The sequence below is a fragment of the Borostomias antarcticus genome (assembly GCF_949987555.1).
Source record: "Borostomias antarcticus genome assembly, chromosome: 19".
Classification (NCBI taxonomy): Eukaryota; Metazoa; Chordata; class Actinopteri; order Stomiiformes; family Stomiidae; genus Borostomias; species Borostomias antarcticus.
The window spans coordinates 802,790-946,968 of NC_140252.1; the positions used below are offsets into that span (position 1 = coordinate 802,790).

The following is a 144,179-nucleotide window of genomic DNA, read 5'->3' on the forward strand; positions in this document are numbered from 1 at the left end:
GATCGTTCCAGTATTGAACTAGCTGCAGTTTTTATGCAGGCTCTCACTGGGCTACAATGTAAGTCAACGGGGCATAATGTAAATGTGTTGAAAAAACTATGATAAATGTGCTTTTCCGAGACGGGAAGCACAGGGTGTAATCTGACCAGTCTCAGGATGCTCTCCTGTGAAATGTGAAATCTCAATCTGAATATGTTTAGGTGTTTGGCATGACTTGGAATCCACCAATCAGTAATGATTCTCACGATCAGGCGCTCCCATCTAACCTGTTCTGGCGTCTCTTATTTGCTGCTATGACCTGTCACTCTTTCCATTCTGACCCGTCGATACGCCCTCAGAACACCAGCTTGGGCGGCGAAGTGGCTCAGACTCTATTATGTAGTATGCGGACCGCAGTTCAACTTATTTATAATATTTGAGTCTGGAGAGACTCTGTGACCCCTGAGGTGAGGGTGAAAGCGTGTGTTCCATATGAAACCAGCAGGTGGCAGTGTGGACACTGGATAACAGTGAAGGATATGGTCTGATATTACTACAGTGCTGTGAAGCCTTCTCCGGTCTCTCTAGCACAACCCTGGTCTGAAGAAGGTATCTGGGAGGATTCCTGAAGGTGGACAGATGCTCTGTTATCTAACCTGCACCTGCTCTTCCCTGTCCCTGTGTGTAGCCCCCCCTTCTCTAGCTCGGAGCCCCAGAAGATCTACGCCAAGATTCTGGACGGGGTGCTCAAGTTCCCCCCGTACATGAGCGAGGCCGCCAGGTCCCTCATCAGCAAACTGTGCAGGTGAGAGCAGTGGGCGGGGCTACTGCGAGGACGCCGTCCCACCTCCCAGGTTCTCCTACTCTAGGCTGTTTGCCGTGTTTGCTGCAGTATTTGTGTCGGTTTGTGCTTTCTGTTCGCAGGCCTCGACAGGGTCAAAGGTTAGGAAACACCAAGAATGGGATTAAGGACGTCCGGAATCACAGGTATTGTGTGTGTGTGTGTGTGTGTGTGTTTGTGTGTGTGTGTGTGTGTGTGTGTACGTGTTTGAGAAAAAAATATGTTCTTCCCTCTCTCGCCCCCCCCCCACCTCCTCTCTGTGAGTTCTCATCCCTTCTCTGTTTCCTGTGTTGTCATCCCCCTCTCCGTCTCCCCCCCCCCCCACCTCCTCTCTGTGAGTTCTCATCCCTTCTCTACTTCCTGTGTTGTCATCCCCCTCTCCTCCTCTCTCTCCTAGGTGGTTCAGCAGTATGAACTGTGTTCTCATCCCCCTCTCCTCCTCTCTCTCCTAGGTGGTTCAGCAGTATGAACTGTGTTGTCATCCCCCTCTCCTCCTCTCTCTCCTAGGTGGTTCAGCAGTATGAACTGTGTTGTCATCCCCCTCTCCTCCTCTCTCTCCTAGGTGGTTCAGTATGAACTGTGTTCTCATCCCCCTCTCCTCCTCTCTCTCCTAGGTGGTTCAGTATGAACTGTGTTGTCATCCCCCTCTCCTCCTCTCTCTCCTAGGTGGTTCAGTATGAACTGTGTTCTCATCCCCCTCTCCCTCTCTCTCCTAGGTGGTTCAGTATGAACTGTGTTCTCATCCCTCTCTCCCTCTCTCTCCTAGGTGGTTCAGCAGTATGAACTGTGTTCTCATCCCCCTCTCCTCCTCTCTCTCCTAGGTGGTTCAGCAGTATGAACTGTGTTCTCATCCCCCTCTCCCTCTCTCTCCTAGGTGGTTCAGCAGTATGAACTGTGTTCTCATCCCTCTCTCCCTCTCTCTCCTAGGTGGTTCAGTAGTATGAACTGTGTTCTCATCCCCCTCTCCTCCTCTCTCTCCTAGGTGGTTCAGCAGTATGAACTGTGTTCTCATCCCTCTCTCCCTCTCTCTCCTAGGTGGTTCAGCAGTATGAACTGGCACAAGCTGCGTGTGGGCCAGGTGGAGGCTCCGACCATCAGGCTCATACGCAAGGTCAGTCCGTCGCTCGGCCCTCACGTCTGCCCGACATCACCTTTATTCAGGGGAGTGTTTCATCGCTGCTTATGTCACTTCCTGTCCCGAGTCTTACCCACCATCCAGAATTATTGCTCCCCGTCTCTGAATCTCCCCGTCGCTCTCTCTCTCTCTCTCTCATTCTCTCTCTCTCTCATTCTCTCTCATTCTCTCTCTCTCTCTCTCTCTGTCTCTCATTCTCTCTCATTCTCTCTATCTCTCTCTCTCTCTCTCATTCTCTCTCGATTTCTCTCATTCTCGCTCTCTCATTTCATCACTCTGTATCATTCTCTCTCCTTCACTCTTTCATTCTTTCTCCCTCTATCTGTCATTCTCTCTCCATTGCTCTCTCTCATTCTCTTTCTCTCCCTGTCTCTCTTTATCTCTTCCTCTCTCTGTCTGTCTGTCTCTTCCTCCCTCTGTCTCTCTCTCTCTATCTCTCTCCCTCTCTCTCTCTCTCTCTCCATCTCTCTCTCCCTCTCTCTCCCTCTTTCTCTCCTGCAGGGTCCCTGCTACATCAACTTTGACCTCTTCCCGTACGAGCATGCCCAGGCTGAGGAGGAGTTCTCTGGCTGGGACCGTGACTTCTGACCCCGCCTGGTCTCAGAGGGCATGTGGGTCCAGACCAGGCTCCTCCTGGGTGACCTCGCTCTGCCCGTCAACCTTTCAGACTGATGTCATAGTGGACCTGAACCTCCTGGTCTCTCTGGGACAGAGGAAAGGTGTAAATAATGTATGGCGAATGGACTGCACTCATATAGCGCTTTTATCCAAAGCGCTATATAATTTGGGGTTCAGTGTCTTGCCCAAGGACACTTCAACATGTGGACACGTATGAACCGATACACCTTATACACACACTTCTGGACCTCTGCTGCAGAGGGTGTGTGTGTGTGTGTGTGTGTGTGTGTGTGTGTGTGTGTGTGTGTGTGTGTGTGTCAGTAGGCCTATGTCTGTATGAATCTAGTGTCCCTCCCTAAAGTGCATGATGGATTGGAGGATTAGGATGCCATCATTTCATTCTTCATCAAATCTCAAGATGGCGTTACCCTTCATCTCTCTTTGATTGTGAGCCTTGTCGTCATAAAACAGGACGATATGAAAGGATGCGAGAATCCATCTGTTCAAGACCAGAAGAATAACATGTTAAGCTTTTTACTTGGAAATGAATCAACAAGACTAAATTGAGAGGTATGATCCTCAAAACTAAAACCACCTCAAGCATCTGATTTTTCTGGAGAAAAATGTTGTTTAGTGACAAGTATGCTGCCCTCAGGACTGCACACTAACTAGCACAAATATGAACCATTTTGATAAGTTGTCACAGACAGTGTTTGTGTCTGAAAACATTGTTTTTTCTTTGTCTTTTATGTGAACCTTTAAGCATCTTTGTGTATTTCCATTCATCTCTTTGTTTATGAGTTGATTTGTTTAGGTGGAGTGTTTTAATCAGCAGTCTGCCCGTTGTGGGGGGGATTCCAGTGGGAACGGAGCTTGATCAATACACCTTCTGTTTATATCTGAGTAGCTGTCTGATTTACACCCACCAGAAACATAACTACATGACCAAAATAATGAGAAGCATTATATCATAACAATCTGAATACTTGACCAAACTAATGAGTACAATTCTATCATAAAAACCTGACTTCCTGACCAAGATAATGATTAATGAAACATAGAGATCATAATTAAACTGATCGTTCCAGTATTGAACTAGCTGCAGTTCTTATGCAGGCTCTCACTGGGCTACACTGGAAGTCAATGGGGCATAATGTAAATGTGTTGGAAAAACTATGATAAAGTGGTTTTCCGAGACGGGAAGCACAGCGTGTAATCTTACCAGTCTCAGTATGCTCTCCTGTGAAATGTATCTCAATCTGAATATTTTTAGGTGTTTGGCATGACTTGGACACAGTCCTCTGTGGGAGCAGTGAAGACAAGCGCCAGGGGAATGCTCATGTCCAAGTCATGCCAAACATGTCAAAACATTTGGATTGAGATACATTTCACAGGAGAACATACCGAGACTGGTCAGATTACACCCTGTGCTTCCCGTCTCAGAAACGCACATTTATCATAGTTTTTTCAACACATTTACATTATGCCCCATTGACTTCTATTGTAGCCCAGTGAGAGCCTGCAGAAGAACTGCAGCTAGTTCAATACTGGAACGATCAGTGAAATGATGGTCTCTATGTTTCAGGTTCATGGTAGACAGACCACAAATAGGGCTAAATGTCCAAAATAGCACACTACCGCTTTAAAGGATACATTCAGGATGGTCCGTTTCAAAACAAACTCTTTCTTGGCAGTATTTCTAGATCAGGGGTCTCAAACTCGCGGCCCGCGGGCCATTTGCGGCCCGCCACAACACTCCAACCGGCCCGCGACATGATGTCAGAAATATAATATAATCTGGCCCGCAAAATAATTTATTGTAAACGGCGCCGGCAGGCAGGCCTACAATGTAAATTCAAGTCGCTCAAACGTGGGGCGGAATGCTGTTATTGTGCGCAGCGCGTGAGGTGAACGCTGCATAGTCACAGGTGCAATCAATCCACACACGACTATGAACTATGAACGGAATGCAGCTCGCCACCGAGAGGCTGTTTTCATGGTTAACTAACGTTAAGAACACAGACAGTTTCAAGAAATATGGACATTGCAGTATTTTTTGTGGTGTCCAATGGAAATGCTACCTGCTTGATATGCAAGAACAAAGTCGCCGTTCTAAAGGAATATAATGTCAAGAGCTATCCATTACTAAACATGGAGTGTCATAAGGAGACCAGAGGAAAAAACGAGCCACACAGCTGAGAGGGCTAATGTCTCAGCAGTCTTTCAAGATAAGTGTCTGGCAAGAAATAGAGCAGTAGCCTACAAATGTATTCAAGTGTCTGGTAAGAAATGGAAACAAACTTGAACTTTAATAAATGCAAGTACAGGTCCAGGGCAGGCTTACAGTAGTGATGCATCTTGCAGCTAAAACAGAATAAAGTACAAATGTAGGCTATTCAAGATAAAATAAAAGTCAGGAAAAATGATTTGCAGCACTAACTTATATGTTAAAATATATTAAAATGAATGGAAACCGGTTTGAATTTGTATGATGAAAATGTTAGTTATGGAATAGTCTTGCAACATTTAGAGACTGAGTTGTGAGTCTAGTTATGGAAATGAAAAATGACATTTTCAGAAATATTGCACTTTCTTATAGTTAGTAGTAGTTGAAGTTGACATTGAAGTGGCCCTCCTATGAGTTGACGATACCAGCAGTGGCCCCAAGCCAATTTGAGTTTGAGACCCCTGTAGATGCTTTGAAGGTAAATGGCCTCCTCATACGTTAAGGTAGAGATAAGCAGTGGCAGCTTTGATTTGATCAGGTGAGCAGGGAAGACATAGCCTCTCCACAGGGCTGGTCTGTGTCCTGCAGAGCTCAGAGATCAACCAGCCACAACATGAACAGGAGATGAACTCAGACTAAATCCCTCCAAGCCAAGGACCCAGCAGACAGTGGAGCTAGCCTCAAAAAAGCAGGAGTGACAACTATGACCTTTACACGCAGAACCCAGGGCTTGGGTCAGAGGTCGTGTTTTCTTCATACCAGTGAAGTGTGATTTGCTGTGAATACTGAGCACTCAGGTCTCACCTGTGGCACTTCCTGCCGTCTCTCCATCGCCTAAAGAGTCTCAGATTATACCTTCCTGCAGTACTGCTGATATCTAGATCTCAGATTATCCCTACCTGCAGTACTGCTGATATCTAGATCTCAGATTATCCCTACCTGCAGTACTGCTGATATCTAGATCTCAGATTATCCCTACCTGCAGTACTGCTGATATCTACAGTAGATCTCAGATTATCCCTACCTGCAGTACTGCTGATATCTAGATCTCAGATTATACCTACCTGCAATACTGCTGATATCTAGATCTCAGATTATACCTACCTGCAGTACTGCTGATATCTAGATCTCAGATTATACCTTCCTGCAGTACTGCTGATAACTAGATCTCAGATTATACCTACCTGCAGTACTGCTGATATCTAGATCTCAGATTATACCTTCCTGCAGTACTGCTGATATCTAGATCTCAGATTATACCTTCCTGCAGTACTGCTGATATCTAGATCTCAGATTATCCCTACCTGCAGTACTGCTGATATCTAGATCTCAGATTATACCTTCCTGCAGTACTGCTGATATCTAGATCTCAGATTATCCCTACCTGCAGTCCTGCTGATAACAACAACACTATCACCCGATCTGCTGAGCTCGGAGTTATCACTTCCACATGTGCAAACCTGGACTTCCTATGTACTGCATGGGCCAGTCTGAATTCTGCTCATCCTCAGTGTGATACACCAGTCCAGCGTCAACGTCAATTCCACTGGACTATACTGTCAGACACAAAGAAAGGTTAACCCTCCTCCCCCTCACCCAGTCAGAGCTTGTTTGAGCACGCCGTCATGCTGCTTTCGTGATTGGTATTGTTGTGCTGACTGTAGTGTGTCTGACCACCGTTTATGTGGTGAATTGTGGTTTTCGTCCCAGTAAACAGGTTTTTATACCCTGCGTTCAGATTTAAAGCAGCAGTACATTTCCACACCACCGGTTTCATTGATCGCTCAATAAACCGGGCAGCCCAGCTGCGCCAGTATTACTGCAGTTTTACTGAAGCGTTCGGCTTCTACCCTAGTTGATTTGATTCACAGCGTTCAAACTGTTGTAGGGAGGCGTCTGTTTGAGCTGTACGGTAGCAATAACTGACTGGATCCAGAGTCGACGGCCAGGAGAGGCTGGATGCAACCTGTCGGTTGGCGCCCTTCCCAGAATCCACCTCTGTGCCCTGGCTTTCACTATGGGAGGACATTGTAATGGAAGGCTTTATGGGGAAGTCTGGTGTTGGCCGGATAGACCTCAGCAGGGCCGGTTCTAGACCTCAGCAGGGCCGGTTCTAGACCCCAGCAGGGCCGGTTCTGGACTACAGCAGGGCCGGTTCTAGCCTGCAGCAGGGCCGGTTCTAGACCGCAGCAGGGCCGGTTCTAGCCTGCAGCAGGGCCGGTTCTAGACCGCAGCAGGGCCGGTTCTAGAGCTCAGCAGCGCCGGTTCTAGACCTCAGCAGGGCCGGTTCTAGACCTCAGCAGGGCCGGTTCTAGACCTCAGCAGGGCCGGTTCTAGACCTCAGCAGGGCCGGTTCTAGACCTTCTCAGGATCTGGGATTCACAGACTGGTGCACTTCTCAGTCCATGCGTGTGCAGGCTGGGTATTGGAGGAGTAGTGCAGGCTGGGTATTGGAGTAGTAGTGCATGCTGGGTATTGGAGTAGTAGTGCATGCTGGGTATTGGAGTAGTAGTGCAGGCTGGGTATTGGAGTAGTAGTGCAGGCTGGGTATTGGAGTAGTAGTGCATGCTGGGTATTGGAGTAGTAGTGCAGGCTGGGTATTGAGTAGTAGTGCATGCTGGGTATTGGAGTAGTAGTGCAGGCTGGGTATTGGAGTAGTAGTGCAGGCTGGGTATTGGAGTAGTAGTGCATGCTGGGTATTGGAGTAGTAGTGAAGGCTGGGTATTGAGTAGTAGTGCATGCTGGGTATTGGAGTAGTGCAGGCTGGGTATTGGAGTAGTAGTGCATGCTGGGTATTGGAGTAGTAGTGCAGGCTGGGTATTGGAGTAGTAGTGCAGGCCGGGTATTGGAGTAGTAGTGAAGGCTGGGTATTGAGTAGTAGTGCATGCTGGGTATTGGAGTAGTGCAGGCTGGGTATTGGAGTAGTAGTGCATGCTGGGTATTGGAGTAGTAGTGCAGGCTGGGTATTGGAGTAGTAGTGCATGCTGGGTATTGGAGTAGTAGTGCATGCTGGGTATTGGAGTAGTAGTGCAGGCTGGGTATTGGAGTAGTAGTGCAGGCTGGGTATTGTAGTAGTAGTGCATGCTGGGTATTGGAGTAGTAGTGCAGGCTGGGTATTGTAGTAGTAGTGAAGGCTGGGTATTGAGTAGTAGTGCATGCTGGGTATTGGAGTAGTAGTGCAGGCTGGGTATTGGAGTAGTAGTGCAGGCTGGGTATTGGAGTAGTAGTGCATGCTGGGTATTGGAGTAGTAGTGCAGGCCGGGTATTGGAGTAGTAGTGCAGGCTGGGTATTGGAGTAGTAGTGCAGGCTGGGTATTGGAGTAGTAGTGCATGCTGGGTATTGGAGTAGTAGTGCAGGCTGGGTATTGGAGTAGTAGTGCAGGCCGGGTATTGGAGTAGTAGTGCATGCTGGGTATTGGAGTAGTAGTGAAGGCTGGGTATTGAGTAGTAGTGCATGCTGGGTATTGGAGTAGTAGTGCAGGCTGGGTATTGGAGTAGTAGTGCAGGCTGGGTATTGGAGTAGTAGTGCATGCTGGGTATTGGAGTAGTAGTGCATGCTGGGTATTGGAGTAGTGCAGGCTGGGTATTGGAGTAGTAGTGCATGCTGGGTATTGGAGTAGTAGTGCAGGCTGGGTATTGGAGTAGTAGTGCAGGCTGGGTATTGTAGTAGTAGTGCATGCTGGGTATTGGAGTAGTAGTGCATGCTGGGTATTGGAGTAGTAGTGCAGGCTGGGTATTGGAGTAGTAGTGCATGCTGGGTATTGGAGTAGTAGTGCATGCTGGGTATTGGAGTAGTAGTGCAGGCTGGGAATTGGAGTAGTAGTGCAGGCTGGGTATTGGAGTAGTAGTGCATGCTGGGTATTGGAGTAGTAGCTGGAAATGTTCTGGAAAGTGACGAGCTGCATTCAGCTGGAGATGAGATGAGATGAGACTGCCTCATGAATCATACGGACTAGGCAAACAGTTAAGGACCAAAGTGGACTTCGTGAGGTAGCCTACATCCAGCTGATCTGACATCCAGCCGGTTCCATTTGATGAAAGCAAACACAGCTGAGCAGATGGAATGTAAATCCAAACTGTATTTCAGATAAAAAAAGAGAAATCCAAGCTGAATAATAGCACACACTCTGAATCCAAGCAAGAGGTTCCCCGATTGCAACCTCAGCTAAGATTTTGAAATGTGGTGAATTGGCGCCCCCTATAGTGTAACCGTCATGTGAGTTCAACAGTGTTGGTTGATCACGTTCCCCCAATAGAGTGCCCCCCCCCCCCCCCCCCCCCCAGCAGTGCAAAAAAAGGTTTGCTGATGACCCCCCATCCCTCCACCCCGATGTGCACTATAGGCTACCCTCTCTAATAAACAGTGAACACTAAGTCCCTTATCAAAACATTTTACAATTAAAAATAAAATAACAATTATAATTCTGACTCATGTGGTTTTCATTAAAAATAAATTATTTCAGCAGACAGCGGCCCAAGACGTTTTTTTTTATTGGCCCAAGTCCTTATGCATTTTCCCATGATCATCACGTTGCTATGCAACCAACCATACCTAGTTCAGTTTAAAAATTACAAGAACATTTAACAGTCAACAGTCAGACAGCAGCTAGAAAGCTGCTCGAAAATGGAGGCTGGGGGTGTAAAAGGCCTAGGGGGGAGCAGGAGGGGGTGTAAAAGGCCTAGGGGGGAGCAGGAGGGGGGTGTAAAAGGCCTAGGGGGGAGCAGGAGGCTGGGGGTGTAAAAGGCCTAGGGGGGAGCAGGAGGCTCAGGGTGTAAAAGGCCTAGGGGGGAGCAGGAGGCTGGGGGTGTAAAAGGCCTAGGGGGGAGCAGGAGGCTGGGGGGTGTAAAAGGCCTAGGGGGGAGCAGGAGGGGGTGTAAAAGGCCTAGGGGGGAGCAGGAGGGGGTGTAAAAGGCCTAGGGGGGAGCAGGAGGAGGTGTAAAAGGCCTAGGGGGGAGGAGGAGGGGGGTGTAAAAGGCCTAGGGGGGAGCAGGAGGCTGGGGGTGTAAAAGGCCTAGGGGGGAGCAGGAGGGGGTGTAAAAGGCCTAGGGGGGAGCAGGAGGAGGGTGTAAAAGGCCTAGGGGGGAGCAGGAGGAGGGTGTAAAAGGCCTAGGGGGGAGCAGGAGGGGGTGTAAAAGGCCTAGGGGGGAGCAGGAGGAGGGTGTAAAAGGCCTAGGGGGGAGCAGGAGGGGTGTAAAAGGCCTAGGGGGGAGCAGGAGGGGTGTAAAAGGCCTAGGGAGGAGCAGGAGGCTGGGGGTGTAAAAGGCCTAGGGGGGAGCAGGAGGGGTGTAAAAGGCCTAGGGGGGAGCAGGAGGCTGGGGGTGTAAAAGGCCTAGGGGGGAGCAGGAGGCTGGGGGTGTAAAAGGCCTAGGGGGGAGCAGGAGGGGGGGTAAAAGGCCTAGGGGGGAGCAGGAGGCTGGGGGTGTAAAAGGCCTAGGGGGGAGCAGGAGGGGGGTGTAAAAGGCCTAGGGGGGAGGAGGAGGGGGGTGTAAAAGGCCTAGGGGGGAGCAGGAGGGGGGTGTAAAAGGCCTAGGGGGGAGCAGGAGGGGGTGTAAAAGGCCTAGGGGGGAGCAGGAGGGGGTGTAAAAGGCCTAGGGGGGAGCAGGAGGGGGTGTAAAAGGCCTAGGGGGGAGCAGGAGGAGGGTGTAAAAGGCCTAGGGGGGAGCAGGAGGGGTGTAAAAGGCCTAGGGGGGAGCAGGAGGGGTGTAAAAGGCCTAGGGAGGAGCAGGAGGCTGGGGGTGTAAAAGGCCTAGGGGGGAGCAGGAGGGGTGTAAAAGGCCTAGGGGGGAGCAGGAGGCTGGGGGTGTAAAAGGCCTAGGGGGGAGCAGGAGGGGGTGTAAAAGGCCTAGGGGGGAGCAGGAGGCTGGGGGTGTAAAAGGCCTAGGGGGGAGCAGGAGGCTGGGGGTGTAAAAGGCCTAGGGGGGAGCAGGAGGGTGTAAAAGGCCTAGGGGGGAGGAGGAGGGGGGTGTAAAAGGCCTAGGGGGGAGCAGGAGGGGGTGTAAAAGGCCTAGGGGGGAGCAGGAGGGTGTAAAAGGCCTAGGGGGGAGGAGGAGGGGGGTGTAAAAGGCCTAGGGGGGAGCAGGAGGGTGTAAAAGGCCTAGGGGGGAGGAGGGGGGTGTAAAAGGCCTAGGGGGGAGCAGGAGGGTGTAAAAGGCCTAGGGGGGAGGAGGAGGGGGGTGTAAAAGGCCTAGGGGGGAGCAGGAGGGTGTAAAAGGCCTAGGGAGGAGCAGGAGGGGGGTGTAAAAGGCCTAGGGGGGAGCAGGAGGGGGTGTAAAAGGCCTAGGGGGGAGCAGGAGGGGGTGTAAAAGGCCTAGGGGGGAGCAGGAGGGGGGTGTAAAAGGCCTAGGGGGGAGCCGGAGGGGGTGTAAAAGGCCTAGGGGGGAGCAGGAGGGGGTGTAAAAGGCCTAGGGGGGAGCAGGAGGGGGGTGTAAAAGGCCTAGGGGGGAGCAGGAGGGGGGTGTAAAAGGCCTAGGGGGGAGCAGGAGGGGGTGTAAAAGGCCTAGGGGGGAGCAGGAGGGGGGTGTAAAAGGCCTAGGGGGGAGCAGGAGGGGGTGTAAAAGGCCTAGGGGGGAGCAGGAGGGGGTGTAAAAGGCCTAGGGGGGAGCAGGAGGGGGGTGTAAAAGGCCTAGGGGGGAGGAGGAGGGGGGTGTAAAAGGCCTAGGGGGGAGCAGGAGGAGGGTGTAAAAGGCCTAGGGGGGAGGAGGAGGGGGGTGTAAAAGGCCTAGGGGGGAGGAGGAGGGGGGTGTAAAAGGCCTAGGGGGGAGCAGGAGGGTGTAAAAGGCCTAGGGGGGAGCAGGAGGGGGTGTAAAAGGCCTAGGGGGGAGGAGGAGGGGGGTGTAAAAGGCCTAGGGGGGAGCAGGAGGAGGGTGTAAAAGGCCTAGGGGGGAGCAGGAGGGGGTGTAAAAGGCCTAGGGGGGAGCAGGAGGCTGGGGGTGTAAAAGGCCTAGGGGGGAGCAGGAGGGGTGTAAAAGGCCTAGGGGGGAGCAGGAGGGGGGTGTAAAAGGCCTAGGGGGGAGCAGGAGGAGGGTGTAAAAGGCCTAGGGGGGAGCAGGAGGCTGGGGGTGTAAAAGGCCTAGGGGGGAGCAGGAGGCTGGGGGTGTAAAAGGCCTAGGGGGGAGCAGGAGGGGGTGTAAAAGGCCTAGGGGGGAGCAGGAGGCTGGGGGGTGTAAAAGGCCTAGGGGGGAGCAGGAGGAGGGTGTAAAAGGCCTAGGGGGGAGCAGGAGGCTGGGGGGTGTAAAAGGCCTAGGGGGGAGCAGGAGGGGGTGTAAAAGGCCTAGGGGGGAGCAGGAGGAGGGTGTAAAAGGCCTAGGGGGGAGCAGGAGGAGGGTGTAAAAGGCCTAGGGGGGAGGAGGAGGGGGGTGTAAAAGGCCTAGGGGGGAGCAGGAGGCTGGGGGTGTAAAAGGCCTAGGGGGGAGCAGGAGGCTGGGGGGTGTAAAAGGCCTAGGGGGGAGCAGGAGGGGGGTGTAAAAGGCCTAGGGGGGAGCAGGAGGGGGTGTAAAAGGCCTAGGGAGGAGCAGGAGGGGGGTGTAAAAGGCCTAGGGGGGAGCAGGAGGCTGGGGGGTGTAAAAGGCCTAGGGGGGAGCAGGAGGGGGTGTAAAAGGCCTAGGGAGGAGCAGGAGGGGGGTGTAAAAGGCCTAGGGGGGAGCAGGAGGGGGTGTAAAAGGCCTAGGGGGGAGGAGGAGGGGGGTGTAAAAGGCCTAGGGGGGAGCAGGAGGAGGGTGTAAAAGGCCTAGGGGGGAGCAGGAGGGGGGTGTAAAAGGCCTAGGGGGGAGCAGGAGGGGGGTGTAAAAGGCCTAGGGGGGAGCAGGAGGCTGGGGGGTGTAAAAGGCCTAGGGGGGAGCAGGAGGCTGGGGGGTGTAAAAGGCCTAGGGGGGAGCAGGAGGGGGTGTAAAAGGCCTAGGGGGGAGCAGGAGGCTGGGGGTGTAAAAGGCCTAGGGGGGAGCAGGAGGGGGTGTAAAAGGCCTAGGGGGGAGCAGGAGGCTGGGGGGTGTAAAAGGCCTAGGGGGGAGCAGGAGGGGGTGTAAAAGGCCTAGGGGGGAGGAGGAGGGGGGTGTAAAAGGCCTAGGGGGGAGCAGGAGGCTGGGGGTGTAAAAGGCCTAGGGGGGAGCAGGAGGGGGTGTAAAAGGCCTAGGGTGGAGCAGGAGGGGGTGTAAAAGGCCTAGGGGGGAGCAGGAGGGGGTGTAAAAGGCCTAGGGGGGAGCAGGAGGGGGTGTAAAAGGCCTAGGGGGGAGCAGGAGGGGGTGTAAAAGGCCTAGGGGGGAGCAGGAGGGGGTGTAAAAGGCCTAGGGGGGAGCAGGAGGGGGTGTAAAAGGCCTAGGGGGGAGCAGGAGGGGGTGTAAAAGGCCTAGGGGGGAGCAGGAGGCTGGGGGTGTAAAAGGCCTAGGGGGGAGCAGGAGGGGGGTGTAAAAGGCCTAGGGGGGAGCAGGAGGCTGGGGGGTGTAAAAGGCCTAGGGGGGAGCAGGAGGGGGGTGTAAAAGGCCTAGGGGGGAGCAGGAGGGGGTGTAAAAGGCCTAGGGGGGAGCAGGAGGCTGGGGGTGTAAAAGGCCTAGGGGGGAGCAGGAGGGGGTGTAAAAGGCCTAGGGGGGAGCAGGAGGGGGGTGTAAAAGGCCTAGGGGGGAGCAGGAGGCTGGGGGGTGTAAAAGGCCTAGGGGGGAGCAGGAGGGGGTGTAAAAGGCCTAGGGGGGAGCAGGAGGGGGGTGTAAAAGGCCTAGGGGGGAGCAGGAGGGGGGTGTAAAAGGCCTAGGGGGGAGCAGGAGGCTGGGGGTGTAAAAGGCCTAGGGAGGAGCAGGAGGGGGTGTAAAAGGCCTAGGGGGGAGCAGGAGGAGGGGGGTGTAAAAGGCCTAGGGGGGAGCAGGAGGAGGGTGTAAAAGGCCTAGGGGGGAGCAGGAGGCTGGGGGGTGTAAAAGGCCTAGGGGGGAGCAGGAGGCTGGGGGTGTAAAAGGCCTAGGGAGGAGCAGGAGGGGGGTGTAAAAGGCCTAGGGGGGAGCAGGAGGCTGGGGGTGTAAAAGGCCTAGGGGGGAGCAGGAGGAGGAGGGTGTAAAAGGCCTAGGGTGGAGCAGGAGGAGGGGGGTGTAAAAGGCCTAGGGTGGAGCAGGAGGGGGTGTAAAAGGCCTAGGGGGGAGCAGGAGGAGGGGGGTGTAAAAGGCCTAGGGGGGAGCAGGAGGCTGGGGGGTGTAAAAGGCCTAGGGGGGAGCAGGAGGAGGTGTAAAAGGCCTAGGGGGGAGCAGGAGGCTGGGGGGTGTAAAAGGCCTAGGGGGGAGCAGGAGGCTGGGGGTGTAAAAGGCCTAGGGGGGAGCAGGAGGGTGTAAAAGGCCTAGGGGGGAGCAGGAGGGGGTGTAAAAGGCCTAGGGTGGAGCAGGAGGCTGGGGGTGTAAAAGGCCTAGGGGGGAGCAGGAGGCTGGGGGGTGTAAAAGGCCTAGGGGGGAGCAGGAGGGGGTGTAAAAGGCCTAGGGGGGAGGAGGAGGGGGGTGTAAAAGGCCTAGGGGGGAGCAGGAGGGGGGTGTAAAAGGCCTAGGGGGGAGCAGGAGGGGGGTGTAAAAGGCCTAGGGGGGAGCAGGAGGGGGTGTAAAAGGCCTAGGGGGGAGCAGGAGGGGGGTGTAAAAGGCCTAGGGGGGAGCAGGAGGGGGGTGTAAAAGGCCTAGGGGGGAGCAGGAGGGTGTAAAAGGCCTAGGGGGGAGCAGGAGGGGGTGTAAAAGGCCTAGGGGGGAGCAGGAGGGGGTGTAAAAGGCCTAGGGGGGAGCAGGAGGGTGGGGGGTGTAAAAGGCCTAGGGGGGAGCAGGAGGGGGTGTAAAAGGCCTAGGGGGGAGCAGGAGGGGGTGTAAAAGGCCTAGGGGGGAGCAGGAGGGGGGTGTAAAAGGCCTAGGGGGGAGCAGGAGGGTGTAAAAGGCCTAGGGGGGAGCAGGAGGGGGTGTAAAAGGCCTAGGGGGGAGCAGGAGGGGGGTGTAAAAGGCCTAGGGGGGAGCAGGAGGGGGTGTAAAAGGCCTAGGGGGGAGCAGAAACAAAGAGAAAACAAAAAAGGCTTTACTAACAGAGGGGAAAAAGTGTGCAAAGATAACAGATTTATTTTCGAATTCGAAACAAGTTGCTAGCACTAGCATTCTTAGCAACGTTAGCACATTAAATGTGTGCTGTCTTTAATTGTTTGTTTTTTTAAACTGTCCTGTGTGTTTGCCGATGTGTTTGCTGCTGTTGTATGATAGAAGAGTTTGTGGTGGTGATGCTTAGTTGTATGCTGTATGTTTCATAGGTATTGCGATGCTTCCATGTATGCTGTCCTTAACTGTCTTTTAACTGTCTTGCATGTTTGCTGATAATTTGCTGCTGCTGTGTGTCTGTGCTGGTGACAAACTTGACAAAGCAGATCGCGAAATTTGACAGAAATACGAGGTACAGTAAGAACTGTTTCACTTACGTGTTATGACAGTTTTTTTTTCTGATTTGTATTCACAACATAGCTAGTTAGAAACTACAAGGTCTAAGCTAAATTTTGATATATAGGTTGTAAGTGGCTGATCCCAATCCGTGATGCGATGCGGGTTTTTTCATGGTGATGTGAGGAAAACTAGCGGCAGCGAGCTGTGGACCGAAGCGGCGGCCAGCAGCTTGCGGCAGTTTCTAACGTTAGTTGGCTTCGGTCTAATGTTTAGCTAACAAATTCACTGTAATACAAAGCTGTTAGATAGCAGATATCATATATCATATCACTAATAAAATAGCTACGAAGCTTCTGATCTGTGGGTTAGAGGAGGAGGAAGGGAGAGAGATGCGCTTCTGCTCTGAGAGAGAGTGGTAGAGGCGTTTCTGCTCTGAGAGAGAGGGAGAGGCGTTTCTGCTCTGAGAGAGAGGGGGGAGAGGCGTTTCTGCTCTGAGAGAGAGGGGGAGAGGCGTTTCTGCTCTGAGAGAGAGGGAGAGGCGTTTCTGCTCTGAGAGAGAGGGGGGAGAGGCGTTTCTGCTCTGAGAGAGAGGGGGAGAGGCGTTTCTGCTCTGAGAGAGAGGGGGAGAGGCGTTTCTGCTCTGAGAGAGAGGGGGAGAGGCGTTTCTGCTAGGGAGTGAGAGAGGGAGAGACACCCTTCTGTTCTGGGAGTTTCCAGTGTTAGATTGCTTCGGTCTGACGTTTAGCTATTGAAATCACTGTCAAGCTGTTAGCGAGATAAATATATAATTGATAAATTAGCTGTTCGAAGCTTCTGCTCTGTGGCTGTGAGGGGGGGGGGGTGAGTTGCGCGTCTGCTCTGGCAGTGATTGTGACAGAGAGAGAGACGGATAGAATTGGGCTGTGAGATCTCTGTATTTATTTATAACGAGATCTCTGATATCTGACTGATCATCCAAGTATAACCCAATGTCACAATAAATAAATATATAAATACATAAATAAATAAATAAATAGCATAAATAAATACAGCTGTTTAATCCATTTTAGAATGTTGTTATGCAGTAGAGCTAAATGTTGTTTCCATTTTCTAGATTTGGTGGGGTCCTGTACAATGTCATCGAGTGACAGTGAGGAGTCAGGCACCCTTACCAACAACGGTACAGTGCTTAGTCTGCGGAAGAAGCATGGCGGGATAACAAAAGATTTCTATAAAGAAGTGAGACTGCTGATTCCTCAGACTGAGGTGAATGATCCTGCCATATATATGTGTGTGAGCAGGATGCACAAAACCGTCACTCAGTTAAAGAAAGGGAAGAATAAAGAGGAGGTGACAAAATATCTCAGTCAGACGTTTAAAGTCCCAGTGATGAGGAAAGACGAGAAAGGCCAAGAAGATAAAGAGAAAACAACCCCACAGTCAAACCAAGCAGAAAAACTAATGAAGAAAAGAATCGCAGGACTGGAAAATGAGAACTCCAAACTAAACCAGGAGAAGGAATATCTGGAGGTTAGGATGGAAGGCACTGTAGAAAAAAGCAAGTCAGAGTTGGAGAAAGCACAGGCAGTATGCAACACACTAACAGCGACACTGGACATGACAAATAAAGCAGCTAGAGAGAGTGCAAAGGTTGCAACAAGCAAGGTGCGCAACCTCAACAAAAAAATTAAGACAAAAGAAGAGCAGATAAAAACTAAAAAATAAACCATTAAAGGATTGTGTCAGAAGGCAAAAGATGCAGAGAAAGAAAAGGAAATAGCAGAGAAAGAAAAAGAAACAGCAGAGAAGGAACAGACAACATCTGAGGAAAAACTGAGAGACACAGAGAGAAAGCTGGATGAAGTCAAACGCAAACTGAAATCCACTGTTGAAAGCTGTCATAAGAAAATAAGAAAAATGTCAGACAAACAGGTTAAGGAAACATAGGAACAAGAAGACCTGAATAGCACCTTATTGGAGCTGGAAAAAAAGCAAAAGCAAATTGAAAAAGAAAAGAAAGAATTGGAGCAACTTCAGTGCACAGACACCATAACCACCTTTGAAGATGGGAGATACACCAACGAAATCCGGGAGGTTGTAATGGATCTCTTATCAATGAACGTGCCAATGAGAAAGGTTGATTCTGTGATTAAGACCGTCCTGAATAAGTTGGCTGGGCAGGATGTCCAGAAGATTCCAAGTAACTGGTTGAAATCACAGCTTCTGCTTGAGGCCAGAGGTCTCGCAGACATCCAGCTTGGAGAAGCCCTCCTCACCAACAGCGGGAACTGCTTGCATGGGGATGCAACATCTAAATTCCACAATGACTACCAAGATTTTGAGGTGACTTTAGGGTGTGGGAAGACGATGACCATGGGTTTGCTGGAGCAGGGAGGAGGGGACACAGAGAGCACAATGGAATCCTTCATGCACAGGATTAAGGAGCTGGCTAGTGTAATTGAAGAGGGAACAAAAGAGGAGAACATAGCCAGAATGATCGTCTCACTTAAGACAACCATGTCAGACCAGGGTCCAGTTAACCCCTCATTCAACAGGGAGCTGCAGGCTGTAAGAGAGGAACTCCTACCAGTGGCAATGGAGAACTGGGAGAGTCTGGATGATGCTACCAGGTCAGAGCTGCGTTCGATGTCAAATTTCTATTGTAAGATGCACCTCATTGCCAACCTAGAAGAGGAAGCAAAGAAGGCATTGAAGACTTTTGAAGATGTTGTCATCCAAGATGGTAAGAACAAGCATAGCTTCTCCACCAACGAAGCTGGGGCAGCCCGCCTGGTGAGAACTGCTTCCAAAGCCTTCACCACCTGTGGCTCTGATGAGGCAGGCATTCCTAACCTGATGGAGTCCCACCTTGATACACTTGGCCTGAAAAACCACATGGTTACTTTCATTGGCAACAGGGTTAACATCTTATGCCACAACGCTGCGGCTGTGTTTTACCACCGACACCATATTGTGGATCTGATACAGTCCCTTCCTAACACCAACCAGCTCCTGAGATCAATCACTGTTGATGCCCAAGAAAAGGTATTTCTGGCTGGTGTTAGAGCTCTGGGCATCATCGACAAAACAGTCACGGGCCCCTTTTGGAGACTGTTGAATACTCCTGAGACCAACATCCTCAGCCTCAACCAACACCTTCTCACCATGAGGATTCAGCTAGAGCGTTGGAGTAAAGATTCAGCTAGAGCGTTGGAGTAAAGATGCCAGCTCTCTTCTGGAAGGGGAACCACTGTTCAGCCCAGACATCGCTGAGCAGCACCAGGATGTCCTATTTGAGGAACTCTTTAGGGAGAGCGCAGATTTGGAGTTCCAGGTGTTGACCCAGCAAGCTCTGGAGTTGGTCATGTCTGCCATGCTGATCCTCCTAGAGAGGCAAGCTGCTGATCAGCTACCTGGGGGGAAATACTGGGACCCCTCAACTCAAATTCAGGCACAGGCCTCAAATGTCCCAACCACCAACATGCTGTCTGAGAGAGACTTCGCTGTTCTCGACCTTCTAGTGAGACAGAAGTCATCTGCAAGGACCATCTCACATGAGGCGATGGTTATGTGGCTGCATAATGGGACTATGCAATGGCTGGACAACCTGACTCCAGAGGAGAAGGAAGAGAAGATGGCCATGGCCCGAAAATCGTCTGCCGATGTTTTGAAGAGGTACAATGCGAGAAAGGAAGCTATAAAAAGACAACGTCAAGAAAATCTCCTAAAAAAACAGGAACAAAAAAGAGACAGGGAGAGGTGGGACAAGACAAAGAAGATTGAGATCACCAATAAGATAGCCAAATTGGGGGGTGTCTGGCGATCCCCCTCAGACATGGACATCAATCTTGCAGGGCTTGGAGGTGATAAGGAAAAAAAAACAGCCATAGTCACACAGTTACAGTTCCTCAAGACGGTCCTCAAAGCAGATGGGAGAAGGGAACTTTTCCAACAGACAGTGACCAGGGATGGAAAAGTCCACATCTTCTCTGTGGAGGAGTTGGCCTCAAATCTGTCTGAAGTTCTGCACATAAACCTGTTGGAAACTGCAGAAGCAGAGGAAGAAAATGACCTGCAGCCTGCATTAACATATAGAACACAAGAAGAAGCCATGACAAAACTTGTTGAAGAGAAAAGGAAGTTGGCAGAGAAATTGAGCGCAGCTAGGAAGAAAAGACGGACAGAAACACAGAAAGAGAACATCAGTGACTACGTAAAGCAACCTGAGAAGTTGGTGGGCCAGAGGGTGCAACACAACTGCTGCGAAGAAAAGGATTCAGCCCCAGTGTGGTACGCTGCCCCTGTGCTCCACATCACAAACAGAAGAGCAAACCCTCTGAACATCCTGTATAAAATAAAGTATGATGTTGGGGATGAATGGGAATTCCCTCTGTTACAAGACCTACAAATTGGAGACCTTACCATTGGAAATTGAAGTTTAGAGCTAATTTGTAACATTCTCTTTCTCTCTCTCTCTCTCTCTTTCTCTCTGTCTCTCTCTCTCTCTCTTTCTCTCTGTCTCTCTCTCTTTCTCTCTGTCTCTCTGTCTCTCTCTCTTTCTCTCTGTCTCTCTCTTTCTCTCTGTCTCTCTCTCTCTTTCTCTCTGTCTCTCTCTCTCTCTCTCTTTCTCTCTGTCTCTCTCTCTCGAATTAGGTTTAGAGCCTATTTATTTCCTTTTAAAGCATACAAAATCAAAACAACATTTTATTCATATGAAATGCATTGTACATACTTATGAGTTTGTAATCAGAATTATTATAAACAGTAAACTATTTTAATTTTACAATGTCTAAAATCTCATTTTTGTCATTTTACAGTGGTTTAGTCATAGTATTAAAAATGTCTAGTACAGCCTATTCATGTTAAACCTTTAGGATTGGGATCATGAGGTTGCCCAATTCATCCTTTTTGATCTTATATTGTCTTTGAGAGTAACAGTTGCATTAAAAATGGGCATATCATAACTAAGCATAGTGCACAGTACTTCGCCTATTATACAAATCATTTTCATAATATTTAAAATCACAATTTATGAATTAATCACATAACTTCAGCACAAAGGGAACAATGTTTCTTGTAACAAGTTAACACTTTAAATGATTTAAGTGAATGGATCTCTTAAAAGGGTCTTTAAACATGATTTCCGCATAAATTAACACATATATTTGCATATTATTTGATTAATTAGCATAATATTTTCAGAAAATGTTTTTTGAAATGTCAAACATAGTAGTCTCTATCATCCCTGAACATTTCATTACAATGTGACTAACCTATCTAAAGCTATGAAGGAAAGTATGTAAAGCGTAGAGGGAAAAAAGGTCCATTTGGTGCCATTCTAGAACACAGGTGTTCCATTGACTTATGCAGTAAGGGGCGCGACCTTTATGACCCTGCCTCGGGTCACAAAATGGGCTATATCTCAGCAATGGTATGTCCAATCTTCATAAAACAAAGTGATATGTGCTTCTGAGAGTCTGTTCTGGAACACTATGTATCAATTGTACCAGCAGAAGGTATGTTTAAAATTGGTCCCTAAAACCCTAGTAATAGGACATATAATTCATCTTGAATATGATGCTGAAGTTGTCCTTATAAAACTCAAAACAATTCACTCACTCTCTCTCTCTCTCTCTCTCTCTCTCACACACACACTGTCCAGGAATTTACATCCAAACACCTTAAACCTTTGTCCTCAAGTCCCCTGCAAACCCTAGTGTCAATCTCCCCCTTTGTAAATGTAAAACACCTCAAATCTCCCTCTTTGTAATTGTAAACTCCTCTGCCTCGCTCTGTTGTCCAAGTCAGAAAGGCCACACCTTGTCCTTCCTGCCCTGACTCAGACCTTTGTCTATATTTCAAAGCCATATTCAAAGTGAGTTTCATCCCACATTCCTTTCTTTCACTGTGTGATATCCGTCCCCTCACGATGACGCATAGACAACTCAGCCAATCAAATCCTAGAAAGATGTACCTTTGTTTGGACTGTACATAAGCCAGGGCAGAAGTGACTGACTTCACTTCTCTGACAAACCACCTTTGTTTGCGTTGTTCAGGAAGTCCTTGCGCTCGTAATGTTTTCCACAATAAACCAGACTCAACCTTTTGAACGTATCTTGGTAAATCTTTGGACTAGACCAGTCTAAAATACTATCACAGTTTGGCGAACGGGAATGGGAGCACTACCTGCGTTTGCTTCGGGATTCCAGTGGATAGGACTGATCGGCAGACGTGTCGGGTCCATAGTGGGCGTTGGAAAATCAATTTTCTCTCTTGCGCCAGAGCGCACGTTGAGATTATTTCCTCAGTTCTTCCACTGGATTCTTGAAGCTCACAGGTACGTTTAAACGAACCCTCTTATGGGTTGAGTTGTATTTGCCTTGATTTGGTTCAGCTTGTTGGTCTGGATTGTTTGAAAACGGAAAACCCCAGCGTGGGTATTTAGTAAGTAACTATCTAAGGAGATGTGAACAGCAATAGATTTTATATCGTATTGTCTTTTGACTTCGTCCTTGTTTCGTTACGAGGGTATCAGCTGTTCAAGTGAGAGTTTGGCACAGAACAGGTTTCCTTTTGGCCGGTCGCGGGAGAGTTTTAACCGAGAGCACGTTGAGAGAGTTTTTGCTCAATGGAGATGTAGCTACAGGGCGGAATTGAGAGTTTTGCAATCCGCGTTTTTGGTAGAGATTTTGACCAGAGGGGCTGTACATATTTGGTAGGATCTAGACATCTGGTTTAGCCTGGACCAAATTGCTAGTGCAGCCGAGAATGCTTGTTGTTTGTAAACGTGGGCCTTTGTTTCATGTTTGTGTGTTAAGTCGTATATTAGTCGTTTTTGGTCGTCGTTTGGTCATTCTTTGTTTGCGTTCCCGTGTGAGTCTGCTACGTTCTTTCTTGCATGTGCACGGGGGATTGTTCGTCTTATGTGTTTACTGTTGAGCCTCGGCTCTTGATTGTATGTTTGTTATGCGCGCCATGGATCCAGGTAAAGTATTGTTTTGTACACTTTTTAGACTGTTAAAATTCTGCTAGAATTCCCAGTAGGCTAGCTAGCTGGTTGCCTAGGAGATAAGGAAAACTCCGCTATCGCGGTGTTCCGCCATTGAGCCAGAAGAGAACAAAGCACTTCGCTGACTGGGTGAGTACTAAGCGAATTTAATGTGTCTTAATGTGTGCTTTACCGCCGTGAGTTAACTCTAAGGTTTCCTTTCATTGCTGTTTTGGGGTTTTTAGGCTGCGTCGTGATTATTAGGGATTTGTTTCTTTAAATTTCCCCGCGCTGCCAAAGACAACTTCCGGGTCATACATGCAACATTTTGGGAGCACCACTAGGTGTCAATGTAACCCCGGCTAATAACATAGGGCTAGAGGAGGTCACAGAATTCTACTGCTAGCCTGAGGAGATTGTTGCGCTGAAGCATTATTCTGCGAGCGTTTGTTGGCAGAATTTCGTTATGTGCTAAAGCATTTTCGATTTCTTATATCCACATCTGACATTTTAGTGTTAAATTCTAAGATTCGGGCTCAGCTAGAGGGTTAAGGGAAAAGCCTGTTAATTCTCTAGACTGGTCTGTTTTTGAGATTTGGGAGAGTAGCACGAGATAGTTTTTTTTAGGTCAGGAAGGAAAGATAAGGAGATTCAGCAAACAGTCTCTCCACCATTTCCCCAGCAGAATAACTCTGTTTTAAAATTAGATTCCCCCCTCGACTTGTTGCGCCATTAGCCACGCCCCTTCTCTCTACGAGTTAAGCCACCCCTTTCTACAAGGTATTTGTCCGAACAGGTCCGGAAGGAAGAGCCTCCGATTTTGGGGTCGAGCGCCACCTGCTGGAGTTCCCTTGAACAACCCATAAGGGAGTTTTTAAACTAGCCAAGATAGAGAGTTTTATTTTTTTAAGGTAAATAAACAGGATAAAATAGATGTAGAGCGAACTCAAAAGTCTGACAGGGTTTTGAATAGGTGTTTGATTCAGGAGTTTGTTTCAATAGTCAATGAATGGCCATAAGCTGTTCGTTTTATGCATTTCTACTGTATGAATTTCATTCATATAATGATAATGTGTTTTTGAGGAGTTGACTTTAGGCCTTCTCCCCTGCTATTGAACCCAGTCTGTGTTTGAGTCTTATTTTTCAGGTGTTATGGACCCTGGGCGGCAGGTCTTTGAGGAGCCTGGATCATGCCTTCCTGGGGACATTGGAACCTGCTGTTGGTCTGTTTAACTGTTGTTTGTTTTGTCTCTTTTTCTGATATGTAGCTGAGGACGTAAGGATGTTCTGTTTCTGTGAAGTTCTGTGTTGATGTTTTCAGATTTTCCTGGAGTGCATTGTGTGGGCTACCAAGGAGTGATTGCCCCTCGCCAGCATGAAGCTATGAACTGTGTGGAGTCACGAATGACTTGAGGGTCATTCTTGGTCCAGCATGGAAAGAGGATATGAGACAGCGCTGAGGGCTGTTCTCTTTCGATGGGGCTATCTCTCTGGCCCCCGATTTGCTTTGCTGCTGTGTGATTATTTGGTTATTTGTATGTGTTTAATGTTTTTGTTAAATATCTCATGTTTATAGTTTGAGGCACATTCATCAGGCCTGAGTGTTTTTTCTGAGTGTTTTTTTTTACAGACAACTGTCGTTCCGGGAGTGATGAGTGAATGCCGAACCAGGAGACGGGCACAGGACCGGAGGTGGAGATGGAGGTTACTGGCCTGTTTCCCTACAGATAAGCGATCTGGGGTTCGTGAGGTGCAAAGCCAACGCCACGTCACCAACTCACTGTGAGCGACAGATAAGTATGAAACATAGAAGAGACCATTTTGTCCGAAGCAGTGCCCAAATACTCTGTCCTCAAATGCAGAAGAGGGAGGGTTTAGATATACAAATTTTTAGCTATACAAATGAAGCTTTGCTGGAGTTTTTGATTAGTTAATTGTAAATGAAGCCAGTTCATTTTAGTGTCATTTTTCTTTGCCCCATCTCTATTTTTATCCTGACTTCAGGAAATTTTTGCTTTCACCCTTAGGGGGTGTTGTTTTGTTGAGACGAGAATATGGTTGTTTTTTTTTTGGGGACTGGGCGTGTTGAAGTCATTCTAACACTGCCCCTGATGTCACTATAGGCTACTGCAGACTGGCTCTAAATGACACTTGAACAGTCACCCTGTTTAAGTTTCCTGACTGAATAACAACATTTTTTCCCCAAAGCAGGAGCTTGCGCTTAACCATGTTTCTGAGAATCTCCAACAGACTGCTGATAACCGTTCCTGACCAAAGAGGGGAACAGGGGGAACAGGGAGACCAGACCAGAGGACTCTCTTTTTGCTCTTCTGTTTTGTCTCTGTTTGTCTCTCTCATCTGTGGATCCACAGACGGAGCACTTCATCAGCCTGTGCTGGGGGAGCGGGAGCGCCGAGGTGAGCCCTCCAGCAGCACAACCCGGGCCGACCCTACATGGAGCAGTACAGGGATGGACCGGGTTCAGTTCAAGAGCCTACCCTGACAAGATTCCTCCACTGTCCCCGGCAGACATTTCTGACCTACAAGCATCTGCTCCACCTGCGGAGAAAAAGAAATGAAGGAATAAGTGCACATTTCCACCACCAAACTAACCTGTATCTAGGGCCTAATGACAAACCTGTAATACCTCGTTCATGTTTTCATTATGCTTTCAAACTAGCCCACGGGCCAGATCATGTTTCAAAAAACAGGGGTGGCGGAGGATGTTAACAGATGTCTCCAAGAGTGAGGACCTCCATTTCCTGAGGCTAAGGAGGGGTTCCTGCATCACATCTCTCCTGGGGATTGGGTCCTGGTCCACGACCACAGACGAAGGAGCTGAAATCGCCGAGGTGGCTCGGGCCGTACCAGTTTCTACTCATCACGCAGACAGCGATCTGAGAGGACTTCGTGGATCCATGCAAGCCATTGCCGACGGGTCCAAGCAGCAGAGGACGGTCCACCAGGGGATCGCAAACACCAGGAGATCAGAATGCAGCTGAACCAGAGGGCTCAGAGGCCAAAACCATGGGCCATCACACTGTCCTCTCCTCTGACAAGGAATCGGAGGAAAAATGACCTTGCTGGTCACCTCCTCACAAGATGCACCACACACGCACACACACCTGCACACACTAACATTGAACATAACTGATTTCAAGCAACGCGACATTGAAGTTGCGATCTAGAAGAGAAGACGCCTTGCATTCCCCAGATGACACTCTCCTCTGATGAGCAATCGGACTGCACCTCTGATCGCACACACTGGAACCTACATTAAACATTCAGAGACGCACACATGGAATCTATGTTCCATAGGACATCACATGCGATTATTCACAAGAGTGAATGAACTTTGAAATAATCTGGAAAATATCATATTTGTTTACAAGAGTTACAATGGTTGAAACATGAGTTGATAAATAAGTTTGGGTTTTTCCTCTAAATTGACCAAGAGGTTTTTTGCCCTTCTTACACTGGTAACCATTTATTTTTTTTGCCTTGTTAAATCAAGTTTTTTTTTTGGTGAATGGTTGTCCACTCTTAGACTATAAATAGTATATAATCATGTCATCTTTTTTATCTTGTTTCCTGTCAAATTTCTGAAACAAGGGGTTTTGGTGCGTGATTTTGCACGTGAAAGGAAAATAAAAAAAAAAAAAAAAAAAAAGAGATTTTTTTTTTTTTTTTTTTTTGCTCCACCTAGTGGAGAGATTATTTCCTTTCCACATGTATAGCATAGCTGACTGTTTACACTGTGTTTGGATTTTATATTTTATTTTTGTGTGCCTGTTCAGGCACAAATGAGGGATTGTCCAGGAATTTACATCCAAACACCTTAAACCTTTGTCCTCAAGTCCCCTGCAAACCCTAGTGTCAATCTCCCCCTTTGTAAATGTAAAACACCTCAAATCTCCCTCTTTGTAATTGTAAACTCCTCTGCCTCGCTCTGTTGTCCAAGTCAGAAAGGCCACACCTTGTCCTTCCTGCCCTGACTCAGACCTTTGTCTATATTTCAAAGCCATATTCAAAGTGAGTTTCATCCCACATTCCTTTCTTTCACTGTGTGATATCCGTCCCCTCACGATGACGCATAGACAACTCAGCCAATCAAATCCTAGAAAGATGTACCTTTGTTTGGACTGTACATAAGCCAGGGCAGAAGTGACTGACTTCACTTCTCTGACAAACCACCTTTGTTTGCGTTGTTCAGGAAGTCCTTGCGCTCGTAATGTTTTCCACAATAAACCAGACTCAACCTTTTGAACGTATCTTGGTAAATCTTTGGACTAGACCAGTCTAAAATACTATCACAACACACACACACACACACACACACACACATACACCATTTCAAGCCTCACTGTGTTGCATGTGACGTTATTTGTGATGTAACATTTTTGCTTCGTGTAAAATTCCCCTCACTGTGCTCTGGTGATTCCAGCTGGAGGCTGAGTCACCAGCTCCTGATGTCACTGAGTACACACACACACACACACACACACACACACACCAATAGGAGTCCCCTTTTAATCAGCCAGCCAATCAGCAAATGAATCTGTCTGTGTGCATTTGTATGTATGTGTGTGTGAGTATGTGTGCTGTGGCCTATGTAGCTTGTCTGACGGTGGAGCGTATCGACAATCTAGCACTGAAACCACAGATTCTGTGGAGGGCGGAGCATCTTAAAGCCGTTCTTACAGAGAGGAGCTTTGCTTGACATTCATCTTCTCTTCATTCCGCCCGTCTCCATCGACCGGTCATGGACGAGGGGCTGTACAGTGTCACGCTATCTTTAGAAGTGTTAAATAACCCGTGGGATTACGTTGGGTATAACCGTGTTGATACACCCATGTCTCCAAGACTGGGGCCAGCCTGCGCCAATAGCAGTCCGTGCTCTGGCTTTGTCATCCATCCGGACACAAATACGATACAAAAATTACAGCTGGTACGGTGATGTTGTGTTTTAGGACAGAGAAAACCAGCAAAAAATCACCTCTGGGGGGAAAAAAAGATTCCATTATGAAATGCATAAGCTACTTGACTTGACAGACTTAGAATACAAGATCATTTTTATTGCCTTCTTTGCATTTACATACATGAAATGATATGAGAACCAATGAGCATCTTCATATAATTAGGCTACAACATTAAGCTACTAGTTGAAGGTACGGTAGGTGTACCTATACTGTGTGTGTTTTCCCCCTCAAGGTTCCAGGAAAGGACGGTCTCTTTGAGACACGCCTCTCAGTACCAACAGTACCAGTACCAACAGTACCAGTACCAACAGCATGTGCTCGGTCACAGAGAACATTTTCACAACCTGTGATTCAAAAGCCCAAGTCTGCCACTTGTCCTTATAATACCATTATGGTGACTGTATCTGCTGTCACACAGTGGTGCCTATTGGAGAACAACATCACTTGTGTCAAATATTGTTTATATCTGAGTCTACTTGGAGAAGTGGGTTGGCCTCTCCGGTCCAGTCCTTAATTGGTTTAGGACCTATCTAACCGGTCATGATTTCTTTGTTGCCCTCGGTGACCACAGCTCAGAAAAGATCCCTATGACCTGTGGGGTGCCCCAAGGATCGATCCTAGGACCTCTACTCTTCAGCCTGTACATGGTGCCCCTTGGCAGTGTCATCAGGAGGCACAACATTAGCTACCATAGCTACGCAGATGATACTCAACTTTATATTTCTGTAACACCCAGTAACTACAGCTTGGTTGACTGCCTTGTCAAGTGTATTACGGATATAAATGTATGGATGTCACATAATTTCCTCCAGCTTAACCAAGACAAAACAGAAGTACTGATCATTGGTGAAAAAGCTGAGAGATAAACTATCTGCACATTTAAAAACTCTGGCAATTGACTCTGGCTAAAAACCTAGGTGTCGTACTTGACTCAGATCTTAATTTCGAAACCCACATCAAGAATATTACCAAGACATATTTTTACCACTTAAGGAACATTGCCAAGGTGCAACTGTTTCTCTCAGGCTGACACTGAAAGACTAATGCATGCTTTCTGTCTGCTTGTGAATCCTCTGTTATGCACTGTGTATATATTTAGATGTGTATACAGATGGTGGTTGCCCTGCAACTGGCACGTTCTGTTTTAATATCTCTGTTGCTTTTATGGCTCTGCGTGCTACTAACCCTTTTCTGCCTCCCCCCTCCCTAGTGCCTCTCTCCCTCCTACCTTCTAACCAGGTCCAGTAGATGCCCCACTGTCACCCGCAGACCACCCTGAGTCTGATAGATACCCCTGTGTCTGCTGTGGATGTCCAGTACAGCCACTAACCCTGTCCTCCTCCCTAGTGTCTCTCCCTCTTATACTCTAAACAGGTCCTGTGTACTCCCCGTCTCCTGCAGGCCACCCTGTAGCAGGTCCCGGAGAACCCCCCCGTCCTCGGCCAAGGTCCCCTTAATGGCCCCCTGTCTCCTCGTGACTAGCTCCTTCCCACTCTGTCATCAGCTGTCCCTATCCAGCCAACCCCACCCCTCTTTACCCTTGGCTCTCTGCTTTCTGTCTCCCCTCCTCTGCTTTGCAGCATTCTCTATGAGCCTGTTCTGCTAAGTGCTCACTGTGCTTTATTATGATTCACTTAACTATCATATTAGAGACTACAGGGATAGCCAACACATAATGGACATGTAACCATGTAGGCAACGTCTCTGTAACTATTTGTGCATTCTATTGTTAGTCATGTCTCTCTTATGAAGTATCTAGCCCATGTTTACTGCTCTGTTTATGTACTTAGCCAATAGACAGACATTTTCCAGGAGCTTGCTCGATTGTCTCATTGAGAGGTCAGGAAATAATTTTAACAGCTCACTTTTCTGGCCCTTGAGTGAAACTGTTTTTGTGCTTCCCTCTGGAATATGTAGGGGTGGGGCCTATGCCCCCCCCCCCCCCATTGCTCTCTGTAAAGCACACTGTGTTGTCTGTGTATGAAATGTGCTATAGTGTACAAATACAGTTTGGTTTGATACAGCTTAGACTACTTGTTGAATAGGACCTGATTTTATAGTCCGTTTTTCATCTAGACTAAAGGATCTGAATCCTTCACAGCTCTGTAACCAGGGATTTACTGGAACACAGCAGAATGTAAGATTTTAAACAGGGATGGTCCACAGTCATTCTGTCGTCTCCCAGCTGAGTGAGAATCTGTGCAATGACAAAACAGCAACCTTGGCAATAATTGATGTCAAAATACTTTATTCTCAACTGTTTGAAAATGTTGTAGTGGTCTGTAGTCATACAAATACATTAACATGTTTTTACTCTTTTCTTCTTGTGTGCACTCGACCCTCAAATTGTGAAGAAGCTGTGAAATGACCTTATACACATGGGTTTAGGAGAAGCGTCTCGAGAGAACGGTTGTTCTCTTGGGTCACCCTCGATAGAACAGAACATAATTGACTTTTAAACCGCATGTGTGTGTGACAACCACCGAGTGATTTGAATGCTTCCACACTGCTTCATTCCTAGGACCTTAGATCTTGAGCATGTCTGCTACATTCAATCATCCACTTCAGAGAGAGAAGGTTGAGATACATTCAAAATGCATAAGTCTGGACTTTGATGCGTACCACAGAGAATCGATTCAAAATTGGCTGTTGAAGAATTGTGACATGATGAAGATCCTTCCCTGGGCTGATGAGTCTTAATGCTATCACCCACACACACCTAAACACACTGTGTCCCCTGTGGGATGCAGCCGTGCTTACATAACATGACATAAGCGCATTGTGTTGCCTCTGGGTATGAAATGTGCTATACACATAAAGCTTTGATTGATTGATTGATTGACGTCACACCTCTGAAACGGCACCGCTCTGGTGTTTGTGGTGGCAGTAGGGACAGCGAGCCTCACAGAGCCCGCCCACCCCGGGACTCCCAGCAGCCTCTGCTCTGAGCCCGCCCACCCCGGGACTCCCAGCAGCCTCTGCTCTGAGCCCGCCCACCCCGGGACTCCCAGCAGCCTCTGCTCTGAGCCCGCCCACCCCGGGACTCCCAGCAGCCTCTGCTCTGAGCACGCTCACCCCGGGACTCCCAGCAGCCTCTGCTCTGAGCACGCTCACCCCGGGACTCCCAGCAGCCTCTGCTCTGAGCACGCTAGCCCGGACCGGGTCCCAATAGTTCTGACTGGCTCCCCGAATTTATCTACACAACCCAAATCACCGTCCGCAATCTGTGCAGTCTCCTTGTGATAACAAATAGCAGATAAGGATATGACCTATGACCTGGTGGAATCCTCAGATAAGGATATGACCTATGACCTGGTGGAATCCTCAGATAAGGATATGACCTGGTGGAATCCTCAGATAAGGATATGACCTATGACCTGGTGGAATCCTCAGATAAGGATATGACCTATGACCTGGTGGAATTCTCAGATAAGGATATGACCTGGTGGAATCCTCAGATAAGGATATGACCTATGACCTGGTGGAATTCTCAGATAAGGATATGACCTGGTGGAATCCTCAGATAAGGATATGACCTATGACCTGGTGGAATCCTCAGATAAGGATATGACCTATGACCTGGTGGAATCCTCAGATAAGGATATGACCTATGACCTGGTGGAATCCTCAGATAAGGATATGACCTATGACCTGGTGGAATCCTCAGATAAGGATATGACCTATGACCTGGTGGAATCCTCACACGGTTTCTTTCACACATCAGTGGAGAAGGGGAGAGAAGACATTGGGACGCAGCCTTTTTCACTTCATAGAAAGAGAGGTTACAACTAAAATGGAAGTCTGTCCCCCATGCATTATTAACCCGGTCAGTGGTACAGTGTAAACAAGGATGACAATTATGACATTCCAAAAATAGTTAGAAAGTAAACCTGGTTATCAAAAGACAGGACATGGTGAGACACATTGTACTGTGAGGTTGCTGTACTGTAGGCTACAGTCAGTCGGCTGTTTTGACAATAATCAGTGTTGTTTTGGCAATAATATCAAATGAAACCCACTCACCTAATGACACATTTACGTAACAATGCCGACTCATTGCATCTCGCCCAAATGCTCAGCACAGCCCCCCCCCCCCCCCCCCCCCTCATGAGGACAAACAGCAAAACGTTCAGAAGGCAACATGCGTAAAATGGGCCTAATATATAACACTAGTGCAATGCCCGTTCAAAACGTGCGTGTTCAGGATGGGCAGTTTGCGGACCGAGGAATCCTTCTATTATAGTTTGACTGAACTACTGTACAACAACCACCAGACCTGCAGGTGCTCGAAGGAATCTTGACAGGAGTGGCCTCCATTTAAATTAAAGGAATCTTGACAGGAGTGGCCTCCATTTAAATTAGAGGATCGTGACAGGAGTGGCCTCCATTTAAATTAAAGGATCTGGACAGGAGTGGCCTCCATTTAAATTAAAGTCTGGGACTTCAGAGTTGAATGAGGGGAAATGGCTGTTAGTGGCTGTTTGGCTTCTGAAAAGGTAGATTTCTAAGAAGCGTGGGACAGCAGCGGCCACGGCATGCTGGGTGAAAAATGCAGCGTTGCGTTAGTTCATGCAGGACACGGAGGTCATACACCCCAGCTCTAACCACCTGACAGCCCGCTGATCGACTCAGGGTTTCTAGAATCATCCACTCCAATCCCAGCCCACTAGGAGGCCTGTTTAAATGACTCCCTTCTACCCTGATCCCTGCAGCTTTTTCAAGAACCGCCCTGGGTCCTAGTGCCTGTGTTCAGAGCCAGAGGAATGTTTTGCAACTTTCTCGAGATCCGCTGGTCCAAACAAGTTCAGTCCACCCTGCAGTTCCTCGGGTCCTGAGCAATACGCCTGCTGAATGTCCACTTCCTACGGTGCCTGGTTCTCGAGATACTCGTGATAAAGACAGACATGCACAGATCCCTGCCTTTAGTAAGATATTGTCTGAAGAAGGAAGAAGATACAATGCAAATGTACTAAAACATCCGAAATCCAAAATGGCGGATCTCCTGGGACTGAGTGGAGCGAATGAGAGTCTTCAGGCCACCAAGCAATCTTCCTCCTCCACACCCAGTAGCCCGGAGATCCGAAGCCCAGAAGCATTCATCACAATCATCTCTGCAAATCCTCATGACGTAAGCTGTCAGCCTTGAGCCAAGCTCATTTCTTCACACATTCAGTTTTACACTAGACACATGAGAGAAGGAAGAGAGGAGCTTCACAGCTTTGGAGAAATGGAAAAGGTGAAGAATTGTAGTTTTCCTTCCTGCAGCACAGATCAGGAGATGCAGTCTAGGACAACTAAAGGGTGTTAATGAGTCGTCCAGCTTCAAACCGCAGCAATAAAATCAATTTCCCAACAACAGGGTTGGGTGAACTAGCCTATTGTAGCTGTATTTATAGCCTGGCGGCTTGGTCACACTTTATAGACCAAGACCAGCACTCTACGAGGGTGTGTTTCTCAGTCTGTCTATGAATGGGGGGGGACTCTGTGTGTGTGTGTGTTTGGAGGTGAGGGGTATTCAAGGGTCGATGAGACTCTCTCACTAACATACAGTAAACAGGGGACAGGGACAACATGCCTGGGACACACACACAGGGCAAATATATTCTTATGTGACAGCTCGAAAAAGAATGAGACACATCATTATGAGAACAAGTGATCACAATATCCTTCTTTCCTGCTTGTTGTCCTCCAACTAAAACATTTTTTCTTCAGTCCCAGGACAAAGGTCAAAGTTCATGGTGATCTTGTCCTTCACCTCCCATTCACATCTTATCAGTGTGATGTGTTAATGTTCTGAAAGATTCCTAGGAGTAGTCCTATACATAGGAGTAAGCCTTAAGACTGACATACGGTAGCGTATTTCAGCCCAACATGCGTTAGCGAAAAAATAAGTGTTTTTTCCCGTTATTTAAGGCACGAGGAATATTCCTTAGGTGAAAAGCTGCACATCCTCCATAAGAAAGAAAAAAAAACATTCAGGTTTTATAAAGTTTGGGCAAAGTTCGTAAGTGAACACAAGGCTTCAATGCGCAGTAGTGCTTTGCTTGTCTCGGCATGTGATTTGTACAGTAGAAAAGTGTAAACTGAATCAAAATGACACATTCTTTCAGAGACATCAAATGGTGATCTGTTGGGTGAGCAGTGCTATGACTCGGTGGAGCAACCACTCACTAGGTAGGCAGGTCTCGCCATGTCAGACTAGCCTGGTACCACCATCCCGTTCTCTCCAGCTCACATTCTGTTTCACCAACGCAGAACGGTCTGGCCTGCGCCTCCTCCAGAGCCATTATGCCAAAATCCGGGCCAATCAGGGACTGCGTTTTAACTGCTGTCCCGCCCCACAGTGGAAAGCAGCCCGATTGGTTCGTGTCCCTGCCGCTCGCTAAACAAACATGGCGGCACCTGAAGCAACGAGTGGTAACGTTAACGTTAGAAGAATAAACACAGCTATAAGTGCAGTTATTGCAGAAATAGACTTAATCACAACACTTAAACAAGAACAAGAGTATGCACTAGCGGAGTTTCTCGGTGGAAAAGACGTTTGCCGTTCTTCCGACTGGATTTGGCAAAAGTCTGCTGAACCCTCATTGGCTGAAGGTGTTTGTCTGTCAAGGCAAGTACCCCCTCCCACATAATCGCTCTCTATGGGGCGAAGGCCAGACCGATAAGGAGCGAAGCAGTGAGCTCGCTAGATCGGGATGGTCATACCAGGCTAATGTCAGACTCCTGAGATCTGTGCCTCTCCGCCAGCCAAAGCGCAGCGTTTCCAGACTCGCGAGTCTACTCACTAGGTAAAAAGCGTTTTGAGAAAGGTTTTCATCTTTGATGATACAGTGTTGGACGGAGGAGGACCGTTTCATCTGATGCAGACTTCAGGGCTTCTCTGTCTTCAGTGTTTAAGGGGGGAGCATGAACGTGTGTGTGTGTGTGTGTGTGTGTACTTGTGTTGAACGAGTGATTATGTGACCTCCAGACACTGCAGGTGTCAATTCGATTTACGCGTGCATGTGTGTGTCGTCTGTGTTAGTGTCATAACACTCAATCAATGGCCACAGAGCTCTCTCCTTGTCCTTCAACAAATGTGCAACTGCGCGTGCGACTCGTCCCAAAGCTTGATCCATTATGCAAAGATGTGTGTGTGTGTGTGTGCCTGTCTGCAAAGCTCTCCTTCTTAACTAGTGTGTTTGTGTATGCATGTGCATGATAATGTGCCTCACACAACTAATCCCGCGCGTGTGGGCAACCCAGTATCACGGCTAAACGTGTTATAGCCCCGATACCATGTTGGTGTGTCTCCTTCCTGTCCCTGGACCAAAGACCGCTCCCCGTCCCTGGACCAAAGACCGCTCCCCGTCCCTGGACCAAAGACCGCTCCCCGTCCCTGGACCAAAGACCGCTCCCCGTCCCTGGACCAAAGACTGCTCCCTGCTTCCCGTCCCTGGACCAAAGACTGCTCCCTGCTTCCCGTCCCTGGACCAAAGACCGCTCCCCGTCCCTGGACCAAAGACCGCTCCCTGCTTCCCGTCCCTGGACCAAAGACCGCTCCCCGTCCCTGGACCAAAGACCGCTCCCTGCTTCCCGTCCCTGGACCAAAGACCGCTCCGCGCTCCCCGTCCCTGGACCAAAGACCGCTCCCTGCTTCCCGTCCCTGGACCAAAGACCGCTCCCTGCTTCCCGTCCCTGGACCAAAGACCGCTCCCTGCTTCCCGTCCCTGGACCAAAGACCGCTTCCCGTCCCTGGACCAAAGACTGCTCCCCGTCCCTGGACCAAAGACCGCTCCCCGTCCCTGGACCAAAGACTGCTCCCCGTCCCTGGACCAAAGACCGCTCCCCGTTTCCCGTCACTGGAGGCTGTCGAGGCCGGCGCCCTCCCTCCAGTCGGCGTAGTCCGGACTGAGCCCGTCCAGGTAGAGGCTGCCGTTGCGAGCCAGCGCCCCGGACAGCGGCGAGAGCGAGATGGAGAGGGCCAGGTTGGGGTAGGCGGCGTCGCGCTCCTCCCCCAGGCTGGCGGACAGGGTCCTCTTCCCCGGGGTCATGGCCTCCTGCTGGCCGGCGGCGGCCGGGTTGAGGCCCAGCTCGGCGGACAGCTTGCGCTTGATAGAGGCAGCACGCTGGAACTTGTCGTAGATGTCCACGCTCAGGCGCCGGCGCGTCTCCTTGAACTCCGCCGACACGTTGGCCGTCCACTCTGCGGCGTGAGCCCGGAACTCCCCCACCTGGGGGGTGGGGTGGGGGGGGGGGGGGGGGGCAGGGGAGAAGAGGAGGTAAATCAATATTTTGCTCTACTGAACCATTCAGTGGTAAATAGACTGCACTTACAGTTAGGGCTGGGTATCGAAATTCGATACCTTTGTGGTATCGACCGAAACACTGCTAGGTATCGAGGTATCGAAAGATCTTAAAACATTCGATCCCAGTTTTCGATACTTTTTAAAATGTATTAAACAAAATAACATTTTTATTTTATTTCTATCTGTCTCTCATCATCGTATCACACTACCTGTTCTAAAATCTAACGTGGCCACTGACTGGCTGAGGTAGGAAAACAAATTGTATGTCTATGTATCCGCTCGCGCCGCAGTCTGCACTTGTTCAGACGTGAGAAATGGCGAATCGGCGGTCTAAGTTCTGGCTCCATTTCACAAAAGCGAACAGACACTGGTAGTGTTAGGTGCAATGTGAGCGACAAGGTCATTTGTACCAAGACAGGAAATACCTCTAACTTAAGGAAGCATCTAATCGTCCACAACATTAATTTGCGACAAGAGAGCTGTACCGTGTTTGACTGTATGAAACAGACACAGCCCACTTCCACAAAATAGGACGAGATCGTGGATGTTAGCTGCCACCACCACCAGTTCCCACTTCTCCGACACAATCTATGTTGTCGGTGGAGAATGCGTCAATGACAGTGACTGATGAAGATTTCGGAGAAGCAGCTTCTACGTCTTCTTCAGGTAACATCATTGGGAGTGTACGCTAACTAGCTAACGTTAGTGCTGCTAAGTTAGCCTCATGCTCCCACGCAAGCTTTAGTTTGCTTGCTAGCTAGCTAGGTAGCTAAACGCTGTGTCAAAGCTAGCTAGCTAACATTTTATGCAGGGCCACTTAATATTGCGGCAACGCAGTAGCTAAACATAATATTAATGAAACGTTGATTTCATGTCTTAGTTTGCCCTGCTGCCAAATGCCCTCGTGTTGTGGTCCGAGCAGCACAGGTCACACCCTTCACATTGGCCAGGAGATCAAAAATGACCAAACGGAAAAAAGAGCAGTTACACAGGGCTGTAACGAATTTCATTGTTAAAGGGCTGCAGCCCTTTCCTACTGTGGAGGCTCCATCCTTCAGGTAAGCTTCAGCTGCACTATTAACTGTACAACTTGTTTGCATAATATCACTGTCGTGCTAGTGGATGTTAGAAATGCATTTTACACATTTTACAATTGCTATAGTATAGTTATTATTTAGTAGTCTTGTTTTCCCCTCATATTGTAGAGATGATAGGCGCCCTAGACCCCAGATATCAACCCCCCAGCAGAGACACGCTGTGTAATACCCTTATACCAGCATGGTAGGCAGTAGAAAGGGAAAATGTGAATGCAGAGTTGGAAGAGGTGAGGAATTTGGCTTTTACCTGCCGGTTTCTAGGTATCAAAAAAGGTATTGTTTTGGTATCGGTATCGAAAAAGGTATCGTATCGAAAAATGTTGAACGATACCGAGGCCTACTTACAGTGCATCCGTAAAGTATTCACACCCCTTCACTTTTTCCACATTTTGTTATGTTACAGCCTTATTCCCAAATTTTTTTTTTTTTTTTTTTTTCCTCATTCATCTACACACAATACCCAATAATGACAACGTGAAAACACTTTTTTTGAAATTGTTGCAAATTTATTAAAAATAAAAAGACTGAAATATCACACACAAAGTATTCACACCCTTTATTCAGTAGTTTGTTGAGGCACCTTTGGCAGTGATTACATCCTCAAGTCTTCTTGGGTATGGTGCTACAAGCTTGGCACACCTGTATTTGGGGTATTTCTCCCATTCTTCTCTGCAGATCCTCTCAAGCTCTGTCAGGTTAGATGGGGAGCGTTGCTGCACAGCTATGTTCAGGTCTTTCCAGAGGTGTTCATTTGGGTTTTCAAAAAGTTTATTTACCAGAAAACTTGTCAACGGCAAATCTGTACCCCGTGATTGGCTACTCTACTCACCGTCAAAATGATGTGCATTTTGCTTTGTCTCCCTCTTGTTCGGTAGTGGTGAGAATGCTTCCAGGTTTGCTAGTTGCGGTTTTAACGATTGGAAGCATGCAAATGAGCGTGTTGCGCATGACGGTTCGGAGGCCCATCGTAAGTGTATGCTCAAGTGGATCAGCAGAACCACGGAGAAGGGACAAATTGATTTTGGACTGCGTGATCAGTTTGAGACCGAGTGCCAGTATTGGACTGAGGTGCTAAAAAGGGTCGTAGCAACAGTGAAATTCCTTTCTGAGCGTGGCCTTGCCTTTAGAGGGGACACAGAGACATTTGACTCACCCAATAATGGCCATTATTTGGGGTGCTTAGAATTGGTTAGTCAGTTCGACCCATTCTTGAGAGAGCACATTGTATGTTTTGGGAATGCAGGCAAGGGGACACCATCATATCTTTTCAAAACAATTTGTTATGAGTTTATTCAGTTAATGGGGGAACAGGTTCTGTCAGAAATCATAAGTAGAATTCAGATAGCCAAGTATTTTTCCATTAGCGTAGATTCCACTCCAGACATATCACACACAGACCAGCTCACATTTATAATGTTCTTTCCTCTAGAGGTGATGCTTGGCATTCAGGCCAAAGAGTTCAATCTTGGTTTTATCAGACCAGATGTTTCTCATGGTCTGAGTCCTTTAGGTGCCTTTTGTCAAACTCCAAGCAGGCTTTTAAGTGTTATGGTTCTGGCCATTTGCGGCCTTTCGTCTACGTTTGGGGGTCTGAGAGACACTCCGAGAGGAACATAACGTTACACTAATCAGTAATCACAATCAAGTATTTCAGAGTGCCATGTAATAAGTTACGTTAGATGCTGTAGTGTGGAGATAAGGTCTGGCTATGCAGATTCCTTAGAAAGATAACGTTAGCTAGCTAAGTTAGCAAGCTAACGTGAGCTAACGATAGCTAGTTAGCTAGCTTCCCGGTCTAGTAGAAAAGTAGCCATGTCACCATGCGACTTTATCTCATGAAGCTCCATAAACTCCGTCCAACGAACAGAGGCTGGCCCGATATTTATCCGAGTTTGGCTCCTTCTTCGGTCACTGAGCTTTTGAGATTCGTATCGCACGGTTCGCCGGGCTCAGGCGGAGAAGCAGGACGATGAAACTCGGCCATTTTACCAAACGTTTAGCTGAAAAGTGTGAGCGGAAGTGGACGGAAAAGCTGCAGTTTTATAGTCGCACACACACTTGATGCTAACCAACATCTATAATGCTGCTAATTCATGGAAGTATAACGTTAGCTGGCTACTGCTAATCTCACAGTGGTGAAGCTAGAATAGTACCTGGCAACCCAGCGCGCAGTACCAACGCTGTAATACTATTGGCTGGTATGATATCAACAGAGTGACATTGTCGGGCCGTCAAAATTTCATAATGTAATAATTTAAGATAAAATATAATTTTTTAAGGAAAAGCAATACTTTTACTCTGCAGCCTTCGCAAAGCCCTATGGATGTATTATTTTTGAAAAAATGTTTATTTTAATCCACATATAACATATTATACCTTTAACCAAATTGAAGGTGATTCCCAAGAACAAAACACCAATAAAACAACAGCCTGGGCTGTTAAAGTCTTTAGTGAATGGTTACGCCAACTGGAAACCAGCACTGACCCTGAGACATGCAGCACAGAGAATCTCAACCAATTAGGCTACTTAGCTCATTTTCTGCATCTGTCCAGTCCTCATCAGGCAAGCCCTACAGCATCTCAACACTAACGACCATGAGATCATCTCTTAACCGTCACTTTGTCCCATACGACATCATCTCCGGCATCGAATTCAAGTCCAGTAATAAAGTGTTTGTGTCCATCGTGAAAAAATTAAGGAAGACTGGCAATGACAAATCTACACATCATCCCCACATAACTGAGACTGAGGCCGGTCTGTCCAGGAGATACACTAACCACTGTCAGGAGGCCGGTCTGTCCAGGAGATACACTAACCAGTCAGGAGGCCGGTCTGTCCAGGAGATACACTAACCACTGTCAGGAGGCCGGTCTGTCCAGGAGATACACTAACCACTGTCAGGAGGCCGGTCTGTCCAGGAGATACACTAACCAGTCAGGAGGCCGGTCTGTCCAGGAGATACACTAACCACTGTCAGGAGGCGGGTCTGTCCAGGAGATACACTAACCACTGTCAGGAGGCCGGTCTGTCCAGGAGATACACTAACCACTGTCTCCGAAGTACAGCCGTCCATCGTCTCACCGAGGCTGGGCTTGAATCCCGGCAAATGGCAGTCATGGGACACAGATGCGAATCTAGCCTTAAAGGAGTAGTAAAGGGAAAAGGCATGTTTAGCCCTGTTTTAAGGTTACTTATGATCATATACAATGGTTCAGATCAAAAAGTTGACAAAACTAGCACTTTTGAGAAAGTTGATAATTGCTCTACCACCGTTTTTGTCATACAATGGATGTGGGTGGGCACCTTGAAAAATCATTCAAAAATATCTTAAACTCTCGATTTCAAAGACAAGAATCTCACCGAGGGGGTAATTGGTGTCCGTTGGTGTTCTGACATCAAATTTGCCGCAAAGTATGAATCCTGCAGGGTTTTACTGATCATTTTATGAAATCCATTGACTTGTATTGACGCGACCGTTGTACATGTGTAGATCAATCCGCAGAGGGGATTCAGGAAGCGGAACTACTTACGGTACCTATTGTTATTGTTTATGTTGCTACGCTACCTAGTTTGCGGAAGTTTACACACATATGTGCTGCTACTCAATAGTTCTATGCTAAATATTTAAAAAAGCCTTTCCAGATGAACTAGAATCTTACTTTATGGCGAATTATGTCAGAACGCCAACTAACACCTTGGTGAGTTTCTTGTCTTTGAAATCAAGAGTTTAACATGTTTTTGAATGATTTTTCATGGTGCCGACCCACATCCATTGTATGACCCAAACGGTGGTAGAGCAATTATCAGACTTTCTTAGAAGTGCTAGTTTTGTCAACTTTTTGATCTGGACCATTGTATATGATCATAAGTAACCTTAAAACAGCGCTCAACATGATTTTCCCCTTTACTCCTCCTTTAAGAGCTTCTGGGCGCCCTCCCTAACAGACAGGAGAACTTGGAGCTGTGTGTTGTCCGCGCCCCACCAGGCCTCAGCACCAGCTGTCTCTTCCTCCCAGGTTGCCCCCCCCACACCTCCACTGCCGGCATCCTTCTTTGCTGCGACGTTTGGAAATGAAAACAACGCTCAAAGCCAAAGTTGCACAAGTGTCCCTCTGCCCTTCTCTATGTCCAATTTCACAATTAGCCTAATGGAAATATCCAATTCAACTTGGCAAAATAATCTTGAAAGTAGGCTAGCCTACAGCACCTGAGCAGCCTGTCCTCCCCCTCTCAACACAGCCTTTTCATGGTTTTTCTCTCTTTAAATCATTTTTTGAAATAAAAACAACTAATAGCCTATTCCTGTTGTCTCTATTATTATTGGAGGCCTACTATTTCTACTAGGCCTACTACTACTGCTGCTGCTGTTAATAACAACAACAATTAGCCAAAATGAGACAGATTCCTGGGTCTAGACGAGTGATAACGTCATAACGTTAGATTTGGGCGGAGACGACTATAAAAGTTACTGGTTGCTATGGAAATTGTATAACCCTAACCATGAATGATCAACTTTTCAAAGCTACAGTAATATGAGCAATAGATGTATTTTGTTCTCAGAATTATGTTTTCTGTTGAAAGGCCGTTGAATAAGCGGGATAATGAACTCGGGGCGGGTCTTTGTGCTGTTTAAATGACCTTCGCGGACCTCGGCTACGCCTCAGGCAATTCACTACCTCTGCCACGACTAATGTCGGTCTACCAACAGCCTTGTTGGCCCAACTTGCTACAATGCACACGTGCATGCATCCATTTCCCCTCACCCTACCCCGGGTCCGTATCCTTTTCCCACCCCCAACCCTACCCCCGACCCCTGCCTCTAACTGGACCCAGGCACACCTACACTCACGCTCACACACATACAGACACACACCAGTCCTGGGCTCAGATCCCCTCCCCCTCACCCTAACCCGGGTCCGTATCCTTTTCCTACCCCCCACCCTACCCCAACCCCTGCCTCTCTCTGGGCCCAGGCACGCACACACACACAGACACACATCAGGGTTTGCCACACCTCTCCCATGATGCTCTTATCCTTTCTTGCTCTAAAAATGTAGTTTGATGTAATGTACTGCTCTATATATGGCTCTGTGTGCTACTAACCCTGCTCTGCCTCCCCTCTCCCTAGTGCCTCTCTCTCTCCCTCCTATCTTCTAACCAGGTCCAGTGGATGCCCCACTGTCACCAGCAGACCACCCTGAGTCCGATAGATACCCCTGTGTCTGCTGCAGATGTCGTAGCAAATTAGTTAACACACACACACGCACACACAGACATACAACAGTCCACTTCCGGCCTTAGGCCTGGGTCCAGTACCCCCTTCCCCTCACCCTACCCCGGGTCCGTATCCTCTTCCTACCCCCACCCTACCCCTGACCCCTGCCTCTACCTGGACCCAGGCACACTCACACACACACTGACATACACCAGTCCTGGGCTCAGATCCCCTTCCCCTCACCCTAACCCGGGTCCGTATCCTTTTCCTACCCCCCACCCTACCCCAACCCCTGCCTCTATCTGGGCCCAGGCACATTTATGCACACACAGACATACACCAATGTTTGCCATGTCTCTCCTATGATGTTATTAGCCTCTCTTACTCTGAAAATGTAATTTAATGTTATTTATTGCTCTATAAATGTTCTTAGCCGGTAGACAAACATACTCCTGGAGCTTGCTCGATCGCCTCGTTGAGAGGGGTCAGGGAAGAATTTTTACAGCTCACTTATCTGGCCCCCGGGTGATTACTGTTTTTTTTGCTTCCCTCTGGAATATGTAGGGGTGGGTCGTATGCCCACCTCCCTTGTTCTCTGTAAAGCGCATTGTGTTGCCTCTGGGTATGAAATGCGCTATATAAATAAAGCTTTGATTGATTGATTGATTGATCTCCAAATGCGGTGGCTACAAATCATACAATGCTGCACTTCATGGCTCCTGACAATCTGTGTGGCTAGCCAACTAGTCATACAGGGCTGCACAATGCTCCTGACAATCACAGCTAACACAGCCAAACGTCAAGTAATTCTAACAACATAAGCGATAGCTAACCAGCTAGGCTAACTGACATTATTGAGGCCAGCTAGATAGCATCCTCATACATTCACAGCTAACAGCCAAACGTCAAGCAATTCTAACAAAATTAGGCTAGCTACATTACAAAAGAGGCCAGGTCAGCGTCCGACTCATAGCCTTTTATTACACTGTCTGAGATGGTTGTCCTTCTGGAAGGTTCTCCCATCTCCACAGAGGAACTCAGAGCTCTGTCAGAGTGACCATCAGGTTCCTGGTCACCTCCCTGTGGTCTACAGACAATTCCTTTGACTTCATGGCTTGTTTTCCGCTCTGACATGCACTTTCAACTGTGGGGCCTTTGTATATAGACAGGTGTATGCCTTTCAAAATCATGTCCAATCAATTGAATTTACCACAGGTAGACTGCAAGCAAGTTGTAGAAACATATCAAGGATGATCAGTGGAAACAGGATGCACCTGAGCTCAATTTTGAGTGTCATAGCAAAGGGCGTGAATACTTATGTACAGTACATGTGATATTTTAGTTTTCTATTGTCAGTATGGGGTATTGTGTGTAGGCCCTGGCTTCAACCCAACCTCTCTCTCAGTACTGGGCATTCACACTCACACTCCTAAAGATGCTTATGCAAGGGACCACACCGCAGGCTGTCACGCACATTTATATTACCAAACAAACACACTGTGTGTGTGTTTGTGTGTTACTGTGCGTGTGTGTCCTCCCCCATCTCCTTCCTCCATTAGAGTGGAACTAATGAACAGGTCAGCCCTGCAAGGTATCCCATCATTCTTCTGCGGTTAGCATAAGCACACCGCCATTAAATAAAACCTGAATGGATGGTTATGAGGGTAAACTGGGAAACTATAAACCACAGTTATCAATTACGGCCCTGACTACTGGGGGAGACAACATGGCAGCGCAATCAGTCTGACGCCTGTTGAATGATGTCCCGAGGAATATAATTTGTCCTTCTGATACGTTGAGTTTTATGCGCTGATAGTAGTGTATTTATGAGTTGGTATTGTAATAGTGTATTTGAGTTGGTATTGTAATAGTGTATTTATGAATTGGTACTGTAGTAGTGTATTTGATTTGTGCTGTATTAGCATATTTGTTTTGTTATTAGCATAATACTGCGCCCCGGGCTGATGTAACAGTTGGTTGGGGGGCGCATTATAAATAAAAATAACATAACATAACATAACATAACATATTTATGAGATGGTGCTGTAGTAGTATATTTATTAATTGGTACCGTAGTAGTGTATTTGAACAGATGGTGCTGTAGTAGTATATACTGTATATGAGTTGGTACTGTAGTAGTGTATTTGAACTGGTACTGTAGTAGCATATATATGAGTTGGTACTGTAGTAGTGTATTTGAACAGATGGTGCTGTAGTAGTATATACTGTATATGAGTTGGTTCGGTGGTAGTGTATTTGAACTGGTACTGTAGTAGCATATATATATATATATATATATGAGTTGGTACTGTAGTAGCGTATTTAGTGTGAATGCTCACACTATTGTTATCCAGTTATTTATTAGGTGGGCTAGCTTGTAAAAGCTAGCCCAACTTGTGATATTCCCACTATTTCTTTCTTTCTTTCTTATTATTATTCTCCTGTTTTTTGGCCTTTAACTACTTCTTCATACTTTATGCTAGAAACTTCATTCAAACTTTAAAATGTTCATCGTCTTTAGCTGTTTCCCATATGTATTCTGATTGTTTTGTGCCATTGAAACTGCTGGTGGAATGTTCAGTATCATTATGTTTTTAGAGTGGTGGCAGCTGTTGCTTTGAAAATATTCACACATTTTGTAAACTGCTGGCACTCACAGTTTTGAAAGCTCACACACATATTATACTGTACATCAAAATGTTCACACAACTGTGCTGATTCGTACAGTGTAAGTGCTTTTGAGCTGCTACTTTTGCATTTTTACCCTTTTTCTAACTTGTCGCCATGGCTAGTTTTAACAGCTCATACACATACATCAAAACGTTCACCCGGTCTGGGTTATGTGGCGAGCGTGACGCGGCGGGGGGTAGCAAAAAAACACCCCCCCTTATAGCGAGAGGCCCTTTCCCGTTTTCGTGATTTCGGCCTCCCGTAGAGAACGAACGGGCTCGGGAGAGAGAGAGTCACGGGTCCGCGAGTGTCGACGTCAACTCGTGTGCGAGTCCCGCGTTAAACGTTGTTCGAACGTCGTAAATCGAAGTTGAGGCAACATAACAAACGTGCAAATGGCACTACGATGCTTGCGCAAAGAGCCTTTTTTGTAATACAAATTAAACGTAACCGATGGAAGTGTAGACAACGTTGTAGGAACGGGTGTATACATCGTTGCAGCAACGCCGTTAGACGTGTTTTTGGCCCGATCTCGGCCGTATGTCGGCGAGAGCGGCTTAGAGAGGAGGCCGGAGGTAGAGATAGAAGAAATTCCTATCTCAAAAAATTAGCATATCTTCTGGACAGCAGTCAGGTCGGCAGTCTTAAATAAAGAAATGTTGTTACAACATATCACTGCCTATCTGCCTGTGTAACGGTACATTCAAAGCACACTTGTAGTACAAATGTATTATACTACCAGCATACTCAAAATATATTTAATAGGCCTTACTATTAAATTCATAGTAGTGTAGAAGTGCATTTTTAATATACTAATTCGTTGATTCAGATGATTAGGTTAATAGCTCGTTTAGAGTACCTTTTCATGATATGCTAATTTTTTGAGATAGGAATTTTGGGTTTTCATGAGCTGTATGCCAAAATCATCAGTATTAAAACAATAAAAGACCTGAAATATTTCAGTTGGTGTGCAATGAATCTAAAATATATTAAAGTTTAATTTTTATCATTACATTATGGAAAAGAATGAACTTTATCACAATATGCTAATTATTTGAGAAGGACCTGTATAAGACTGTGCGAGCAAACACTTTCACAAACTCCCAGCCTGGTTCATTACTCAAAACCGCAATCATGGGTAAGACTGCCGACCTGACTGCTGTCCAGAAGGCCATCATTGACACCCTCAAGCAAGAGGGTAAGACACAGAAAGACATTTCTGAACGAATAGGCTGTTCCCAGAGTGCTGTATCAAGGCACCTCAGTGGGAAGTCTGTGGGAAGGAAAAAGTCTGGCAGAAAACGCTGCACAACAAGATAAGTACACCTTGTACTTTTTTTGTTGCCTTCAAGTATAATTAAGTGTACACAAGTAGTCCTTGAGTAATGCTTGAGTACTACTTAACTACACTTACAGTGTAATTAGTGTGTTAATTTTGAACAACTTTTTACAAACTTCAAGTGTACCAAGTACACCAATGGAAAAAATGATAACGGTACATTCAAAGCACACTTGTAGTACAAATGTATTATACTACCAGCATACTCAAAATATATTTAATAGGCCTTACCATTAAATTCATAGTAGTGTAGAAGTGCATTTTTAATATACTGATATCATACTTTACTAACCTTCTAACATGCCTTTATGGTATTTCAAATTAACTTCAAATATACTTAATGACTGTAATTTGTATATTTCAAGTGTGTATACTTCTGTAGCACTTACTACAGTAATTGTATTGTCACGTTATTATACAAAAAATACACTTCTACTACTTGCATTGTAGTATAATAACGTCATACTTGAAGTGCATGCATTTTTTATGCTTAATTTGTGATGCGAATGTATTTATAATTAATTTATATCAACAAAACCACACACTTGAAATATACAAATTACAGTCATTAAGTATATTTGAAGTTAGTGAGTTTGTAATGAGAATTCGGTTGTGGCTGCAGTAAATACGAACAAACGATAAAAGACCGTTTTGTACACGCTACGAGTTTACTATCGTTTGGTGATTTACTGTTCTTAACAGACTCACGGGTCCGTGAGTTACCAACCCCACTTGCCGGCGCCGTGAGTTTGTGAACTCGCGGGCCCGTTCGTTCTCTACGGGAGGCCGAGATGGCGAAAAAGGGCGGGGGCCGCACCCATTTTCGCGATCTCGGCCTCCCGTAGAGAATGAACGGGAAGGGGCTCACTCGGACTCACGGCGCCGTGAGTGAGTTCGGTCTGATGGCGTTATCGTTGCAAAAAGTCAGCGCTACGGAGGCCGAAATCACGAAAACGGGAGAGAGAGAGAGAGAGTCACGGGCCCGCGAGTGTCGACGTTTCGTGCGGTTTCACCAACGAAACGGCGGGGTTTTTTCTAAATCCCGGTGCGCGGTCGCGACGCTACGGAGGCCGAAATCACGAAAACGGGAGAGAGAGTCACGGGCCCGTATGATGTGTGGGTTATGTGGCGAGCGTGACGCGGCGGGGGGGTAGTCACGGGCCCGTGAGTGTCGTTTTCTAAATCCCGGTGCGCGGTCGCGACGCTAGGATGCACCCACAACTGTGCTGATTCGTACAATGTAAGTATCTAAGCTGCATGACTTAACGTTTTTGAGGTATGACGATTTGTTCGGCAACTGCGCTCCCCATTGAAACATATGGTTCCGCACTAACTTTTGAGCTGCTAATTTTGCATTTTTACCCTTTTTCTAACTTGTCGCCATGCCTACAGTGTTTAAAGTCGCACTGAAACGGACGTTTGAGATCATCTAACTTCCATAGTTTGACGTATTTCCGATGCAAACAAGCTATGAGGGTGGGACATTATGTTTAGAGGAATTTGATTGGAACATTGACAAGTGGACGGGTTTTAAGAACTTTAGACAGATTCGATAGAAGGATAGCGTTGATTGACGGGTGGATGTCGTGAGATTATTGGCCTTGCTCCAGCACACATGCGCACAGAGCGGCTATTTTCTCCGTCTCCTCACCCTCCTTTCAAGGAGCTCTTCATCCGTATACTCTGGCTCAAAACGATATGGACGTCCGTCATATTCTAATTCATTTTCTAGATCCTCTAAATCTGACAAATATTCAGCCATATTGCACACAATATTCTAGGCACCAACAATCCGATCGTAGCCTACAGACGGAGAATAGCCAGTCTGCGCGCTGGCCTGTGCGCATGCGTGCTGGAGCAAGTGGGGAAAGGCGTTTAAAGATCATATTACAGAGGCTAAAGACCACGTATTTGAAAACCACAACAAGGCCTCGCTTTGGGGAATCACAACTGTCGATTCATAAAATCAGATTGATGAAAACAACCGTTTAGCGGCCGAAAATAGATTTTTAGAAACTGCATTCTTGGTGCCCCGTCCACCGCCACTACATGGATATACTGGCTCGCGCTGGATTTTAAATTTATTCTACATGCCTCAGAACTACACCAAAGTGATCTCGGTGAGTCAAACGTCTTATAATATGTCGTAAATAAGGTCCAGGTTGTCAAAACGAGCATTGTCCTTTAATAATATATAGGCTATCTGTTGTGGCAAAAAAATAAAAATAAATTTGCGTTATAGGCCTGCCGCAGACTGGGGTTGAGAGCCATCCTTTATCTGTTCATAGACGACCTGATGTGAGGAAATACATCTGTTTATCTGGAAAAGTAGCCTTACATAGAAGATATGTATTGTGGTGAATTATGCCATATAATATAACATGTATGGACCACACTGTATCGCTGCCATTGTTTTGCTGACTGCTCCTGACAATGCTCACTGTATGCACAAAATAGGCCTATTATTCCACTCACAACATGAAATACAAAGCTGGAAATGCAGTGTAATGTCCCACCCCAAATTATGTAATATGTATTCAAATATCTGACATATCGATCCGGATAGCTAGTAATAAAATGAGCCTACCAGAGGACCTCGGAGTTTGTAATTTCAGCCAGAATTAGGCTATCGCGTCCCCGGTGAAAATCACTGACATAGGTACATGGGAAATAGGTATTTTTTAGACTCGCCATCTGCCAGCCTACTGTCGGGTCTCTGGGACATAGGCGACTCAGTTTTTGGAGTGGCAGACTCATTTTAATTTTTGGAATAGTGGACTCTTTCCAATAAAGAGAAAGGGCCGCCATTCCGAAGAATAGAGGTCAAACATCGGAATGGGGAACCTTCAGAAAGGCGGTCGGTTCCCCTGATGAATGGAGGTCAATCATCGGAATGGGAAACCCTCGGAAAGGTGATTGGTTCCCCTGAATAGCAGGTTCATCTATGAATCTAAAGGCATCCAATTAAAAAGGGTTAAGAATAGGATCCCAAGTTCTTGTGAACTTATCGGAGCAGCTCCAAATACTGTACTTAAAGGGCAATGCTAGTTTTTGACAACCTGGACCTTATTTACGACATATTATAAGAAGTTTGACTCACCGAGATCACTTTTGTGTAGTTCGGAGGCCTGTAGAAGAAATTTAAAATCCAGCGCGAGCCAGTATATCCATGTAATGACGGTGATCGGGGCACCGAGAAGGCAGTTTCTCAAAATCTATTTTCGGCCGCTAAACGGTTGTTTCAAATCAGATTGGATGAATCGACAGTTGAGATTCCTCAACGCGAGGCATTGTTTCGGTTTTCAAATACGGGGTCTTTAGCCTCTGTAATATGATCTTTACACGCCTTTCCCCACTTGCTCCAGCACGCATGCGCACAGGCCAGCGCGCAGACTGGCTATTCTCCGGCTCACATTCTCTGCGCTACGATCGGATTGTTGCTGACGAATGACGACGACAATATTCTCGGCACCAACAATCCGATCGTAGCGCAGAGAATACATTTTGAGCGTTCTAGGCAGCAGAAATGCCACGGTGGAGGAAGCCCAAATACGAGTACCAGCGTCCGGCGAAAGTTTGCAACATTTGTGGTCGAAAAGGCATTCGACGGCTCGACAAACATTTACGTTCCGAACACAAAATACTTCCAGGAACGCCAGCGTATATAAATTCGACAGCGGAGTCCGGGCGAAAGAGCATGCCGTCGCAGGAGCTGGACTTAGGGGAGGAACCGGAGATCGATGCGGGGACCGGACCGGAGCTCGATGTGGGGAGTAAATCGGGGGGCAAGTCGCCAGAGGGAGAACCGGGCCCCAGCCAGCTCGCGGCCAGCGAGAGCGGACTTGAAACGCTAGCGGACCTGTCTAGCAGCCTGTCTACGTTGCCATGCAGCCAGGCGGCTCGATCCACCGACGGTAGCGTATCGCCTTTGGGGTCGGACGGAGGGCGAGACGGGCCTATTGAACCGGGGCCTGGAGCCGGCAGCTGGTCAGAGCGAGGGGCCACTAGCGAGAGCCAAACAGAGGATGAGCGAATGGAGCTGCCGTTGAGTCTAAAAGATCCGGCTTTGTCAGAGGGAGCTAGCGGGGTGTTAGAGGCATATTTCTGGCACCTATTAGGTGCGTTTCCCTCGGTAAAGCGACATCAGAATACCCACTCTAGCCTCCGGAGGGTAATAGAGTTTCTCAAGACTTTACACGGTCCAACCGGTGATGTTGATGAAAGGATGTCTGGTCTAAAGAACCACCGGAGGACAGAGGACTGGTTAAGGGAACTCAAAGCCCGCCCGATCGCACCGACAACGGTGAACAATTATTGCTTAGACATCTCTGCCTTCCACCGATACATGTCAGAATACAAGCCCCTAGCTACACCCCCCAGCGTGCTCCGGAGGCTACGATTGAAATTGGCCAAGATCCTCCGCGACCAGCGCCACTGTGTGAGACAGCACCGGGACAAGGTGTACAAAGCCGTCCAAGAGAGGCTCTTAACTGCGGCCCAATTAACAGAACTCCTCGGTGCGATCCGGAGCAGCATACCGGACCTGTTTGATGGGCTGGAATTAAATCCGTGCCACCGAATATCGAACCGATTGGCGGCGAGTATCGTCATCTATCTGACGGCTCTTAATGGTTGCCGGAGGGGTAAGTGTTTGCGACCGGGGAACGGTTCATTTATCGTCCGGCCCCAGTGATCTAATAAGCCCATTTTATATGCTTGTCCTACCCCCAGGAACCTGGATCAATCTCAAAGGTGAAGACATCGATCAAGCCACCAAGAGAGATGGTCTATTCTTGGTCGGTGTGGCTGAACACAAGACGGCTCATTTACACGGTGAAGCAGTCCTCTGCTGTAAGGACGAAGAATATCAATGGCTGGTCCGGTATCGAACCGCGGCAAAGCGGCTCCCCGGCTACAGGTGAGCCAGTGGAAGGAACCAGGGACCAGGGGAAGAAACCAGGGGTCTGTCCCTTACCAGGTAAAGAAGGGTGATCGAGTCTAAACCTAATATTCTGCCCTCTCATTGTCTCCAGGAAAGGACCATCGACTCTGTTCTTCAGCAGTAGCGGACAGCCGGCGGTGAATCTCTCCGTCAGCGTCAACAGAGTCTTCCAGACCATGGGCTACCCTGGGATGACTTTACACAAATTGAGGCACGTCCTAGCTACTTTAAGCTGGGAGAAACTCGAAGCCGGGGACCGCACATTGGTTGCCCAGCACGTGTCATAGTTTGAATGCCCAAGAGTCGTACTATGTGCGCCTGGGCTCTGTGGAGAGGCATGTGAAAGCACGGGGTCTGGTGGAACGATTGCTGAACCGTGAAAGTTAAAATAAATGGCCATTCAATGGCGAAATGTGAACAGCAGAGTATGTGTGAATCAATGCCGGCTAGGAGGACCAGAGCAAGGCATTACAACACAGGCCCTCTCACCCTACTCTGGGGACCAGGGCTCAGGGGAAACACACAGCTCCTCGACCCCGCACAGGGGACCAGAGCTAATCCTAATAACACAGGCCTCTCCCCCAACTCTGGGACCAGAGCTAGGCATTACAACACAGGCCCTCTCACCCTACTCTGGGGACCAGGGATCAGGGGAAACACACAGCTCCTCGACCCCGCACAGGGGACCAGAGCTAATCCTAATAACACAGGCCTCTCCCCCTACTCTGGGACCAGAGCGAATTGTTGTGGTCTGCTGAAATTAAAACATAAGACAAAAGTCAGTCCCTGCAAGCCATTCAAATCTCCCGTGTCACTCTGTCACGTTGGGGGACCCCGCTAGGATAAAATGTCTTCGCACGGAAAATGCTCTGTTCTTCGATGTACTAGGCAGTACAGATCGTCTCCCAAGCTCAAAGGACAGAAGAGCTGAGTGGATACATTTGATTTTTTGATGGCAACGTTCCCGCTAAAATTGGCAAAACATTGGCAGTGTGCTAGCCATTTTTTGCCCGATTGATTTTCCAACCTGGATCAGCACAATGCAGGATTTTCAGATAAACTCTTTCTGAATGATCAAGCAATACCAATAACTCTGCACGGGCGCGCAGGGGAATTGCTCAATGCTCGCTGCCCGAGCGCCTCCACGCATATACGTTATTTTCATCATAGCCTACTGTAACTAATAATGTTGTATGATGCCGTCTAGAAATTACGTTTGGAGGCGATGGACAAACGTCGAATTCTGAAGCCTGCCAAGTGAGACGAGGTTGGTCAGAGTAATGGGACGTCGGACGAATGGGTTTAATATGGTCGGAACAATGAGACGTCGGAATAATGGGTAATTTTCTGAACATTGAGTGGTCGGAATATGGGATGTCGGAATTATGGGCAGCACCTCAGGGCGGCCGAACCATAATGAGATGCACATCAAAACCTGCTGGTTTGAACACACAACAAAGATATTATTTTTTTTTGTCCTTAAAGCAATAACTCAATCAAAAGCCGTAGTATTCTATGGTTTTCAAAATCAGCTTTTTGGATTAGCGACCTTTCGAAGCTTTTTCGGATTAGCGAACCTTCGGAATAACTACATGTAACGGTAGTTTTGGGTGATGGCGCCACTCCGAAATACCTGCATTCCGAAGCTCCGCCATTCCGAAAATTACCTGATGTGTGGAAATAAATATGTATATCTGGGAAAGTAGCCTTACATAGAAGGTATTGTGGTGAATTATGCCATATAGTATCTATGGACCACACTATATCGCTGCCATTGTTTTGCAGACTGCTTCTGATGAATGCTCACTGTATGCACAAATAGGCCTATTATCCCGCCCACAACATGCAATAGAAAGCTGTAAATGCAGTGTAATGTCCCGCCCAAAATTGTGTAATTGGTATTCAAATATCGGGGTCATCCCTATATTCCCCGGGTCCTATGTTCCCCGTGAAGCGAACGATAAACGTGATTATAGCATAGAACCTGGGGAACATAGAACCCGGGGAACATACCCCCGGGGAACATAGGACCCGGGGAAAATAGACATGTTCCACAAATATCTGACGTCGATCCAGATAGCTAGTAATAAAATTAGTCTACCAGAGAACCTTGGAGTTTGCTGGAAAAACATATAGGCCGTGTCCGAAATGCATACTACCTGCTACTTGCTATATAGTAGGCACTATATAGTAGGCATACTGCATACTATATAGTACCTACTGTTCCACAAAACGCGTGTAGTATGCGAGAAAATACAGCGTGCTACTCGAGTCATCCAGCGGAAGTGACGGGGCTACGACGGGTTACGATACTGTTTATTCAGACCGCGAACCTGTGGTAAAAATTATCTGGTGTTTTTTGTGATCATTTTGTGTATTATCCACAAAAATGTTGCCTTTTCCTGACATGGGATGTGTGGCTGCTGCTGCCGCCAGGAGAAGACGTGTTCGCGCTGCAAGGAGAAGAGCCGTCATGAGATTTGTTCTCAACATGCTTCTAGCTGAGGTAAATATTGAACGTTAGCTTGCTAGCTACGTTAGTTGATAGCCCCGCATGTGCTGGTGACAGTAGCTGGCTTGGGGCTATTGTAGTTGAGGTAAATATTGAACGTTAACTTGCTAGCTACGTTCTAGTTGATAGTAACCACGCATGTACTATAAAACTCAACTCATTTTAAAGAGGTGGGTAAACTACCTGGGTTTCAAGGAATGAGACACAGACCAATTTAATTTAAGAAAAAAACATTTAATAAAAAATAAACTACTTCTTCACGGCGGCTTCCAGGAGCAACATTAACCGCTCCTCCCTCTCCTTAAACAATCCTCTTTCCTCCCTCCACTCAGCCTTCATACCTTCTTTCTCTCACGCCCATTCTGCCTTCATCTGCACCCTTTCTCTCCCCCATTCTGCCTTCATCTGCACCCTTTCTCTCCCCCATTCTGCCTTCTCTCTCATCCATTCTGCCCTCTCCTTTTCCATCCTCTCCTTCTCTGCCCTCCACTCCTCTCTATGCCCAGCCTCCTTCTCCTCTTGCCTCTGTCTGTCCAGTCTTGCTCTCTCCCTATCCTTCTTTTCTTCCTCTTTCTTCTCCCTCTCCAGCATCTCCAGCTCACTCTCTCTCCTCCTCTTCTGTCCTCTCCCTGGCCTCGCCTCACCGCTGCTCTCTGCCGTCACCTGGCTTTCTCTCGGTTGGGTCAGCACTACGGAAGGGGAGGCCACAGCCGGTGGAGGGCACGGGGCGGACGAGGAGATGAGGACCACCGGTGTAACCGCATGGGTGGCCCCCATCGCCTCGTCCAAGGCCCCGTACCACTTCCACGAAGCGGCTGTGGCCTCCCCTCCCTCTGTGCTGACCCCAGTTCTGGGGCTCTTTAGGTCCTATGAAGGGAGGTTAGATAACGATTTATTGTGTCATACAAACTGTGAATCCCTATTAATATCTTTACCATCATGTAGCCTGTAGATCAAAATCACCTTGTACTTGGCTACAAGGTTCTCCCACTTCCTCTTGAGCATGGGCCCCTCGATCTTCCTCTGCAGCCCAGCTTCTACGATGTAGGTCCTACATAAATCAATATCCAAAGTAAACAGAAAGGCTACATCACTGGATCGCTTCTGAGCAACAATGCATACGTTAGTTAACTTACTCGTAACCTTTCAGAGCAGCGTTTCTCTTCCCTGTGAACAGGGAAGAGTTGGCCGTAGGATCAGGTCCCTGGTGTGGTCGTCAGTCCCTGTAATACATCCAGAAGTATTATGGGACAATGAATACTAATATATGAACATAATGATATATGAACAGTTGAACTCGTTTAAATCACGGAATGAACAGACAATTGTTTAAACAACGTCAATTAACGTTAGGCTCGGTGGCTTAGTTTAACCATTTAACAACTCGTCACAATTAGTCTGTTTCTCTTGATTCTAGCTATAGAAACATCTAAGATTTGACATGGATATGTTTTGAGCAAGAGCCGTCTGAACACCTGTAACGTTAGCAGCCTATTAACGTTAGCTGGGCTAGCTAGCTAACGTAATGTCCTCCACAGAGGTCAATGCTAGCAGCTAGCTATCATTACGTTCTTTTTCGAAATGTCATTTCTACCCCACCTACAGTATATACACAAAACTGCATTTGTAGCTCTGTGTCGTTATAACTAAGATATCTGTCAGAAAAAATATTTTTTTCATCGACAAATTAAGTCAATACTTACATTTGAAAACTCCCGCTGCGGTCCCGGTGACCTCTACGTTCGCCATCTTTTTTTATTTTTCTCACTGCCCAGTGACGTATCGCGTCTCGACTTCCAGAACAGTATGCTCTGGACTATGCTACATTTTCGGCCATTTTTTCGCCGATTTCGCCTGCTATATAGTACCTACTATATAGTAGGCGAATACAGTATGCACAGTTTTGATGTAGCATGCTGCATCTCGCCTACTATATAACAAGTAGTATGCATTTCGGACACGGCCATAGCCTACTGTAAGGTCTCTGTGACATTGGCGACTCCGTTTTTGGAGTAGCAGACCTATTTTAATTTTCGGAATAGTGGACCCTTTCCAATAAAGAGAAAGGGCTGCCATTCCGATGAATGGAGGTCAATCATCGGAATGGGGAACCTTCGGAAAGGCGGTCGGTTCCCCTGATGAATGGAGGTCAATCATCGGAATGGGAAACCCTCGGAAAGGTGGTCGGTTCCCCTGAATAGCAGGTTCATCTATGAATCTAAAGGCATCCAATTAAAAAGGGTTAAGGATCCCAAGCTTTTGTGAACTTATTGGAGCAGCTCCTAATGTACTTAATTTTCTCTAAGCATAGGAAGGACCTCGAGTCTTTCAACCAAGAATTGGAAGCAGGAGGCGCTTGATCCTGATTTGTAGCTTTTTTAAAGTCCAGGTTAACCCAGTTCAAATTTTTGTTATGAGCTTCACACACCACAGGAAAACATGTCATTAACCACCCAGCCAAATCTGAGTGATTAAAAATGTCGCTAAGTATATAAAATAAGGCTTCAAAATCGGTTAAAAATCAGCAGCATTCTCTGGTCTGAGACTGTGGGGGCGTGTCTGCTGAAGGCACCGAAGCCACACCCAATTGCGTGGGGAGGGGGTGCTCTGGTCTGCATATTGTCACACTGGCACGCCGTCTCTTTTGTGGTAGGAAGGCACAGCTTTGTGAAAACAGAGAGGAGTTGAAATTACACTTGTCTAATGAGTCAAACGCACAGATGCTTCCTCCTAACCTACCTCCCGACAAACAACACAGGTAAAACTGTAGCTACTCTATACCAACGCGCCAGTGTTACTGCCCTTAGATGCAAAATACAAAAACAGGCAACGAGGAATGTATGAGTCTGTCCCTATTTTCTCCCTGCCACCTCCGGACCCATTCCTATCCCTCCCAGGCGATCCTGTCGTCCCTTGGGATCAATGGAAAAAGTTGTTTAAAATGTACCTTTTAGTCACTGGCTTGAACAGCGCTGATAGCGCGAAGAAGCGTACACTACCGGAGTTGATAATCGGGACAGACTCATCCACTCTCGTTGGCAATGTTATGTGTGAGAATAACGAGCACTCGGCTTCAACTTTCCCTCTCATATCCAACAGAACTGGAACGTTCAGCCAGTAGCCGCCGAGCACCGCTTCACTGGGAGAGGGTGCGTCTTTCTCCAGCTGCAGCTGGTCTACCTGGTCTACCTGGTCTACCTGGTCTACCTGGTCTACCTGGTCTACCTGGTCTACCTGGTCTACCTGGTCTACCTAACCATCCCCCTCGCTCCCGCCTCCCGGTCTCCCGCTGGACAAATATACTGTAACCATTACCGGTGAACCCATACGCACATCAGGTGCCACAAATATGGCAGGCAGTTTCTGTATAGTTAACGCTTATAGTCATAATATATCATCCGTAACGTTATTTGGTGGGTGGTCGCCTGGTCGGTGCTGCTAGCTATGTTAGCTAGACTAAGGTTATATACACACTCCCATCTGCAACAAACTACATAGCTAATGTTAGCTATAATTCCTCCTAAGATTACATATAATTCATCATAGCTGACATTACCACATAAATGTCAAGACACATTTTGTAGATTAACGTAGCAGTGTATTTTCCTATTGCTTACGTTACCTAGCTAACGTTATAACGTTAATTAGATATAAGCACACAAGGCAGCGGTGTCGGCACCAAAGGTTGATGCGACAGGAGGAGAATGGAGGCCGGGGAGGGAGATGGTTGACAGGAGGAGAATGGAGGCCGGGGAGGGTGATGGTTGACAGGAGGAGAATGGAGGCCGGGGAGGGAGATGGTTGGCTCTGCCGAATTCACCAGGACCAGTCGTGAGTCCGTGAAACCCAAAAGCCTCATATTATAATTGCAGAAGCTTTCAGGAGTGAAATGTTTGCTGCAGAGGCGGCGGTAGCGGTGACAGACTCCTCTGTAACACCATGGCTCTTCAAAAATGCTAACCATTTGCTTCTCATTTCAGCTTTACTTGGGAGTGAAAGAAGGAGACCTTATCATCCCATTCCTGCTGGCATCCAGGAAGGATGCATTTTCGCTTAGTTTTATGCATAGGCATTGCTAACTAAGAAACACTAGCTAATTCTATACTGTTGGTTAAAACTAGCTTATTCTAGACTCAAGATTGAGCAGGAGAACCGAAGATTAAAATCCGTTCTAGCTTTATATAGTGTTAGGGCGGGGATATGCTAAGAACACCGCTCTACGTCATCCGGTACCGTTTTAAGCCCGCCCAGAAAATCCAGAAATCAAAACTGGTCAAAAACACAAAACTGGTCTAACTTCACAATTCAGTACTACACATGGTTCATCCCATTTTTACATGTTATCAGCAATGCATCACTAACACATAGAATGTGTTTTCAAGCAAATCTCTGATTTTGGTTAACTGGGACTTTAACATTGAAGTGGATTTGTGTAATGTTCAGTTCCTAGAGTGTGGCAGCTAGTTTTTTTTTTTTTTTTAGAATATCCACATATTTTTCAAACTGCTCCTACAGTTTTAACAGCTCATACACATATAATCCAGTAAAATCTTCACACAAATGTGCTGATTCGTAAGTAATGTAAGTATCTAAGCTGTGTGACTTAGATTTCGAGGTATGACAATTTGTTCGACAACCATGCTCCCCATTCACTCTAACTTCTGAGCTGCTAATTTTGAATTCATACCTTTTTTCTAACTTGTCGCCACGTCGGGGGCTGCCCATAATTCCGACATCCCATTATTCCGACCACTCAATGTTCCGAAAATTACCCATTATTCCGACGTCTCATTGTTTCGATGTACCGTTGTTCCGACCATATTAAACCCACTTGGCAGACTTCCAAATTCTACGTTTGTCCATCACCTCCAAACGTCATTTCTTGACGGCATCATATAACATAACAGTTACAGTAGGCTATTATGAAAATAACGTATATGCATGGAGGCGCTCGGGCAGCGAGCATTGAGCAGTTCCCCCGCGCCGTGCGTGCCCGTGTAGGGGTATTGCGATATGCGGAGCGCGCCCACTAAGCACCGTCCGAGTAGCTCCACTCCTGGGTCCAGTTAGCTCCACTCCTGGGTCCAGTTTCGTAAATTAGCCTGATCCCTGTGTCCGCGTCTATTATGCAAGCCGGTTTTCATTGCTAACTAAAAGCGGGGAGAGCTGGGAACGTGCATCTACATTTCACATGAACCTGTTTGTGGACGCGCGAGTAGGCCAGAAAAGCACAACTGTGCAAGTACAAAACATACGTCAAACGACGTCAAATTTGCCAAGATGACGTGGTTCAATATGCCTTCACTTTTGAGTTCGAACCCTGTGGGCTCGAAGTAGCCTTACATAGAAGATACGTATTGTCGTGAATTATGCCTTTTGCCTGTATATACCTATAGTGTATATATGCCTTATACACCATTTCCGGAAATTGGAGCATGCTACGTCACTGTTCAGCGAAATTTTCAGGACAGCTGTCATGGCCGACGCCGGTGACTATCAGGCGGGGCAGAGGGAAGGAGTTTTTAAATGTAAGTATTGGCTAAATTTGTCCATGAAATTATTTTATTTTTGTAGTTATAACGACACGGAGCTATAAATGCAGTTTTGTGTTTATATGTGAGGTAAAAATTAGATTTCGAGAACTCACAATGTCGTAGCTAACTAGTAGCCCTGTATCCATTGAAACGCAACGTTACCGGCTAAGTTAGCCAGCCAGAGGAGCGGTCGTGTTCACACGGCTCTAGCTCAAAAAATTATTAATGTCACATCTTGGACATATAGATTGCTAAAATCAAGACGAATAGACAAACAGTTCATGTATAATATGTCTCAACACTTTCGGATGTATTACAGAGACTGAGGAACACACGAGGAACATGATCGAGTGGCGGGCTAGCAACTCTTCCCTGTTCACGGGGAAGAGGAATGCGGACCTATATCCAGGATGCAGGGGAAGGTGGAGGCAGCCTCGGTGAAGAGGAAGTGGGAGAACCTGGTGGCCAAGTACAAGGTGATTTTGGACTATGGACAAAGAGGAAGGAATGGGAGAGAGAGGGCAGAAGAGAGAGCAAGGTGGGCGAGGGAGAAAGCTGAGATGATGGAAGAAAGGAAAGCATAAAGAGAAATGTGTCAGAAGGAGAGAGGGTAGAGAAGGACAGAAGGGTGGAGTGGCAGCAGGCGAGGGAGGACAGGCTGGTGGAGCTTTAAAAAAATTCTTAAAAAAAAAAAAAGTTTTTCTAAATTAAAATGTGTTTGTTTGTTGAAATTACATTGGTCTGTCTCATTCCTTGGTCCCAGTCAAATGAGAACAAATGTCACTATTCTTAAATCAGCCATTAGAGGAAAAAAAGTAACATTCCTAATGCACATTGTAGTTTGCAGTTGGGCATAGACAGAACACACGTTGGTTCACAATGCTTCATTGGAATTATTCAGAGTTACGAAAAGCATCACTGCATCAAAGGAATAATGATTATTTGCTTAGGGAGTTATAATATGCATGCTCAATGCTCTGCACATTGAGTGACAAGACCCTCCAGTTTACTTGACATGTAGACATCTCTATGGACAAACTTGTCTGATGCCTTCAATATGTAAGCACAGTGTGTAAGTAGATACCACACATTTAGTTATCAAACCTTGTTATAGTGATTTTTTTTTACAGCTAGGGGGTTTTTAGGCTGCAATGCCATAATTCCGACATCCCATTATTCCGACCACTCAATGTTCTGAAAATTACCCATTATTCCGACGTCTCATTGTTTCGACGACCCGTTATTCCGACGATATTAAACACATTCGTCCGACGTCCCATTATTCCAACCAATATCAATCTCTGCCACTTGGCAGAAGGGGTGTTTTTGTCAAATATATCCATTGGAGACATTATTTTTGTATCCAGGCATCTTAGTTTTAACACGTTAATTATAGCTGAACATGTTTTGTTTGCTAGTAGATGATATTCATTCCGTTCACGATAACGTTATTGCAGCCAGGCTAAATTCCTCCAGGGATGCAATGACAGGTGAGCTGAAGAGCTTCACTCCCCGCCAGCAGGAGCTTTGGCCGCTGCTACCGCATCTCGGATAACCCGCTGAGTTAGTGGCTGCTATTTCACATTCGCCCTTGATCAATCCCAATACCGATCCATGGTAATAATGAATCAATCGTCATGCGGCAGTGCTGCATGCATTTTACAACATCATTGTTAGCTTTATTAAAGGAATAGTAAAGTGAAAATGCATGTTTAGCCCTGTTTTAAGGTTACTTATGATCATATACAATGGTTCAGATCAAAATGTTGACAAAACTAGCACTCTTGAGAAAGTCTGATAATTGCTTTCTCAAGAGTGCTAGTTTTGTCAACATTTTGATCTGAACCATTGTATATGATCATAAATAACCTTAAAATAGGGCTAAACATGAATTTTCCCTTTACTACTCCTTTAACATAACCATTTATCTCTCTAACCTTAGGCTATCCATCTTACACCAGTCGGTCATTCGATATAGAACAGTGGTTCTTAACCTTGTTGGAGGTACTGAACCCCACCAGTTTCATATGCGCATTCACCGAACCCTTCTTAATTGGAAAAATAAAATATGATTATATAGGTATATATTTTACTGGTGCACAAAATGAACCGTGCATCAACATCACTGTGTTCAAAGAACAAAACCATCAAAACATGATTTTCACACAAAAACATAATAATGAATATTTACTGCAGTCAGTGTGACTTCTGCTGTTGCCTTTCAGAGACCAGTTCAGAAATGCGCGGCTTCACCTTGGCAAGTGCCACTCTCATGTCATTTTCGCAACAAAGTCTGTTCCTTTCACAATCACACGACGTACCATCACGACAGTCACAAGTCGACTACTGAGCGCACCAAATTCCCTGCAGCACAGATAGGTCAAGCGATGTAGCGTGATCACCTGCAGCCAATGATGGCCAAGCGGGGCGTGTCATCACGAATCATGAGTCGGGTGTGTGTCTTGACCTCCGCCGAACCCCTGAGACTGACTCACCGAACCCCTGGGGTTCGATCGAACCCAGGTTAAGAACCACTGATATAGAAGCTAGAAGTGGTCAACACCAACGTTGACTGAAAACACCCAAACTTAACCATATGTAGGTTAATTATTGTGGATTGTTGAATGGCCGTGTATCGTTTCATCTTTATGCTACATAACAACTCCTTTCCAATGTATGTGAATAAATTCCTGTTATTCTAAAAAATATCCTGTTTCTGTCCATTTCTGGAAAAGGCTAATAATTGCTGTCAAATGATCACTCCAGTTTTATCACCATATCCCACTACTATTTCAGCCTTGCACATGATGTTGTGTTTTGGTAATTTTCATTAACAATTGATTAGCTTAATCAGTATCAGCATTAAGCCCTTTTTGAGCGTTTTGTGTGTACAGTGTTAAGTGTAAACTTATGCCTACTCCAAACTTTAATGGTTACAGCAGTCTGAAACAAAGTATTCATGTAGTTATTAGTTCCAAGTCTCCAATAGTTTAACAAAATCAGTTTGGAAACACTGCAATATGTGCCTTTAGCAGCTGTAATAATGTAATAGTTAAATACCTAGCCTACTGTAAATTGCACAGACAGCTTCAGTGGTAGTTTTAAAGTATTTATTTATAATAATAAAAAAGCGATGATAATAAAAAAAATAATGTGGGGATGCATGGCCATGGAGCACATTACGAGCCATGGAGCACATGTGTGTCATACACTGGGACAGCTACATCCACAATATGTAAAATGAGAGCACAGAACAGACCCACTGGGTGGTTTGGCTGGGGAGGATGAGAAGAGGGAGAGGAGGAGGGGGTGGGAAAGGGATGAGGAAGAACAGGGAAATTAATAAACAATGTGATATGTATTGGTACAAAAATGAACGTAGCCTATGTTTACTAAACGAAACAAAAAAAGAGCAACAGCAGTATGTTCATCATCACATAAAAATAACACTGATTTATTTGAGCTGTTCTTATTAGAAAATAATGCTTTGTCAGTTGAAGTTGCAATCCAGAGGAGGTGTAGGCCAAAGCAGCTTTACCCACTCCAGATTGTTGCTTCAAAGGACCGACCGCAAGATGTTTCTTTAAAAAAGGATATTTCCCAAAGTGGATAAAAGACATCCATCAGGCTCAAATAAATCGTAGTTGTCATGTTTTATTTGAGGATGCCCAACACTGTTGCCCCCAGTTCCCTAATAAATGTGACCATCACATTTTTGCTTTGTTGAGTCTCGCCGGCTTGACAGGAATCCTCCACTTGCGTCTCTCATTGATGAGGGAGATGGAGATCTTCATCAACGGAAACTGCTCGTGGAGGTCCTGCAGGTCCCGCTTCATCACACCGACGAGGTCCACACCCAGGCCGTAGCCAAGGTCGTTCCCCCCGCAGTGGATGAGCAGGACGTCCGGAACCGTTCTTCCTCTGAGGGACTCCTCGAAGAAAGGGACAAGGCTCCTCCATCTCAGGCCGCCCCGGCCAAACCACCACACCTGGGCGTCCAGGCCGAGGTTGATGACAAGGGTCTGCCTGGCGCTCCTTTTCCCTCGTGGGATGTAGCTGTCCCCGATGATCCATATCGTTTCTGAGGATAAAAAATACAAGGCACTTCCATTAATGCACAGTGTACAACTCCCATACAAAGATGATGCTTTAACAGGGGTGCAGACTTGTCACCTTTAGGTGATAATAGCCATTTTTAATCCAAAATAGGTCATTTGTTTGATCTGTGTATGTAGGCTATGGGTTTGTATGTTTGTCACCTTTTTCACCTGTGATTGGTTTGCACCTCTGTTTAAGACTTAGTTGATTTAAAGTTGGCTGCAGTAGACCCATAATATGTTCAGATCACCCCTCTAAGCCCTCATTTCAAATAATACTATCAAGTTTAGTTTACACTGGATGGTTTTTCATGTCAGTTCAGTTCTTAGCTGGTCACCGTTAAAACAAAATGTGTGTTTTATTCCTCAATCAACAATTTATGTTATGTTAGAAACATAGGCCTAGGGCTCACCAACTTCACTCACGGAAAACTTGGGAATAAAAAATCAACTGCTCCAGCTCACTCTCTCTCCTCCTCTTCTGTCCTCTCCCTGGCCTCGCCTCACCGCTGCACTCTGCCGTCACCTGGCTTTCTCTCGGTTGGGTCAGCACCACGGAAGGGGAGGCCACAGCCGGCTCGGTGGCTTAGTTTAACCATTTAACAACTCGTCACAATTTTGACATTTCTTACACATTTCTTAAGTGATCATGGTCATATTACATGGAAATGTTAGTCTGTTTCTCTCGATTCTAGCTATAGAAACATCTAAGATTTGACATGAATATGTTTTGAGCAAGAGCCGTCTGAACACCTGTAATGTTAGCAGCTTATTAACGTTAGCTGGGCTAGCTAGCTAACGTAATGTCCACAGAGGTCAATGCTAGCAGCTAGCTATCATTAAGTTCTTTTTTGAAATGTCATTTCTACCCCAGCTATATACACAAAACTGCATTTGTAGCTCTGTGTCGTTATAACTAAGATATCTGTCAGAAAAAATAATTTTTTCATCGACAAATTAAGTCAATACTTACATTTGAAAACTCCCGCTGCGGTCCCGGTGACCTCTACGTTCGCCATCTTTTTTTATTTTTCTCACTGCCCAGTGACGTATCACGTCTCGACTTCCAGAACAGTATGCTCTGGACTATGCTACATTTTCGGTCATTTTTTCGCCGATTTCGCCTGCTATATAGTACCTACTATATAGTAGGCGAAATACAGTATGCATTTTTGATGTAGCATGCTGCATCTCGCCTACTATATAGCAAGTAGTATGCATTTCGGACACGGCCATAGCCTACTGTAAGGTCTCTGTGACATTAAAGAGAAAGGGCTGCCATTCCGATGAATGGAGGTCAATCATGGGAATGGGGAACCTTCGGAAAGGCGGTCGGTTCCCCTGATGAATGGAGGTCAATCATCGGAATGGGAAACCCTCGGAAAGGTGGTCGGTTCACCTGAATAGCAGGTTCATCTATGAATCTAAAGGCATCAAATTAAAAAGGGTTTAGAATAGGATCCCAAGCTTTTCTGAACTTATCGGAGCAGCTCCTAATGTACTTAATTTTTTCTAAGCATAGGAAGGACCTCAAGTCTTTCAACCAAGAATTGGAAGCAGGAGGCGCTTGATCCTGATTTGTAGCTTTTTTAACATTGAAGTGGATTTGTGTAATGTTCAGTTCCTAGTGTGGCAGCTAGTTTTTTGAGAATATCCACATCTTTTTCAAACTGCTCCTACAGTTTTAACAGCTCATACACATATTATCCAGTAAAATCTTCACACAAATGTGCTGATTCGTAAGTAATGTAAGTATCTAAGCTGTGGGATTTAGATTTCGAGGTATGACAATTTGTTCGACAACCATGCTCCCCATTCACTAACTTCTGAGCTGCTAATTTTGAATTCATACCTTTTTTCTAACTTGTCGGCACGTCGGGGGGCTGCCCATAATTCCGACATCCCATTTTTCCGACCACTCAATGTTCCGAAAATTACCCATTGTTCCAACGTCTCATTGTTTCGATGTCCCGTTGTTCCGACCATATTAAACCCACTTGGCAGACTTCAGAATTCTACGTTTGTCCATCACCTCCAAACGTCATTTCTTGACGGCATCATATAACATAACAGTTACAGTAGACTATTATGAAAATAACGTATATGCATGGAGGCGCTCGGGCAGCGAGCATTGAGCAGTTCCCCTGCGCTGTGCGTGCCCGTGCAGGGGTATTGAGGTATGCGGAGCGTGCCCACTAAGCGCCGTCCGAGTAGCTCCACTCCTGGGTCCAGTTTCGTAAATTAGCCTGATCCCTGTGTCCACGTCTATCCCCTTCTGCCAAGTGGTAGAGATTGATTTTGGTTGGAATAATGGGACGTCGGACGAATGGGTTTAATATCGTCGGAACAACGGGACGTCGAAACAATAAGACGTGGAATAATGGGTAATTTTCGGAACATTGAGTGGTCGGAATAATGATGTCGGAATTATGGCATGGCACCCTAAAAAACCCCTAGCTGTTAAAAAAAGAAGAAGCTCACCGAGGGGGTAATTGGTGTCCGTTGGTGCTCTGACATCAAATTCGCCGCAAAGTATGAATCCTGTAGGGTTTTATTGATCATTTTATGAAATCCATTGACTTGTATTGACGCGAATGTTGTAGATTTGTAGATCAATCCGCAGAGGGGATTCAGGAAGCGGAACTACTTACGGTAGCTATTGTTTATGTTGCTAGGCTACCTAGTTTGCGGAGGTTTACACATGTATGTGCTTCAACTAAATAGTTCTATGCTAAATATTCAAAAAAGCCTTTCCAGATGAACTAGAATCTTACTTTATGGCGAATTATATGTCAGAACGCCAACTAACACCTCGTTGAGTTTCTTGTCTTTGAAATTTAGTTTAACATGTTTTTTTGAATGATTTTTCAAGGTGCCCACCCACATCCATTGTATGACCAAAACGGTGGTAGAGCAATTATCAGACTTTCTCAAGAGTGCTAGTTTTGTCAACATTTTGATCTGAACCGTTGTATATGATCATAAATAACCTTAAAATAGGGCTAAACATGAATTTTCCCTTTACTACTCCTTTAACATAACCATTTATCTCTCTAACCTTAGAGGCTATCCATCTTACACCAGTCGGTCATTCGATATAGAAGCTAGAAGCGGTCAACGCCAACGTTGACTGAAAACACCCAAACTTAACCATGTAGGTTAATTATTGTGGATTGTTGAATGGCAGTGTATCATTTCATCTTTATGCTACACATCAACTCCTTTCCAATGTATGTGAATAAATTCCTGTTATTCTAAAAAATATCCTGTTTCTGTCCATTTCTGGAAAAGGCTAATAATTGCTGTCAAATGATCACTCCAGTTTTATCACCATATCCCACTACCATTTCAACTGTACATGATGTTGTGTTGTGGTCATTTTCATTAACAATTGATTAGCTTAATCAGTATCAGCATTAAGCCCTTTTTGAGCGTTTTGTGTGTACAGTGTTAAGTGTAAACTTATGCCTACTCCAAACTTTAATGGTTACAGCAGTCTGAAACTGAAAGTATTCATGTAGTTATTAGTTCCAAGTCTCCAATAGTTTAACAAAATCAGTTTGGAAACACTGCAATATGTGCCTTTAGCAGCTGTAATAATGTAATAGTTAAATACCTAGCCTACTGTAAATTGCACAGACAGCTTCAGTGGTAGTTTTAAAGTATTTATTTATAATAATAAAAAAGCGATGATAATAAAAAATAATAATAATGTGGGGATGCATGGCCATGGAGCACATTACGAGTCATGGAGCACATGTGGGTCATACACTGGGACAGCTACATCCACAATATGTAAAATGAGAGCACAGAACAGACCCACTGAGTGGTTTGGCTGGGGAGGATGAGAAGAGGGAGAGGAGGAGGGGGTGGGAAAGGGATGAGGAAGAACAGGGAAATTAATAAACAATGTGATATGTATGGGTACAAAAATGTACGTAGCCTATGTTTACTAAACTAAACAAAAAAAGAGCAACAGCAGTATGTTCATCATCACATAAAAATAACACTGATTTATTTGAGCTGTTCTTATTTAAAAATAATGATTGGTCAGTTGAAGTTGCAATCCAGAGGAGGTGTAGGCCAAAGCAGCTTCACCCACTCCAGATTGTTGCTTCAAGGGACCGCAAGATGTTTCTTTAAAAAAAGGTAATTTCCCAAAGTGGATAAATGACATCCATCAGGCTCAAATAAATCGGAGTTGTCATGTTTTATTTGAGGATGCCCAACACTGTTGCCCCCTAGTTCCCTTATAAATGTGACCATCACATTGTTCACAAATTTCCGAGCTTTGTTGAGTCTCGCCGGCTTGACAGGAATCCTCCACTTGCGTCTCTCGTTGATGAGGGAGATGGAGATCTTCATCAACGGAAACCGCTCGTGGAGGTCCTGCAGGTCCTGCTTCATCACACCGACGAGGTCCACACCCAGGCCGTAGCCGAGGTCGCTCCCCCCGCAGTGGATGAGCAGGACGTCCGGAACCGTTCTTCCTCTGAGGGACTCCTCGAAGAAAGGGACAAGGCTCCTCCATCTCAGGCTGCCCCGGCCAAACCACCACACCTGGGCGTCCAGGCCGAGGTTGATGACAAGGGTCTGCCTGGCGCTCCTCTTCCCTCGCAGGATGTAGCTGTCCCCGATGATCCATATTGTTTCTGAGGATAAAAAATACAAGGCACTTCCATTAATGCACAGTGTGCAACTCCCATACAAAGATGATGCTTTAACAGGGGTGCAGACTTGTCACCTTTAGGTGATAATAGCCATTTTTAATCCAAAATAGGTCATTTGTTTGATCTGTTGTATGTAGGCTATGGGTTTGTATGTTTGTCACCTTTTTAACCTGTGATTGGTTTGCACCTCTGTTTAAGACTTAGTTGATTTAAAGTTGGCTGCAGTAGACCCATATGTTCAGATCACCCCTCTAAGCCCTCATTTCAAATAATGCTATCAAGTTTAGTTTACACTGGATGGGTTTTCATGTCAGTTCAGTTCTTAGCTGGTCACCGTTAATACAAAATGTGTGTTTTATTCCTCAATCAACAATTTATGTTATGTTAGAAACATAGGCCTAGGGCTCACCAACTTCACACACGGAAAACTTGGGAATAAAGAAGCAACTGCTCCAGCTCACTCTCTCTCCTCCTCTTCTGTCCTCTCCCTGGCCTCGCCTCACCGCTGCTCTCTGCCGTCACCTGGCTTTCTCTTGGTTGGGTCAGCACCATGGAAGGGGAGGCCACAGCCGGTGGAGGGCATGGGGCGGACGAGGAGATGAGGACCACCGGTGTAACCGCATGGGTGGCCCCATCGCCTCGTCCAAGGCCCCGTACCACTTCCACGAAGCGGCTGTGGCCTCCCCTCCCTCTGTGCTAACCCCATTTCTGGGGCTCTTTAGGTCCTATGAAGGGAGGTTAGATGACGATTTCTAGTGTCATACAAACTGTGAATCCCTATTAATATCTTTACCATCATGTAGCCTGACCATGTAGCCTGTAGATCAAAATCACCTTGTACTTGGCTACAAGGTTCTCCCACTTCCTCTTGAGCATGGGCCACTCGATCTTCCCCTGCAGCCCAGCTTCTACGATGTAGGTCCTACATAAATCAATATCCAAAGTAAACAGAAAGGCTACATCACTGGATCGCTTCTGAGCAACAATGCATACATTAGTTAACTTACTCGTAACCTTTCAGAGCAGCGTTTCTCTTCCATGTGAACAGGGAAGAGTTGGCCGTCCTCCATAGGATCAGGTCCCTGGTGTGGTCGTCAGTCCCTGTAATACATCCAGAAGTATTATGGGACAATGAATACTAATATATGAACGTAATGATATATGAACAGTTGAACTCGTTTAAATCACGGAATGAACAGACAATTGTTTAAACAACGTCAAGTAACGTTAGGCTCGGTGGCTTAGTTTAACCATTTAACAACTCGTCACAATTTCGACATTTCTTACACATTTCTTAAGCGATCATGGTCATATTAGTCTGTTTCTCTTGATTCTAGCTATAGAAACATCTAAGATTTGACATGGATACGTTTTGAGCAAGAGCCGTCTGAACACCTGTAACGTTAGCAGCCTATTAACGTTAGCTGGGCTAGCTAGCTAACGTAATGTCCTCCACAGAGGTCAATGCTAGCAGCTAGCTATCATTACGTTCTTTTTCGAAATGTCATTTCTACCCCACCTATATACACAAAACTGCATTTGTAGCTCTGTGTCGTTATAACTAAGATATCTGTCAGAAAAAATATTTTTTTCATCGACAAATTAGGTCAATACTTACATTTGAAAACTCCCGCTGCGGTCCCGGTGACCTCTACGTTCGCCATCTTTTTTTATTTTTCTCACTGCCCAGTGACGTAACACGTCTCGACTTCCGGAACAATATGCTCTGGACTATGCTACATTTTCGGCCATTTTTTCGCCGATTTCGCCTGCTATATAGTACCTACTATATAGTAGGCAAAATACAGTATGCACAGTTTTGATGTAGCATGCTGCATCTCGCCTACTATATAGCAAGTAGTATGCATTTCGGACACGGCCATAGCCTACTGTAAGGTCTCTGTGACATTGGCGACTCCGTTTTTGGAGAAGCAGACCTATTTTAATTTTCGGAATAGTGGACCCTTTCCAATAAAGAGAAAGGGCTGCCATTCCGATGAATGGAGGTCAATCATCGGAATGGGGAACCTTCGGAAAGGCGGTCGGTTCCCCTGATGAATGGAGGTCAATCATCGGAATGGGAAACCCTCGGAAAGGTGGTCGGTTCACCTGAATAGCAGGTTCATCTATGAATCTAAAGGCATCAAATTAAAAAGGGTTAAGAATAGGATCCCAAGCTTTTGTGAACTTATCGGAGCAGCTCCTAATGTACTTAATTTTCTCTAAGCATAGGAAGGACCTCAAGTCTTTCAACCAAGAATTGGAAGCAGGAGGCGCTTGATCCTGATTTGTAGGTTTTTTAACATTGAAGGTGATTTATGTAATGTTAAGTTCCTAGAGTGTGGCAGCTAGTTTTTTTTTGAATATCCATATTTTTCAAACTGCTCCTACAGTTTTAACAGCTCATACACATATCATCCAGTAAAATGTTCACACAAATGTGCTGATTCGTAAGTAATGTAAGTATCTAAGCTGTGTGATTTAGATTTCGAGGTATGACAATTTGTTCGACAACCATGCTCCCCATTCACACTAACATCTGAGCTGCTAATTTTGAATTCATACCTTTTTTCTAACTTGTCGCCAAGTCGGGGGCTGCCCATAATTCCGACATCCCATTACTCCGACCACTCAATGTTCCGAAAATTACCCATTGTTCCGACGTCTCATTGTTTCGATGTCCCGTTGTTCCGACCATATTAAACCCACTTGGCAGACTTCCGAATTCTACGTTTGTCCATCACCTCCAAACGTCATTTCTAGACGGCATCATATAACATAACAGTTACAGTAGGCTATTATGAAAATAACGTATATGCATGGAGGCGCTCGGGCAGCGAGCATTGAGCAGTTCCCCTGCGCCGTGCGTGCCCGCGCAGGGGTATTGGGATATGCGGAGCGCGCCCACTCAGCGCCGTCCGAGTAGCTCCACTCCTGGTCCAGTTTGGTAAATTAGCCTGATCCCTGTGTCCACGTCTATCCCCTTCTGCCAAGTGGTAGAGATTGATATTGGTTGGAATAATGGGACGTCGGACGAATGGGTTTAATATCGTCGGAACAACGGGACGTCGAAACAATAAGACGTGGAATAATGGGTAATTTTCGGAACATTGAGTGGTCGGAATAATGATGTCGGAATTATGGCATGGCACCCTAAAAAACCCCTAGCTGTTAAAAAAAGAAGAAGCTCACCGAGGGGGTAATTGGTGTCCGTTGGTGCTCTGACATCAAATTCGTCGCAAAGTATGAATCCTGTAGGGTTTTATTGATCATTTTATGAAATCCATTGACTTGTATTGAAGCGACCGTTGTAGATGTGTAGATTAATCCGCAGAGGGGATTCAGGAAGCAGAACTACTTACGGTAGCTATTGTTATTGTTTATGTTGCTAGGCTACCTAGTTTGCGTAGGTTTACACATGTATGTGCTTCAACTAAATAGTTCTATGCTAAATATTCAAAAAAGCCTTTCCAGATGAACTAGAATCTTACTTTATGGCGAATTATATGTCAGAACGCCAACTAACACCTCGTTGAGTTTCTTGTCTTTGAAATTGAGAGTTTAACATGTTTTTTGAATGATTTTTCAAGGTGCCCATCCACATCCATTGTATGACCAAAACGGTGGTAGAGCAATTATCAGGCTTTCTCAAAAGTGCTAGTTTTGTCAACATTTTGATCTGAACCGTTGTATATGATCATAAGTAACCTTAAAATAGGGCTAAACATGAATTTTCCCTTTACTACTCCTTTAACATAACCATTTATCTCTCTAACGTTAGGCTCTCCATCTTACACCAGTCGGCCATTCGATATAGAAGCAGTCAGCGCCAACGTTGACTGAAAACACCCAAACTTAACCATGTAGGTTAATTATTGTGGATTGTTGAATGGCAGTGTATCATTTCATCTTTATGCTACACATCAACTCCTTTCCAATGTATGTGAATAAATTCCTGTTATTCTAAAAAATATCCTGTTTCTGTCCATTTCTGGAAAAGGCTAATAATTGCTGTCAAGTGATCACTCCAGTTTTATCACCATATCCCACTACCATTTCAGCCTTGCACATGATGTTGTGTTGTGGTCATTTTCATTAACAATTGATTAGCTTAATCAGTATCAGCATTAAGCCCTTTTTGAGCGTTTTGTGTGTACAGTGTTAAGTGTAAACTTATGCCTACTCCAAACTTTAATGGTTACAGCAGTCTGAAACAAAGTATTCATGTAGTTATTAGTTCCAAGTCTCCAATAGTTTAACAAAATCAGTTTGGAAACACTGCAATATGTGCCTTTAGCAGCTGTAATAATGTAATAGTTAAATACCTAGCCTACTGTAAATTGCACAGACAGCTTCAGTGGTAGTTTTAAAGTATTTATTTATAATAATAAAAAAGCGATGATAATAAAAAATAATAATAATGTGGGGATGCATGGCCATGGAGCACATTACGAGCCATGGAGCACATGTGGGTCATACACTGGGACAGCTACATCCACAATATGTAAAATGAGAGCACAGAACAGACCCACTGAGTGGTTTGGCTGGGGAGGATGAGAAGAGGGAGAGGAGGAGGGGGTGGGAAAGGGATGAGGAAGAACAGGGAAATTAATAAACAATGTGATATGTATTGGTACAAAAATGTACGTAGCCTATGTATACTAAACCAAACAAAAAAAGAGCAACAGCAGTATGTTCATCATCACATAAAAATAACACTGATTTATTTGAGCTGTTCTTATTAAAAAATAATGCTTTGTCAGTTGAAGTTGCAATCCAGAGGAGGTGTAGGCCAAAGCAGCTTCACCCACTCCAGATTGTTGCTTCAAGGGACCGCAAGATGTTTCTTTAAAAAAGGTAATTTCCCAAAGTGGATAAATTACATCCATCAGGCTCAAATAAATCTGAGTTGTCATGTTTTATTTGAGGATGCTCAACACTGTTGCCCCCTAGTTCCCTAATAAATGTGACCATCACATTGTTCACAAATTTCCGAGCTTTGTTGAGTCTCGCCGGCTTGACAGGAATCATCCACTTGATGAGGGAGATGGAGATCTTCATCTACGGAAACTGCTCGTGGAGGTCCTGCAGGTCCCGCTTCATCACACCGACGAGGTCCACACCCAGGCCTCGCCAAGGTCGTTCCCCCCGCAGTGGATGAGGAGGACGTCCGGAACCGTTCTTCCTCTGAGGGACTCCTCGAAGAAAGGGACAAGGCTCCTCCATCTCAGGCCGCCCCGGCCAAACCACCACACCTGGGCGTCCAGGCCGAGGTTGATGCCCAGCGTCTGCCTGGCGCTCCTTTTCCCTCGCGGGATGTAGCTGTCCCCGATGATCCATATTGTTTCTGAGGATAAAAAATACAAGGCACTTTCATTAATGCAGTGTGTACAACTCCCATACAAAGATGATGCTTTAACAGGGGTGCAGACTTGTCACCTTTAGGTGATAATAGCCATTTTTTTAAATCCAAAATAGGTCATTTGTTTCATCTGTTGTATGTAGGCTATGGGTTTGTATGTTTGTCACCTTTTTCACCTGTGATTGGTTTGCACCTCTGTTTAAGACTTAGTTGATTTAAAGTTGGCTGCAGTAGACCCATAATATGTTCAGATCACCCCTCTAAGCCCTCATTTCAAATAAATGCTATCAAGTTTAATTTACACTGGATGGGTTTTCATGTCAGTTCAGTTCTTAGCTGGTCACCGTTAATACAAAATGTGTTATATTCCTAAATCAACGCTTTATGTTATGTTAGAAACATAGGCCTAGGGCTCACCAACTTCACACACGGAAAACTTGGGAATAAAGACAATAAACTCATATAGGCAGTCTAGTCTAGCATTAACATTGTGGTTCATAATTAGATTGCGCTGCAACTTTTATTAATGCTTACAAAAATTACACAACGCAGAGCAACAGAAGAGGAACTCCAAAAGCCAACACTATTGTTTAACTCACTTGATGCAGGTGCTGCATGCCTCCTGGGTCGATGAGCTCCATGGCCATGCGTCTGCCGGTCATATGATGCCATCTAGAGTAATGAATGACATGGTTTTTACAGTGTAGGCTACACTGCAGTTAGTGTTCAAGTTGGTACAGATTACTAAATGTCATGGCTATAACCATAACACTGCAAGATTATCAAAGATTAAAATGGAAAGAGATAACCTTCTAGCTAGAGCCTACCCTTAGCTATAGCTATATATAGGCTAGTCACTTACACTAACTTACAGTTCCTTTTACAGCCACAAAGTCTAAAGCACACATCCACCAAAGCATTGCTTCACAATCTAAAACTTAAACAACACATCTCAATTAATACGACATACCTTTTGAATTCGATTAATCTGTAAATGATCCTACCTTAAAATCAAGGTCTTCTTCACACTTTGAATTTGAGGCTTCCTCAAAGGTAGCGGGGCTGCTGAGCCACGAACATTTATGAACCCGATTGGCTGATTGTAACCCGCAGTGTTGCCAACTCTTCAGTAAGGGAAGTAGCTATTGGCTGTCCTAGAAGTAGCTAGATGGCGGGGGGGGGGGGGGGGGGGGGGTTGTATAACATTAGCTTTTTTTATTTCTATTTATATATTGTTTTCCAGTGCAACCCTAGTAGCCTACATCGGCCATGTGATGATGGGCATGGAAAAAACAATCAAACTATTTACTTATTTACACACTTGTTTTTTTGTTGCTGTATAACATTAGCTTTTTTTCTTTTAAACAATGTAGGTCTGTAAAACCTAAAGAATAACGGAAAATAATATAGCCTACAGGGCTTAATTTCCTTAATTATAACATAGCCTATTTACAAACATGTAATACGACATGCAGGATTGTGCTTGTAGCTATGATGAATGTATGTATGTACAATCAGAATGTGATGTGACGTCGTGTTCCGGAGGGCTCTGTGGGATTGGTAAACTTAACCTAACGTCACCAGTATCAAGGTAAACTAGTCGTTTCTGACAATATGATTGGGGATCTCAGCGCGTGTGGTGTGTGTGTGGGCAAGCGAGGGAGAGAGGACGTGAAGGCAGCAAAAAGTTCTCTCTCGTCGTGACTCGTGAGCTGAGCTCGCTTCCTTGTCAACACAATAATTCCCCAAATGACCAGAAAAAGTATCTAGATTTGTCGCTAGTCGCTTTTCATTAAAGTCGCCGGGGGGTCTGGAAAGAGCTAAATCTAGCGACAAAGTCGCTATGTTGGCATCACTTGTAACCCGTCCGCGCCGATCATAATTCAACTGGACAGAGGTGAAGTTTGAGAAACATTGAGAAAATGCCTACTACTGTACTTGTGCTGCAACAAACTGTTCTACCTGCCGAAGGGACTCACAGGTTTCTATTTATAGGTATGTGATAATAATGGAACATATTCAAGGTTTGATGCCTCCATAAAGTTAAAGCTAATACAAAGTAATGTCATATTCATGTCATAAGCCTTATTTCCACTGTGGTGCTGAACCAATACCGTGCTCAAACCGCGGCGCTCCGGACCCGTGGGAACGGTTACCGTGTCTGTTTCCACCTCTCGGACTGCTGCGTTCCACGGAATGTTGTTATTGTCGGTTGCCATGGTACAGTAGTTTGTTTTGTCTCTTCACATTTCTACTAAAGAACGGTTCTGCTTCACTCAGTACGGTTAGACAACCGTGCCATGGGAACGGTTCTGGGAACGGTTCTGGGCCCAACCGGTCCCATGTGGAAACACCATAACAAGGGTTCGGCACGACAGTGGAAATAAAGCTATAGTTAACTTCGTAGGCTACCTAGCCATCGTTAGCTACAGTAGCTAACGCATGGCCTGGCAACCATTCAGTAGACTAATTAGGCCTTCTTACATCCATAGCATTAGCCTAGTGCTGATCACTCCAGTGGATGCCCCACTGTCACCAGCAGACCACCCTGAGTCCGATAGATACCCCTGTGTCTGCTGTGGATGTCATAGCATTTAGTTAACACACACACACACACAGACATACACCAGCCCACTTCCGGCTTTAGGCCTGGGCCATAGCAAACACACACCAGTATTTGTCATGTCTCTCCTATTATGTTTTTAGCCTCTCTTACTCTTAAAATGTAATTTAATGTAATGTATTGCTTTATAAATGTTCTTAGCCGGTAGACAAACATACTCCAGGAGCTTGCTCGATCGCCTTGTTGAGAGGGGTCAGGGAAGAATTTTTACAGCTCACTTATCTGGCCCCCGGGTGATACTGTTTTATGTGTAGGGGTGGGTCGTATGCCCACCTCCCTTGTTCTCTGTAAAGCGCATTGTGTTGCCTCTGGGTATGAAATGCGCTATACAAATAAAGCTTTGATTGATTTACAAAATGCATGTTATATTCCCCAACCAAAGATTTATGTTTCGTTAGAACATTATGTAGGCTATCCAACTCAACACAGTCTGGCTAACCTCATGGGTGAGGCGCGTTGGACCACATAGTGTGGCGCATTGGACCAATATTGTACATTGCCTTAAAACCCATGCAAATAACATTATCTTCTGACAACTATATGTTATGTGCTACATACATGCTTTTTTCACTACCTGCATGCATTATTTATACTGTTAGGTATTTATTATGTATAGGCCTAATAATGTCATGTTCTATACGATATTTGCTCATATTTAGGATTTATTTTAACATAAGCCTATGTATATAGTTGTATTTATTATGTCTGTATAAAGCTTGTAATTTATTTATTGTATTATAGGCTAATGTAGATTGTTGGGCGATGATTTCTATGAATATCTAATAAATTAACTATTATCTCCTGAATTAGGCTACCTGACTTGGGCTTAACCCATGAAACATGGCAGATGCTGTCAGTAGGTAGTCCCTCAGCTCCCTCTCCTGACCCTTACTGAACACTTGACCATGGCGAGAGGAGCCAACATCAGGGAGCCGTGTGCTGCGTGCCTCTTGCATGTCCCTCCTCTTTTTTAAGTAGCGTAACAGGGAGATGTGACTGATGGAGTAGCTTTTAGCTGCACCACGTACAGACACTCTCCACTTCTCTGGCTGCCAGCTCAAGCACCTCCCTGGTCACTTCTCTGTCCGTATTACGTTGCCTATTTCTCATACTGTGAATAAAAGTAAAGAAAAATGGCTAGTAATGCATGATCATTGAATGTGGGCCGCGTTGGACCACAGTGGTCCAAAGCGCCCCAACTACTGGAGGCTAGCTATCTGGCTAGCTGTCACTCAGTGCTATGTAGCATGAAACACGGAAATTATTCTATCTTATAGCCACTAAAACAGTGATTGAAATGATATGTTTGGATTCTGTGACATGTATACACAAGGTATAAATCAAAAAAGACTAGCGTAAAAAAGGTAAAAACACATGATCGGCAAGAACATTTTTAAAGATTTTCAAATACTCCCGCCGACTTCAGGATAGGTTGACGTGACATAGAGAGATGTGTTCACCAAAATATGTTTGTGTAGCTACAACAGATCACCTCAAAAGCCCCGCGGTCTGACGCGCTCCACGGTCCAACGCGCCCCGCTCTACCCTAGGTTAATGTCTGGTTTATGCAGATCGAACAGTGGACAGTTGTCTAGGCTAAACATCAGGGTGCTTATTTCACAGGCAGGCCAGGCTGCTTTTACGCAGCAATGGGGCTATGTATCTGTAAAGAGCAACGCAAACAGCAAAATAGTTTGGTTTGTTTATCTGTGGGGTGGCTGTGGCTCAGTGGTAGAGCGGGTCGTCCAATGAACGTAGGGTCCGCGGTTCAAATCCCGCCTCCTCCTGTCCATATGTCGAAGTGTCCTTGGGCAAGACACTGAACCCCAAATTGCTCCCAATGAGCAGGTTAGCACCTTGCATGGCAGCAAGGTGTGGTGTGTGAATGTGTGTGTATGGGTGAATGAGAGGCCGTTATAAAGTGCTTTGAGTGCCGCTAAGGTTGAAAAGTGCTATATAAGTGCAGTCCATTTACCCTCTCAGCAGAGTGGATGACGTGCTGCAGTCTGGCGTTGTCCTTGGCCGCGTCTCCCGAAGAAGAACCTTCTTAAGGAGTTAAGAGGGGTCCAAAGAAGAGGTCAGCTAGGAGTTAAGAGGGGTCCAAAGAAGAGGTCAGCTAGGAGTTAAGAGGGGTCCAAAGAAGAGGTCAGCTAGGAGTTAAGAGGGGTCCAAAGAAGAGGTCAGCTCAGACGGAGCCTTAAGAAAAGAGTGTTTCCTGAACGTGTTCTTAGTGCCCTTCTGAGCACCGCGCTAAAGAAGCTTCTTTACAGGAGCTGTCCACCACCTCGGCACTGAAAACAAATCAATCAATGTCAGGCTAATCGATTGTTCCACATAATTGCATTCTCCCAAATTAAATTGTGATGTGGGGCCTACTTAGTGGGGCCTACTTACCCTCATCAATAAAGTAATGCAAAAAATGAACGAGGGGAAACGAAGCGCCCGGACGCGATTATAATACTAATTGTGAACTGAATCCACACATCTCCCATTGCCCTGCTGTTCCCTACCTATTCTATGTAGGAAAACGTTATGTCCCATTCATTTGCAATGTGTATGTAATGTGCTAATTAAAATTAAAGAGCATTGCTCGCATTGCCCATTACAAATATGAAACACCAGTGACAGGCTTACTGTAGTTCCCCCACAAAAGTATCATTACGCATGCAGCAGAATGTCAGACACAAATAATGTCCAATAACTAACTGAAAAATAAGTCAATGAAAACATAAAATGAAATATAACATCACACAATGCTGTGACCCCAACAAACATAATGGGGAAGATAGATATGCGAGGAGAGCAGGAGTTGAAACCATGCCCACTAAATATCAACAGCTCACCGATGCACGGGACAATGTGAGACACTGTGACAGGTAGGCTAGAAATAATAGGCCACAAATGACACATTCAAACTGCATAATACAATACATAATATAATAATAATACATGGCCAACCCGTGGTGGCCTGCAACCCAATGCACCAATTACATGTTGCTTGTGTGTGTGTGTGTGTGTGTGTGTGTGTGTGTGTGTGTGTGTGTGTGTGTGTGATGACTAACAACAGATGTATCCAAGAGGCAATCACATCCAATTACACACAGCTATTGGCTAATGCAGACTATGGTGTACGATGATCTGTAGTTGCACACATTTGATAGGGATGAACTACTGGTTCTCACACTGTATACTGTGCATGCAGATGTGGGATGGTTGCAGAATAATCATGGTCATGGTGTTAAACGTAATTTAATTTTATTTATTTCCGACTGCAGCTCAAATTGCTTTACATATAGAGCCTGGTAAAGTAGGAGGCAGTATGCCTTCAGGAAATAGCGAGAAAAAATACAGAGCACCATCAAAATTAAAATTCAAGTGACCTTGGGTTCTGTGAAAGATGCTAGGCCTATAAATCCATGTCATTCTTATTATAAAAGGAATCCATTCTGATTCGAGGGATACAGCCTACGGTAAAACATTAAAACACATGTAACCATATTACATAGGAGAGATTTTAAAGTTTTCTCCAATTTTAACACTAAAGGGTGCAAAACAATAAGACGAACGGTGCGCATTGGATTAATATTTCATTTTGCCTGACGCGGCTGGATCTGCGAGCGTTTGATCGCTAAGAGGGGTGTTAAGAACGCCTCAGAGCCTTCTTACAAAACCTTCTTAATGAAAGATCGTCTTCGGCTAAGAAGCATTTCGGGAAACGCGTTTGGAGCCTTAAGAAGACTCAAAGAAGGTTCTTAGCGCTAAGACGGTTTGTGGAAACGCAGCCCTCGTCAGTGGCAGCAGTTGTTCCAGATGGTGATGGACTCAATGATGGAGGTGTAGAGTGAGCCTCACACTGAAGTCACACAGAATTGCTAGGAAGCTGTGAGCCAGGACAACACAGACCTCTGTTTCCAGGTCCTTGTGCCACGTGAGTACACAACGTTGATGGTTGTTGCCATCTAAGTCCACAATAAGGATCCTCTCGGTGTGATGGAGAACCCTACAGAGAGCCTTCCGCACCAGAGAACCCAGCATTATCCCCACACCGCCTACGGCAGCCCGAGCCTCGTTCCGCCAGGCTGGTGAGCAGATTAATGAGCCTCTCTCCACTTCACTTCCTCCCCACTACACATGCAATGTTCTCTACAGAGTGTCACAGTGACATCATATTTCATTGTAGAACTGCACGCATTGTTGATTCGCCCATCTCTTCCCTCGCTCTCATCACACTTCCATTAGTGTCTTTTTTTTCTTCACGTCATGAGTTATTGATGTCTCATCACTACTGAACCCTGAGTGACACCTTGTTCCCACCACAAGAGGGAGAGCGAAGGCAGAGGCACAAGAGGCAAGTGACTGTTGATGTTTACATGACTTCAAAACTGAGGTACGTACCAAACCGTGATTTTTTCGTAGGTTACCCCCCTAGTATCAGTTCAATTCAAAGTACTTTATTTTCCACTAGGAGCTTCTTTTTGTGGAGACATAATATAACATTCATATCACAGAACAGGATACATAACTATTACAGTACATAGTATTGAATCAGTATTGTTTCAGTTTCAAGTATCATTTCAGTATTCAGTATCATGATACTAAATTTAGTATTGATATCAGAGTAAAACGTATTGTGCAACACTGGGTTTAGTGGGCGGAGATAGAGAACCTCATAAGAGGAAACAGAAGAATGCAATTATTGTAAGTCACTTTGGATAAACGCGTAATGTAAAATGAGTGTTCTACTCCAATATCCCTGCAGGATTGTGAGGTACCAGAAAGGGCCCCAATGTCTGTTCTGATAAGGCTGTATGGGTCTGATGGACAGGAAGAGTGAGACGGCCAAGCCAACCGAGGTGTGTGTGTGTGTGTGTGTGTGTGTATTATGATGGGGCTAGCTATGTATAACTTGTGCTTCTAGCTCTCTTTTATGTTCTCAAACTTTTGCTAATAGTACTTCAGTCTTTATAGTATGCTTTTATGATGCCTAGATTGATTCTAGAGATGTTATATTGACTGTATGTACCAGTACTTCTAATCAAACTAATCATCTTGTTGTATTTGAAACCTAGTGAAAGTAGAGTTAAATAAAGCCGGGTGTTCGGAAGTGGAGAGAGGAAGCAGACCTTCCTGCAGTCACCCTCCTGAGCTCAGCAAGACCAACGCCATTAGATCAGCTGGAACTGGGTCATAGAGTGAAGGGTTATTTGAGCCTGTTTGACTGTCTTCACCATACTGTATACAGCCTTGCATGAGCTGGACCAGGAGATCTTAGAACGGGGATGGACTGGTCATACTGTATACAGCCTTGCATGTGCTGGACCAGGAGATCTTAGAACGGGGATGGACTGGTCATACTGTATACGGCCTTGCATGTGCTGGACCAGGAGATCTTAGAACGGGGATGGACCTTGCATGTGCTGGACCAGGAGATCTTAGGACGGGGATGGACCTTGCATGTGCTGGACCAGGAGATCTTAGGACGTTGATGGACTGGTTTCTGAATATGTGTTGGTAAACAGGAGTGTATTGTTTGTAAGTGTGCACAATGCAGGCCTACTGCTATACGAAAGAACCAGAGAAACCTGCATGCTTTTACCAGTACAATAGATAGTAACTGGGCCCTAACTGGACGGTGGTTCTGTCAGATAGTAACTGGGCCCTAACTGGACTGTGGTTCTGTCAGATAGTAACTGGGCCCTAACTGGACGGTGGTTCTGTCAGATAGTAACTGGGCCCTAACTGGACTGTGGTTCTGTCAGATAGTAACTGGGCCCTAACTGGACTGTGGTTCTGTCAGATAGTAACTGGGCCCTAACTGGACGGTGGTTCTGTCAGATAGTAACTGGGCCCTAACTGGACTGTGGTTCTGTCAGATAGTAACTGGGCCCTAACTGGACGGTGGTTCTGTCAGATAGTAACTGGGCCCTAACTGGACTGTGGTTCTGTCAGATAGTAACTGGGCCCTAACTGGACGGTGGTTCTGTCAGATAGTAACTGGGCCCTAACTGGACGGTGGTTCTGTCAGATAGTAACTGGGCCCTAACCGGACGGTGGTTCTGTCAGACTGCCTACCTCCTCCTTGGTCCTCTTGGTGATGACCCGGAACCAGTCTCCTATCATACTGAGCACGGCCGCGAAGTAGGCTAGACCCACCAGGATCCAGAACCACACCACGGGCTTGTAGTAGTCCAGGTACTCGATCTCAGAACCACCTGGAGATTAAGATGTACAGTTACATATATATACAGTACAATAGTGTACAACAGATCAAGGTTATATCTATAGTTTAAAGTATATAACAGATCAAGGTGAATGTATGATGTAAAAAAAAAAAAGCTCTCCCTAATACCATCCCTTTTTTGAAGAGCATTCCTTGGTTTCTGGTAGTCCTTTTAAAGGTGATAATATTTTTTTTAAATTGCAGATGAATCATTGAAAGAATATGTATAGAAATGGTGCTTGCAAAGTTTTGTTTTAATTTGTGGATCCGCCCCCTGATTTGGATTCACTCCAAAATGTTATGGTTGGCCCTGTTACACCTCTCCACCATGCTACACCTCTCCACCCTGTTACACCTCTCCACCATGCTACACCTCTCCACATGCTACACCTCTCCACCCTGCTACACCTCTCCACCCTGCTACACCTCTCCACCCTGCTACACCTCTCCACCCTGCTACACCTCTCCACCCTGCTACACCTCTCCACATGCTACACCTCTCCACCCTGCTACACCTCTCCACCCTGCTACACCTCTCCACATGCTACACCTCTCCACATGCTACACCTCTCCACCCTGCTACACCTCTCCACCCTGCTACACCTCTCCACCATGCTACACCTCTCCACCCTGCTACACCTCTCCACATGCTACACCTCTCCACCATGCTACACCTCTCCACCCTGCTACACCTCTCCACCATGCTACACCTCTCCACATGCTACACCTCTCCACATGCTACACCTCTCCACCCTGCTACACCTCTCCACCCTGCTACACCTCTCCACCCTGCTACACCTCTCCACCCTGCTACACCTCTCCACATGCTACACCTCTCCACCCTGCTACACCTCTCCACCCTGCTACACCTCTCCACCCTGCTACACCTCTCCACATGCTACACCTCTCCACCATGCTACACCTCTCCACCCTGCTACACCTCTCCACCCTGCTACACCTCTCCACCCTGCTACACCTCTCCACATGCTACACCTCTCCACCCTGCTACACCTCTCCACCATGCTACACCTCTCCACCATGCTACACCTCTCCACATGCTACACCTCTCCACATGCTACACCTCTCCACCCTGCTACACCTCTCCACCATGCTACACCTCTCCACCCTGCTACACCTCTCCACCCTGCTACACCTCTCCACCCTGCTACACCTCTCCACATGCTACACCTCTCCACCCTGCTACACCTCTCCACCCTGCTACACCTCTCCACCATGCTACACCTCTCCACCATGCTACACCTCTCCACCCTGCTACACCTCTCCACCCTGCTACACCTCTCCACATGCTACACCTCTCCACATGCTACACCTCTCCACATGCTACACCTCTCCACATGCTACACCTCTCCACCCTGCTACACCTCTCCACCATGCTACACCTCTCCACATGCTACACCTCTCCACATGCTACACCTCTCCACCCTGCTACACCTCTCCACCATGCTACACCTCTCCACATGCTACACCTCTCCACATGCTACACCTCTCCACCCTGCTACACCTCTCCACCATGCTACACCTCTCCACCCTGCTACACCTCTCCACATGCTACACCTCTCCACCCTGCTACACCTCTCCACCCTGCTACACCTCTCCACCCTGCTACACCTCTCCACATGCTACACCTCTCCACCCTGCTACACCTCTCCACCCTGCTACACCTCTCCACATGCTACACCTCTCCACCCTGCTACACCTCTCCACCCTGCTACACCTCTCCACCCTGCTACACCTCTCCACATGCTACACCTCTCCACATGCTACACCTCTCCACCCTGCTACACCTCTCCACCCTGCTACACCTCTCCACCATGCTACACCTCTCCACCCTGCTACACCTCTCCACATGCTACACCTCTCCACATGCTACACCTCTCCACATGCTACACCTCTCCACCCTGCTACACCTCTCCACCCTGCTACACCTCTCCACCCTGCTACACCTCTCCACATGCTACACCTCTCCACCCTGCTACACCTCTCCACCCTGCTACACCTCTCCACATGCTACACCTCTCCACCCTGCTACACCTCTCCACCCTGCTACACCTCTCCACCCTGCTACACCTCTCCACCCTGCTACACCTCTCCACATGCTACACCTCTCCACATGCTACACCTCTCCACATGCTACACCTCTCCACCCTGCTACACCTCTCCACCCTGCTACACCTCTCCACCATGCTACACCTCTCCACCCTGCTACACCTCTCCACATGCTACACCTCTCCACCCTGCTACACCTCTCCACCCTGCTACACCTCTCCACCATGCTACACCTCTCCACCCTGCTACACCTCTCCACCCTGCTACACCTCTCCACATGCTACACCTCTCCACATGCTACACCTCTCCACATGCTACACCTCTCCACATGCTACACCTCTCCACATGCTACACCTCTCCACCCTGCTACACCTCTCCACCCTGCTACACCTCTCCACATGCTACACCTCTCCACATGCTACACCTCTCCACCATGCTACACCTCTCCACATGCTACACCTCTCCACCCTGCTACACCTCTCCACCCTGCTACACCTCTCCACCCTTCTACACCTCTCCACCATGCTACACCTCTCCACCCTGCTACACCTCTCCACATGCTACACCTCTCCACCCTGCTACACCTCTCCACATGCTACACCTCTACACCATGCTACACCTCTCCACATGCTACACCTCTCCACATGCTACACCTCTCCACATGCTTCACCTCTCCACCATGCTACACCTCTCCACATGCTTCACCTCTCCACATGCTTCACCTCTCCACCCTGCTACACCTCTCCACATGCTACACCTCTCCACCCTGCTACACCTCTCCACCCTGCTACACCTCTCCACATGCTACACCTCTCCACATGCTACACCTCTCCACCCTGCTACACCTCTCCACCCTGCTACACCTCTCCACCCTGCTACACCTCTCCACATGCTACACCTCTCCACATGCTACACCTCTCCACCCTGCTACACCTCTCCACCCTGCTACACCTCTCCACCCTGCTACACCTCTCCACATGCTACACCTCTCCACCCTGCTACACCTCTCCACCCTGCTACACCTCTCCACCCTGCTACACCTCTCCACATGCTACACCTCTCCACCATGCTACACCTCTCCACCATGCTACACCTCTCCACCCTGCTACACCTCTCCACCCTGCTACACCTCTCCACATGCTACACCTCTCCACATGCTACACCTCTCCACCCTGCTACACCTCTCCACCCTGCTACACCTCTCCACATGCTACACCTCTCCACCCTGCTACACCTCTCCACATGCTACACCTCTCCACATGCTACACCTCTCCACATGCTACACCTCTCCACCCTGCTACACCTCTCCACATGCTACACCTCTCCACATGCTACACCTCTCCACCATGCTACACCTCTCCACCCTGCTACACCTCTCCACATGCTACACCTCTCCACCCTGCTACACCTCTCCACCATGCTACACCTCTCCACATGCTACACCTCTCCACATGCTACACCTCTCCACCCTGCTACACCTCTCCACATGCTACACCTCTCCACATGCTACACCTCTCCACCCTGCTACACCTCTCCACCCTGCTACACCTCTCCACATGCTACACCTCTCCACCCTGCTACACCTCTCCACCCTGCTACACCTCTCCACATGCTACACCTCTCCACATGCTTCACCTCTCCACCATGCTACACCTCTCCACCATGCTACACCTCTCCACCCTGCTACACCTCTCCACCCTGCTACACCTCTCCACATGCTACACCTCTCCACCCTGCTACACCTCTCCACCCTGCTACACCTCTCCACCCTGCTACACCTCTCCACATGCTACACCTCTCCACATGCTACACCTCTCCACATGCTACACCTCTCCACCCTGCTACACCTCTCCACATGCTACACCTCTCCACATGCTACACCTCTCCACCATGCTACACCTCTCCACCCTGCTACACCTCTCCACATGCTACACCTCTCCACCCTGCTACACCTCTCCACCATGCTACACCTCTCCACATGCTACACCTCTCCACATGCTACACCTCTCCACCCTGCTACACCTCTCCACATGCTACACCTCTCCACATGCTACACCTCTCCACCCTGCTACACCTCTCCACCCTGCTACACCTCTCCACATGCTACACCTCTCCACCCTGCTACACCTCTCCACCCTTCTACACCTCTCCACATGCTACACCTCTCCACATGCTACACCTCTCCACCCTGCTACACCTCTCCACATGCTACACCTCTCCACCATGCTACACCTCTCCACATGCTACACCTCTCCACATGCTACACCTCTCCACCCTGCTACACCTCTCCACCATGCTACACCTCTCCACCCTGCTACACCTCTCCACCCTGCTACACCTCTCCACCATGCTACACCTCTCCACCCTGCTACACATCTCCACCCTGCTACACCTCTCCACATGCTACACCTCTCCACCCTGCTACACCTCTCCACCATGCTACACCTCTCCACCATGCTACACCTCTCCACATGCTACACCTCTCCACCATGCTACACCTCTCCACATGCTACACCTCTCCACCCTGCTACACCTCTCCACCCTGCTACACCTCTCCACCCTGCTACACCTCTCCACATGCTACACCTCTCCACCCTGCTACACCTCTCCACATGCTACACCTCTCCACCATGCTACACCTCTCCACATGCTACACCTCTCCACCATGCTACACCTCTCCACCATGCTACACCTCTCCACATGCTACACCTCTCCACCATGCTACACCTCTCCACATGCTACACCTCTCCACATGCTACACCTCTCCACCCTGCTACACCTCTCCACATGCTACACCTCTCCACATGCTACACCTCTCCACCCTGCTACACCTCTCCACCCTGCTACACCTCTCCACATGCTACACCTCTCCACCCTGCTACACCTCTCCACATGCTACACCTCTCCACCCTGCTACACCTCTCCACATGCTACACCTCTCCACCATGCTACACCTCTCCACATGCTACACCTCTCCACCATGCTACACCTCTCCACCATGCTACACCTCTCCACATGCTACACCTCTCCACCATGCTACACCTCTCCACATGCTACACCTCTCCACATGCTACACCTCTCCACCCTGCTACACCTCTCCACATGCTACACCTCTCCACATGCTACACCTCTCCACATGCTACACCTCTCCACCCTGCTACACCTCTCCACCATGCTACACCTCTCCACCCTGCTACACCTCTCCACCCTGCTACACCTCTCCACCATGCTACACCTCTCCACCCTGCTACACCTCTCCACATGCTACACCTCTCCACATGCTACACCTCTCCACCCTGCTACACCTCTCCACCCTGCTACACCTCTCCACCCTGCTACACCTCTCCACCCTGCTACACCTCTCCACCCTGCTACACCTCTCCACCATGCTACACCTCTCCACCCTGCTACACCTCTCCACATGCTACACCTCTCCACCCTGCTACACCTCTCCACCCTGCTACACCTCTCCACATGCTACACCTCTCCACATGCTACACCTCTCCACATGCTACACCTCTCCACCCTGCTACACCTCTCCACCCTGCTACACCTCTCCACATGCTACACCTCTCCACCCTGTTACACCTCTCCACCATGCTACACCTCTCCACATGCTACACCTCTCCACCCTGCTACACCTCTCCACCCTGCTACACCTCTCCACATGCTACACCTCTCCACCCTGCTACACCTCTCCACCCTGCTACACCTCTCCACCCTGCTACACCTCTCCACCATGCTACACCTCTCCACCATGCTACACCTCTCCACATGCTACACCTCTCCACCATGCTACACCTCTCCACCCTGCTACACCTCTCCACATGCTACACCTCTCCACCCTGCTACACCTCTCCACCCTGCTACTCCTCTCCACCCTGCTACACCTCTCCACCCTGCTACACCTCTCCACCCTGCTACACCTCTCCACCCTGCTACACCTCTCCACCATGCTACACCTCTCCACCTTGCTACACCTCTCCACATGCTACACCTCTCCACCCTGCTACACCTCTCCACATGCTACACCTCTCCACCCTGCTACACCTCTCCACATGCTACACCTCTCCACATGCTACACCTCTCCACCATGCTACACCTCTCCACCCTGCTACACCTCTCCACATGCTACACCTCTCCACCCTGCTACACCTCTCCACCCTGCTACACCTCTCCACATGCTACACCTCTCCACCCTGCTACACCTCTCCACATGCTACACCTCTCCACATGCTACACCTCTCCACCATGCTACACCTCTCCACCATGCTACACCTCTCCACATGCTACACCTCTCCACATGCTACACCTCTCCACCCTGCTACACCTCTCCACCCTGCTACACCTCTCCACATGCTACACCTCTCCACCCTGCTACACCTCTCCACATGCTACACCTCTCCACATGCTACACCTCTCCACCCTGCTACACCTCTCCACATGCTACACCTCTCCACCCACTTTCATGAACATCGGTTGTGTAGTTTTAGTGTATTCCTCCTAACAAAGAAACCAGCTTTGTACAGCTGTTCTGTGGAGAGAAACATAACGGCAAATATCAAGCCTTAGAGTGAGAATGACGGCCTACTGTAGAGAAAGAGGGAGAGATGAGCAGTGGTAGAGAGTGAGGAAGGGCTTAAAGAGAAGTAGAGAGGGAGAGACAGAATATACTGTAGATTTTTGGTTTTTAGCTCCATAAAGCTGGAGAGCAATTAGATTCAGCACAAATGTGACTTTCAACTAAGATACACTGACAAGGACAGAGAGAAAGAGAAATGGAGAGAAAGAAAGGGAGCGACGGAGATAACCAGAGAGAAAGATCAAAAGGTGGTGACTAGACCTTTTTCCCCGGCCACAAAGTCCCCGAAGCCAATGGTGGTCAAGGTAATGACCACAAAGTAGATGGACTCCAGCGCACTCCAGCCCTCGATGTGCTTGAAGATGACCGCCGGCAGAGTGACAAAGAGCAGGCAGCCGAAGAGGATGAAGAGCACGGTGGAGATCACCCGGATCTTGGTCTGGCTGACCTTCCCCTTCTGTGGAGAGAAAGATGGGCACATTTAATGGAAAGGGATGGACGAGGAGATGGAGAAGTAAACAATGCAGAGGGAAGAGAGAGGTGGGGGGAGGAGTGGGTTCAAAAGGAAGCAAACACACCGGCTGAGAATAGAGGTAACGAGGAGGCAATCAACACAGACAATGGAGCTGAATTTGAATGAGACTAGAGTGTGTGGTCTATGTGTTTGCGTGGGTGAGCTTGTCAGTTTTTACGATCTTCATTTGTGTCCGCTTGTACCCGTATTGTGTAATGACTTCACTCGGCCGGCTATTTTCTCTTGAACCTTCAGATGGATTAGAAATTCCACATGGGACCTTTAATATCAAACAGGATGACTAGAAACCCATTGTGATGGAAATTAACATTTGAAAATCCTCTATCCCTCAATGCAGGCTTCCCTTCCACTGACTACAATCGGATGAGTCACTTCCTTTGCTGACCTTTTTCCGGGGGAATATATCTGTCGTCGAACGTCTCGTGGTGAGTCTGTCCAGCTTGGGTGACATAACAAGGCCTTACAGTGAGCACGCCTGCTGTGTTCTCCTCATATGTCACACATAATGTGGAAGAATACCCCAAGCAGATTATACAAACGTGTGTGGACATAGTCACCGTCCTTAGGTGAGATATATTTCAGTCACATTGGAGCTGTTGTGTTCCAGCTGGCAATGAGTTTAGGGATTTTGTGTGTTGTTGTTTTTTTAAGATAATATTTTTTGGGCATTTGTGCTTTATTATTATACAGGACAGTGTAGAGTGACAGGAAAGGTGGGAGAGAGAGAGAGAGGAGGACATGCAGCACAGGGCCCGGGCCGGATTCAGACCTGTGCTGCTGCGATAAGGACTTGCCTTCACGTGGTACGCACCGGGGCGCCATTGTTTGTTTTTTAAACCAAAGACAAGAGGACATTTAGAAAGGAAAGCAATACCAAAGACAAGAGGACATTTAGAAAGGAAAGCAGTACCAAAGACAAGAGGACATTTAGAAAGGAAAGCAGTACCAAAGACAAGAGGACATTTAGAAAGGAAAGCAGTACCAAAGACAAGAGGACATTTAGAAAGGAAAGCAGTACCAAAGACGCAAAAATAGAAATACATTGTGGCCCAACCTCAGCCTGAACAGTATTCACTGCACTAAAATGCACCCTGCATTGTTTTGCTCAAACTGTGTATTTACCACGTTGAGTGATCCCAATTGGACGGTGTATCTAGATACGAGCTAGTCTATTGTAGCATCTAACTATGTGCGAGCTGATGATATCCACTTTGCTCGTTGAAACGCAGGTTTGCTTAACTCGATACCTAGCTAGTCACAATGCTACGTGTTTGGAGTGATGCGTGTAATCCCTACGCCTGGTTCTAAAAAAAATAGTTCTGAGTATTTCTGATTAGAAAACGAAAATGTTTAATAAAAAATTGTGATCACTCAACGTGGTAAATACACACATTAAAAACTCTAAACAGAATAGTTTTGGAGTTGTATTGGGGGGTTATTTTGTGACATTTGGAAAGTAGGCTAATCGACCTAACCTGGTACAAGTGAATGCCGCTAAGCTAGGCTAATCGGCAGTGGCGGTTCTACTCAAAATGATAATTTTGAGTAAATATTTAATTATTATTAATCCAGCGTTAGGTACTGGAAAAACTTGCACCTGGAAAATGCTTGAAAAGTGCTTGAATTTCGCTTAGGAAAAGGTGTAAGAACCCTTGTATAAGTGTGTGCTGCTATGTCGTCATGTCTGGTCACAAGCAAGGACCCACTCTTAAGAGTTCATGATTCACACCAGACTCAACAGAAAACTAGATATTATAGTACTCAAACATCTCTACATGCTCTAGGACATAACAGAAAACTAGATATTATAGAACTCACACATCTCTACATGCTCTAGGACATAACAGAAAACTAGATATTATAGAACTCAAACATCTCTACATGCTCTAGGACATAAGAACAGAAAACTAGATATTATAGAACTCAAACATCTCAATGATGCTCTAGGACATAAGAACAGAAAACTAGATATTATAGAACTCAAACATCTCTACATTCTCTAGGACATAACAACAGAAAACTAGATATTATAGAACTCAAACATCTCTACATGCTCTAGGACATAACAACAGAAAACTAGATATTATAGAACTCAAACATCTCTACATGCTCTAGGACATAACAACAGAAAACTAGATATTATAGAACTCAAACATCTCAATGATGCTCTAGGACATAACAACAGAAAACTAGATATTATAGAACTCAAACATCTCTACATGCTCTAGGACATAACAACAGAAAACTAGATATTATAAAACTCAAACATCTCTACATGCTCTAGGACATAACAACAGAAAACTAGATATTATAGAACTCAAACATCTCAATGATGCTCTAGGACATAACAACAGAAAACTAGATATTATAGAACTCAAACATCTCTACATGCTCTAGGACATAACAACAGAAAACTAGATATTATAGAACTCAAACATCTCAATGATGCTCTAGGACATAACAGAAAACTAGATATTATAGAACTCAAACATCTCTACATGCTCTAGGACATAACAACAGAAAACTAGATATTATAGAACTCAAACATCTCTACATGCTCTAGGACATAACAACAGAAAACTAGATATTATAGAACTCAAACATCTCAATGATGCTCTAGGACATAACAGAAAACTAGATATTATAGAACTCAAACATCTCTACATGCTCTAGGACATAACAACAGAAAACTAGATATTATAGAACTCAAACATCTCTACATGCTCTAGGACATAACACCAGAAAACTAGATATTATAGAACTCAAACATCTCAATGATGCTCTAGGACATAACAGAAAACTAGATATTATAGAACTCAAACATCTCTACATGCTCTAGGACATAACAACAGAAAACTAGATATTATAGAACTCAAACATCTCTACATGCTCTAGGACATAACAACAGAAAACTAGATATTATAGAACTCAAACATCTCAATGATGCTCTAGGACATAACAACAGAAAACTAGATATTATAGAACTCAAACATCTCTACATGCTCTAGGACATAACAGAAAACTAGATATTATAGAACTCAAACATCTCTACATGCTCTAGGACATAACAACAGAAAACTAGATATTATAGAACTCAAACATCTCAATGATGCTCTAGGACATAACAACAGAAAACTAGATATTATAGAACTCAAACATCTCTACATGCTCTAGGACATAACAACAGAAAACTAGATATTATAAAACTCAAACATCTCTACATGCTCTAGGACATAACAACAGAAAACTAGATATTATAGAACTCAAACATCTCAATGATGCTCTAGGACATAACAACAGAGAACTAGATATTATAGAACTCAAACATCTCTACATGCTCTAGGACATAACAACAGAAAACTAGATATTATAGAACTCAAACATCTCTACATGCTCTAGGACATAACAACAGAAAACTAGATAGTATAGAGCTCAAACATCTCCATGATGCTCTAGGACATAACAACAGAAAACTAGATATTATAGAACTCAAACATCTCTACATGCTCTAGGACATAACAACAGAAAACTAGATATTATAGAACTCAAACATCTCTACATGCTCTAGGACATAACAAAAAACTAGATATTATAGAACTCAAACATCTCTACATGCTCTAGGACATAACAGAAAACTAGATATTATAGAACTCAAACATCTCTACATGCTCTAGGACATAACAACAGAAAACTAGATATTATAGAACTCAAACATCTCTACATGCTCTAGGACATAACAGAAAACTAGATATTATAGAACTCAAACATCTCTACATGCTCTAGGACATAACAACAGAAAACTAGATATTATAGAACTCAAACATCTCTACATGCTCTAGGACATAACAACAGAAAACTAGATATTATAGAACTCAAACATCTCTACATGCTCTAGGACATAACAGAAAACTAGATATTATAGAACTCAAACATCTCAATGATGCTCTAGGACATAACAGAAAACTAGATATTATAGAACTCAAACATCTCAATGATGCTCTAGGACACCTCAAACACATTTGATGATAGAACCTCAGGCAATGATTTTAGAAGCACCACTTGTGAGTCTCAAACACAAGAGAAACATCTCAGCAATGTACACTTTGGCGGAAAAAAGATTCAAATATATGGTCTGGCTTTTTAAAGTGCTCTCTGGGAGTCGTTTGACATGGCACCCTTAAAAGGTATCTATTTCTACCATGCTCAGGGACAGGTTCTCTCAGCGATGGCTCAGTATGGTCAAATGACTTGTCTGTGTTTGAATGTATTAAATACACAGGAATGCATCCTGGAGGTGGGCAGACTGACTGCAGTAGTCTGAACAGCAGTTGAATCCTTGGCCTTATGAGCCTGGGGATCAGAAATGCTATGGTGCCACGGCGGATTCCATCAATACAGGGGTTATGTTATTCCATGAATACAGGGGTTATGTTATTCCATGAATACAGGGGTTATGTGATTCCATGAATACAGGGGTTATGTGATTCCATGAATACAGGGGTTATGTGATTGGCCTTCATAGAAGTTGATCAAGGGTGGTCCGCTCAAGATTTACAAAGGGGAATTTTCTGATCAAATTGTCTGTGTATTTAGCATGCACACACACGCACACACACACACACACACACACACACACACACACACACACACACACACACACACAGTAACACTCACCACAATCATCTTCTCTACTTTGGCAATCCCCTTCCCGAATATGGTCCCCAGCTGATCCCCAACCCCAGCCAGTAGGAAGCCAAACAGAGGGATGCCGAGGAGGGCGTAGATGATGCAGAAGATCCGCCCCCCCTCTGTGTGAGGCGAGATGTTCCCGAAACCTGACACACAAAGAGAGAGATGGCAGTGCAAGTTAATCAAATCATCCATGATATTGAAGTTAAACTGACGTCTGATTGGTTATCACGGAACCCTGTTGTGAATGGAGCTTGGTTCCTGTCTACCAAGTTAGTTTTTTTCTATATTGAGGTCTATGTGATCAAACCACATACTGTATGTTGATATGTACTTCGTATGTCAAGTTCACACTGTGCAAGTGTCGATTACACTGGTTGAAAACACTTCAGAAAACTAGGGCTACATAAATAATAAAATAAAATATTTATAAAGCGCTTTTCATAGTGAGACAATCTCAAAGTGCTGAATAGCATTTAGCTTACTAAATGCGTTATCTAACATTAACGTTACTTCAATTCCTGAATTTAGCTTCCCCTTTTATTTGTACTAGCCATAGTTATTTGATGTGCCTTTTCTTTATCTACTCACTGAGTAATAAAAATATAGTAACATAGGCTAGCTACAGCTGGCTAGCCAAAACAATGAGTGATAGCTAGTATGTTGTTAGCCTACATGTCAAGAGCCTAAGAAGTTTTTAATAATAATCATTGAATAACAAACAAAAAACTAGAAAGGGTGCTCAGAAAACACAGGCCTCCGAGCATTAATGCATTTTGTTGGTGTAACTCAGTAGAAATTGTTAAAAATTAGGGACGCAAACAATTCATCGAAAATCGATTCATTGATCGTTAAGGATTTGTTCGAGCATGTGAAATTTACTCGATCTACTATCAAACAACGTGGTAGCGAAGCAGCCATCTCGGGAGAAATGCAGAGAAATCAACAGCGGCATCTTTGGAAAAAGGAAGCGGGCCAAGCAGAGTGTGGAATCACATCGAACAGAAAGGACAAGAAGCCACTTGCAAATATTGTGATGCTGTGAACACGTACAACAGGACGATAACGGCAACGCTCTATCACTTGAAGAACGTTCACTCGTCTCTCCTCGTCTCACCGTCAGCGAACCCACCATCGGCTCAGTGTTTGCGAGGAGCTGTGATGTGAAGCAGGCAGAAAAAAACGCTTTTGGGATTGTTTGGAAATGTTATTTTAATTACAATTAATCAATTGATTGATTACATATCACTAGAGCAATGCATTACCACTCGGCCACCGGGCAGGGCAGTACGGTGAACCTGGCAGAAGTAGCAATAAAGTGAAGGGAGATCAAGTATGGAAAATGTTTTCTTTTAATTTGTGTATCTGCCCAGTGATTCTGATCCTCACCAAAATGTAATGTGTTCTAAGTTGACCCATGCTACACCCCTCCACTCTGTAATCCTCAAATATTGTTTTGTTTTACATGCATAGAAACATAAGATAATAATGGTTGCTTAAACAGCAAATAAATAAACAGCAAGGCTATTATCATCACCACTGAAAGTTGCAGTTATTTGTTACTGAGAATAATGGGGAAAACCTGGAGAGAGAGAGCAGAGAGAGAGAGGTGAGAGCAGAAAGAGAGAGCAGAGAGAGAGGTGAGAGCAGAGAGAGAGGTGAGAGCAGATAGAGAGGTGAGAGCAGATAGAGAGAGCAGAGAGAGAGGTGAGAGAGCAGAGAGAGAGGTGAGAGCAGAGAGAGAGAGAGATGAGAGTAGAGAGAGAGGTGAGAGCAGAGAGAGAGAGGTGAGAGCAGATAGAGAGAGCAGAGAGAGAGGTGAGAGCAGATAGAGAGAGCAGAGAGAGAGGTGAGAGCAGATAGAGAGAGGTGAGAGAGTAGAGAGAGAGGTGAGAGAGTAGAGAGAGAGAGGTGAGAGCAGAGAGAGGTGAGAGCAGAGAGAGAGAGGTGAGAGTAGAGAGAGAGGTGAGAGAGTAGAGAGAGAGGTGAGAGAGTAGAGAGAGAGGTGAGAGAGGTGAGAGCAGAGAGAGAGAGAGCAGAGAGAGAGAGGTGAGAGCAGAGAGAGAGAGGTGAGAGCAGAGTGAGGTGAGAGAGAGCAGAGAGGGAGGTGAGAGCAGAGAGAGAGGTGAGAGAGCAGAGAGAGAGCTGAGAGAGAGAGGTGAGAGAGCAGAGAGAGAGGTGAGAGAGAGAGCAGAGAGAGAGAGGTGAGAGCAGAGAGAGAGTAGAGAGAGAGGTGAGAGCAGTGAGAGAGGTGAGAGAGCAGAGAGAGAGAGGTGAGAGAGCAGAGAGAGAGGTGAGAGAGAGAGCAGAGAGAGAGAGGTGAGAGCAGAGAGAGGTGAGAGAGCAGAGAGAGAGGTGAGAGAGCAGAGAGAGAGGTGAGAGAGTAGAGAGAGAGGTGAGAGAGAGGTGAGAGCAGATAGAGAGAGCAGAGAGAGAGGTGAGAGCAGAGAGAGAGAGGTGAGAGAGTAGAGAGAGAGAGGAGAGAGCAGAGAGAGAGAGGTGAGAGTAGAGAGAGAGGTGAGAGAGTAGAGAGAGAGAGGTGAGAGAGCAGAGAGAGAGGTGAGAGAGTAGAGAGAGAGGTGAGAGAGTAGAGAGAGAGGTGAGAGCAGAGAGAGAGAGGTGAGAGCAGAGAGAGAGGTGAGAGAGTAGAGAGAGAGGTGAGAGAGTAGAGAGAGAGGTGAGAGCAGAGAGAGAGGAGAGAGTAGAGAGAGAGAGGTGAGAGAGTAGAGAGAGAGGTGAGAGAGAGAGCAGAGAGAGAGAGGTGAGAGAGCAGAGAGAGAGAGGTGAGAGAGCAGAGAGAGAGAGGTGAGAGCAGAGAGAGAGGTGAGAGAGTAGAGAGAGAGCTGAGAGAGCAGAGAGAGAGAGGTGAGAGAGCAGAGAGAGAGAGGTGAGAGCAGAGAGAGAGAGGTGAGAGCAGAGAGAGAGGTGAGAGAGTAGAGAGAGAGAGGTGAGAGCAGAGAGAGAGAGGTGAGAGCAGAGAGAGAGAGGTGAGAGAGTAGAGAGAGAGGTGAGAGCAGAGAGAGAGAGGTGAGAGAGTAGAGAGAGAGGTGAGAGAGTAGAGAGAGAGAGGTGAGAGAGAGAGGTGAGAGTAGAGAGAGAGAGTAGAGAGAGAGGTGAGAGAGTAGAGAGAGAGAGGTGAGAGCAGAGAGAGAGTAGAGAGAGAGGTGAGAGAGTAGAGAGAGAGGTGAGAGAGTAGAGAGAGAGGTGAGAGAGTAGAGAGAGAGTAGAGAGAGAGGTGAGAGAGTAGAGAGAGAGGTGAGAGTAGAGAGAGAGTAGAGAGAGAGGTGAGCAGAGTAGAGAGAGAGTAGAGAGAGAGGTGAGAGAGGTGAGAGAGCAGAGAGAGAGGTGAGAGAGTAGAGAGAGAGGTGAGAGAGTAGAGAGAGAGAGGTGAGAGAGTAGAGAGAGAGGTGAGAGAGCAGAGAGAGAGGTGAGAGAGTAGAGAGAGAGGTGAGAGCAGAGAGAGAGGTGAGAGAGTAGAGAGAGAGAGTAGAGAGAGGTGAGAGAGTAGAGAGAGAGGTGAGAGTAGAGAGAGAGAGTAGAGAGAGAGGTGAGAGTAGAGAGAGAGAGTAGAGAGAGAGGTGAGAGAGTAGAGAGAGAGGTGAGAGTAGAGAGAGAGGTGAGAGAGTAGAGAGAGAGGTGAGAGAGTAGAGAGAGAGGTGAGAGTAGAGAGAGAGCAGAGAGGTGAGAGAGTAGAGAGAGAGGTGAGAGTAGAGAGAGAGGTGAGAGAGTAGAGAGAGAGGTGAGAGTAGAGAGAGAGCAGAGAGTAGAGAGAGAGGTGAGAGCAGAGAGAGAGGTGAGCAGAGTCACGTAGTGTTCTAATCCCCTGCAGCATCTATAATTTACAGCCCCCCTCTCTGCACAGCAGACCTGAGCTCACACTGATGGAGCGAGGGCAAACGCACACACACAAACGCACACACACACACACACACACACACACACACACACACACACACACACACACACACAGCAGGACTCCAGCACACCTGCACAAATACAGATTACAGATCCACCGTCTCCTGACCCCCGTAGCTTTTGCACAGCCATAAAACTCCATTGAGAGGAACCTCAATCCCCCCATTCAGATTCATGCACTGCAGATTCATTCTGCATCATATGACTCTAAACCAGCACCACTTACAGCATTGAAAACAGAAGGTCAAGTCTGAATCAGAGAAATACTCAGAGAAAAATGCCTTCTAAATCGATTGCTTTTTGCGGGTGTAGCAATCGTATACAATTTAAATCTGAATCACAAATGATATAGGAGAAAGTTCAAACACAGACAAAATGCAGTCAATTGTAAATGTTCCCTTTACCCCGATCTGACCTGTATTACCCAACATGCATCTGTATCTTATGAACTGGCTCCCTCTTCTCGGGCTTTGCACCAGGACCTGCAACAATCCCTGGACTGGAAGTCCTACTTTACAATCCCTGGACTGGAAGACCTACTTTACAATCCTGGACTGGAAGCCCTACTTTACAACCCCTGGACTGGAAGCCCTACTTTACAACCCCTGGACTAGAAGCCCTACTTTACAATCCCTGGACTAGAAGCCCTACTTTACAACCCCTGGACTGGAAGCCCTACTTTACAATCCCTGGACTAGAAGCCCAACTTTACAATCCCTGGACTGGAAGCCCTACTTTACAACCCCTGGACTGGAAGCCCTACTTTACAATCCCTGGACTAGAAGCCCAACTTTACAATCCCTGGACTGGAAGCCCTACTTTACAATCCCTGGACTGGAAGCCCTACTTTACAATCCCTGGACTAGAAGCCCTACTTTACAATCCCTGGACTAGAAGCCCTACTTTACAACCCCTGGACTGGAAGCCCTACTTTACAACCCCTGGACTAGAAGCCCTACTTTACAATCCCTGGACTAGAAGCCCTACTTTACAATCCCTGGACTAGAAGCCCTACTTTACAACCCCTGGACTGGAAGCCCTACTTTACAACCCCTGGACTGGAAGCTCTACTTTACAATCCCTGGACTGGAAGCCCTACTTTACAACCCCTGGACTGGAAGCTCTACTTTACAATCCCTGGACTGGAACCCTACTTCTCTTTCCTTCGGCTGCCCCTAACAACTAGCATAACAACGAGCCAATTTCCAGCTCCTGTCCCAAGGGCTGTCTTCAATCAGGGGGTCCTGGTTTGGATGAATACGGGGGGGCTGCCTGGGACCTGGAGCGCTTAGGGGCCCCGATGACCGACAGTAAAGTGGAGATGAGGTGATATTCAAGAGGAGAACCCTTTTAGCACCAGAGAGGAGCAGGAAATGAATCACTGCACCTGTGTTTAATAGGAAATCTTATTATGGGATGTCAGCCCGGAACTTGGAGGAAGCACAACCGAGGCCGTTTCCTCTCAGAAAAGCAGTTTATTTTGGGTTACATCGGATGACGACGGCATAAGGAAGAAGAGATGAGAGATAAAAGATGAGATACTGTTGTGTATGAGGGAGGCGGTGCGAGGGGGAAGAAACACGGCATGAATTGTTGAGAGACGGGACAGAGAAAGGGTGAAAGAAAGTGTGAGAGAGAGAGAGAGAGACAGAGAGAGAGAGAGAGACAGAGAGAGAGAGAGAGAGAGAGAGGAGAAAAGAACTGTGACCAAAAAATAAGTGCAAAAGTTACTCTACTATGTGTTTTTATTTGTATTATTAAGGCTTCAGAGCTGAATACGAAATAAGTCTATAGACCTGTGGCTCACCCGGTCTCTGCTCTCATTAATAAGTCTATAGACCTGTGGCTCAGCCGGTCTCTGCTCTCATCAATAAGTCTATAGACCTGTGGCTCAGCCGGTCTCTGCTCTCATCAATAAGTCTATAGACCTGTGGCTCACCCGGTCTGCTCTCATCAATAAGTCTATAGACCTGTGGCTCAGCCGGTCCCTGCTCTCATCAATAAGTCTATAGACCTGTGGCTCACCCGGTCTCTGCTCTCATTAATAAGTCTATAGACCTGTGGCTCACCCGGTCTCTGCTCTCATTAATAAGTCTATAGACCTGTGGCTCAGCCGGTCTCTGCTCTCATCAATAAGTCTATAGACCTGTGGCTCACCCGGTCTCTGCTCTCATTAATAAGTCTATAGACCTGTGGCTCAGCCAGTCTCTGCTCTCATCAATAAGTCTATAGACCTGTGGCTCACCCGGTCTCTGCTCTCATTAATAAGTCTATAGACCTGTGGCTCACTCGGCCTCTGCTCTCATCAATAAGTCTATAGACCTGTGGCTCACTCGGTCTCTGCTCTCATCAATAAGTCTATAGACCTGTGGCTCACCCGGTCTCTGCTCTCATTAATAAGTCTATAGACCTGTGGCTCAGCCGGTCTCTGCTCTCATCAATAAGTCTATAGACCTGTGGCTCACTCGGTCTCTGCTCTCATCAATGATGCAGCAGCACGTCGATCATGAACAACACTGTGAATCCTTCCTTCACCCAACAGCAGATTTGGAATTTGTGATGCATTTGTAGATTTGTGGGGGGGGGGGAGTAAACATCCTGAAACTTTCATGAACGTTATATAAATGATGCAGCGGCAGTGTGCTAATGTGCAGACCTCCATAATTAACGGTGTACATTAGATTACATAATCTAACTCATAGGGCAGCTATGAGCTCAGAGCTATATAGAGCTGCTATATAGACTATAAAAGCTTAATGACTGCGCCCTGCTCACGCTCATTAATTCACTTGAAGACAGACCTGAAATACAATGATTAAAGCAAACCATTTGATTAGCCTTTGCTGTGTGTGTGTGTGTGTGTGGGTGTGTGTGTGTGGGTGTGTGTGTGTGTGTGTGTGTGTGTGTGTGTGTGTGTGTGTGTGTGAGGGGGGGGCACCAGATTGTTTGGCTTCAATTGAGACACAGTTTAACTCTGCAAAGTAGTAGTACATTGGCTTTTCCTACGTTAAATGCAATTATTGTAAGTCACTTTGGATAAAAGTGTCTGCTAAATGACTGTAATGTAGTGTAGTAAAGGCTGTTATCTAGAGAAGCAGGATCTTACGGAGAATAGTGGTGGAACGGAACACAGTACCTTACGTGACAACAGTCTCCATGCCGATCTAAGAGATAAGACGGAGAAGCTGGCTCTGCTCCCAGCTCCCTGCCCTCAGGACCACGTGAAAGACAACTCCTGTGAGATGCTCTGATATCCTGGCTGTTATACGGAGGATGCAGACTTGCAGTCTTATAAGAGGGGGACACACTATCGTAAGGAGAGTTAATGAGGTTTTACCGTGGAGGTGGGGGGGCTATGTGATCAATGACCGCTGTCTCCTTCTGGCTTCCTGATAGAGACACCAGCAGGGGATGTGTTTCACTTCCTGAATACATGCACAGAGAGATGGGAAAGAGACCCACCTGACTAGGATTGGCTGTAAATCCAGTTAAACATGTATCCAGTACTGCCCTCAAACACTGTTGCTCTAACAAGACGGTTGTGTCAGTGTGGTCTGTCTAAGCACCTCTCATTAAATCAAACGAGAGAGAGAGAGGACTGAGATTAGTAAGAGAAGAGCTTGTGATGACAATTAATCACAGCAGAATTGTTATGGCAGAGATGAATGAGTGGTGGGTTCCTCATTAAGGAACCACCAGCTTCTATTGTTGGGCCACTGGGTTGTATAGTGGAAATCAAAGAAGATGAATCACCCTATTGTGAGTCAGATCCGCTCCATTTCTCCATTGCTGACTTAATCAATAGCTGGATATCTGCACTTTCTTTAAGCAGTCGTCTCCAAAGAATTAGCTCTGCTCTTGTACGAATCATTGGCGCATGTGACCATCACACACAGATCACAAAACTCAGAGGGGATGTGTTTAAGTTGAGTTTAAGTCTGAGCAGAGTCAGACGTATGGTAATGCAACCTATAAAAGCCTGACTTCAAAGAATGGAGAAAGAACAAAAGGCTTGCTGTGATCCTGTTTAACACTGTTTAACGCTTTATAAATATTGGAAAAAACGCTCCAAAACATCAGCAATCCCAAACACCAGTGAGGAAAAAGCCCAAACACCAGACAGCAGTCCCAAACACCAGACAGCAGTCCCCAACACCAGACAGCAGTCCCAAACACCAGACAGCAGTCCCCAACACCAGACAGTGATTCCAAACACCAGACAGCAGTCCCCAACACCAGACAGCAGTCCCCAACACCAGACAGTGATTCCAAACACCAGACAGCAGTCCCCAACACCAGACAGCAGTCCCAGACACCAGACAGCAGTCCCCAACACCAGACAGCAGTCCCCAACACCAGACAGCAGTCCCCAACACCAGACAGCAGTCCCAAACACCAGACAGCAGTCCCCAACACCAGACAGCAGTCCCCAACACCAGACAGCAGTCCCCAACACCAGACAGCAGTCCCCAACACCAGACAGCGATTCCAAACACCAGACAGCAGTCCCAAACACCAGACAGCAGTCCCAAACACCAGACAGCAGTCCCCAACACCAGACAGCAGTCCCCAACACCAGACAGCAGTCCCCAACACCAGACAGCAATCCCAAACACCAGACAGCAGTCCCAAACACCAGACAGCAGTCCCCAACACCAGACAGCAGTCCCCAACAGCAGTCCCCAACACCAGACAGCAGTCCCCAACACCACCAAACACCAGACAGCAGTCCCCAACACCAGACAGCAGTCCCAAACACCAGACAGCAGTCCCCAACACCAGACAGCAGTCCCAAACACCAGACAGCAGTCCCAAACACCAGACTGCAGTCCCAAACACCAGACAGCAGTCCCCAACACCAGACAGCAGTCCCCAACACCAGTCCCCAACACCAGACAGCAGTCCCCAACACCAGACAGCAGTCCCCAACACCAGACAGCAGTCCCCAACACCAGACAGCAGTCCCCAACACCAGACAGCAGTCCCCAACACCAGACAGCAGTCCCACACACCAGACAGCAGTCCCCAACACCAGACAGCAGTCCCAAACACCACCAAACACCAGACAGCAGTCCCCAACACCAGACAGCAGTCCCAAACACCAGACAGCAGTCCCCAACACCAGACAGCAGTCCCAAACACCACCAAACACCAGACAGCAGTCCCCAACACCAGACAGCAGTCCCCAACACCAGACAGCAGTCCCCAACACCAGACAGCGATTCCAAACACAGCGACGCAGAACCCAGCAGCAGTGAAGCGAAAAATAGAAAATCCCATCAGACCATCTCCCAGAGGAAGATGAAAATTAAATCAGAAGAAAGGAACAACTGTTCAAAGGAACCGCCTTACATTTTCTTTCTCTCTTGCATCAAGTGCAAACTGATGGAACTTGGAAAGCAGAGGGCTAAATGAGGTCATTAGCATATTGCTGTCACTTCTACGATGTTTGTAGCTGGGAAAGCGACAGCGTCTGCGACAGAGACGCTGGGACCGTGCAGAGCAGCACTCTGGGCACACATGTTCAGCTGACAGGGTCTTCTGACAGGGGCAGCGAAAGGAAGTGTTTGTGTTGTGTTGTGTGTGTGTGTGTGTGTGTGCGCGCATGTGTGTATGGTTGGGAGGGGGGAAGGGGGTTGGTTGCATTTACCCAGTAGGCAACTAAGCTTTTTCAGCTGAAGCTGGCAGTCTTGGAGAGAGTAGAAGGGGTGCCAAAGCCGAGAGGATTTTAACAGTTTACAGCTCAAATTATGATGAACACAGTGTACGTACATCCAATACACACACACACACACACACACACACACACACACACACACACACACACACACACACAATATACGTAGGACTAATACATTGTTCTTGTTCCATTTACACCCTCCCTAGAATTCTTCTAAATGAATCGATTCTCAAACAATGCAGTATTGATTACCAGTCTTACCGATGGTGGTGATGACCGTTCCGGCGAAGAAGAAGGAGCTGCTTAGGTCCCACAGGCTCGTCTGATTGGAGGCGTTTCCTGACGGGTTCACGCCCGCCCTGATAGCGGACACCACTTGCTGCGGAGGGAAAAAGAAAACTTGATGTGAGGGTTGTAGATCTACACAAACACACACACACAACTAGCTGCGTTAATCTGTATGCCAGCCACAGGGAGACTGGTCTGTCTGTGGGCTCAGAGCTGTTTCTCCAGGTTCAGAGTGACAGAATGGGCGTCCGCTCAGAGGTGGGGTTTAGCTACGCATCACAGAGGGTCACTTTCAGACGCGCTAAAGACCCAAACAAAGCAACTAGCAGTTCTGACAAACAACAACAACGATAATAAACACCTCGTCATTCATGCTGATGATAAGGAAGAGTGAGAGCTATCTGGCCCAGGCTGCCATCTTGGGCAGATCACTTCTGCAAGTATAGGCCCAATCTCAAACCAGCCCTTACCCCCTCGCCCTATCCGCTCGCGCGTTCACGCCGATCTTCGCCATGTTAAGGGCCGTCCCAAACCAATTAGCGCGGAGTGCGCTTGGAGTGCGAGTGAACTGTCAAACCCTTAAATAGCAAGCCCTCATCGGTGCAAGCTGCTGATAGCAGAAGAAACGGCATTTACATAAAGTTCCGTCTTCCCACACTCAATTATTCGAGATTATTTGACAGCACTCAAACTTGTTTTCCTCACACTGATTTCACAGCCTCAAACTAAATCACAGAATGTGGTGTCAAAAGATAAAACCAAAAATAGGAGAACATCACTTCATCCCTATATCACTTGACTTGTAGCAAACTCTTAAAAGCCTGTATTCACAGCCGACATCAAATAAATCTAAATAGGCCTAGGTCTATGTCAAAATTACATCATATATTCCATTATTTACAGGGACAATGGAACAGACAAAGTAGCTGATTAGGCTGCGATATGCAAATGCCTCTTCACAAAAAAAGGAATGCTGCCAAAGAAGCATGGAGGTCAGTTATTTATTGATTTATGTATTTGTCTCAGGACAGTGTAATAGTATTCATTTAGAGTTAGAGCTCATTTGCAAAAACATCAGCGTTTGGATTTTTGACCATTTCTCATCACACATGTATTTAATTAAAGTGATTTATATTTTTATTATAAATCAAACATTTTCCCCATAAATCACCTAAACATGCCATGCTGACGGCCCTGTCCCGGTCGGTTCCGGTGGAGTGGGGAGTCTGTCCCACATTTGGCTTTCCATTTATATCCCTCACCCTCAATTTTGAGTGCCCTCCATAGCAGCGAGTGACACTTGATTTGGAGTGACACTCGGTGGCAGAGTGGGAGTGGGTAGGGGTGGCTGGTTTGGGATTGGGCCCTAGTCAACTTTATAAAGGTGAAATCTAGAGAGGAAGTGCTCGGGTGTGACGAGGCAACCAACAGGTATCAGACATCCCACACGAGTCTGACTCATTAGGAGCTGGGAATCATGGGTAATTTGTGACAGGGAAAACAGCAGATGGTCGTATGCAGTTTATTAGTACGGCCAGGATGGTCGGCAGGCTTTCCACTCTGCTTTTGGCACGTGTGTGTGTGTGTGTGTTCACTCGTGGCATTGGATGTGTGTGTGTGTGTGTTCTTTTGACTACCTCTGTGTGTACCTGTTTGTGTGTGTGTGTGTTCACTCGTGGCATTGGATGTGTGTGTGTGTTCTTTTGACTACCTCTGTGTGTACCCGTTTGTGTGTGTGTGCGTGTGCGCGAGTTCATTCCAACGCCCCCATGTGTCAAATATGTGCACCTGACCTGCACCTGTCTTTGCAGTTGCATGCATCTGTGCATTCTGTGTGTGTGTGTGTGTGTGTGTGTGTGTGTGTGGCCTCTGAGTTTCCAGCCTGTTCGGTGTAGTGGCTGTGTGCGTACACTTCTTACTGACAGGAACCTCAGATCAAAATCACCTACATCTCTGGAGACACAGAGTGAAGTCATCTCCGAGAGACAGAACACACACACACACACACACACACACACACACACACATGGGCGGTTTATGAGACAATGGGCTCCTGGGCACAGACACAAAAGTCTAATTTGAAGATCTCTTGAAACCCATGCTCTATAACTAAAAGCAGTTTTTTCTCCAGCTCAGTTTTGACTCCTCAACTCTGTGGGGAGAAATCCAAAAGGCGAAGTTGAAAGTCCCACATTGTGTAATTGGAGTAGCTACAGTACATTACTCCTACTGCTACTACTGACTGAGGGGATAAGCACTCACTTAAAAGGTTTCCTAATGTTTTCTTCCTTGTGACGTCTTCAGAGTGAGCGTTTAGCCGATTCCTTCAGTTTTCCAGCAGGACTTTAGGGGCTGGGTTATTAACATGACTAAGCGACGAGCCCTTTGACTACTCGACAAGAAATGCAAAGTTAATAACAGCAACTTCACACAGAGGCTCTGGCATTGGGGCCCCCTGAGCTCTTGGGTCTCTGGGCACACGCGCACACACACACACACACACACACACAGGCGCGGGCACACACACACACACAGGCGCACACACACACACACACACACACACACAAACAGCCGCAGGGGGAGACTGTGGAGGATGAGCTTCTATCAGTACGTAAAGTAGAAGCGCTGATCTTTTTTTTTCATACCAGTAAGCGCTAAAGCACGCGCTGCTGGGCGCCAGCGTCCTACTGCGCTCGTTAAGGGCTCATCCGTTTAGGGCTCATCCGTTAAGGGCTCATCCGTTAAGGGCTCATCCGTCTCACTCTCAGTAGGGCGAGCGCCGCGCAAGCATTCTTCTAAACCGCCTCGCCAGCAGTTTACACTGAGCCAGGTTACACTGAGAGACAGTTTACACTGAGCCAGTTTACACTGAGCCAGTTTACACTGAGACAGTTTACAGTGAGAGACAGTTTACAGTGAGAGACAGTTTACAGTGAGAGACAGTTTACAGTGAGAGACAGTTTACACTGAGAGACAGTTTACACTGAGACAGTTTACACTGAGACAGTTTACACTGAGAGACAGTTTACATTGAGACAGTTTACACTGAGAGACAGTTTACACTGAGACAGTTTACACTGAGAGACAGTTTACACTGAGAGACAGTTACCACTGAGACAGTTTACACTGAGAGACAGTTTACACTGAGACAGTTTACACTGAGACAGTTTACACTGAGCCGTCCCAGAGTGAGAGACACAGAGATGCTGCGAGGCGGCAGGTTTGGTTGTTGTTGTTTTTTGCGGATGCTTCTGTCACAATTTCAACTAATCCACATTTTGTAACCGTGACAACACAGATATGTGTACTATAGTTATTTAATAAAAGTCAGAGGCAGAGGGTAAATGTTGAACGCTAGGCGCTAGGCAACTGAGCACCTCAACACAAACCACGGCACTGGGTGTTACAACGAGAAACAATAGCCATCCTAATTGCTATAGCACACTAGATCCTATTACATGCCACCACCCCCCCCTCCCCCCGGTTCCACACACACACACACACACACACACACACACACACACACACACACACACACACACACACACACACACACACACACACACACACACACACCTGTCTCCTTCAGGCATCTATTTATTTCCAGTCTGTGAGAAGAGAAGATCCTTATCTTCGATTTGTGAGTGTGACAATGGCTTCTCATTAGGCCCTGCTTTGACAACAATTCTAGAAAAACGTTGGTTTCTTGAGCGGCCACTCGATCATCGACCAGAATCTTCCTTTGTATTTTTAAGAACGCAAATGTAATCCCAATTGACCTTGGCCTCGTTCATCATGGAAATGTTTGCATTGAACTCTAGTCGGTGAGAGGAGGAGGATGCTTAAGCAGTCGATGTGTGAGCGGGAAAACTGATGTGTGAGTGTGACAATGGCTTCTCGTTAGGCCCTGCTTTGACAAACACCCCAGAGAGCCTCGCTTTCTCCAACACCCTGAACACTTTCTCCAACACCCTGAACATCTCCAACACCCTGAACATGGACTGAATAAAAAAGAGGTGTTTTTGACCCTTTCCGTTTTCTCTTTCGTTCAGGGCTTCATGAGAACACAAGAAATTAGGCTTTTATCAACAATCACTCAGTGGAAATAACCTCTCTATGCATCCAAGAGCACTCAGAGAGAACATACAGCAACACATATAAAACATTCCCTGGCTTTCTGTTAAAGTTGGCTCCTACCCATGTTTTTTCTCCCCCGCAATCACTGAAAAACCCACCAGATCCAGAACCGCTTGAGAATTGGAGCTTGAGAAGCCATATCCGCCCTGCAGCCCCCCAGACGTACGTGCCTGGGAGCGCGCTGCTCAGAAGGTTAGTGGGGGCAGAACGGCATTCTGGGTGAGATGTGTATTGGGACCAAATCCGAGGATAAGCGTGTTAAAATAACTGATTTGCTGTTCCCCCTATTAACGCCTCGAACTCAGCAGTCGCGGAAGCGCACAGTGACAGTGACAGTGACAGTGAAAAACCGTTTCCGCTGCGGGAACAGAAGAAGCCAGAGGAAAGCAGATTTGTGACGGTAACCCGTGTTGACAAGCAGCACATGAGAAAAGCAGTGCTCGTACTGTATCTGGCCAATTTCCCTTGTGGCCCTGTAAGTACAGCATGTCAGCGCTTTCCTGCTCGCAATCTCATCACTCTCACAGAAGTGGGCAGCATCTCAGAAGTGGGATCTCAGAAGTGGACAGGATCTCAGAAGTGGGATCTCAGAAGTGGACAGGATCTCAGAAGTGGGATCTCAGAAGTGGGATCTCAGAAGTGGGATCTCAGAAGTGGGATCTCAGAAGTGGGATGTCAGAAGTGGGATCTCAGTAATGGACAGGATCTCAGAAGTGGGATCTCAGTAGTGGGATCTCAGTAGTGGGATCTCAGAAGTGGGATCTCAGAAGTGGGATCTCAGAAGTGGGATCTCAGAAGAGCTGAGAATGAATGCGAGTTCATTTGCATGCAGGGTAGAGGCTACAAGCAGAGTGCAGCTCCGGCAATATCTGCCATCATCCGGATCCCTCAAACAGCAGGAGAAGCAGCCGGGGTCCCCGGTCCTGAACTGCACCGCCAGCAGAGCGCCGGAGGCCGAACCCCCGCGGCGGTGAGAGGGGCTGTCAGGACGCCGTCTGCTTTCATTACTCATGCTGGAGTGGAGGCGTAGATCTGAGCTCAGCTGTAATGGGTGACCCCAGGCTGGTGTAAAGTGCTGAGGAAAAGTGTGAAACAGCTGAGAGGGTGGATTGGGGAGGGGGGGGGGGGTGTAGAGGAGTAGATGTAGCATGGGGGTGGGGAGGTCAGAGGTCACAGATTAGGCAGAGTGGCACGGAGCTGCTGACCCAGGGGCTGAGAGAGGATGAGAGGGTTGCAGCGGAGGTGCTGACAGCCAGGCCGAGCGGGGTGGCCGTGTGAACTCACCTTGAACACAAACGCCGAATTTCCGACCGTGCGCTGTCCAATCGGTAGAGGGCAGATTTGTAACGGCAATATGTCGGTCATTCAATCAGTGGACGTGTCATGCACTCCCCCCCTCTCGTTTTCTTAGACAGCCGCATGCACTGCTGGTTGTGTGTACTCACACACACACACACACACACACACACACCATCGGTGCGCCACGGCTTTTCATCACCGCGGCCTCTCAGCCTTTCCAAGCTGAACAGAAGAGAGGCACGTCAGCCCCACATCCTCCTCCAGACCCTCCGGACCCAGAAATAATCTTGTTTAGCATTACATTGTCATTGCCTGGCTCCGCCTCTTCCTGCGCCCCCCCCCCCTTGCTGGCCCCGCCTCTTCCTGCCCCCCCAGAGCTGCCATGTCAACACGCTGTTTTGGCGTTCACGCCCATGCTGTCTCTAACCATGTGGGATGATGATCCCTCAGTGGAAGCGCTGCCTCCCTCTTGGCTGCTACGATCACGCCCCCGACGCCTCTAGCGCTCGAATGAGCGCCCCCGCCCCACCCCCCCACGGCCGAGCTGTCAACATCACACACTCTATTAATTACTCTCTTGAAGGGGGCGTCTAAAGAGTGAGCGTGATTGTGTGTGTGTGTGTGTGTGAGAGAGAGAGAGCGAGAGAGAGAGAGACAGGACATGGGGGGGGGGGGTGAAGCATGAAAGAAAAATAAGTGTGTGTGTGTGTATGTGTGTATGTGTATGTGTGTGTGTTTGGGGGGGTGGCTGAGCGGACCAAGTCCATGGGCTGTGTGTGCATCAATAAATCATCAGAGAGATCCCCATGGGGGGTGGCAGGGTGGGCCTGTGGCAACAGCTGACTAATGGGTGTTAATGGAGGCTATAGCATGACACAGCATTATCGCGCATCACTTCAGGGCTGCCTCACACCATTTCCTCAGAGAAGTTTTTTTCTTTAAGTGGTCATTTCCGTTTGAAAAATGGACTGAGGGGAAAATGTTCTAGTGCCATTTGCGGTTGTGCGCGAGTGGCCTGGAACTGTGGTTGCGACCATTTAAAGGGAAAATGCTTCCTCTCGTCCATAAGTGCGACTATCCTTCATTATGAGCTCACGGTCCCTTGGATGTGGGTGAGCATCGTGCCAGCTCACTGGTCACCCCAAAGGCTCTCACCAACCTTGACAAGGTCCTTTGATAAAGATGGGAAAGTCAACACTGGGCGAAAAGGGTCTGTATATTCAGAATATACCAGCCAGCATTAACAGGTGGGGCCCATATGGGGTAAACGCTGGCAGAACGGGTCCCAAGTGGGTTAGTCTGCGGTTTCCACAGTGGCCCCACCTTGGTTCACCCACATGGGCTTGAAGTGGGATCTGACTAAGGCCACATCAAGCCCATTTGGACTCACCCAGCTGGGCCCACCTGTCAATGCTGGCTGGGATATTCTTATATTGTTATGGTTCGGCCTGGATCGCTCCCTGCTCCCAGTCTGGACCTTCTCCCCTGCCCCGGACCCCTGGTTCGTTCAGCTCGCCCCCTGCTCCCAGTCTGGACCTTCTGCCCCGCCCCAAACCCCTGGTTCGTTCTGCTCGCTCCCTGCTCCCAGTCTGGACCTTCTCACCTGCCCCAAACCCCTGGTTCGTTCTGCTCGCCCCCTGCTCCCGGTCCAGAACCTCGCCCCTGCCCCGGACCCCTGGCTCGTTCAGCTCGCCCCTCACCCATGCCATGGACCCCTGGTTCCCCCTACTCACCCCCTGCTCCCGGTCCAGACCCTCGCCCCTGCCCCGGACCCCTGGTTCGTTCTGCTCACCCCCTGCTCCCAGTCCAGACCCTCGCCCCTGCCCCGGACCCCTGGTTCCCCCTACTCACCCCCTGCTCCCGGTTCAGAACCTCACCCATGCCCCGGACCCCTGGTTCCCCCTACTCACCCCCTGTTCCCGGCCTGGATCCCTGACCCCTGAGCTCCTGTGCCCCCCGGACTCTCCTGGACCCTGAGCACCTCCTCTCCCAGTGACTGCCCCTGCACTACCCCCAGAGACTGCCCCTGAGCACCTCCCCTCCCAGTGACTGACCCTGACCCTCCCCTCCCAGTGACTGTCCCTGAGCACCTCCCCTCCCAGTGACTGCCCCTGAGCACCTCCCCTCCCAGTGACTGCCCCTGAGCACCTCCCCTCCCAGTGACTGCCCCTGAGCACCTCCCCTCCCAGTGACTGCCCCTGAGCACCTCCCCTCCCAGTGACTGCCCCTGAGCACCTCCCCTCCCAGTGACTGCCCCTGCACCTCCCCTCCCAGTGACTGTCCCTGAGCACCTCCCCTCCCAGTGACTGCCCCTGAGCACCTCCCCTCCCAGTGACTGCCCCTGAGCACCTCCTCTCCCAGTGACTGCCCCTGCACCTCCCCTCCCAGTGACTGCCCCTGAGCACCTCCCCTCCCAGTGACTGACCCTGCACCTCCCCTCCCAGTGACTGCCCCTGAGCACCTCCCCTCCCAGTGACTGACCCTGACCCTCCCCTCCCAGTGACTGTCCCTGAGCACCTCCCCTCCCAGTGACTGACCCTGACCCTCCCCTCCCAGTGACTGACCCTGCACCTCCCCTCCCAGAGACTGACCCTGCACCTCCCCTCCCAGTGACTGACCCTGACCCTCCCCTCCCAGAGACTGACCCTGAGCACCTCCCCTCCCAGAGACTGACCCTGAGCACCTCCCCTCCCAGTGACTGCCCCTGCACTCCCCCAGAGACTGTTGTACACTGATCACGTTGTCACCTGGTTTTGTTCTGCCTCCTTGTGTGTTTGGTCTTGTGTTTGTTGTCTTGTCTTCTATGTTGGTTTGTGTCCTACCAGCCCCAGCTCTGACACCTGTCCCCTCACTAGTCCCCTGTCCCTCACTAGACATCTGTCCCTCTCTAGACACCAGTCCCTCACTAGACACCTGTCTCTCTAGACACCTGTCCCCTCACTAGACACCTGTCCCTCTCTAGACACCTGTCCCTCTCTAGACACCAGTCCCTCACTAGACACCTGTCTCTCTAGACACCTGTCCCTCTCTAGACACCTGTCCCCTCACTAGACACCTGTCCCTCTCTAGACACCTGTCCCTCTCTAGACACCAGTCCCTCACTAGACACCTGTCTCTCTAGACACCTGTCCCTCTCTAGACACCTGTCCCTCTCTAGACACCTGTCCCTCACTAGACACCTGTCCCTCTCTAGACACCTGTCCCTCTCTAGACACCAGTCCCTCACTAGACACCTGTCCCTCACTAGACACCTGTCCCTCTCTAGACACCTGTCCCTCTCTAGACACCTGTCCCTCTCTAGACACCTGTCCCTCTCTAGTCACCTGTCCCTCACTAGACACCTGTCCCTCTCTAGACACCTGTCCCTCTCTAGACACCTGTCCCTCTCTAGACACCTGTCCCTCACTAGTCCCACATCACTCCTGTCCCTCTAGCTTAGTCTTCCCTTCTAGCTCCTTCCTTGTGTTTCTAAACTTCCACCTCTAGTTTCCCCTGGTTTCCTGCCCAGTCCCATTCCCAGTCCTAGCCTCGTTCCCTGTTCCCTTCCCTTGTGTCCTAGCTCCCTCTGTCCTTGTGTTGGAATCCCTCCATGTCCTTGTCTGGGTGATTGTCTGCACCTGTGTCTCGTCAGGTCTTTTTGCACACCTGTACGTTGTTCCTTGATTGTTCTCCCAGAGTATATATGCCCTCCTGTTTCCTTTGTTCTCGGTTGGTTCATTGTCTTTGTTAGTGGATTGCTCCCTATTGTTCCCATTTATACTTTTTTTTTTTTTAGCCTTTTTTGAGATTAAAACCCAGCGCTGCCTGCTGTCTGCGTTTTGGGTCCTACCCACCCCCCCCCCCTCCAAACCTTAACATTATATTCTGAATATCATCAATATACCACACTGCATACCAACATATTTCCATTCCTGAGTTCTGATATGCTCTGATATCAAATTTGGATCACGGCCCAGTGCAAATCCATAGAATCATCCATAGAACATAGAATTGTACTTTAATGTCTTTTAATTGTATGTTTGTATTGTGTTGTATTACTTTGTGGGACCCCAGGGAGACTAGAGGCTCATTCATGTGTCTCTAATGGGGATCCTTTAATAAAACAATAAAACAAAATACATAGAAAACCATTTTGAATCGTGGACCATTGCACTTTGACTCCCTCTCCCCCAGACCCATTTCCTGTCTGTTAGAATCTTCACTCTCAGTTATGAACTATGAACTATCCAACCTACGTATGAACTCTGGCCATATCTACGTATGAACTCTGGCCAACCAATGAGCTCTGGCCATATCTGGCTACAGGGGAGGTTCTTTGCCTCTGTGGTTCTTGTTACTTTTCTGTTTTAGGGCTCTGTAGGCCAACTTCCCAGACTGGGATCCCGCGTAGTCCTACAAACAAACCCGTCCACGGAGACTCGCTCACAACGACTACAGAGACCGCAAAACAGTCTGCGACAGCGAACTGACAAGTGACATCAGAACCCTACCTTAACCAGGTCTTCCAGCTCGGAGGAGTTGACGCAGGCGTGGACGGACAGGAAGTCCAGCTTCTCGGCCAGGATGGCCAGCTTCTGAGAGCTCTCGTGCGGCTGCTCCAGCGCCCGGAACACCAGGGCCCCGGTGATGAGGTAGAGCACCACCAGGAAGAAGATGGCGGACACCGTCTTCCACCTCATGACGCTGATTCGCGTGTCGTACTCGTCCTCGTCGTCAGGGGTATTCAGCAACACGGGATTCACCGAGAATGAGAGGCGGGGCTTGGAGTTGTGGGCGGCGGACTTTGGGTCCAGGAGGTCAGGTGTGGCCACTGTGAGGGCGGAATCGTTGGCGGTCACTGGGAGGTTAACGACGCCCGGATCATTCATCACTTATACGGTCTCTCTTGGCAATGGATGGCTCAAAGGATAATGATAAAATTGGTTTGGACAAAGGCAGTGGTTTGGTCCAGTGCATGCTCACTATGTCATGCAAATTGCTTCAAAGTTGCATTTACATATTATGTAAATATGCAAATGCAATATATTTATATATACATGATATATATATATATATAAATTATATATATATATATATATATATATACATACACACACATATACAGTACTGTGTACATATATATATATATATATATATATTACAGAGGGCAGTTTACAGAGTGAAGTGAGTGCTATGGACTGCTGAAATAATAAATATGGTTGTGATACTGAACATTTAAGCAAAGGCAATCCAAATACAAAAAAGTGTCAATGTGTGAATGGCATTTCTATTACTAATTGATGAATGATTTCCATAAGACAATCAGCACCTCCACAATATCCAATTATTCAATAAATCAACCTTAGTTACAATAGCCTAGTGAGTGTCCCTGGGTTGAAGTTGACTCATGTTGTTGCCAACACATGCGTCCGCCTTAACAACAACACCCAACACATAATTAAATAGTTTATTTCCATTCAGCCTAATCGTTTACATTTCCAAGTGAAACAGGCTAATTTACACTAAATAACCACTAAATAATCACTTAATAATCACTAAACCGCAACTAAACGTGTCTCCAGGATTCTGATTACCAATTAACATTCTTATGATAGCAGCTGCATGCATTTCAAATGATCACACACAGCTTGTCCCACTCTAAATCCACTACAGCTTAATACAATAAGACAACGCTGAATAAAATCATCACATGCCCTACCTTGAATTAGTCTCCTCATCCAAAGCATCTATTCTCGGAAGTGTGAACCTTTCCAGCCTCGTTTCTCACCCTCCGACTGAGGCGCGCATGAGAGCCCAGCCTGACACCCTAGGACACCCTAGTCTAGCCCCCCAGCCTGACACCCTAGGACACCCTAGTCTAGCCCCCCAGCCTGACACCCTAGTCTGGCCCCCCAGCCTGACACCCTAGTCTAGCCCCCCAGCCTGACACCCTAGTCTAGCCCCCCAGCCTGACACCCTAGTCTAGCCCCCCAGCCTGACACCCTAGTCTAGCCCCCCAGCCTGACACCCTAGTCTAGCCCCCCAGCCTGACACCCTAGGACACCCTAGTCTAGCCCCCCAGCCTGACACCCTAGTCTAGCCCCCCAGCCTGACACCCTAGTCTAGCCCCCCAGCCTGACACCCTAGTCTAGCCCCCCAGCCTGACACCCTAGTCTAGCCCCCCAGCCTGACACCCTAGTCTGGCCCCCCAGCCTGACACCCTAGGACACCCTAGTCTAGCCCCCCAGCCTGACACCCTAGTCTAGCCCCCCAGCCTGACACCCTAGTCTAGCCCCCCAGCCTGACACCCTAGTCTAGCCCCCCAGCCTGACACCCTAGTCTAGCCCCCCAGCCTGACACCCTAGTCTAGCCCCCCAGCCTGACACCCTAGTCTAGCCCCCCAGCCTGACACCCTAGTCTAGCCCCCCAGCCTGACACCCTAGTCTAGCCCCCCAGCCTGACACCCTAGTCTAGCCCCCCAGCCTGACACCCTAGTCTAGCCCCCCAGCCTGACACCCTAGTCTGGCCCCCCAGCCTGACACCCTAGTCTGGCCCCCCAGCCTGACACCCTAGTCTAGCCCCCCAGCCTGACACCCTAGTCTGGCCCCCCAGCCTGACACCCTAGTCTAGCCCCCCAGCCTGACACCCTAGTCTAGCCCCCCAGCCTGACACCCTAGTCTAGCCCCCCAGCCTGACACCCTAGTCTAGCCCCCCAGCCTGACACCCTAGTCTAGCCCCCCAGCCTGACACCCTAGGACACCCTAGTCTTGCCCCCCAGCCTGACACCCTAGGACACCCTAGTCTAGCCCCCCAGCCTGACACCCTAGTCTTGCCCCCCAGCCTGACACCCTAGGACACCCTAGTCTGGTTATCATGCACTTGAATCTCTAAATGATGGGTTTAAAAGGCACTTACTTCTTCTCTACCATGAGCCCTGTCCTTCCGGTTCCTCATCGGCAGCTTTGCAAATGAAGCGTTAAATAACGTGATGGTTTGGTTTAATATTCTCTCCTTTCTTCCCTCAAAAGCGCTCGGCAAGTCACTTCTGTTCCCCACGTGGTTGAGGCAGGTTTACTCTGCAGCCCAGAGACGCACTCCCTCTCCTCCTGGGTGAGTTTATATAATCTCCCCACGTGTTTCCAGAACACCTCGTTCCCTCCCAAGCCTTCGTGGAGAGGGAGCGTGAAGCGGCAATGAAAGGGAGGGGGTTAACGAGTCCCTTCCGAGAAAGGCGTCCAGGTCTTCGGTGTCCATCGGGAATACGCACCGCGCAGATGTGCGTCCACGGTCCCCACGGTCCCCACGGGCGCGCGCGCGGAACGTGCCGAACCCCCTCGTGCTGCCCGGTGCTACACCTCGTGCTGCCCGGTGCTGCCCGGTGCTGACCGGGTTCAGAAGGACTTGGAGCGCGCGCACACACACACACACGCCGAGGCGCGAGCGCACTGGAGAACGCACGGACTTCAAGGCAGGTTCTTTTCCAGGGATCCTCGAGAGTGAACGTGCCGATAAGGGTTCTCACACTCTCGTCTTTCAGACATCCCCTCTCTCTCTCTCTCTCTCTCTCCCTCTCTCTCTCTCTCTCTCCCTCTCTCTCTCTCTCCCTCTCTCTCTCTCTCTCCCTCTCTCTCTCTCTCTCTCTCTCCCTCTCTCTCTCTCTCTCTCTCTCTCCCTCTCTCCCTCTCCCTCTCTCTCTCTCTCTCTCTCTCTCTCTCTCTCCCTCTCCCTCCCTCTCTCTCTCTCTCTCTCTCTCTCTGCGCACAGCGGTTCATATCAAGCCTACTGATGCCTCATCCTCCTAAATAAAAAAAATCCCGTTTATGTATGCACTAGGCTATACAGTACAGTGTGTCCTATAATAAGATAGATTAGTTAGTAATGAATGTGTCAGATGGGACTCGCGCTGTGAAAGGCTGTCCAATAAGAGCACCAAATTAGACACGCACGCATGTTTTGAATAATGAGAGATGACAGGCATCTTTCAGCAAATCTGATTTTCATTCAAGGTTCACCTCTGTGGTGTGTGTGTGTGTGTGTGTGTGTGTGTGTGTGCGCTATGATTGTAATTGCATGAGTAGGTACTCTTAATTGGATTGAGAGCCGCAGATTGCTTGCATGTTTATCTGGCTCTCGTGTGAGAACAAAGGCTGGTGTTTGATTCACTCGTTAACACACGCACAGACAGGCGCGCACGCACATACACGCACGCACACGCACAGACAGGCGCGCACGCACATACACGCACATACACGCACATACACGCACATACACGCACGCAGCAACAGACACGCACGCACATACACGCACAGACAGGCGCGCACGCACATACACGCACGCAGCAACAGACGCGCACGCACATACACGCACAGACAGGCGCGCACGCACATACACGCACGCAGCAACAGACACGCACGCACATACACGCACGCAGCAACAGACACGCACGCACGTACACGGCAACTGCTGAGGCATCTAGTTCCTCCACAGGTCTGAAGTAGCACCGAGTTGGATAATATTTTGTAAAGCGTGTTATTTTTTATGCTTGGTATGAAAAAGGGCAAAATGCGCCAAAGAAATTGCATAGCACTGCTTAACAATGTTTTAAATTCCCTCTGCTCGGATCTGAGATGATGCCTGACTCCCCTGTTTGTGTATACATGTATGACAGCGTGAGGGACGAGGATTAATGCAGGATTATTGTAATTCAAAGGGCCTTGCTGTTTGCCATAGTTGTATTTGTTATGTTATGTTATGTAATTTTTATTTATAATGCGCCCCCAACCAACTGTTACATCAGCCCGGGGCGCAGCCCGGGTACAAAGAGAGACAAACAAAAACAAAGGACTGCAAACAAACAGATTAACAAGAAATGGCAGGAATTGGAGAGTGGCTGGCTGCTGTCGGGTGTAGCGCCGCCATCATGCTTCCTAGCGCTTCACAATACAAATAACAGATCAAAAGGAAGAAAGAGCGACATACAAAATGCAATACGACAATTACGACATTTAAGACTCAGGAATTCAAATATCTGATGTCACAAGCTCTCTCATCTCCTGCTCCCTAATTTTCCCTCCGCCATTACTGACCAACACTGTCACATGCACACACACACACACACACACACATACTGTACACACAAGCACTATGCACCACTATTATTTATGTATCCTTAGTGTTAAATGTATATCTGTAAATGTTTATTGTTTGTGTATTCTGTGTGTTCTGTGTTGTAGCATGTGTTATGTCTTCCAATCCACAAAAGAAGTTCCTAGCGGAAAATGAAGTACTTTGAATGTAATTTAATTTGTTGACCCCCCCCCAAAAAAACACAAAACAAACAACAACAAACACCATCACTACCACCCCTCTCTCCCTATCTCTCTCCCCCCTCTCTCTCTCCCCCTCTCCCCCCCTCTCTCTCTCTCCCCCTCTCTCACCCCTCTCTCTCACCCCTCTCTCTCTCTCTCTATCTCTCTCTCTCTCCCTCTCTATCTCCCTCTCTCTTCCCCTCTCTCTCTCTCCCTCCACCCTCTCTCTCCCTCTCGCTCTCCCCCTCTCTCTCCCTCTCCCCCTCTCTCTCTCCCTCTCTACCCCCTCTCTCTCTCCCTCTCTCTCTCTCTCCCCCTCTCTCTATCTCCCTCTCTCTCCCTCTCTCTTCCCCTCTCTCTCTCTCCCTCCACCCTCTCTCTCCCTCTCGATCTCCCTCTCTCTTCCCCTCTCTCTCCCTCTACCCTCTCTCTCCCTCTCTCTCTCCCCCTCTCTCTCCCTCTCCCCCTCTCTCTCTCCCTCTCTACCCCCTCTCTCTCTCTCCCTCTCCCCCTCTCTCTCTCCCTCTACCCCCTCTCTCTATCTCCCCCTCCCCCCTCTCTCTCTACCCCCCCCTCCCCACTCTCTCTCTCCCCCCTCTCTCTCTCTGTGTGTCTCACTCTCACCATGTCTCTCCTGGCTTCCATCCCCATGTGTGTATGTTGTATATGTTTTACTATAGTATAGTATAGCATAGTCTCAATATCAGGGGTATCAGGTAGTATAGTATAGTATAGTATAGTATAGTATAGTATAGTATAGTATAGTATAGTATAGTATAGTATAGCATAGTCTCAATATCAGGGGTACTCAAATACAAATCTTAAAGGTCCACAATTAAAGTGTTTCAATAAGACAAAGGTCAGTTTATTAAGAACCACCTCCTGTCTAATTTCCTCTCCTCTTGTCTCCTCTCCTCACCCCTGTCTCCTCTCCTCACCCCCTGTCTCCTCTCCTCACCTCCTGTCTCCTCTCCTCACCTCATGTCTAATTTCCTCTCCTCTTGTCTCCTTTCCTCTCACCTCCTGTCTCCTCTCCTCACCTCCTGTCTCCTCTCCTCACCCCCTGTCTCCTCTCCTCACCTCCTGTCTCCTCTCCTCACCCCCTGTCTCCTCACCTCATGTCTCCTTTATCCTCTCCTCTTGTCTCCTCTCCCCTCCTCCTGTCTCCTCTCTCACCTCCTTACCTCCTCTCTCACCTCCTCTCCTCCTGTCTCCTCTCCTCCTGTCTCATCTCCTCCTGTCTCATCTCCTCCTGTCTCCTCTCCTCCTGTCTCATCTCCTCCTGTCTCCTCTCCTCCTGTCTCCTCTCCTCCTGTCTCCTCTCCTCCTGTCTCATCTCCTTTCCTCTCCTCCTGTCTCCTCACCTCCTGTCTCCTCTCTTCTCCTCCTCTCCTCACCTCTTGTCTCCTCTCCTCACCTCCTGTCTCCTCTCCTCCTCTCTCATCTCCTCTCCTGTCTCCTCTCCTCGCTTCCTGTCTCCTCACCTCCTGTCTCCTCTCCTCACCTCCTGTCTCCTCTCTTCTCCTTCTCTCCTCTCCTCCTGTCTCCTCTCCTCACCTCCTGTCTCCTCTCTTCTCCTACTCTCCTCCTGTCTCCTCTCCTCACCTCCTGTCTCCTCTCCTCACCTCCTGTCTCCTCTCCTCACCTCCTGTCTCCTCTCTTCTCCTTCTCTTCTCTCCTCTTGTCTCCTCTCCTCACCTCCTGTCTCCTCTCCTCCTCTCTCATCTCCTCTCCTGTCTCCTCTCCTCGCTTCCTGTCTCCTCACCTCCTGTCTCCTCTCCTCAGCAGCACCAGCGTCATCATCTTCCAGCACATCATTCCCATATTTCCATGTAACTCCGTGTTGAGTATGTCAGTCACATTCACAACGCCTGACATGTGGATATCACCTGCTAACGATGTGAGGTAGACCGGCTGATGCATGACCAAGGTTTTGAGGGTTTATTTTGTCTGGTCATGCCAAGCAGACTGCACACACAAGAGAGATGGGAGGACTCGCTGTCTCTGCTGCGCTGCTGCCATCCACAGATCTGAGCAGACGGGATGCAACGGCACAATGGCTGTAAACCACTCTGATCTTTACACCTCATCAGGCTGCCAGGAAAGCAAGGGAGACAAGGGTACAGCAAACCATTCAAATTGACAGAATTGGAACGTAGCCCTTATGGTCATCAGGTTGTAGTGAATGCAGTATCTTTGCCCAGAGAAGTCTGGTGTCATTCAGATAAGGATTCCCATGGTTAGCCGGCTGCTTTGTATTTTATGAGCCACGCAGCACTTAGCAGTGTGTGGGCCTGTAAGAGGATGTTTTCTCTGTTGTTGCCTGTTTACTGACATCCTAATGGTTTGTCTGCAGTCTACCTTGTTGCGCTCGTGGCTGTCGTGTGCGTTTTACACACTAATTGGTTGTCAATGCATGCTTTTAGGGCCTTGATTGGATGATGCATCTCACTTATCTCTGAATTACTGTGATCACGCTATTCTGTGCCCTGGCTGTTTTCTTCTTCGCAGTTTCACGACAAAAGGGTTTTCTGTTGTTCGTATGAGAGAATCTGGGGGAAAAACTATTTGCGAAGCCTTTTTGTTCCTAATAGAACCTTTTATTGGGGAAATGGTTCTAGCTTTTTTTCTCTCTGGAACCAAACCTGGCACCTGGTCTTCCTTCAGGCACAGCCCAGAGAAACATGTATTTTTCCTAATAGAGTATTTTCATGTAGCCTTCTAAGGTCACCCTCAGGCATCAGGTGGGTTAGAGGAGCAACTCGAAGGCCTGCTCCTCACCAGATAGGATGACCTGGGTTACATGTGATACGTGTGCTCGGCTATTTATAAACCAGTCACATCTCTTGATAATTGGCTTCCAGCTGCACACAAATGGCACAGCTTTCATAAGGAAAGAACCATGTGGTCAACCTGAATACATTCTGAGATGGCCTAAAAAAAAAAATCTGCACAAAAACACCTCATGTTGGCAAATCAAACTAAATTATACATTTTTGTTATCCTATTAATAAAATAATTATTTGTTTTATTTATAAAGCACTTTTCATTGTGAGACAATCTCAAAGTGCTGAATAGCGTTTAACCAATGTTGCCTCCTTCCCAAATGCGTTAGCTAATGCTAACGATAGTAACCTGAACTCAGCTTAGTTTAACTTAATTTATCTTAACTTGGCTTAACTTAGCTTCCGTAACCTATACCTTCTTCTGTAGTAGCAGCAGCAGTAGTAGTTGTAGTGGCATCGTCCATTTGTAGTATTTTGCGAGCGGTTACTGACCCAGTAGGCTACTCTGCTGTGGGGAGCAGCTGGGAGACGCAGGTAGAGCAGGTGGTTTCTCACAGTAGCAGCAGATCGGCTGCAGGATATGGCTGGTAGGCTATGCTAACTCTTGTTAGGCTGCATGTAGGCATGTCAATTGAAAGGTTAAGGGTTAAAAGTTTAGAGAAGGGGAACTAAAAAGTTGCATAAAGTTGCTCTCACATCCCCAAGCAGGAAACACAGTGAGAGTCATGTTCTTCCACAGATATGGTTCTGTTGTGTGTTGATGGTACAAAGAGTGACAGGGGAATCATTCACTTCAGCTGAATGTTAATGGGGTTCCTTTCATATAAATGGGCTTCACTGGGTAGCAGCTTAGGCCTCAGACTCCCACATTATACTCAACATACTGATCTGTTGAGCCTCGTCTGTGTTCAGATGGAGAGAAGGAACCTGAACGAGGGTTGTTGATACCAATAGTGATCGTTTGAGTGCCTTGGTGCTGTGGCCTCATCAGGCCTTAGAATGGACAGAAGAAATTAACACCTGATTGAATGACAGCTGAGTTGATAAACAGTAAGTAATTAAAGTAAGTAAAGTGTATTTATATAGCACCTTTCATTTAACTTATATTTACACATAACATTTCAAGAAACACAATCACAAAGTGCTTTACAGTAAAATCGAACAAAGTGGCAGACAATTAAAACAACCGATTAAGATAAGTGCAACAAGAGCAGCCGACACTGGACTGCTTACTTCTGGAGTTGAGTGTGGCTTGAGTTCTCATTCTTTGTGTCCACCAAGCCTCATTTTCAGTCTTAAAATTGTGGTTTTACAATTAAAATTCAGCTTGTTTTTGTTAGTAAAATGCCATCATTGAGACACAATTCTTGTTTTTATAGCATTTCAGGACGCTGTCAATAAAAAGTGACTGTAATCAGCAATATCTGAAAACCCTTCAAAAGTTATGTGCATAGCTACATTTTATCTCAAGAGATCCTTTTCCATCTCTCTAGATCGTTCGTTTCTCATCGTCTTTCTCCTGGTGAGGTCAGAGTGTGACAGCTGCGCCTGCTAACCTCATCAGGAGTTCATCGCTGTCGTCGACTCGCCCAGCTCCACCTCTGGCGGGTAACATCCTGCATGGTGTCGCCAGCAGCAGCGTGATCACATGACACGCCGCCACGCCTGCGTTAATGTCCGTTATTACCATGGTAACCCACTGTAGGCCTAATGTGTCTGACAAATAGGACACTGAACGCAAACACACAGTGGTCCTCAGGGAGAGAGACTACCTGTTGACCTGTGCTTGACCTCGGCGGGGTTTCAAGTCAACCTCCTGACCCCCTTCAATCTGGAAGAGATGACAGAGGCAGGAGGAAGCCTGCGCCAAGACTCTAAGTGATTCACCTCCTTCACCTCCATATTATATTCATGTGATTGTGAACACTGGAATTCATTTTAAGTAGGAAATCCAGGACATATGAAAACTGTGTCATGTTCAAAATAACATGATGTTCTGTTCCCTCTTTAGTAATGTGTATGATTGTTAAATGTTAAATCTAAATGTTTAATCTACATTTTAAATAGTAAATGTTAGGTTTGCTAAATATAGAGCAAATCTGCACTCCATGTTTGTTTGATTAAATATTGTGATGGATTTTAACTGATATAGTCAAAAAGGATTTCCCAAGATTCGCTCAAACAGGTTAAAGGACTATGCTCGTTTTTGACAACCTGGACCTTATTTACGACATATTATAAGAAGTTTGACTCACCCAGATCACTTTTGTGTAGTTCGGAGGCCTGTAGAAGAAATTTAAAATCCAGCGCGAGCCAGTATATCCATGTAATGGCGGCGCACGGGGCATAGGGAATGCAGCTTCTAAAAATCCATTTTCGGCCGCTAAACGGTTGTTTTCATCAATCACATTGCATGAATCGACAGTTGATATTCCTCTACGCGAGCCATTCTTTCGGTTTTCAAATACGTGGTCTGTAGCCACTGTAATATGATCTTTACACTGGCTATGCTCCCTCACATTCTCTGCGCTACGATCGGATTGTTGCTGACGAATGACGACGACAATATTCTCGGCACCAACTACGATCGTAGCGCAGAGAATGTGAGCCGGAGAATAGCAGGCTGCGCGCTGGCCTGTGCGCATGCGTGCTGGAGCAAGTGGGGGAGAGGCTTGTAAAGATCATATTACAGTGGCTACAGACCACGTATTTGAGAACCAAAGAATGGCTCGCGTAGAGGAATATCAACTGTCGATTCATGCAATGTGATTGATGAAAACAACCGTTTAGCGGACGAAAATGGATTTTGAGAAGCTGCATTCCCTATGCCCCGTGCGCCGCCATTACATGGATATACTGGCTCGCGCTGGATTTTAAATTTCTTCTACAGGCCTCCGAACTACACCAAAGTGATCTGGGTGAGTCAAACTTCTTATAATATGTCGTAAATAAGGTCCAGGTTGTCAAAAACGAGCATAGTCCTTTAAGTCTGGTTTATTGAGAAAACATACGAGCGCAAGGACTTCCGGACAGCGCACATGAGTGGTTCATCCAAAGAAGTGCCGCCTCTTGGTCAGTGCGGCCTTTATTCTCAAGCAAAACAGAGGTATAGCTTTGAGGATGTGATTGGCTAACCCATTGTACGTCATATGAAATGGAAGGCGTGGTCGAGAATACAGACACGTGAAATGAGAAAAGGCGGTAATTTCTTGGAGACAAAGGGACAAAGGATGGTTATTCTGGAGTAGACAGAGTTCTAGGTGTGTGGACCTCCTGGAGGTCATCCTGTAGGTCATCCTGTAGGTTAGCACAGCTATGTGAACGGTTGAGGGAGGTGGTGAATTACAAAAGGAGAGAGAGGACAAAGGTTTAAGGTGTTTGGAATAGAAAGGTCTTGAGGCCAGATGTAAATTCTATGACAATATTGAAAAGATGCCTGACAGTTAACAACCAATATTCTTGTCAAAAAGTTGTGTAAGGTAGAGGTGGACTACTACTACTACTATACTACTATTACTAAAGTCTAGGAGGAGGTACATGGATAATAGTGCCAGAAGTTTATAAGGTCTGTAAAAAACAAAACAAATACACAATACTGTATAAAGCTGAATTCATCACTTAAAGGAGTATAAGGGAAAATGCATGTTTAGCCCTGTTTTAAGGTTACTTACGATCATATAGCCTACAATGGTTCAGATAAAAAACTAGCACTTTTGAGAAAGTCTGATAATTGCTCTACCACTGTTTTGGTCATACAATGGATGTGGGTGGGCACCTTGAAAAATCATTCAAAAAAACATGTTAAACTCTCAATTTCAAAGACAAGAAACTCGCCGAGGTGTTAGTTGGCGTTCTGACATATAATTCGCCATAAAGTAAGATTCTAGTTCATCTGGAAAGGCTTTTTAAAATATTTAGCATAGAATTATTTAGTCGCAGCACATACATGTGTAAACTTCCGCAAACTAGGTAGCCTAGCAACAAAAACAATAACAATAGCTACCGTAAGTAGTTACCCTTCCTGAATCCCCTCTGTGGATTGATCTACACATCTACAATGGTCGCTTCAATACAAGTCAATGGATTTCATAAAATGATCAATAAAACCCTACAGGATTCATACTTTGCGGTGAATTTGATGTCAGAAAACCAATGGACACAAATTACCCCTTCGGTGAGCTTCTTGTCTTTGAAATCTAGAGTTTAAAATGTTTTTGAAAGATTTTTCAAGGTGCCCACCCACATCCATTGTATGACCAAAACGGTGGTAGAGCAATTATCAGACTTTCTCAAAAGTGCTAGTTTTGTCAACTTTTTGATCTGAACCATTGTATATGATCATAAGTAACCTTAAAACAGGGCTAAACATGCATTTTCCCTTTACTACTCCTTTAAGATCTCCTCCTCCTAAATGTTGTAGGATACCCGCAAATCCTTGTCTGAATATAAAACATTATCTTCACGATTAATTACTCCCCAGTGTCAAAGGAGGTGAGGTTGAGTCGCAATCCCAGGGTCCCTCTCGGATGAAAGTGTCCATGAGGACCTGTGAGGTTAGCATGATTCAACAGGCCCAACCCCAAAGTTCACCGCCTCGGAATGAACCAGCGGGTCCCCCGCCGCGAGAAGGAGGAAGAGCCGTCCATCGGCGGCCCGAGGATGAGCAAGGCCTGAGGCCTACTCCGCGTGGACATGAACGTCCAGGCCCACGACGCAGTCCCACCCCTGAGGGGGACCCATCCCCTAGGCGACGACGCAGTCCAACGCCTGAGCGAGAGTCATCACTCCCCCCTGCACGGTTGAACCGGCGGTGGTTTCCGAGGCGCTCCGTGTCTATGGAACAGCTGGAGCCCCGGGGCCCGTCTCCCTTTCCGTCCCCCTTTCCGAGGAAGTGGCCGGAGAAGAATTTTGAATTTGAATTTATTTATTGAGGATAGCCCCTTGAGATGTATCATCTCATTTTCGAGGGGGTCCTATAACACAAATACAAACATTAAACAATGAATTACAGAATACATAAAACAACACAAATACACACGCACACTTAGCTCAACAACTCCAACCCACCCACACAGCCTAGTTACATCCTAACCACCACAACACACACCCGGCCCACGGAGCACAGAAGTGAGCCAGTAAGGTATGGATGGCAACAAGGCCACTCTCCACATCCGAAGACCACACGTAAATATTCAGGGGAAAAAACTACAATGACCAGAACAATAAAGTATTGATAACAGTCATGAAAATAATAACATAAAAATAATCAAATTAAGTACACAATAAACAGACACAGGAATTAAAAACATGAACAAGTTGATTTAAGCTGAGAAAGTAAAGATGATTTAAAGCGATGGTATGAAGTAATGGACCTAAGAGAGGGGGGAAGGTTATTCCAATCAGTAGGGGCTTTATATGCAAATGACCTACGACCTACTTCTTTAAAGATTCTAGGGACATAGAAACAGGGATGTTGCAAATGCCTCAAAGGGTAGGAGGATCTAGATGGAACTAAGTACTCTTTCAAATATGGAGGATAATTAAAATGAATACATTTGAAAATAGATTGATACCAATGAAATTGTCTTCTAGCTTTAAGCGGCATCCAGTTAAGTGAGTCGTACATGAGACAGTGGTGTGTTCTATAGGGGCATCTAAGGACAAAGCGGCATAGGGAGTTAAACACTACATTCAAGGGCCTAAGGTAAGTGTCATTAGTGTTTTGATAAACTATATCAACATAATCAATAATGGGTAAAATAAGTTGAGAAATTAGTCTTTTCCTTATCTCCAGAGTAAAGCAGTTAATAGAACGGTAAAGTGAACCAAGACAACCATACACTCTTTTTATAATATAATCAATATGGGGCTTAAAAGAGAGTTCAGGATCAACCCAGAGTCCGAGATATTTAAACAACTCCACTTTTTCCAGGGGTGAGCCATCATCATAAGTAATATTTAGATTTAAGAGATTTGGGCGCCGATGTCTTGAGCCAAACACCATACTACAAGACTTCTTCTTGTTCAAAACAAGTTTGTTTTTATAAAACCAGTTTTGGACTGAGTGAAAATCTAATTGTAAGGAATTCTGGGTTTGTGCTATGTCTTTATCAGCGGTGTAGATAACTGTGTCATCAGCGTACAGATGAACAAGGCAGTTGGAGCAAGACAGAGGAAGATCATTAATGAAAATGGAAAAAAGTAGTGGCCCAAGAGTGGAACCTTGAGGAACACCCCTTTCAACAATTAAATAATCAGACTGAGAACCCTGAATGGCAACATATTGACGGCGATTATGAAGATATGCATTAAACCAAAAAAGAGCATTTTGAGAAAAACCAATTAAATATAACTTATCAAGAAGGAGGTAGTGATCAACCATGTCAAAAGCTTTAGCAAGGTCAATAAAAATAGCACCAGTGACCTGGTCTTTATCAAAGGATGAGAGCACATCACTAGTAAACTTTAACAAGGCAGTGGTGGTTGAAAAGGATGGTCTAAACCCAGATTGAGATGATGATAAGATATTAAATAAATCAAGATAATGTGACAGTTGATTAAAAATCAATTTCTCAAAAACCTTTGCAATAAAACAAATAATAGAAATTGGACGATAGTTATTCATGTCTGCTGGGTTTCCACCTTTGAAAAGAGGGGTAACACGGGCACATTTCCATACTGAAGGAATTAGGCAAGTAGAGAGAGACAGGTTAAATAGGTCTGTGAGGGGATACACCAACACATGAGCTGCTAATTTAACAAACTTGGCTTCCACACCATCTGGACCAGCACTACTACCTTTAAACTCAAAGATCGCATTGTAAACATCCATGGGCAAAATCTTTTGAAAAGAAAATGAATTGTTGCAGGTTGTAAGGTTCAAGGAGTCAGCCGCACCAGAGCAATTGGCCTCAGGGGGACCAGAAATGGAGGTAAAATGCTGATTAAAGGCCTGAGAAATTAGTAAGGGATCAGAGATAGTTTGATCATTAACATTTATCTGGTTTATAAGGCCTTTGTTAGTTTTGTTGAGAACACGGTTCAGCTGATTCCAGAACTGTCTGGGGTTGTTGAAGTCTTGAGATAGACTATCTTTATAATAATTTGATTTTGCATTTCTTGTTTTGGTCTTGCAAGAGTTCCTCAAACCTTTGTAAATTTCCCAATCAACAGAATCTTTAGACTGGCGATATTTGGCCCAGGCTTTGTCTCTTTGTTTAAAAAGATTGATGAGGTCTGAGTTGATCCAGGGTAAATGCCTGCCTTTAACTCTGATTAACTTAAAAGGAGCATGCTTATCAATAATATTTGTAACTTCAGAATGAAAAAAACTCCAAGCATCCTCAGGAAAAGGGATAAGCTGAAACCTATCCCAGTTAATAGCAGTTATGTCATGAATGAAACAGTCAACATTCATTTTTTTACATTGTCTCATTCTAATGAATTTAGGAGGAGAACGTGGAATTCTAATTTTCCAAACACAAAATATAACAGAATGATCACTAAAACAATCAGACATAACACCAGATGAAATTATTCTTTCAGGATTAGTGACCAAAATCCAATCTAATAAAGATGAAGATCGAGAATCGACTCTTGTAGGCTCCTTAATTAATTGACTGAGGTTTACACTATTAAATAAAGATCTCTCATTGGAAGAAGAGTTAGCCAGCCAGTTAATATTGAAATCTCCCAGGATGATCATTTCATTGTGCCTCTTTAAGGAATTTATAGTCGATAGTATACAATTTACAGATTCAGATGGAGCAGAGGGTGGTCTATAGATGGTCCCAATTGTTAGATGTTTATTGTCATGGAGGATGATGTTAATAAAAATACTCTCAAAATGAGCTGGATCCACAGTAGGAGTGGTGCACTGAGAAAAAAGGTTATCAGAGACATAGGTGGCCACCCCACCTCCTCTTGAAGCCCTGTCAGATCTATATAGAACATAATTATCTATTTTAATTTCATCATCAGTGATATTATTATGCAACCAAGTTTCAGATATAGAAATAACATTGGGTTTGTAAAGAGTAACCCACGCTCTAAGAAGATCGATTTTTGGAACTAGGCTCCTGATATTAATGTGAATAACCTTTAATCCTTTGGCTGACTCAGTAATACTTACAGAAGAAAGAGAGATAAATGGTCAAAGAACCAACTTGGGGAAATAAGGGAGAGGGGAGGGGGTGTAGAGTGCGAGCAACAAACAAGACAAAGACAGACACCAACAAGCACACACAGACGCACAAACACAAACACACGAACACACACAGACAATACGAAACAGGGACAAAGACAAACATCAGGCTGCATCTTAAAAAGAGGAAACCCAAAACAGAACAAACAGCTCAAACTGCATGGCCTAGGATGTTTTACGTTCTACGTCTGGGAATATTTTGCGACAGCTGTAACTCCACACAGTGAGTTTACTACACCATTTACGGCAAACAAAAGTCCATGCTGCGGCTTCGGGAAGACAACCAAAGCTCGCCGTAGCCACAGGTAGCCAACCAACCCATAAACAATAACAAAAAGTTACACAAGAAGAGGGGCTATGGGGAGAGACCCTGGTCCCCGAACCAGGGGCGGGATCCGGTCAGACCGACGGAGGAGCGGGATCAGGGGGGCAAGATGGGGAACTGGAAGCCGAAGAGGAGAGATCGGAGGCGGGGGGGAGACAGGAAGACACGGGCCGAAGAGGTGGGGAAGGTGGAGGTAGCGGGGGAGCAGTCCCCCGTCGAAGGGCCGTCCCAGTCTGATCCTGACCCCGAGACGGCCACAGGGCTCGCGGCCTTAACAGAGCCAGATCCAGCATCAGGCTCATTCAGTTGGGCCGAAATGTTGGGTAATGAGGGGTTAGTTATGCCAGAATTAACCTTGGAGCACGAGATCGACCAAAGCTACTGATAGGGTAACGAATAAGTGTGTTAACAGCATTGTAGCCAGCTAAGCATGCACTTAAAGCCAATCTATTGTTTAACCATTATTTTGATGTAAACTGTAACCCTGTTGAAACTGTGTAGTGATTAATCAACATGGAGGGCGCGCCTGACATAAGTTCCCCATTTCACAGTGGAAAGTTACCAAGTTCTGTTTTCACTGGAAACCACCTGACAGCCCGGACGGGGAGGTGAAGGTCAAGAATTAGGCTCAGTAGAGGAGAGGTTGCAGCTTAATTGGCATCATAACCTTATAAGGTATATGGTAAAATGGTATTGTCCCCACAAGACATGAAGTAATCTTGACTGGAAATCATGTGACGTTTTTACCATATACCTTATAAGGTTATGATGTATGTTTCCAGCACCCATTGGCCAATTGATATATGGGATGATGGGAAATGATTGGTAGCTGGAGGTGTAGGTGGAGTAAGATCGGTCAAGGTTATATAAGGGGGTCCAAACTGCTATTATACGGGATTCATCAGACTCATTGCTAAGACCAACCACTGAGACGAAGATCAAGGATCCCCCGGTATTCAGCCTGAAGGGAGAAGCTGCAAACTCTCCTCTACCGAGCCTAATTCTTGAAGAAGGTTTTCAACTCTATCTTTCAACAAATACTTAAAGGCGAGGAAACAGGAAAAGAGTGGTAGGAGAAGGTCAGGGCCAGAATCCGTATGGGTAGGGTGATTGAATTTGGCCGATTTTATCACACTCCAGCTAACCTATATATATATATATATGCATTATTAACATTTTAAAAACTTTACTAATTTGATTGACATTGAGGTTGTACTAAACCCTATAACATTTTACCTTTACTTATGGATGCATTCTGATTCATTACCTGTGATGGGTTTATATGATTTGACTGACTGACTACTACTTTGAGACAGTTTCACTGATTTTATATTTTATTATCCGAAGAGTACACTGATCCGGTAATGTCCGCGGTTTCCATATCGGGGTATTGGACCGATATGGTGAAAGCCATAATGACTGTTTGACAGGTCTACTCCTCCGGATAACTAAATAAAATAGTTTGTTTGCTTTGACCTTTTTGACCTTGAGTCGTGAAAGCCGTACTGTGGGTTGCCCCGACAGGCATACTGGCAGTATTACTGACAGATAATGCTGGCAGTTGTACTGGTAGTTGGGCTGGCGGTGTAAACAGCAGTTTGTTAAAGTGGACGGTCTCACTGGCATCTATACTAAAAAGTGCCATTTGTTCTTGACTGGTTTTGACTTATTCTCGACTTAGACTCCTGACTCTTTACAGCTTGGATCATGAATGCATTCATCTGTATGTTGATTTATTATTTGATTGTTAAACCATTTTGCCATTATTGCGCTTTTGCTTATTATGTCATGATTATTAAACAACATTATCCAAGTTTTCAATAAATTCAACGAACATTTTAAAAGGCAATAGTGTACTTTCTTCACCTTTTTCTCCCTTAACCAGGGAGGTACTTAAAGGGTTAGTACGGTGTTTTGTAAAAAGTTAAGTTTATGTCTGTTATACTATCTGGTTCTTATAGGTTGACTCTAGACACACCTCAACACTCCCTTACACCAATAATATCGGTGTTAATCAATATCCTAGCAACCACACCAACTGATATCTCTAAGAGTAGAGCGGTCGTTAACTAAAGTGATATATGGCCGGTGCCCCACTCTCACTCTTCAGGTCACAGTGGGGAGAAGCCGTACGTTTCAGCAGGGAGGGCTTTAGGATAGGAGACCGTTAGAAAGACTAGGCGAGTCTACTCACACCAGTTTATTCCACCTCATTGAATCTCGGGGAGGGGTTAAGCCCTGCGAGCTCTGGGATAGTGAAATCCTGAGTGATAACTGGTAAACAGACCCCTGTACTGGGGTTTCCTGGGAGACATTTTTTACCAAATCCCTAGTTGGGAACTTGTAGGGGCAGTATTTAATTTCAGTTTTTGAAATGTAATATCAAAGCTAAATCGTCTGTTCCTGCCAACTATTTCCACAAGTGTGTTGTGGAATGCAACGTGGTGGATGAGATGGACAAAGACTGGAGCAGTTGGCTTTATGATGTACATGCACTGCAATACAGTGGTGCTTCCTCCATTTGATGGCCTCTCCTCGCCAGTAAGGATTCTCCTGCTGTTTCCTCACCAGACGAGGTGAAGTGGATTATGGGTAATGGATGCTTTTATATGCGGTTCCCATTCATCTGGAACCAATGAGCTCTGATGACTGATGTTGGACTCCATATTTTAGCTCATCAATGTCAGTGTTTAAGGGCAGTTGTGTGTTTGATGTTGGTTCTGGGTGTTCAGGTCACTGGGCTTTTGAAAAAGCTCAGTTCAAAAAGAATAATTCTAGCTTCAGCTCAGTCGACTGAAGCCACAATAATCAATCACAGCGGTCAACAAAACTGAATTTACACACACACACACACACACACACACACACACACACACACACACACACACACACACACACATACACAAACACACACATACACAAACACACACACACATTGCCCATTGTGGTCTCAAAGTGTCGGCTATCCCATAATACTCACCCCACTGTCACCGTAAGATCAGCAAGAGATGAATTTTAATGAAGAGATTAATGTTATTGCTTACAGGGGTATTGCTGAATGAGCTCTCTCACTCTAACCCACTCTCTCTCTCTCTCTCTCTCTCTCTGTCTCTCTCTCTCTCTCTCTCTCTCTCTCTCTCTCACACACACACACACACACACACACACAACACACATGCACAAACGCATGCACACACATACACACGCACACACTCCCAGAGCAAACCTAATGGGCCATTTTCATTTTTATTGAATATATGCTTTATTTACTTATATAGTCTACTAATGGAAACCTTATTTGAACATTTCCTACAATGCTGCACAAGAATGGTCATCATGAATGTCAGACTTGGTTTGGTACAAGTTTGGCCTGTCGTACTTTTTCTCAACTGGCTGATTCCAGTATTTCTAGCACATTGTCTGTGATTAGGCCCACAAAAGCTTTCTCATTCATGAGGCGTAGGTGCGCTTGAAGGCATGCCTCAAATTTAGTCCCATCAGATTTCACAGGGCAGGAAGCAATTTTCACTAGATTGTTGGTAGTAATGAGGGATGCTTGTGTGTGTGCGTGTGTCATGCGTATGTACAGTATGTGTGTGTGTGTGTGTGCGTGTGTGCGTACGTACGCATGTGTGTAATTGTGCAAGCACGCTATTGTGTATGTGTGTGACTAGCACCAGGGCGATCATCACCCATGCCCCATTGTGTTGGCGTGGGGGTGAGACAGACGTCCTGCAATCTGACACAAATCATCCGTCTGCTCCTGTAGCTGGTCTGATCCTGGCCCCACCACCATCTCACAGACGTTACCCCAAGGGAGGATAATGGACTCCATTGAAAATAATCTCAATTCAAATCCAATGCTAGCTAGAGACCCACATTTATTTTCTTGAAATTGAATTACTGATCTTATAATTTGTTTACATTAACTCAACTTGTCCGTTGAGTTACATAGATACAGTACATAGATACACACTATTCAGATAAACAGTAAAACAAAACTACAAAGGCGTTACTAAAGTGCATGATCATCATCGTCAACCAACATCCAAATGACACCACCATCATCATCATCATCAGTGGTTAAAACCATCCACTACCCTGTGCTATGGCGTTGGGGCTGAACGAGTGCCTGAACCTACTGCTCTTCCCAGAGGGGTGTCTGGGCCAGGAGCCAGGAGCAGGATCTAAAACTCAGAGTGGAACGGGGGGGACAGCGACACCCTTCCCCCCCACCGGACTGTTGTACTCAGAGTGGAAGGGGGGGACAGCGACACCCTTCCTCCCCACCGAGCTGTTGTACTCAGAGTGGAAGGGGGGGACAGCGACACCCTTCCCCCCCACCGGACTGTTGTACTCAGAGTGGAAGGGGGGGACAGCGACACCCTTCCCCCCCACCGGACTGTTGTACAGGTCAGGGAGGAGACTCAGAGCCTGGATCTTACTGCTGAGCTTCACTATTCTGGATAGAGCAGATTTTCCTTGACATTGAGATTGCCTTACCAGCAATGCTACGGCAACTGACTCAATGTAGGACTTAGAAATTGTAGAAAAGGGTCATCAGGGACTTATTAACCTGCAACTTTGCCAGTTTACGGAAACAGAACAATTGTTACTGGACCTTCTTGCAGATGATCCCAGTGTTGGAGGTGAAGTTCAGCCTGTTATCGATCGGGCTCCTGTACCACGATACTTGTACTGTATGTCTCCACAGTTTCTATCACCTGCCCCCTGATGATTTGGCCTGCGCCTGTAATCGATAAGCATGTCCATTGTCTTCGACACATTTAAATGAAGGAATGCATCCCCACACCCGACTACAAAATCATCCACGACAGGACCATGGGCATTTTCGTCATCGTGGAGGAGACTGCAGAGTCATCTGCATATTTTAAGATAAGTCTGTCAGCATGCCGGCGGCACCAGTCATTAGCATCCAGGATGAAGAGGAGGCTGAGAGAACACAGCGGGTGATGGCATCTCATCAGACGGGCAGCCATTCACTCGCACTCGACTTCTGTTCGTTAAAAAGTTGTGAATCCAGCCCGCCACTCCGTGATCAAGGTCAACGTGGTCAAAGAGCTTGTGTACTATGTGGGAGTTGATTATGTGTTCAAATCCTGACATGTTTCTTGCTCCCCTCTAGGTGTTTGAAAAACAGGTCTAGCAGGGTAGCAGTACCATCTTTCACCCCTCTCTTCACCCTGTAAGCAAACTTTAGGGGATCAAGTAGATGTTCTGTTTTAGAAAGCTCTTTCTTCAGTAGTCTTTCTAAACACTTCATAAGGGCAACTGGCCTGAAGTCATTCAACGCTTCGGTGCGATTGTTTTTGGCCAGTGGAATAACTGGAGACTTTCCAATTTTTGTTGGCTAAGGGACAGCTGAAAAATATAGTTAAAGATAGGACCCAGTTGCTCTGCACAGGAGCTAAGGGCTGCATATAATTTGTCAGGCCTGGGCCTTTCCCAGCCCTGGAGTGCTTGAACATATTTACCACACCACGTTCATCAGACTGTCCCAGTCTGTGCAGTCAAAGCACCCCAGAAAGCATATTATACTCCTCAGTCCTGTCCTTAATCCGTTTGAGGGTTTTCTCCTTGCTCAGGGCAGGGCGGCGCGTGGGGATGAGCTGTAAGCGGTTGTGGTCGGCTCCGCCCAGCGGAGGGTTTACACCGCTTTACACCACTCCATCCGACGCCATCCGACGCTTGTCATAGAATTTACAACTGGCCTCAAGACCCTTCTATTCCAAACACCTTAAACCTTTGTCCTCTCTCTCCTTTTGTAATTCACCACCTCCCTCAACCATTCACATAGACGGGATGGCCTCCAGGAGGTCCACACACCTAGAAATGTCTACTCCAGAATAACCATCCTTTGTCTCCAAGAAATTGCCGCCTTTTCTCATGTCACATGTCTGTTTTCTCGGCCACGCCTGCCACTTAATATGACGTTCAATGGGTTAGCCAATCACATCCTGGAAGCGCGGTACCTGTGTTTTGCTTGAATATAAGGCAGCGCAAGATCAGGAGGCGGCACTTCTTTGGATGAACCACTCATGTTGCGTTGTCCAGGAAGTCCTTGCGCTCGTATGTTTTCTCAATAAACCAGACTTAACCTGTTTGAGCGAATCTTGGTAAATCCTTTTTGACTATATCAGTTAAAATCCATTACAATTGGCGACGCGGATGACGAAAAGGGAGGACTGCCTGTGTTAATTCGGGATTCCAGTGGATGAACTGGTCGACAGACGTGTCGGTCCATAGTGGGCTTGGAAAGTCAATTTTCTCTCTTGCGCCAGAGCGCACGCTGAGATTATTTCCTCAGTTCTTCCACTGGCCTCCTGAACTCACAGGTACGTTCGAACGAACCCTGGTTTTGAGTTGTATTTGCCTTGTTTTAGTTTCGGATTGTGTTGTTGGTCTGGCGTGTTCTGAAAACAAAGCCCCGCGGGGGGAGTTGGGTGTTTCCTACCGGGGGTAGGGCGCTCGTTGTTGTTGATGCTTCGTTTTTAGAACGGTTACCAACTAGCTTAAGCCTCATTGTTGATGTTTCGTGTTAGCACGATTGCCAACTAGCTTCGAAGTGATTGTTGATGTTTCGTTTTAGAACGATTACCAACTAATGTAGCTACGGGAGTGATTGGTGTGTTCAATCCGCGTTTCTTGGAGAAAAGTTTTCCCCTTTATCCCGGGTGGTTGGTGTAGCCTAAACAGAGTTTAGCTTCCAACCAAGAGGCTGGTGGTTCAGCCGGGCAGGCATATGTTTTTTTGCTTGTTTTAACGTAGGCCTTTGTTCGTCCTTTGTGTTCCGTGTCCCTACACAGGGTTGTTCGTTTTGTTGTTTACTGTTTGAGCTTCGGCTCTTGCCTTGTATTGTTTGTTAAGCGCGCCTATTATCCAGATAGGTATTGTTCACATTTTGTACACTGTTAAATCGTAACTTTCCAGTAGGCTAGCTGGTTGTCTGGGAGACGCAGAAAACACCACTCCGCTCTCCCGTGATCCGCCATCGAGCCAGAGGGAGAACAAAGGACCAGTTGCTGGGTGAGTTACTTAGCGGTTTAATGTCTTTGTTTCTTTTGAAATTGTATTCTTTCTCATGTTTATAGTTTGAGGCACATTCATCGGGCCTGAGTGTTTTTCTGAGTGTTTTTACAGACAACTGTCGTTCCGGGAGTGATGGGTGAATGCTGAACCAGGACAGGCACAGGACCGGAGGTGGAGATGGAGGTTACCGGCCTGCTTCCCTACAGATGGGCGACACCTGTGGTTCGTGGGATCCAGGGCCAACGCCATGTCACCGACTCACCGTGAGCGACAGATAAGTATGACTTAGGGAAGAGACCATTTTGTCCGAAGCGTGCCCAATACTCTGTCCTTAAATGCAGAAGAGGGAAGTTTTAGATAATTGATATTTTGTTAATTGTAAATGAAGCGATTTCATTTTAGTGTTATTTTATTTGAGTAATGCATTTTTTCCCCCATCTTTGTTTTATCCTGACTTCAGGGAATTTTCGTTTTCACCCTTAGGGGGTGTTGTTTTGTTGAGACGAGAATGTTTTTATTTTATTTTTTATTTCATAAAATGGCGAGAGAAATTCTAAGAGCAAAATCCAATTACCTTGATCACGACTGGGGACTGGGCGTGTTAAAGTAATTCTTACACTGCCCCTGATGTCACTGTAGGCTACTGCAGAGCCTAGATCCCTACTACTGTCCGATTCGGTAAATGGACAAAAGCTAGGTCCCCTTGACAAAATTACATGGACTGACGAGCCCGACTGGCTCTAACGACGCTTAACAGAAACGCACCCTGCTTAAGTATTTCTGACTCCAAAAAGACTTGACTCTGTTAAGAGGACTCGTGTCCTACTTGAAATCAGTGGCAGCTACCACTGGCTATGTTTAAGACCTAGTAGCACTGCGCACGCTGTTTTGTCCATGTCCTGCATGCTGTGTCTATTCTTCTCTTACAGGGAGAGACATGATGCACTGTTCTTAACTCTGCTTCCTCCCCAGAAGGCAGAGAGACATGATGCACTGTTCTTAACTCTGCTTCCTCCCCAGAAGCCAGAGAGACATGATGCACTGTTCTTAACTCTGCTTCCTCCTCCAGAAGCCAGAGAGACATGATGCACTGTTCTTAACTCTGCTTCCTCCTCCAGAAGCCAGAGAGACATGACTGTCAACGTAGTGGAGGAAATCAATAAGCCACGCTCAAACCTCTCAGATATTCTCCTCTCTCACCCTGATTTTGAATGAATACTCATTTCATAATAAGCATAACCTATACTGCACCTCCCATGCTTTCATTATGTTTTTAAATTAGCACACTGACCAGATCATGTTTTTTTTTTTTTTACTTAAAAAAAAAGGTCTAGTGAAGGATGTTAATAGATATTGCTTTACACCAGAGTTCACATTAATAGATATTGCTTTACACCAGAGTTCACTGTTTTATGCAGAACAGGGAGACCACACCAGACCAGAGGACTCTCCTCTTGCTCTCCTGTTTTGTCTATGCTGTCTCTCTTATCTGTGGATTCACAGGTCTCTCCTCCCATGTCTCTCAAGGACATTGCCGACCTGCAAGACTCTGCTCCCCATATGAAATCCCCACTAAGGGAAGGCGACCATTCCGGACGCCAGAGAGGGCTTCTTGCAACCTCCAACCTCCAACCAGGCCATTGGGTTCTGATCCGCGACCTGGGGCCGCACCAGATTCAACTCACCACGCAGACGGCTGCCAGAGTAGCTGAGAGAACTTTGTGGGTCCATGAGAGCCGTTGCGTCCCAGACCAAGGAGCAGATGAGCAGCCTGAGAAGAAGAGGCCAGAAGACATGGAAGAGAAGTAGAAGTAGCGGGGTGAACCTACCCGTCAAAGATGGAACAATCAGGACCATGGCATTCAGGCCTGTATGGAATAGCTGTCAAAAGTAGCTGAGAGGACGGACCATGCAGCCGAACCAGAGATTTCAAGAGCAAAGCAGTGGGCCGCCACCCTGTCCTCTCCTCTGATGAGCAATCGGAGAGTGACCTTGCCGGTCACCGCCACACTGTCCTCTCCTCTGATGAGCAATCGGAGAGTGACCTTGCCGGTCACCTCCTTCTCGTGGTCGTTGTTATGACAACGTGAACAAGCTGAACAGCAATGACTGCACCACATAAACACGCACACCTGAACCTACATTGGACATTCAGAGACGCAAACATGGAAGCTACGATCCAGAAGAGGAAATTACATTCGATTGTTCACAACAGGAGTGAATAAACTTTGAAATTATCTTGAAAAAAATATCATATTTGTTTAGAAGAGTTACAATGGTTGAAACATGAGTTGATAAATGTGTTTGAAGAGTTATTTCTTTGGGTTTTTCCTCTAAATTGACCAAGAGGTTTTTTGCCCTTTTTACACTGGTAACCATGTCATCTTTTTTTTACCTTGTTTCTGTCAAACTTTAAATCAAGGTTTTTGGTGAATGGTTGTCCACTTTTAGACTAGTAATCATGTCATCTTTTTTACCTTGTTTCCTGTCAAATTTCTGAAACAATAAGAAAATAATCTAATTTTTGTTAAATATTTCACAATAAAATTCCTTTTTACTCTGCGCCACCTAGTGGACAGGAAGAGATGATTTCCTTTCCACATGTATAGCATAGCTGAATGTTTACACTTTGTGTTTGGATTTTATATTTGATATTTATGTGCCTGGTCAGGAACAAATGGGGGAGATTGTCAGAATTTACAACTGGCCTCTTTCTATTCCAAACACCTTAAACCTTGGTCCTCTCTCTCCTTTTGTAATTCACCACCTCCCTCAACCGTTCACATAGACTGGATGGCCTCCAGGAGGTCCACACACCTAGAAATCTGTCTACACCAGAATAACCATCCTTTGTCCCCTTTGTCTCCAAGAAATTGCCGCCTTTTCTCATGTCACATGTCTGTATTCTCGGCCACGCCTGCCATTTAATATGACGTCCAATCACATCCTGGAAGCGCTGTACCTGTGTTTTGCTTGAATATAAGGCAGCGCAAGATCAGGAGGCGGCACTTCTTTGGATGAACCACTCATGTTGCGTTGTCCAGGAAGTCCTTGCGCTCGTATGTTTTCTCAATAAACCAGACTTAACCTGTTTGAGCGAATCTTGGTAAATCCTTTTTGACTATATCACTTAAAATCCATTACACGCTTTACACCACTCCATCCGACGCTTTACACCACTCCATCCGACGCTTTACACCACTCCATCCAACGCTTTACACCACTCCATCCGACACTTTACACCACTCCATCCAATGCTTTACACCACTCCATCCAACGCTTTACACCACCACTCCATCCAACGCTTTACACCACTCCATCCAACGCTTTACACCACTCCATCCAACGCTTTACACCACTCCATCCAACGCTTTACACCACTCCATCCAACGCTTTACACCACTCCATCTGACGCTTTACACCACTCCATCCAACGCTTTACACCACCACTCCATCCAACGCTTTACATCACTCCATCCGACGCTTTACACCACTCCATCCGACCCTTTACACCACTCCATCCGACGCTTTACACCACTCCATCCAACGCTTTACACCACTCCATCCGACGCTTTACACCACTCCATCCGACCCTTTACACCACTCCATCCAACGCTTTACACCACCACTCCATCCAACGCTTTACATCACTCCATCCAACGCTTTACACCACTCCATCCAACGCTTTACACCACTCCATCCAACGCTTTACACCACTCCATCCAACGCTTTACACCACCACTCCATCCGACCCTTTACACCACTCCATCCAACGCTTTACACCACTCCATCCAACGCTTTACACCACCACTCCATCCAACGCTTTACACCACTCCAACCGACGCTTTACACCACTCCATCCAACGCTTTACACCACTCCATCCAACGCTTTACACCACTCCATCCAACGCTTTACACCACTCCATCCGACCCTTTACACCACTCCATCCGACGCTTTACACCACTCCATCCAACGCTTTACACCACTCCATCCGACGCTTTACACCACTCCATCCGACCCTTTACACCACTCCATCCAACGCTTTACACCACCACTCCATCCAACGCTTTACATCACTCCATCCAACGCTTTACACCACTCCATCCAACGCTTTACACCACTCCATCCGACCCTTTACACCACTCCATCCAACGCTTTACACCACTCCATCCAACGCTTTACACCACTCCATCCGACCCTTTACACCACTCCATCCAACGCTTTACACCACTCCCTCTGACGCTTTACACCACTCCATCTGACGCTTGGCATTGCGCTTGGTGATGTAAGGCCCTCTCGTCCAACATCAGTGTCTGACCTCACAAATGCTCTTCTGAATGAAAGGGCAAAAATTCCAATTTTTTTCTTTTTTCTTCAAAGATTCCCATAGACCACGCTCCAAGATTTTGTAGAAATCCTTCCCAGAAGAGTGAATGTCAGTATGCTATGAAATGTCACTATGTTACGGTAGTGAACTGAAGGTCTGTGGATGAACTGTAGACTCTGTGCTCGAGGTCTGTGGATGTACTGTAGAGCAGGGGCGGACTGGGGAAAGAATTCAGGTCGGGCAACGTAGCCGCAGTCGGCCCACTGGACGGGCTTTCCGATTTGATGGAGTCCCATGCCGGCCCACACCGGCCCACTTGAGGACTGGCCCATTGGGATTCGTCCCGATGGCCAGTCCGCCATTGCTGTAGAGGTCTGTGGATGTACAGTAGACTCTGTTCTTATGGAACGAGTGGAAGCTGTTCTAGCTGCAAAGGGGGACCAACTCCATATTAATACCTATGAGTTTAGAATGGGATGTCAGAAAAGCTCCTGTAGGTGTAATGTGTACAGTAGCTGTCCCAATACTTTAGTGCATATAGTGTATTTGTGTTGATGATTGTGCCATAGTCTCTGTTCTCCTGCGTCTTTGCTGCCCGTGACTCGCCACTCTCCATATCTCCCTGTTGCTGTTATGGAGGCACTGTCATTTCCTGTCCCCTGGAAATAATGAGGAACCTTTCTCTGGGGGGCCGTGTGTCTGAGGGGGAAGAGAACTAACAGAACCCCCCCCCCCCCAGGATTAATGGTATTCCCCGTGGTGAAGCCTTCGCTGCATCCATTCATAAAAGTCTTCTTTGGCATGTGAATACACAAAGCCTTGCCTCTCCCTTCCCCTTAATTACAATTAATTGATGCATCTTAATTAATCTTCTCAGGGCTAATTTTAAAGGCATTATCATTTGAGTGCAAGAGCACCGGGTTCAACAGTAATTTGATGTAGTGTATGAGGAGTAATTTGATGTAGTGTATGAGGAGTAATTTGATGTAGTGAATGAGGAGTAATTTGATGTAGTGTATGAGGAGTAATTTGATGTAGTGAATGAGGAGTAATTTGATGTAGTGTATGAGGAGTAATTTGATGTAGTGTTTGAGGAGTAATTTGATGTAGTGTATGAGGAGTAATTTGATGTAGTGTTTGAGGAGTAATTTGATGTAGTGTTTGAGGAGTAATTTGATGTAGTGTATGAGGAGTAATTTGATGTAGTGTTTGAGGAGTAATTTGATGTAGTGTATGAGGAGAGTAATTTGATGTAGTGTATGAGGAGTAATTTGATGTAGTGTATGAGGAGTAATTTGATGTAGTGTATGAGGAGTAATTTGATGTAGTGAATGAGGAGTAATTTGATGTAGTGTATGAGGAGTAATTTGATGTAGTGTATGAGGAGTAATTTGATGTAGTGTATGAGGAGTAATTTGATGTAGTGTATGAGGAGTAATTTGATGTAGTGTATGAGGAGTAATTTGATGTAGTGTATGAGGAGTAATTTGATGTAGTGAATGAGGAGTAATTTGATGTAGTATATGAGGAGTAATGTGATGTAGTGTATGAGGAGTAATTTGATGTAGTGAATGAGGAGTAATTTGATGTAGTATATGAGGAGTAATGTGATGTAGTGTATGAGGAGTAATTTGATGTAGTGTATGAGGAGTAATTTGATGTAGTGAATGAGGAGTAATTTGATGTAGTATATGAGGAGTAATGTGATGTAGTGTATGAGGAGTAATTTGATGTAGTGTATGAGGAGTAATTTGATGTAGTGAATGAGGAGTAATTTGATGTAGTGTATGAGGAGTAATTTGATGTAGTGTATGAGGAGTAATTTGATGTAGTGTATGAGGAGTAATTTGATGTAGTGTATGAGGAGTAATTTGATGTAGTGTATGAGGAGTAATTTGATGTAGTGTGTGAGGAGTAATTTGATGTAGTGTGTGAGGAGTAATTTGATGTAGTGTTTGAGGAGTAATTTGATGTAGTGTATGAGGAGTAATTTGATGTAGTGTGTGAGGAGTAATTTGATGTAGTGTGTGAGGAGTAATTTGATGTAGTGTTTGAGGAGTAATTTGATGTAGTGTATGAGGAGTAATTTGATTTAGTGAATGAGGAGTAATTTGATGTAGTGTATGAGGAGTAATTTGATGTAGTGTATGAGGAGTAATTTGATGTAGTGTTTGAGGAGTAATTTGATGTAGTGTGTGAGGAGTAATTTGATGTAGTGTATGAGGAGTAATTTGATGTAGTGTATGAGGAGTAATTTGATGTAGTGTGTGAGGAGTAATTTGATGTAGTGAATGAGGAGTAATTTGATGTAGTGTATGAGGAGTAATTTGATGTAGTGTATGAGGAGTAATTTGATGTAGTGAATGAGGAGTAATTTGATGTAGTGTATGAGGAGTAATTTGATTTTAAGGAAGACAGGCCAACAACGGACTGACTGACAGACAGACAGACAGACAGACAGACAGACAGACAGACAGACTGGCTGACAGACAGACAGACAGACAGACAGACAGACAGACAGACAGACAGATGGACAGACAGACAGACAGACAGACAGACAGACTGGCTGACGGACAGACAGACAGACAGACAGAGACAGACAGACAGACAGACAGACAGACAGACAGACAGACAGACAGACAGACAGACAGACAGGGGATGTGGACAGACAGACCAGAGGGATGGTGTGTGTGGGAAGGGTCTAGGCCAATACCAGCCGTCTGAATTCAGATTGTTTTTGTTGGGCGCTCGCTCCCTCTCTGGAGCAGAGCTTCACAAACAGCTGTCAGAGCTGTGACAGACGAATCAATACAGGTCTGAAATAGGCCCAGGTCTTTCAGATCCAACGGACATCACAGCTGGGTTTTCTTGGTTAGACTCCGGCATCCATTCTAGACGATAACAACCACAACATTTCGTTTTCATTGAATCTTTTGAAATGTCCCTGTGAAATACACATTTTGTTCTCAAGAGCTTCTGCAAGGTTACAATTATAAGGAAAGTGATGTCATTAAAATGTGTTGGAATGCCTGTCAGTGATGCTCATCAAGTAACGCTTGGAGACTTTGTCAGTTCCACGGTGGTGGAGCAATGAGGCGGCCCCCAGTGAGCAGTGAGGCGGCCCCCAGTGAGCAGTGAGGCGGCCCCCAGTGAGCAGTGAGGCGGCCCCCATGTGAGCAGTGAGGCGGCCCCCATGTGAGCAGTGAGGCGGCCCCCATGTGAGATGGTGGAAGCGGGCCTGCCTGCCACAATGCATCATAATGTTCTGCTTGTTATTCAATCTGCAGCCTGTCTTCCTCCCGCCCCTCCTCATCCCTT

General features: G+C 46.7%; 2 protein-coding genes across 2 annotated transcripts in view; one reads left to right on the top strand and one right to left on the bottom strand.

Annotated features, from left to right (window-relative positions):
• prkg3 (protein kinase cGMP-dependent 3) overlaps positions 1 to 2,543 on the top strand; it is a gene marked incomplete at both ends in the record, with an annotated part of 25,329 nt that extends 22,786 nt beyond the window's left edge. Inside the window, 4 exons of the mRNA XM_084453533.1 lie at positions 668 to 784; positions 904 to 966; positions 1,856 to 1,931; positions 2,457 to 2,543. Coding sequence (XP_084309659.1) covers positions 668 to 784; positions 904 to 966; positions 1,856 to 1,931; positions 2,457 to 2,543 — 343 coding nt within the window. The remainder of the gene's footprint in view (positions 1 to 667; positions 785 to 903; positions 967 to 1,855; positions 1,932 to 2,456) is intronic.
• Positions 2,544 to 34,958: 32,415 nt separating this feature from the next.
• kcnk2b (potassium channel, subfamily K, member 2b) lies at positions 34,959 to 113,687 on the bottom strand (the record flags this gene model as incomplete). Its single annotated transcript, XM_084453534.1, has 6 exons — positions 113,373 to 113,687; positions 103,420 to 103,537; positions 93,549 to 93,709; positions 88,601 to 88,796; positions 81,543 to 81,682; positions 34,959 to 35,333 (listed from the first exon to the last, which is right to left on the bottom strand). The coding sequence occupies exons 1-6, from the start codon at positions 113,559 to 113,561 to the stop codon at positions 34,959 to 34,961; spliced, it is 1,179 nt and encodes a 392-aa protein (XP_084309660.1). The 5' UTR covers positions 113,562 to 113,687.
• Between the last annotated feature and the right edge of the window lie 30,492 nt (positions 113,688 to 144,179).